Source organism: Narcine bancroftii, chromosome 9 (assembly GCF_036971445.1).
Source record: "Narcine bancroftii isolate sNarBan1 chromosome 9, sNarBan1.hap1, whole genome shotgun sequence".
Taxonomy (NCBI): Eukaryota; Metazoa; Chordata; class Chondrichthyes; order Torpediniformes; family Narcinidae; genus Narcine; species Narcine bancroftii.
Genome location: NC_091477.1, coordinates 19,664,773 through 19,788,275, shown reverse-complemented (window position 1 = coordinate 19,788,275; position 123,503 = coordinate 19,664,773). Strand labels below are relative to the sequence as shown.

At 40.0% G+C, this 123,503-nt stretch overlaps 1 protein-coding gene across 1 annotated transcript; it reads right to left on the bottom strand.

Moving 5' to 3' along the window:
- Positions 1-36,839: 36,839 nt before the first annotated feature.
- On the bottom strand, positions 36,840-120,400 carry LOC138743251 (organic cation/carnitine transporter 2-like). The gene is made up of 10 exons (XM_069898228.1): positions 119,787-120,400; positions 69,351-69,454; positions 63,048-63,202; positions 61,243-61,414; positions 56,491-56,617; positions 47,484-47,584; positions 45,489-45,703; positions 43,538-43,720; positions 37,870-38,005; positions 36,840-37,299 (listed from the first exon to the last, which is right to left on the bottom strand). The coding sequence occupies exons 1-10, from the start codon at positions 120,207-120,209 to the stop codon at positions 37,173-37,175; spliced, it is 1,743 nt and encodes a 580-aa protein (XP_069754329.1). The 5' UTR covers positions 120,210-120,400; the 3' UTR covers positions 36,840-37,172.
- Positions 120,401-123,503: the final 3,103 nt, after the last annotated feature.

Here is a 123,503-nt window from a genome sequence, read left to right as displayed (position 1 = left end):
TTTGATTTGGCAGTACATGAGACCATAGTCTGACATGTTAGTATAGCAATGGTGTATGGAAATGAAGTAAACTGGTTGACCGTTTTGAGTTTTGTGTGCCCGATGGAGATGTGGGGGGGCTGGTAGTCATGGTGGGGAGCTGGCTGATGGAGGACCTCAGTTTTCTTCAGGCTGACTTCCAGGCCAAACATTTTGGCAGTTTCCGCAAAGCAGGACGTCAAGCGCTGAAGAGCTGGCTCTGAATGGGCAACTAAAGCGGCATCATCTGCAAAGAGTAGTTCACGGACAAGTTTCTCTTGTGTCTTGGTGTGAGCTTGCAGGCGCCTCAGATTGAAGAGACTGCCATCCGTGCGGTACCGGATGTAAACAGCGTCTTCATTGTTGGGGTCTTTCATGGCTTGGTTCAGCATCATGCTGAAGAAGATTGAAAAGAGGGTTGGTGCGAGAACACAGCCTTGCTTCACGCCATTGAAATGGCTGCACCATTTCATCAGATGCAAGGATCGACAATGAGATAGACAACAGACTCGCCAAGGCAAATAGCGCCTTTGGAAGACTACACAAAAGAGTCTGGAAAAACAACCAACTGAAAAACCTCACAAAGATAAGCGTATACAGAGCCGTTGTCATACCCACACTCCTGTTCGGCTCCGAATCATGGGTCCTCTACCGGCACCACCTACGGCTCCTAGAACGCTTCCACCAGCGTTGTCTCCGCTCCATCCTCAACATCCATTGGAGCGCTCACACCCCTAACGTCGAGGTACTCGAGATGGCAGAGGTCGACAGCATCGAGTCCACGCTGCTGAAGATCCAGCTGCGCTGGATGGGTCACGTCTCCAGAATGGAGGACCATCGCCTTCCCAAGATCGTATTATATGGCGAGCTCTCCACTGGCCACCGTGACAGAGGTGCACCAAAGAAAAGGTACAAGGACTGCCTAAAGAAATCTCTTGGTGCCTGCCACATTGACCACCGCCAGTGGGCTGATAACGCCTCAAACCGTGCATCTTGGCGCCTCACAGTTTGGCGGGCAGCAGCCTCCTTTGAAGAAGACCGCAGAGCCCACCTCACTGACAAAAGGCAAAGGAGGAAAAACCCAACACCCAACCCCAACCAACCAATTTTCCCTTGCAACCGCTGCAATCGTGTCTGCCTGTCCCGCATCGGACTTGTCAGCCACAAACGAGCCTGCAGCTGACGTGGACTTTTTACCCCCTCCATAAATCTTCGTCCGCGAAGCCAAGCCAAAGAAAAGAAGAAAAAATGGAAATGAAGTAATGGATGACTGGGAGTTTGTTGTGTTGGCCATTTTAGAGTGAAGGTGTTCAACAAAACGATCTCTCAGACTACCTCCAGCCTTCCTGATGTGGGATGTAGAGGAGCCTGCTTCGCGAGCACCGGGCACCGTAAACTACCCCTAGAGATTCACAGGTGGCGAGGGAAGTATGTATCAGATTTGGTGGTTCCATAGAGACAAGTCTGGATACAAGCGTTTGCAATCACGTGTAGCCTTTATTAACACAAAATTATAAAAGAGCATGGGAAAATCATAATGGAAATAAAACACATGCACAATTTATAAAAGATTGTGGGGAAACATTACACAGTATACACAGTATACACACAGCCAGTGCCGACATTTGCACACTATAAGCAGGAGTAATACACACAATCCCGGACCCCTGATTGTTGGGAGGCAGTTCTGGTACAATGGTACCCACAGGAGTATACACACATTTTCGGAAGCGGCAGCTCTACTGCAAGTATTGATCTATATCAATACTCCGGCTCAGCTTCAGTGCAGTGTACACCTTACCCACAACCCTTCCTAGCCACATGCACAGAGCAGTGTCCAGAGCTATCACCACAAGGCAGAAAGAGAGGAAAATGTGATGGTGCTAAATAGAGTGCTAATCTGTGTGTCTAGCCAATAGTGACACTGAGTGATTTAAACTAACCAACAGCAAGGTGTGCACTGATTAGTGGCCGGAGCTCAATCTTGATTAACAGATGATTTAATTAGTGGCCAGAGCTCAACCTTGATTGACAGGTGATGTGGAGGACACATGACCACCTGCAATACACACATTTGAGACAGTGAGGGACATTTCTTCCACACACAAGTGTAGCACTTCTTGCAATCACAGGGGTAGGTAACAAAGGGGTAATTGGTGGAAAGAGTTGAGTGGATGAGGGAGCAATCCCTATGAAAAGCAGAAGGGGTGGGAGGGGTAGATGTGTTCAGTGGTGGATTCTGTTGTAGGTAGGGGAAATTGCAGAGAATAATATGTTAGACGCAGAGGCTGTTTGGATGGTAGGTGAGGATGAGGTGAATCCTGTTCTTGCTGATGACATCAAAATAGAACTCTAATGCACACAACTCCCTCTTCCAGTCTCTCCCCCTGACTTCTTTCCTCCAACTCCCCATCCCCATCTTTTCCTTCTATAATCAGAGCTATCATTCTTATCCCACTTCCTTCTCTGCCTATCACCTCTTTCACTACTGCTCTCCCACTGCTATCAACATATTACCTCTTATCTAGACACTGTCTTCCTCCACCTTCTCCTCTCCTCCTCCCATCATTTATTCATGTGACTGGCTGATTTTCACACTCCTGAAGCAGGGCTCAGGCCCCAACCATCAACTGCCTTTGCTTTCTATGGATGTTGGATGACCTGCTAAGTTTCTCCAGCACTTTTGTAAGGGGCATATCACTTTTACTTACCATCAAGAAGAATCTATTTGACTGAATAGCTGGTGTATCAAATGCTATCATGATTATGTAGCCTTAACTGCAATTAACTTCAATACTATATTGCATTTGAGTACATTTGTGACAGAGGGATTCTAATATCTCTGTATATGGAGGCATGAGAATCAGAAACATTAGGAGTCCTGTTCCTGTAAATCACATGTGCCACCCATTGATTGTCAGTTTGTGAAATTGTTCCCCAGTGCCTGTGAAACCAATCTACCCTTGAGAGTAAGTTTTATGCTTGTAATATAGATATAAATTATTTAGATGACAATGTGAGTGATCTGGTCAGCAAGTTTGAAATTAACTTAAAATTTGATAGATTTGTGCCCAGTGGAAAAAAAAGTTATTGAAGAATACAGCAGGATCAAGATGAGTTGAAAATTTGGGCAGAGTAAAGGCAAATGGATTAATCTACATAAAGAATCTTCTTCCAAGATGTATGAAGATTGTGAAGGAAAGGGAAACAATGGGTTTGTCTGAATAGCCCTAGTTGGGAATCTTGAACAGAAGATAAAAATGGGTATATTTTGGGTGGGAGACTAAAGGCTGGAGGGGATGTGGAGGGAAGGTGAGAATGATGGCTTTGTCTAGACAGTCCCACTTGGAAGAATGGATAGTCCCCAGTCTTTCACTTGTTACAGAATTTTGTGAACATGCTCCTGTTCTAAAGGATCTACCTAGGCAGAGGTACTGCAAAAGAAGAATTAATTTAAGGCTAAATTAACATGCATCATAAAGGTGAGGACCTTTGAATTACAATGAAGCCTGTGGAAATTGGAGTACTAAGTACATGGCTCAAAGATAGGACCAGGGAAAATATGGTAGCTGGAATACTACATGGAGAACTTGGAGGTTATGCACTTTGGTGGGAAGAATAGAATAACAGAATATTAATTAAATAACAAGAGACCAAAGGGGAACAAGATAAGCAATGAGACATAAAAAGCAACCATTCTGATAATGAATTATTATCAAACATTAACTCTGTCTCTCTCCATAAACATTGAATCTTGGCATTATCTTTTACTCTTTTGTTATCCTATTTGTATTGCAATCATCATTAAATAATGGAAACAGATAAACTCATGTTAATGGATAAGTCAAAGTGGGGCAAAGCCTGTATCAATATACTCTTGTAACACTCTGAGTATTCAAGAAAAATTGAAGGTGGGTCCACTAGGTCCAATGTCTACCTATAAAAATTAACCAACCAAAATCATTAGGTAACTCAGAAACAGCAGACTGTCAAAACCAGAGATAAACCATATAAATAAAAAAAAACGTTTGTTGGATTGTCAGATAGTAAAGTATTTAAAAATGATAAAACTCTTCACAAAACATACAAATGTAGGAGAGAACATGCAAATGCGATGATGTCCAACAGAGGAGCACAGATTGAAATTAAGTGTAAAATGTTGGAAATACTCAGGATTCCCTTCAGCAACTGTGGAGAGAGAAAAACAAATGTAATCTCTCACATCAATGACTGCATCTGAACGGAGAAACTCTGAAGGCTAAGTAAATAAAAACACTGAAACTCTGAAGGCCAAGCAAATAAAAACACCAGAAAGAATGCTATTTTTCCCATTGGTCTTATTTCATCATTCAACAAGAGAATTGTTGATCTACCTCATTGCTATTTTCTTGCCCTACCTCGATATCCTTTGATTCTATTGATATTCAAAACTTCTTCAGTTTCAGTTTTGAATGAAATAATTGGCTGAACCTTCACACACCCCCCACCCCCCACCCTGCGCCCCCCCCCCCAACCAGTGTAGTGAATACAAAGCTTCATCATCCTTTAAAACAAGACTTTTCTTCACATTTCAGTCCTAAATGGACTGCTTTGTATTTTGAGTCTGTGACTCTTAGTTTTAGACTTCTCAAATTGGGAGACAGTTTGTCTGGTCTCCTCTGTGTTGTTCTCACTATTAGCTTTGGACATTTCAATTAGGCAACCTTTCAGTTTCTCAGGGTGAAAAAGGGATGGATGAATCACAAAAAGCTGGCCTGGACAGAAAAGCATCAATATTTATGTAAAATACAGAAAAAAAACAATGAAAAATGAAGTTTCAGTGATCTATTTTGGTTGGAATGCATTCAGCATTCAAAGTTCATAATCTTAAATTTGCAATGTTTATACACCAGATAATATATGTCTGGCCCTCAAGGTGATTAATTTTTATGCTCTATGAATAATGTACCAGAAGGCAAGAACATACATGCTACTGTATCAAATAGTATCTGGTATAAATTTAGAATAGCTTGTATTATGTCCCTAGTCAGCAGAGAGTCACATGGTGCATTTGCTTCTCATGAATGTTACAGTTTCACAGACAATTAGTCTGCCCTCAAAAAGTCTCATGGTAGTGCAATATCTGACTTTCAACGATTACCTTTTTGGATATAAATATAGCATGTCTGAATGTATTGCATTAAAGAGCAAGTTGAAGAAGCAGTTATGAGCGCACATGAAATATTTGGCATAGAAATAGACAGAAAGTTGATTTAAAAAAATAGTGGTTTGGCCTCAATCTGTCTCGCGATTCACCTTATAAATGCCCCTCATATCCATGGCAAAAGGATTTATCAAGAAAACTGAAACTGAATAATTTTTTGAATATTAAAAGTATCCAGGTCAACCAGTTTACCTATCTCGGCTGCACCATTTCATCAGATGCAAGGATCGACAATGAGATAGACAACAGACTCGCCAAGGCAAATAGCGCCTTTGGAAGACTCCACAAAAGAGTCTGGAAAAACAACCAACTGAAAAACCTCACAAAGATAAGCGTATACAGAGCCGTTGTCATACCCACACACCTGTTCGGCTCCGAATCATGGGTCCTCTACCGGCACCACCTACGGCTCCTAGAACGCTTCCACCAGCGTTGTCTCCGCTCCATCCTCAACATCCATTGGAGCGCTTTCATCCCTAACGTCGAAGTACTCGAGATGGCAGAGGTCGACAGCATCGAGTCCACGCTGCTGAAGATCCAGCTGCGCTGGATGGGTCACGTCTCCAGAATGGAGGACCATCGCCTTCCCAAGATCGTGTTATATGGCGAGCTCTCCACTGGCCACCGTGACAGAGGTGCACCAAAGAAAAGGTACAAGGACTGTCTAAAGAAATCTCTTGGTGCCTGCCACATTGACCACCGCCAGTGGGCTGATAACACCTCAAACCGTGCATCTTGGCGCCTCACAGTTTGGCGGGCAGCAACCTCCTTTGAAGAAGACCGCAGAGCCCACCTCACTGACAAAAGGCAAAGGAGGAAAAACCCAACACCCAACCCCAACCAACCAATTTTCCCCTGCAACCGCTGCAACCGTGTCTGCCTGTCCCGCATCGGACTTGTCAGCCACAAACGAGCCTGCAGCTGACGTGGACTTTTTACCCCCTCCATAAATCTTCGTCCGCGAAGCCAAGCCAAAGAAGAAAAAGAAAAGTATCCAGGGATAGAGAAGTAAGGTGAGAAAGAAGCATTGAGGTAGATTAACAATGATCTTATTTAATGATAAAATAGGAACAATGGGCAAAATAGTCTTCTTATGCCATTATTTTCTTGGCTTCAGCCTTTTTCCGTCCAGATGTAGTCACATGCGTTTCTCTCTCCACAGTTGCTATATTTCCAACATATTCCATTTAATTTCAAGCCATACTGCTCTGTTGGACATCACCACATTTGCGTGTAATATCTTTCATTAGAATTCCTTCTCAGTCAGAATTTTATCTTCTTTAATTGTCTGACTATTTGATACTGCAATGAAAATATTGCCATTGAATTTTATTTTTGAAGGTCTGCTGTTTCTCAGTTACTTATGGTTTTGGCTGGTGAATTCTTATATGCTGTCATTGGACCCAGTGTGCCCTTCTTCAATTTACCATGAAATCTAAGAGGGTTCCAGGAGCATCTTGATTCTGGCTTTGCCCCAACCCTTATCACTTTGATTTATCCATTGTTACAAGCCCAGAAGACCCCAAAACCCAGAAGCAATAGATATTCATCAAGACAAATGGTTATTTAAACAAAAGTTGCTTTTAATGATCTTTAAACATGAAAACAGGATCACATTTTAACTTATCACTATTAACTTAACTAACCTAACTTAATCCCCTTCTAATTCTAAGTGCATGTGTATGTAATGTGTGTGTGTAAGTTTAAAAAAATTCTTTGATTCACAGTCCAATCTCACTTCTCACTACTCCAAATTTACTGGTTGCAGGCAATTTTTATACCGTACATAAATATAAATTGTGCTGTAAAAATGCCGCTGGAAGAACTCAGTGGGTCAGACAGCATCTGCAATTGGAAAGAGATAATCAAAGTTTCAGGTCATCTGGACTGTGATTATGCAGTATTCTGTTCATTAGTATCATTCAGTGGTCCGAGTATTTGAGTTGCAATTTTTACAGATATTGTAAAAGATTACAAAATGATATCAACTGGGAAAATGTTTAATTTTCCATTTTTGTTTTGCTGGAGATCAGTTGCTGGTTTAATTTTCCTCCCTTCCTTTACCACAATCTTCAAGTTTCTTTTCTGAAAAGTACAGAAGTGATTTCTGGGTTCACCTTGACATCTGAATCTGTAATCAAATAAAAAGTGTTGTGAAAAAGAATGAACTGAACCTACTCAACACATACCTTGGATGGATGCAGGCACAAATATCACTCTAAATTATTATAATTATTATAAATTTCATAAGTATCAGGTAATAATGTCAACAAGTAAAAAAAAAACTACATTAATGTGGCACATGCCAAAGCTGATAAAGGAAATTTTACACCTGTGATGGTTCTTTAGAAAGATTAAATGTTAACTCACAAGATTAAAAGTGCAAGTAATGATTAATTGTTATCAATCATTAAAATACTGGAGATGGAATAAACTTCTGCTTGATTGTGTGGGAGAGCAGAGCAGGAATTTACAGAACTGCATCAACCCAGAATTAGCATTCCAGAGGCAGTAGATGAAGAAGTATATGGAAGAAGTGTTGCTGTATGATGGGGATAGGTGCACTGCCAGATTTCTCCAGGATTCAAGGTGGAAAATGTAGGTGTCAAATTGATTTAAGGAACTTTCCTGCACATATTTGACAAACTCTAACCCATCTAGTTCTTTACAGTGCAGAGTCCCAGTTGATTTATGGAAAGATTAAAATTGCCCACTATTCCAAATTTGTTTCTGGCAAAGCTTGCAGAGGGATCTGGACCAGCTGGAAAAAAATGGCAGAATGAATGTAATGGAGGCAAGTGCGAGGTGTTCCATTTTGGAAAGACAAACTAAGAAAGGACGTACATGGTGAATGGTTTGGTGCTGAGGAGTGCAGAAGAACAGAGGGACTTGGGAATACAGATACATAATTCCCTGAAAGTGGCATCACAGGTGGATAGGTTTGTAAAGAGAGCTTTTGCCATATTGGGCTTTATAAATCAAAATATTGATTATAGGAGCTGAGATGTTATGGTCAAGTTGTATAAGACATTTGTGAGGCCAAATCTGGAGTATTGTTTGCAGTTTTGGTCACCTAACAACAGGAAAGATAGCAATAAAATAGAAAGAATGGAGAGAAGATGTACTAGGATGTTGTCTGGACTTCAAGAAATGAGTTACAGGGAAAGGATAAACAGATTAAGACTTTATTCCTTGGAGCATAGAAGAATGAGGGGAGATTTGATAGAGGTACTTAAAATTATGAGGGGGATAGACAGAGTAAATGTAGATAGGCTTTATCCACTGAGGATAGGTAAGATACAAACCAGAGGAAATGGATTAAAAGTGCAAGGGGAAAGTTTAGAAGGAACGTGAGAGGGAACTTCTTCACACAGAGAGTGGTGGGAGTGTGGAATGAACTGTCAGTTGAGGAGTTAAATATAGGCTCAATTTTAAAATTTAAGAAGAATCTGGACAAGAACATTGATAGGAGAGGTATGGAGGCTATGGACTGGGTGCAGGTCAGTGGGACTGGGCAAAAAAAAATGGTTCGCCACAGACTAGAAAGGTCGAAGGGGCCTATTTCTGTGCTATAGTGTTCTATGGTTCTAACTACAATATTGACATCAGCCGCTGTCTGAATGGAGAAATTAAACAAAAACATCATTACAAATTGCATCTTGACATTTTGCATCTGTTCAATGGTGTCTGGGAGAGGATGATTGAACATTTCATGGAACATTTCAGGCAGTTACACAATAAAATTCCTAATAATGCTGTAAAACTTGCTAATAAAGTATAAGGCAAAAGCTCATGATGAACACCTGTGGAAACAAAACAAGCCTTTTTTTGGAGTAAGCTGAAATTTGATGCATCCACACGGAGCAGAGTACACATTTTCTTGTCAATCAATACCCTTAATACAGGTACTGTACTTTCTAATTTTATTTTAAGTTAATTTTCAATCTATTTTTGTTAGTCATAATTTTCTAGAAAATAACAATGTTTTTCCAATGAATAACTGTGGATCTGGTCTGAAATTTACCAGATGAATAATTACAAGATCAAGCCCACATATTGCCATTTTGTAATTGAGTACATTCAGCTCCCAACATGTGAGAGTTACAGAGTCAGAGAGATACTCAGCACAGAAACAGGTAAAGAGGCCCTTTGGCCCACCAAGATCATGTTGAAAATCACCCACCATTTTAGCTAACCCCATATTAATCTTATTTTATACTCATCCCTCCCCTGCAACTTTCCCATTAACTTCCTTCAGATTCTGCCACTCATTGACATGCTTAGGGCAATTTAAAAGGCCACGTATCCAACTGAACAACATGTTTTTTGGACGTGGGATGAAACTGCAGGTTCCAGGCGAAACCCAGGTCATCACTGGGAGCAAAGCAACCTCCATAAAGATAGAGTCCAAGATCCGGATTGAATCCAAGCTCACAGGAGGCCTGATGCAGCAGTTCTATTAGCAGGCCCTCCATGTTGTCCTGATAGATGGATAGTCTTTTGTGACTCCAAAAAGGAGCCAAGTATCAAAGTTGAAGCAACTTCCTTCATTCATCTTGCCATTTCCAAATAAAGTTCAAGTCCATTGTATCTTCAAATGGATGGAATCCACACCACAATTAAAGAGAAACTCCTCAGTAACTGGGAGGAGATGGGTAAAGAGAACCCTTGCAATGACTCTTCATGGATCATTACCAGAATCAGATTTGACCATAATGACTAAATACATGAAGGGGGAAGGAAGCTGGAGAGGACCAATAACTTATTGGATAAAATGGTAAGATAAGAAGAAGGAAATTTCTTCCCCCCCCACCTCACTCACTTTGACATAGTGCCGCACTTGAGGCTACATAACAAGTTAAGAGTCCATGTCTAACATGAAACATTTTAATGTGGGTAGAGAATTATCTAATGGGTAGGAAAAAGAGTGTTGGAATATATTAATGATTTAGATTTTTGGAATGAATGGCTTTGTGGCCAAATTTGCAAATGAAACATAGGTAGGTGGAGGAGCAGGATGTGGCGAAGAAATATGGAGGCAGCAGGAGGACTTAGATAGCTCAGGAGAATAGGCAGTGAAGTGACAAATGAAATACAATGTCAGAAGGAGTTCAACCATGCACTTTGGTAGAAAAAATATAGAGGGCAGATTATATTCTAAATGGGAAGAACATTTGAAATACCCAGTGTGGTGGTACACCACTGGCCTATTGCAGGGGGCTACCTCTGTACCTGCAGGAGTGTAAGAGGACAGGTCAACACCTGGCTGGCTGTTAATCAGTCAACCTGAATGGATCAAGCCCCACCCGGTCGGGTGTCAATCAGCCTCCGGGATATGAGCCTGTGCCGGCCTCCCAAAGCCTCACTCAGAGTTGCTGCAGCCACAGCAGGGGCTGTGGATTAAAGCGTGTTGTTCAGTCTTTACCTTGTTTGTGTTGGATTCTGTCTAACAGTGCACCACACCCAGATATACAGGGACATTGGTGTCCTTATACAGGAAAGCCTGGGGTAAACTTGTAGGCTGAGACAGTGGTGAAGAAGGCATTTGTTTCAAGAGGAAGAGCATATAAGAGCAGGGATGTGATGTTGAGGATTTATAAGGCACTGGTAAGAGCTCACTTGGAGTATTGCGAGCAGTTTTGGGCTTCTCATTTAAGAAAGGATGTGCAGAGGGTTTAGAGGAGTTTCTCAAGGATGAATTCAGGCATGAAAGATTTATCATTGGGGAAGCAGATGACAGTTCTGTCTCACTGGAATTTAGGAGAATGGTGGGGTGGGGGGGGGGTTAATTAAAATATTTTAAAGGTTACATGGCATGGACAGTGTAGATGTAGAAAGGTTGTTTTCCATGGTGAGAGTGTCTCTGACCAGAGCGCAGAGCTCCAGGATTGAAGGGCAGCCAGTTATAACAAAGATGCAGAGGCATTTCTTCAGCCAGAGGGTGGTAAATCTGTGGAATTTGTTGCCACAGGCAATTGTGATGGCCAAGTCTTTACATGGTACATTTAAGACAGAGATTGATAGGTTCTTGATTAGCCAGGTTATGGAGAGAAGACTGGGCAGTAGGGGTGAGTGAGAGAATTAATCATCTCATGATTGAATGGCAGGGCAGACTTGATGGGCTGAAGAACATATTCCTGCTCCTATGTCTTCTGGTCTTATTATCAATACTCTGAAGGAACAGGAATGAATGAACTGCAATCAACAGTTAAAATTAATGGAGAAAATTGTTGAGACCGAATGACTATTGTCAGTTTCACATTAGTACAGAATAACGGAACTATTGTAATGCAAGTGGCTCAAACCTACAAGCATAATGATTAATTAAAAGGGCTCTTGAAAATTCTTCGTCCCTTTTCATGATCGTTCAAAGAGCTGACACTTCAAAAAGATCACTCCAATTTCTGTAAATATTCACCATGTCAATGGTTTCACTAAATGCCATAATTCTTAGTCTGAATAATTAAACTTGGAAATCATTGACGAAAATGGAAGGAAATATTTTATTCTGCATTTTTTTCATTATTTATTTCTACCTATACCCATTGCACAAGTAGTGTGGGTTTTGAAATAATTTGTGGGTATTGGGATACCATCAGAAAAATCAGAAAATAGTTTGTTTCATCTACTTACATGAAATCAAAGAACTATCTACCAATATAAAAAAATATAAGGTGAGATGATACTGCCGAACATGCAGACCTCTCAGCGCACTCCGATGCCTGTGTTTATTGCTGCTGTTGGATACAGTTCAGCAATGAAGTCATAAACCATGGCAAAGCTGAATAAGGAGGCTAGTTTTCCACTCATCATCTGCACAATGGCAAGTCCTGAATTATCTAAATAAACTAGAAATAATCATAAACTTGGTGGATTTATTTCCATGTACTTTTCGGTGTAGTTCTGTCAGTTGCTCACATATGGGCAGATTTTCTGTATACTGGCTTCTGTCATAATCATTTATCAGATGGAATTATAAATCAAGATGTATAGGTTTGCTCTTCATTCATTAAAATTAATGGCTGGCAAGGAATTTTTCAATAATTCTCAATATATTTCTCCAATGGACACATCTACATTCACAGCATACATTCATGAAATTAAATCTTAAAGTTGGGATTATACTTATTTGGCAGGTGAGAGTGAGGCACATGATATAAAGGCTTCCTATTCAATCTGAGTGGGTGAATTACATTTATATTTTTAAACACAGCTAGTCATTATGTTCTTGTCATTGCTTATTGCAATTCAAAGTAGTTCATAGAGCACTCATGTCCATGGCTAAATTGTCTCGTTTATACTCTGATATAAGTTCTAGTTGTGATAGGTACAAGAGAGGAGAAGCTTCTTTAATTCTTATGTTCTGGACTTGTCCTAGTTTGAAAAAGTACTGGAGAGAGATCTTCAGCAACCTAGCTTTAATTCTTCGTATAAAATGAGTGCCAAATCCTTTGGCAGGAAAGGATGCATTCTTTTGAATTCACTTAACAGTCGCACTCTTTTCTTTGTTTCTCTTTTAGCGAGATGTGCGATTTTGCTTAAATGGAAGGATGCTGCCCCGCCCACACATGGTCAATGGTTGCGGGACATGATGTCCTGTCTGATTATGGAAAAGATTCAATTCAATGTTAATAATTCAGGTATAAGATTTCAGATGTTGTCGAGTCAATCATGTCTCTCTTTCCCACTTTATAATTTTTCACCATAATTTGACTGACTGACCTATATCTTTTCTTTAATTCCTTGTTTTTTTTTTCTTTCTCTCCCTTTGCTTTTATTTTAATGCTAAATATATATAACATCATTCAATGATAGTAAGGAAAAGGGTTGAGATTTTTTCTTTTCTTTTTCTCTTTCTCTTTTCTTTCTTTTTTCTTTTGTTGTAAATATAATATACTACCTGGACTATGATTTATGGATGTGTTTTTCAGTTTATGTACCTGTCTTGTTGTACTGACTGTTCAGTAGCTAGGGATACACTTCATAATGGAATTACATTGTATTTTTAAACTCGTATTGTTTAAAATAAATAAAAATGATTTTTAAAAAACACAGATACTCCAGGGTGCAAGCAATCAGAAATGAACTTAATATTTCCCATTTATTGACCCTGAACTATGGGGCAAACCTATGGTTTGGGATTCTAATGAAATCTCACAGTGAGAGAATAAACCTTTAAAAACACATAGAGTTGTTCCACTCTTGATGTGTTATTTTCTATCTTTATTTTGCTGTCCTCTTTCTGTAGCTCTGCCTCCAATCAGATGGCCATGATAGAAAATGGAGTGTTTGTGATGGTAGGACCAAGTGCCCAGCAACGCTTCCACAACAGAATAAAATAACTCAGCTGGAGAGTTTTAAGTGATTGTCATTCTGTGCACAACTTACATGGCAAATATCAATCACGTGCTAGCATCCACCAGGTCAACTTTACAAATTCATGGAGAATGATCTGTTTTACAAAACCATATAACACAAAAGGTTGTGAAGTCCAGCAGACATTAAAATCAACATTTAAGGAATGCCATGTTAAAGATAACATATTTATGAATGCTGCTGGCAAGGAAATCTATTCTATTTGTTCAATGCAGTATAATCCATGAGAAAACTGAGCAATGAAAAGGAGCTCTTACAAATGCTACAAAGCAGTGTTATAAAACTACTCAAGACCAAAGAGACACAGCATGAATGTGAACTGCATCAAATACGTTGCTGATGGACACCATAGCTGGCATTGTCTAATAATACAAAGTGAAAAGTGTGTTTCCACTGCAGTGATTTATTTTTTCAGAATTAAAGTCAGTTATGAATAATCATGGAAGGTCTTTTTAAATTCTACTTATTCAGTGGGGTCTCAATTCAATAGTTGGCATAATCTTAACTTGTTTGAATGAGTGTAGTTTAAACTTCCAGAACAAAGTAGCCCAGCTCAAGGCCATAAGACGAGAATATAGAAGAGCAGAAGTAGGTCATTCAGCCCATTGAGTCTTCTCTGCCAAGATATGACCCATTCCCCCACTCAGCTCCACACCCCATTTGATAGTTTAAGGAACTATGCAGTAGGATGTTAAAACCCCTTCAGGTTTAGATGAAAAATTTACTTGGGTAAACTAATAAATTCAAGTTTGAAATGTTGAATAAAAATCTGATGACAATTATATTGGCAGGACTCTAAAAATAATGCACCTGAAGGGATGAACTGGATGAGTAAAAGGACAGCTCCAACAAGAAGAAATGTGCCTGACAGGGTGAACCGCATGAAAACCTCTGAAGAAAAATCCAGGATGCTGTGTAGGCAGGAACTTCAATGGCCACAGAGAAGAAACAGTTCAAATAGTTTTTGCCATGAAGATTGAGAATGCTCATTGACATGCCATAGTATCAATTGTTATAATCATTCCACAAGAAATGATAAAAGTTCTTTTAAAGAATGATCTAAAACTTCCCTTCTTCAACTGGTTGTGTTCCATTTAGACAGCATATCTACTGAACAGAAGGCAGACACACATCTAGTTCACATATTATAACCAAATATTAGAAAGTGTATACAATTTTCCTAGATCACCAAATAACCTTGACCCACCACTCTGTCCCAACCCACAAAGATGAGTGGAGGGGAAGGTCAAGTTGAGGAAATGATTGAGATAGATGAGGAAATGGGCAAAGAAGTGGTAATTGAAACAGTGTTGGAAATGGTCATACACTTTGGTTGAATGCATTGACATTGGCACTTAATACAATCATTTCTAGATCCTGGCTGAGAAACTGTCCTTGTTGGGACCTAACTGGATTTCCTAATGGAAAGATCTTAGTCTGTCTGGGTCAGGAGCGGATCATCGAGCATCATCACACTGAGCACAGGTGCATGTCAGGGCTCCATGCTCAGCTCACTCCTGTTCACGCTACTGGCCCATGACTGCATCACCAGCTCCAGCTCCAACAGTGTCATTAAGTTTGCATATGACACAACAGTAGTTGGCCTTATCAGCAACAATGATGAGTCGCACTACAGAGAAGTGTAAAATCTCGTAGTATGGGGTGAGAATAATATCCTGAGTCCCAATGTGGATGAACCGAAGTATTTTCAGTCTGCTGAGGGATAGGTCAATGGTGTTGAAGACAGTGATCCAGATTTCTATAGGATGACCAGGTATGAACTACAGAGGCTACTTTGACAGCAAAGAAGCAATTCTGAGTGATGTTAGAAACAAAATCAGAAACATGCAAACTAAGGGAAGGCTTGTAGGTCATTTCATCCTATGAGGTGATGCCTAACATCATAAATTGCTATGATGCTTCACTCCCTGATGAGCTGAACAACTTTTATGCTCACTTTGAAAAGAATTCAACCACACCAGTAAGAATCCCTGCAAAAGCTGGTGACCCTGTGATATCTATTTCAGAGGCCAACATCAGACATTTTTTGAAGAGGGTAAACCTTTGTAAGGCATGAGGCCCTGATGGTGTACCTGGCTAGGTTCTGAAGATCTGTGCCAACCAACTAGCTGGAGTGTTCACAGACATTTTCAGTCTCTCAGAGCTGTAGTTGGAGGTTTCCACCTGGTTCAAAAGAGCATCAATTATACCAGTGCTCAGTGTGCGGTACGGTTACTTTAGCGGTTAGCACAATTGCTGATTCAGTGCCAGTGATCGGGACTAGAGTTCGAATCGCACACTGTCTGTAAGGACACATTCTCCTCGTGCCTGGGTGGGTCTTCCTTGGGGGCTCCGGTTTCCTCCCACCCTTTAAAATGTACCAGGGGTTGTATGTTGATTGGTTGTAATTGTGCAGCACAGGTTCATGGGCCAAAAGGGTCTGTTACTGTGCTGTATGTCTAAATCGAAAAGAGTAGAGTGAGCTGCCTGAATGACAATTGGCCAGCAGCATTCACATCTACTGTGATGGAATACTTTCAGAATTTGGTCATGGCCAGAATTGACTCATTTTGAAGAAAAGACCTGGACCCACAGCAATTCGTCTATTGTCGCAATTGTTCTATAGCAGAGGGAATCTTACTGACTCTCTACTCAGCCCTGGATCACCTGGAGAACAGCAATACTTATATCAGTCTACTTTTCATTGATTTATAGCTCAGATTTCAGTACTGATGAGCAGGCTTCAAACCTGGGCTTCTGTATACCCCTCTACATGTCAGATACCCCTCTACAACAGGAGCCTTTTCTTCCTCATCGGAAGATGACAGTCAGTGCAGATCAATAATTACATCTCCTCCCTACTGACAACACAGGCGCAACTCCAGGATGTGTGCTTACCCTGTTGCTCTACACTTTACACACCCATGATTGTGTGGCCAGGCACAATTCATGCCATTTAAGTAACCAGTCGGCAGAATCACAGATGGCAATGAGGAAGCGTACAGGAGTGAGATAGATCAGCTAGTTGAGTCGTGTCACAAAAACAATCTTATGCTTGTTAATAAAACTAAGGAATTGATTGTCGGCTTCCAGCAAGGAGAACACAAACCATTCTCATCGAGGGGTCAATGGTGGAAAGGGTAATAAACTGAAGACCTATCTTGGGAGCATCATATCAATGCAATCATGAAGAAGGTACACCACTGGAATAGTTCATTATGAGTTTGAGGACATTTGGTATGTCACCAAAGACTTGCAAATTTCTACAGGTGTACCATGGAGACTCCTGCAGGATGGTATAAAATGCTCTGGGACTTCCAGGAACTTGGCTCCACTCTCGAACACCCATTCTTCATCCTTCAAATGCAGAAGGAATGAGTAATAATTTTGCATATATTCAACTTAAATGTGCCAGGTGCGGACATGCTCACCTTCCTGGGCTGTTATGTCAAGGGGACAGGGACCAACATGAACATCAAAGGAATGTTTGGAATCTAGAGCAGCAAATGCCAAGTGAAGATGAAGCTGAAAGAGGACAGCAATAGTGCCATCAACTATCACCCACTTGGTATTTGCCATTGCAAATTAATCAGCATCTGAGGCCAATTTCAGTCTGCATTGGGCGCCAAGAGTAAACAGGAAGAAGAGCAAGGCACTACTCTTCAGTAACTGGCCCAACTGGTCCATAATTGCCTTCAAAGGTCAGATGTGATGACTTGAAGGTGTGGTATATCTGGATTGGAAGGACAAGACATGCATCAAGATTGGTCAGAGCGGGTGACAAAAGTCCCCCAGATATTAGGTCTGTGGGCACAGTGTTCCTCTCAATAACAGAGAAGAATCTGGTCATCAGGTGCATGGTGCTCTCGGTACTGCTGTATGTGGTTAAGATGTGGCCCATCCTCTGCACCTTTGCCCTGACAGTTACCAGAGCATTTTTCCAATTCATTGTTCCAGTTAGCTGGACTTTGCCACACCACCTATCCTTTGACCACAAGGTCATCATGCAGTGGTCAGCCTAAAATGTCTTGTAGACACTGAGAGGTGAGGAATTGCTGGACATGGTGGGGTGGTTCCCTTAGCAGTGTCTCATCGACTCATTGCCAGTGCCCATGAATAAGCACCAGGTCTTGACCTGGCTGGCACTGAGAGGAGTCCTCCCAATCAGATCCTTCCTGCACAACCAGAACATCACTCATAATGCATGTTGTCAATGAAATGAGTGTGGTGGAAACAAGACTATCACCCATCTCTTTGCAGAATGCAGATTTGCTAAAAGTATGTGGAGAAGGATGCAAGGGTCCTTGTCACAGTTTATCCCCAGCATCAACAATGCAGAGGCCTTTCACATAGAGTCAGATATCCAGAAATGCTGGTCTTTCAGCACTCGGATATGTCAGTCCGGGAATGCTGCCAACTCTCACATTCCAGGCTGCAGGAGTACATGCTGATGGATGTACTGATGCTTGGTGCAACCAATGAAAGGGCACTGTGTGGAAAGACCAGAGGCTAGTCTTCCCATCCTCTTCATTGTGCTTGCCTCAAGCAGAAGTTACAGAAGCCTAAATTGCAGCACTTCCAGATTTAAGAACAGTTTTTACCAGAAGCCACGAGGATCTTGAACCACCCCAAACTACTCTATCCCTAATCATAATCTACCTCATCACCATTAAGAGACATGCTGGCATGATTTAAATTTCACTTTTTTTATCTTGACCTCAGGCTAGCTGCAACTATGAATATTTATTTATCTCTATTTTGATATTTATTATACTTTTTCTGTTTTACATATGTAGTCACTTAAATGTTTGATATGTTGAAGAGTTTTGCTTCTCTGTTTGGCGAGAGCATGAAAGAATGCATCTGTACATTATACTTTTGAATATGAAATTAAACTCATAATGGACATTGGGTGAGGCAGTAATGAATTTTTTATGTCAGTTACTAATGTTTAATGATGCTGAAAGCCTAAATCAGTGATAGAAAGTGCAGACTGTCCATGAAAATTGCAAAGTGGCTATTTTTCATCTTAAAAATACACAAGGAGAACAAGGTAACAAGAATGGAGTCTACTAGAAAGCAAAGTCTGACCTGTGAGGAGGTGGAGGACCTTTATATTGAGTTCTGATTAATACCTTGCCTATGACTTCACAATGGTGGGGATGGTGAGAGGGTGGTGGAATGAAGCATGTGCTGGGTGGTGTGGGTCTTTGATGCTACTCTCTGATGGCAGTGTTCCCTGTAGATATACTCAATAGTGGGGAGGGTTTTGCCTTTAATGTCCTGGGCTGTGTCCACTCCCTTTGGATGGCTTCACGCTCAGGGGTATTGGCATTCTCATACCAGACCGTGTTGGAGCTGGTCAGCAAACTTTCCTTTGCACATCTGTAGAAATTAGTCAGTGTTTCTGATGTCACACCAAATCTCCACAATCTCCTGAGGAAGTCGAGCTGCAATCATCTCCTTAGTTTTGGTGCCATTGAGTGCAAGGTTGTTATTGGTGCACCATTTAGCCAAGTTTTCAATCTCTATCCTGCATACAGATTCATTCCCTTCCTTTATACACTGTGGTGAATGTCTGCCAAGCTGCCTGTCTCCCCTCTGGCAAGCCTTGCTGTACTAACATTGGCTGTGTATTATCTCTACTGTTAAGGACACTCCCCTTGGGTATAACTGTATATGCACCTAATGTCTTTCATTATCGTACCATGAGTTTCTGCTAATGAAATCCATGATTATTGTTTGACCACATCGTCTTTGTCGACTTCATCAACTGACACTTCATACACCCACTACCATAGCATCATTGGCAAATGTGTAGATGGTGTTATTGTCGCACCGAGCTACACAGTCGTAGGTGTAAAGTGAATAGAACAGGGGCTAAGAACACAGCCCTGAGGTTCTCCGGTATTGATGGAGATTGTGGAGAAGTTCTTTCCAACCTTAACTGATTGTGGTCTGAAGATGAGAAAATCCATGATCCAATTATGCAGTGGGGTGTTAACTCCCAAGACTTGGAGTTTGCTGATCAGTTTTGAGGGGACGATGGTGTTAAATTCCAAACTGTAGTCGATAAAGAACATCCTGATGTATGCAACTTTGCTCTCCATATGTACCAAGGCTTTGTGTAGGGCCAGTGAGATGGCATCTGCTGTAGATCTGTTTCTCCAATAGGCGAACTGGAATGTATCCATGTCACAGCTCAGACAGGAGCTGATATGTTTCATCACCAGCCTCTCAAAACACTTCTTCACTGTTGATGTAAATATTACTAGTTGAAAGCCATTAAGTTAGGTTCTTGGGCACTGGTATGATCACTGTTTGAAACAGGTGAGTACCGTGCTCTGCTGGAGTGAGATATTGAATATCTTTGTAAGTTGACCAGTACAGATCTTTAGTACTCGGCCAGGTACTCTGTCCAGGCTGGATGCTTTCCACGGATTCACTCTCTTCAAGGCAGCACGCACATCATCCTCAGATATGGACAGGATGGGATTGTCAGGGGATGTTGGGGTGATGAGGGGTGCTAGTTTGCTGTTACTGTAGTCAAATTGGGTGTAGAAGGTGTTGAGTTCCTCTGGGATAGAAGCTTTTTCATCAGCTACTTTACCGGATTTGTGTTTGCAACAGGCCCTGCCACAGCTGTTAGGTGTCCCTTGTTGTTTTCATTTTCGTCGGAATTCCCACTTTATCCGGGAGATAGTTTTCGATAGTCTTCAAGATAGCAGGCCATACCTGCTCCTGCTTCACTGATCTGGATCTCTGGACTTAAATGCCTGTGATCTGGCTCTCAGAAGGCTCTGAATTTCACTGTTCATCCAGGGTTTCTGGTTGTGAAAAACCCTGAATAATTTGGTGGGGACACACTCATCCACAGCTGTTTTGATAAAGTGTGTGACAGCCTCAGTATACTCATTCATATTCTCAGCAGAGTTCTTGAACACTGTCCAATCTGCTGACTCAAGGAAGTCCTGTAACTGTTCTTCAGCTTCCTGTGACCACCTTGTAACTGTCCTATCAAGAACCTCTCTTTTGAGGCTCTGAATGTATGAAGGCAGATAGAGCACAGCCGGGTGATCAGACTTGCCAAAGTGAAGTCTCGGAAAAGAATTGTAGACCTTCCTTATCTTGGTGCAGCGTGATCAAATGTGCTGCGACCTGGGGATGTCACGTGATGTGGTAGCCTGACCCTCCTGGAAAATTAAAAGTTAAAAAAATACTCTTTAAGTAAAGTACAATAGACCAATTGATGAAAAAAAAAACATTAGAACTGCATAGGAACATTTTAAATATGTCACCCGGAGTCCAACAACTGGAGCAAGAAGATGGCCATCAGAGACCTTTTATCCAAATGAAGCCTGGGGATGGTGACCGAGCCACCTCCCAACAAGTTGTATTTCCATTGGGACGTCTACAGATGCATCTCCGTCACCAGAGCAGGGAGATGGCATCAAGGAAGAAGACTTAGCGCGCATGTGCCAGAAGTTGCACATGTGCATATTGAAACAAGCCCCAGAGGCAGCTGGAGTCACTAGTATTCTTGCTAGTGGTAGCAGATACAGGCCTCTGCAGCAGGAAATCAGAGAGGACAGTGACAGTGAAGAGGTTGAATCCAATTTTGCTTGTTTGTAGCTATTTCTGCTTCCTTTTGGAAACCGTTAAAAGATGTGTGTAAATTGCAGCAATATTATCCTCACCACACTGCTCTCTTGTGGTTACTTAGAGTAATGGTAAAGATTCTATTATTGTCACACAATACTACATTTAGAAAGAAATATACATGAAATTCTTTAACTTTGACTACTGTAAACAAGACAAAGAGTTGCCACTTTGTCCAGTGCCCCTCACAGAAATGAAACCCCAGCAAGGATCAAACTCATGACCCCTGGTTTACAAGAGCCTTATTCTTTGGCAAGCAATTACCAACCAAAGATTGGCAACATTTGCAAATCAATTTTTTGTCAACAAGAATATCTACATCTCACCCGCTGAAGGAATGAGACTGTACAGATTCCATTTGCCAGACAATCACGCCAATCCAGATTGTCCTTATCTCATCTTTTGGATTTTGAATAGTCTATATTCATCACATTTCAATCAAATCAGAATGAATGTTACATTACGAAGAAGGATACATTTATTTATTTTTACACTGGCATTTAATAACTTCTTCAGACAGGCTACAAGGTCCCATCGCACTTAAATTTTTAAAGGCTTTTGGCTTCCTTAGACTTATAATTGTTTTATTTTCCAAGTGGGGTAAGGATACAAAAATGTCAGTGATGTCACCATCTAATAATTTATCTGTGTCTCTACATACTTCTACCATTTCCTCTGGTAGCTTGTTCCAGATATAATCTTTGCAGCAGAAAATCAGATCCATTATCTCCAACAAAATATGTATCTCCTACAGTTTTTCAATATCTTTACATATCGGCCTGTTTATCAAGTTCCTGAAATATTTCAGTAAGCCATATTGCCTGTTGTGATAAGAGAAGGCAGTAGCAATGTCAATAATCATCTATCATAATTTGCGTGGTTCAGTGAGGGGCGGGGGGGGTGGGGGAAGAACAATTCCTGCATCATTTTTATGCTGTTTTTATTGTAAAATATTTTATTTTTCATTTATTTTTGATCTTGTCTCAGGTTTGATTGAATTATATACACTCAAAATAAAATGTTTGTGATTGATTCATAAAAAATACATAGCTCAGAAGCATATTTTCTTTAAAAAATTATATTCTTTTTGTTCAATAGCAACACTGGAGATCAAAGAATTTGCTTCTTGAACACTTTTGAATGTATTTTATGGGTTTTGAGTTGCTGATCATGAAAATCACCTTAACGTTTTCCAATCATGTTTTATAGATATGATCTATTTTGTGATTTCCTGTCATATTTTTAACTTACATCAAACATGCAAAACCATGAAGTTCATCATGTCAGTGAAAATTCATTTTCCGCATTTGCACTTGGACTCCTTCCCTGCTGATCTTGGTGTAGTCAGTGACGAACATGATGAAACGTTTCATCAGGAAATTGCAACCATGGAAAAGCCATATCAGGGCAACTGGAATCCATCAATGCTGGCTGACTACTATTGTCGGCCACTGACACAAGAGGCATCAGATGCTGAGTACAAGCAAAAATCAACGGCAAGACATTTTTATGTTATTTTAACTAATACAATGTGCTAGCCTCAATATGCAATTAAATATACTAAATTTAATAAAAGTTAATTCAAAGTTTCTCAAACTTCCTACAAAATACAGCAAGTCTGAAATTATCTTTGTGTTCATTTTGAAGTTGTCTATCATAATCCCCATTTTGAAACCTATTGAAAAAAATTGTTGTCCAGTCAAAGTTTGTCATTTTAGAATACATTTATTGGTCAGAGAAAAATACACACAATGCTGAAGAGACTTAGCAGATCAAACAGTATTTTTTTATGTAGCAGAGATACATAACTGACATTTTGGCCTCGAGCCCTTCATCAAAGTATGAGAAAATGCCGGTGAATGTCAGAATAAAAGAGTGAGTGGGGGAAGGGGGTGTCAGGGTAGGAGATGATAGGTGGAGAAGGGAGGGAGGGGACAGCAGCCCTGGGGGGGGGGGGGTGGAAAGGCAGGGCTGTGTAGGTGAAAGAACTGGACAAGCAGGAAATGGGGGAGGAGGAAGAAATGGCAAGAAGGTTTAATGGAAAGCAGTGAAGTTCATGCCATCTGGCTGGAGGGTGTCCAGACAGAAAATAAGTTGTTGTTCCTCCAATCTGTGGGTGGTCAGGATGGGCCATAGACATGGACAGATATGAGAGTGTGAGAGTGTGACCTGGAATTGAAGTGGTTGGCCTTGTTTTACCTTTGTTTTACACCTATTGGACAGAGCATGTCAGTGTGACTTTTTTTGGCCATTTTTCAGCATTTGTGAACAGTACTTTGAATTCAACAGAGAATACTGTGAGGCCATTAATTTCATAATGTGAAGCCATTAACACAAATCAATTCTTGCTCACTTCAAGAACGTGCATGTAACATTTTATACATATATATTAAAAAAAATGCATGGCAAAGATTCACAAGTCCAGGATGAGAGGGCTTGAATAATAAGGACAGACTTGGAATTTTCCTTAAACATTGGAGAGTGACAGTGAACTTAGAGAGGTGTATAAAATCATGAGGAGAATAGACAAGATGATGGTTGGAGTTTTTTTTTCCATGATAGGGATGTCTAAAACTGGAGGGCATGCAGTGTATTTAAGATGAGAGAGATTTAAAAAGGACCTGAGGGTAACCTATTACACACAGAGGTAGGTCTGTGGAATGATCTGCCAAAGGAACTGGGAGAGGCAGGTAGAATTTGAGGAAAATTAAAAAGCTTAGACTGAACAAAATACCTAACTTGTAAAAATCTAAAAAAAATGTCCATTGGGAAGTTTAAATTTGGATTTCAATTGTTCACAAGAAGCAAAATTCTTTCAAATAAAAAGATATTTATAACTTTTGATATCTAATTTATACCTTTCTTTAAAACCTGAATCTAACAAAAAAAGTTGAAAAAGATGGTTATCTATAATAGGACTAGCAAGGGAGAAACTATTAAAGCCAAAAAAATTCCTAAATTGTGTCCATATTCTCAATCTATTTTTCATTATCAGATTATGTGTCAATTTAGAAATGGAAAGGGGTAAAAAGGAACCAAAAATTGCCAATATAGATGAACTTTTAGAGAAATTCAATTCCATTTCTATCCAAGAAAGGCAGTTCACTAGTTTATCAAAATGTAACAGTAGAAGTAGATAATATATATTAACTGTCCAATAGTAAAATCTAAGATTTTGAAATGATAATGCCCCATTCCATTTTGTCTTTTGAAGATGAGCTTTTTCAAGATATATTCTTGATAATAATAATCAAAATTATCAAAAATATTTTTGATTTATGGTTCTCCCAGAGTGGATTAATATAAATTATTTATAATAACATTACATTTAAGAACAACCTCAATGTCTGGGATTAAGAATGATTGGGAATGTGATTTGAATGTATAATTTTTCAGTCCAAGATTGGATTTTCACTCTTAATTTGATTAATGACTCCTCATTTTGTGCATGACATTGTTTGCTACAATTTAAGGTGATGTATAGGATACACATGTCCAAAGTCAAATGATTTCATATTTATGTGGATGTCGATTCATTATCCAATAAATGTAAAATGTTTGAAGCTTCATTGATTCATAAATTCTGGGAATGTCCTCATTTAGAAAAAAAATCTAAAGAAATTTTTCAAACTTTTTCAATGATTCTAAAGATCAAATTAGAACCATGCCCTTTCAATACATTGTTTGTTTTTTCTTGAGAAGAGGATATATTCTTGACTTCAACCCAAGAGAGAATTTTAGCTTTTACCTCGTTAAAAGCCAGATGAGCAATTTTAATGAAATGGAAAGATAACTCTTCACCCACTCATATGTAGTGATTACATGATGTAATGTCCTATTTAAGCTTGGAGAAAATTAGATAAAGCATTAAAGATATAAAGTTTAAATTTGACAAGATGTGCAGCCCGTTCATAGATTACTATCATAATTGGAAGATTTAAGAAATCTGGATGGTCCAGAGAATCTCTGTCTGGTGTCTGAAGGTCGCAATTCGATTCATATCTTTACAATTCTACAAATTGACCTTGGTTAGAAGGAGGGGTTAGATCAGTCAGAGGATTTTTGTTTTCTTTTTTTCTTTGTATCTTTTTGTTTTTTTTAGATAAATTATTTAAACATGGGTTTAAATATGGGTTATCATGGATCATATCATTAATGAAGATAGAATTTACCCTTTGTTTATGTAAAGGGATTGTGTAATTTTGTCTTATCTATTTTCTATCCAGAATTATACTGGGATATATTATGAGAAAGGAATAAACTGTTGAATATCATATTTATAGAATTTGATGTCTTAAAGAAACAAGTCAAATAAACAATTATGGATAGGTTTTTGATTTACATTATATGTTTAATATGTGATATATATTTGATATTTCCTGTTGTTTGTTATTATTAGATGACTTTATATGTAGGATTTATATATTAAACTCAATAAAAATATTTTGAAAAGAAAGAATTGCCACATTCACAAGATGTTTAGACAGGTACATGGAAAAGAAAGGCTTCAGGATAATGGGCCAATCACCGGCAAAAAAGACCAGCTTGGACTGATATATTTTTGATTGATATGGGCAAGTTGGGCTGAAGGGCCATTTTCTGTGCTATAAAACTCTACGACTCTATCTTTCATAGATAATAATTTTATTTTCTGAAAATATCTCCCACATTCTTAATTTTCAATTAAGAGAATCTTATCTTAAACTATTAATGTTTCCTTACGGTGAACAATTCAGATTTAACAATTCTTTTCTGTAAGAAAATTATAAATTTTTGATAAATGTATACAAAGGCAAGGAGAGAGAACAAGACTTTTGTCAGTTCTGTTACTATCTAAAAATATGCGGGATTTAAAGGAACAGCATTTTTCATATATAAAAGACAAGATGACATTTACAATCACATGCTCCATTTAGCCTTAAGTTAAATTATTATTTTTCATTTGTAAAAGAATATATGTTTTTGAAATCTATTACTGATTCATAAGATCAGACCACTAAAATGCACAGCTAAAAAAATCACCAATACACCCTTTGTCTGAAGGAATTAGTCATGAATCCAACAAGTTCAATGATCATTGGAAATTTTCTTTCATGAAGTAAATTTCCAAAGCTGTTCGAAGTGCATGGCTGCTTAAATGCAGATCTGCATGGTTATGGCAATCCTGAGACCATTTTACTTTTTACAAAGGCTACATAATTTTGGGAAATCCAGCAGAAACATGTCACAAGCTAATTTTTGGGCAAGAGACTTGGTTTGTTTTAATAGACAACTGGATGGTATGGGCACGTGGGTCGGAAAGGCGCATTACAATGCAGTATCTCTAAATATTAAAAATGCAAAAATATCAACCTAAGTTTAAAAATAACTGTTGCACAGCACCACACCTTCTCTCTACCTGTTTTCTAGCTACATTCGTGGGACCACATTCATTGTGCTTCTAATAGTGTGAGTATCTGTTGTCATCAGATTTGAACATCCCCTTCCCCTGAAAGCAGTAAATCAGTAGTGTACATTTGGGATTGTCTCAGCATTTGCATTCATTTAGAAAATTTCAGGACCATGGACATTCTTGTTTTTTTGGGGAAATAACTATAAAATTATTGTTGATGACAAAAATAATAGAGAATTAAAAATTGACAGAGAAATTGATGATGAGCCAAGTACATAAACAAGCATATTTGTATCTACTGTGAACAATTATTCTTTCTGAATATGCCTCTTTATGCAGGCATAATTTTGTTTAGGACAAAAATAAATTATTTTGCAATAGTGTGACGCATGAAGCGAGATGGAGAGAGCAAAAAGTTTATGTTTAAATAGTTTTTAAGAGCAGAGGTAGAACTTCAGTCACCAAAGATTATCTCAACTTTTTATTACCAATCTTTGAACTATTGCTCAAGATAAAGGCTGATCATAAAAGGTTGACATAAATTCAGGAAAACTTTTGAGGATAACAAGAGATAATGGGATACTGAATGAGTGGCACGGTTAGTGTAGTGGTCAATGCAAAGCTACCGCAGCACCAGAAATCTGTGTTCGAATCTACTGCTGTCGGTGAGGAGTTTGTACATTCTTCTCATGACCACATGGGTTCCCTCCCAGGTTTCCCCCCACCTTCCAACAGCGAGCAGGTTGGTACATTAATCGGCCACATGGGTGCAAATGGACAGTGTGGGCATGTGTGCTGTATCTCAAAAATCAGTAATTGTAAAAATTAAAAGGAATTACAACTGAACACAATATTCTTTGTAGCATCATAACATCTCTTTTGTTTACTTCTCCTGAGGTAATTTCCTTCAATCACCATCCTCTTTCACTACTTTGTTTATAGGGTAGTCAATGAAGTTTATGGCATGTTGGGCCTTCAGGAGATGGGGGATTATGTTCAAGAATCTATAGATAATGCGGCAGCTCTATAAAGGAAAAAAAGAATAGCATTTCTTTTACAGTGATAGAAGTCACCACATTGATTTCCTCTCAGCAGATGGTGGATGCTAAAACAAGGAGGGAAAAATTGACAACATAATCACGGCAAGGTCTTCACACAGGTTTGAGTTGATAATCTGAAAAGAGGTGTGGAGAGGACTTCATTAGAATTTTGAAGTAATCCTGTTTTAAATATGTCCAATTTAATTCAATGATAGTGCCAAACAACACAGTTGCACACTGCCATGAATGGATGCATCCAAGGATGTACAATGGGACAAGGTAAACCTTATTTTTTTTGCACTAGTTCTTGGTCTAATTATAATTATTGAATCAGTCCAATACTGATTTACTTCAGGTTAGAAAGAACTCAGTGGGAAGCCAAACTAGCAGCAATGATCATTGTATTCAGGAGTAACAATAGAATATATTGGCCACAATTTTAATATTCAGTCAATGTAGTTAATCCTCATGTTAGTTGATCAGTGTGGGTTGTTACTGTTTCATAATAGTCTACTGAAACGAAACACACTGCTCAATTCGGTAATTTTAGAGTGATAATGACTTTAAACCCGATAAGTCATGTTGGTTGTAAAATGTTGTGAAGGACAGCAGAGCCCACTTCTTCCATTTCCATTTTCTTTCAGATTTTCCTTCACATTGTTCTCAGAGAAATGAATGGATGGAGCTTTATATTTTTTTCCCCAGGTAGAACAGGAATAGGTTATGCCCTGTCTGCATTTAAGGTTATAAAAAATAAAAGTACTTTTGCTGGATCATGCAGAATCTGAACATAATTTTATGTATTTCATTGACACTTTCAGTATCAACTTATATGCTGAATTTATGTCAATCTGTTTTACTTGGTGAATTTAAAATCTCAAAAGTATATCTGGCATACAAGTTGACCCCTCCTTTTTGAGAACATTTTTAGGATTTCACAACTTGACTTATATACCAAAATATATGGTATTTATCACATAGTTAACATCATTCAGTTTTGATTTTACTTCGTATGGTCCAGAAAATTTTGCTCTAAAAGGAATGTCATGTGTTGAGAATTTATTTCCTGGCTTAAAATTCCTGCCAAGACCCATCTTGAAATGGGGTCTTTAGCAGGCTTTTCACTTTGCCAGCCTTTCACTGATTACTGCAGCCTGTTATCTCCCTCTCTCTCTCTCTCTCTCTCTCTCTCTTCCTGTTTCTGTCTCAGTTTCCGTAATGTGATATTTGCTTGTGGAAAGTAACCTGAACTACCTAATCTTATTCATCCTTTTCAAACATATGATTTAATAACTTATTCTGTTACAATTGCTAAAGCTGTTACCTGCATCTTCCAGATCTTGTGTTCAGGTACAAATTGTTAATTATCTGACACCTCCGATGGACGTTGTCTAACCTGATGCATTTGCCCAGCGTATCTGTGCATTGCGTGCAATCTCAGCATTTGCCTTCCTTGTTTCACTTCACTTCCACTTTCACTTTGCCTTCCCCTAAATAGAACAAGAATTGAGCTTCCATGGTTCTCCATTTCATTCAACCAGCCTCCACATTAAGCACATCATTCTTATACAGGATCACGTGGAGGAGAGCTGGATGACACATCTCTACTCCCTGTTTCTCCTGGAGCTGCTGTTACTGCAGCTGCAGTAAGGCCACCATTTTGAGAATGTACTCTCACAAACTATTCAATTAGTAAAAAATGCTGCCTGATCTGTTAAGTTTTTTTTCCACCTTCTTCTATTTTTGCCTCTAACCTTGGATATTTTTGTTGAATATCCTCAGTGCCCCCAGTGTAACCACCTTCAACTGTCTCAGTAATGATTTTCCTTCCATCTTTATAGAGCAGAAGATCACTGAGGTATCCCTTTCCATTGCTGATGTCATTCACTGGGAGTGTTGCTTATATGGGGCTAAAAGAAGGATTGAGGATCCTGACCATTTATCTCACCAAGCAGAAGACAGAGGAGCATGAAAATCAGGACTGCCAGGCTGGGAAATAGATTCTTCCCACAGATTGTATCCTGTAACCATTGGTCCCTCATAAATGAAACTGAATTTACTTTATATGAGAAATAAAAAGTGTTGGTATGCCACCAGCTTTTAGCAAATTGTAGGATTCCATATACTGTAAGAATGTGTAGCTTGCAGCACATGATGGCAAATTATGGCTATGAGCCCAAAAATATAGAGAATAGCTGGAAATAGTCTTGTGGTTCAGAAGCAAAAGGAAAAGCTAGCTGAATTCTGAGTTGTCAATGTCATGGTCAACACAACATTGTGGGGCAATTGGCCTGCATTGTGCTGTTCTGTTCTGTGTTCTGGTTCCTACTAAATACATTGGCATAAGTCAAAACACGATGCTGGAAAAACTCAGCAGGTCAAACAGTGTACTTTATAGAGCAAAGATAAAGATTCATACCAATATTTCAGGCTTGAGCCCTTTATCAAGGTATCCAACAAACATTTTGCACTTGAGCCCTTCATCATGTTGGATACCTTAATGAAGGGCTCAAGCCCAATATTTTGGCTATGTATCATTGTTACCTTGATGAAGGGTTCAGGCCCAATATTGGTTATGAAGTAAACTGTTTGACCTGGTGAGTTTCTCCAGCATTGAGTTTCTACTTCATCTACAGTGTCTGAAGAGTTTCATGTTTTACTTTTTAGTGCATTGGCAGATTGGCACATGGATAGGAAGAATCTACATGGAATTTATCTCAACTGAACTGGGTCTAGGCCAAGATAGTCCATTAAAATATGCACTTCTCTAACCCCAGTTGCAGGCAAATTGTCCCACTACTTATGGTTACCTCAGGAAAAGGCAAGGTTAAAGGCCTGAACCCTGCAAGAATGCTCCCACTGTGGTGTGAGTTATCTCTGTAAAACTTGGGATAACCGGAGTAGGAGGTCTTAGAGCATCCTGCAATCTTTTTAGTAGTTCTCACGTCTAGACTCAGCTAACTTGCCCCTGTCTTGCCTTTGGAATCAAGTGTGCTCAGAGAAGAGAGCAAAGCTAAATCTGCACAACATCTCTTTCACTATAATCCAAGTCACGTGCAATTCCGAGGTGATGGGAGAGCATCAAAGCAGCAAGTTAGGAAACACTAAGCAGTAGCTATGACACTGTAGGCAGGTGACCAAGGGCATAGGGCTGATTTTCACTTGACGTGGAGATCCTTAGCCACTCGCTGTCTCTAATGAAATTTCTTTCTTCCCTTTTTTTGTAAAATGGTACCAGAGTGTGACTACTGGCACAAAATTAAAACTGCTTCTCAGCAGTTTCAGAAATAAATAATTACAAATATAAACTCATTTGTCATAAAGATAGATTTGATAACTAAATAAAACTAACACCAATGTTAGTGCTGTGCAATTGCTCAGCAAAAGGTGTAAGGTGCTTCTTCCATCTCATGCTCTATTTTTCCCTTGAGATATACCTGTTCAGCCTCCCAATCAGTGTCACGTGAAGCCATGATGGATGGTTTTTACAAGCAGATTCTACAAATTGGAATTTATCATTATAATACTAAAAACACTGGGCAGATGAATCTGCTGATCAATGGTCAGGGCTTCCTGTCTAGAATAGACACTGCAACTGAAGAAGGCAATGGGATACCACTTCAGTATTTTTCCCATGAATAATCATGAACTCAACATCGATTATGTTCTCAGCTCAAAGATGGAGCCTTCACGGAAGGAGAACAGGAGAGATAACAATGTGACAATTCAGAGGATCAGAGATCACAACGGACGGAGAGACATGATCACCCACGCCAAACGGCAAGGCACCTGAATGAAAACTAATAAAATCAACATGATTTATTTCAGTAAAAGTGTCATTTAACTGAACATCATTAACATTCACAATTATACATTTCATAATTTTCAATCAATCGTGCCATAAAAACAGAAAAAATCAATCATATCTTGCTCCAGAAGTTTCAAGCATACCTTACTATTTATTCCCTTCCAGATTTACTGCATCTGTGAATCATTACTAGGAAATGTGTTATGGTTTAACCTCTATATACAATTGTTGTCTGCTTTTCACCATTTGATTACCCAAGGCACTTAATCAACTATTTGATCTAAACCAATTTAAATCCCCTATACCTAGCAAATATATCCTGAATTTGGTAAACTCTGTTCTCAAGAATGACTGATATTCCTCAAAAGCCACCTAAATGCTCACGTGTAATTTAGTCCATGTGTAAATATTTGAAAGCTTCTTCATCACCTTTTTTAAAAAATTGTCATCATTCCAAATGTTATATCAATCACTATATCTTTCACAATCATTACTTATTTTTCATGATATTCTGCTACTATGAAGTATGTATCCTAATTTATAACTATTGTTTTTACATTTTTCTCCAGGTACTTGACCTAATGATATGTTCCCAATTTTATTTCAGCGATGAGAATTGGGATTTCAGCTGGAGACATGGAACAGGTGCAACCTCCTTCACCAATAGCAAATACTACCAACTGAAATTGTTTGACTCACCATGAAATTATTCTTTCGAAGGAGAAACTTGTTATAATTTTCACCTCTGTTGGTATCATGAAAATGGCAATATTCTCCAATGGGAACTGGGATCCTTACTATTCCTTTACTATGCATTTTTAGTGATAGGCTGATTTTAATAGTTAAGCTAGCATCTTAAGAACATGACTGCAGTTAAGTTGAAGTAGGTGTAGGGTATTCATGGAAATATCCTCAAAGAGGTGATGGTTGATGGGTTGCAGCTATGGTAACTTGTTCATTATTTTTGCAGGATCCACAGGAGCAAAATATTCTCCAGATCCCACAGAATTAATTGTAGGCATTACTGCTCTAGGATTCTTTACCTCTGTGATTGAGTTAATTTGTGCATGTATCTTGACTGGGATTGAGACAGGCTGATATTCAGAGACCTTATTCCATCCATGATAGCTCAGGTCCCTCACAACTTGTCAAATAAATATCAATAGCTTATATGATAAATAGTCACGTTATCAGATATAAATAAGTGAGTGGAACAAAAGGTGGAGAATCTCTGCTCTAGACCCAATTGTTATTGAAATATTTTGCTTGAGAAAAATGTCATTGGTTCATTTCCTTTGGAGTGCACATAATGAATCAATTAGGTATGATTAAAACAGTGTTTTTCAAACTTTTTCTTCCCACTCACATACAACCTTAAGCAATCACTTACTAATCACAGAGAACCTATGGCATAGGAATTACTTAAAGTAGTATGTGAGTGGAAAGAAAAATTTTGAAAAGCACTGCTGTAGAGCATTGGATCAGAGGTCAATTCACAGGGCCATGAGTAGCAGGAAGGATCACTGGGGTCATCAACGTGGACTACTGGGAACATGGTCTGAAGAGGGCTCACAAATTTTTTTTAAGGATTTCCATCACCCTGCACACAGCATCTTCCAGCCACTCCCAATGGGAAAGAGATACAGAACTATCAGAGCCGGAACCACCAGGCTTCTTCCCATGGGCAGTGAGGCTGTTGATTGACTGATGAACTGCTCTTATTGCTCATACAATTCCTCTGAGAATCTGCCATGATTTAACAATATTTCTTTCTTTCTATCCATGTACCATATATAAATAGCTTGTAAATATGTGTGTTCTGACTATACTGTATATAGGTTCGCATGTTTTTACACCGAGGACCAAAGAATACTGCTTCCTCCAGTTCGATAAGAATAAACAAACTTGCCCAAATTATGAGTATGATTCTGTTATAACATTGTGAATGTGAAAGAAATATGAACTATGCAGTGAAAAACACTGCTGGAAGAACTCAACGAGTCAGGCAGCATCTACAATGGGACAGAGATAATCAATGTTGGCTGTGATTATGCAGTATTTTGTTGATCTGTATAGATCAGTCATCCGTGTGTATTTTAGTTGCATTTTTTCATACATTGTAATAGATTACAATGGAGGCAGGCCCCTCCAGCCCGGGTAAGAAACCTGCATAGGAGAAGGCCACTCCGATATAAAACCTACGACCCAAGCAACTCGCTGCCACGTCCCAGCTTGCTTGGCCACGGCACACGAACCATGGGTGTAAAGGGTGGGGCCAGTACTGCGCGCACTGCACTCCACCTAAAAGCTCCTTTGCGCAGGCCCGAGGACAGGTCCACGTCCTCCCCCTCCACGTCCTCCCCCTCCACGTCCTCCCCCTCAAAAGATGCTCACAAACTCAAGCTAGCATGCTGGAACATCAGAACCATGCTAGACAAGGCTGACAGCCACCGACCTGAACGTCGGTCTGCCCTCATTGCACATGAACTCCTCAGACTTGACATCGACATAGCCGCTCTCAGTGAAGTCCGCCTGGCAGATGTAGGCAGCCTCCAAGAACGCGGCGCGGGCTACACACTCTACTGGTCTGGCAAGCCTTCGGATGAACGACGCCTATCTGGTGTAGGCTTCATGGTCAAGAGCTTCATTGCCTCCAAACTCGAAAACCTTCCGACAGGCCTCTCGGACCGAATCATGTCCATGCGACTCCCACTTCAAAACAAGCGTCACATCACCCTCATCAGTGTCTATGCTCCAACCCTCCAGGCGGAACCAGCAGAAAAGAACAAGTTCTACACTGACCTGCGCAACCTCATCCAACGTACCCCTACAGCCGACAAGGTTGTCATCCTGGGCGACTTCAACGCTCGTGTCGGCAAAGACTCAGAAACCTGGCCAGGAATCCTGGGCAAGCATGGCGTCGGCAAGTGCAACGACAATGGGCGCCTCCTGTTGGAGCTCTGCGCAGAACAGCGACTTGTCATTACAAACACCCTTTTTCAGCAGAGGGACAGCCTTAAGACCACCTGGATGCATCCCCGATCCAAACACTGGCACCTCCTGGACTACATCCTGGTGCGAGAAAGTGACAAACAAGATGTGCTTCACACCAGGGTCATGCCTAGCGCGGAATGCCACACTGACCACCGGCTGGTTCACTGCAAGCTCAACCTTCACTTCAAGCCAAAGCCCAGGGACAATAAAGCCCCCAGAAAGAGGTTCAATGTTGGAAACCTGCAGTCAGACGAAGCGAGAGGAAACTTCCAGGCAAACCTCAAAGCAAAGCTCGACATTGCAACCCGCCTCACGGACCCGTCCCCTGAAACCCTCTGGGATCAGTTGAAGACTACCATACTGCAATCCACTGAAGAGGTACTGGGCTTCTCCTCCAGGAAAAACAAGGACTGGTTTGACGAAAACAGCCAGGAAATCCAGGAGCTGCTGGCAAAGAAGCGAGCTGCCCACCAGGCTCACCTTACAAAGCCGTCCTGTCCAGAGAAGAAACAAGCCTTCCGTCGCGCATGCAGCCATCTTCAGCGCAAACTCCGGGAGATCCAAAATGAGTGGTGGACTAGCCTCGCCAAACGAACACAGCTCAGCGCGGACATTGGCGACTTCAGGGATTTCTACGAGGCTCTAAAGGCTGTGTACGGCCCCTCACCCCAAGTCCAAAGCCCGCTGCGCAGCTCAGACGGCAAAGTCCTCCTCAGCGACAAGATCTCCATCCTCAACCGATGGTCAGAACACTTCCAATCTCTTTTCAGTGCCAACCGCTCAGTCCAAGATTCCGTCCTGCTCCAGCTCCCTCAACAGCCCCTAAGGCTAGAGCTGGATGAGGTTCCCACCCTGGATGAGACATATAAGGCAATCGAACAACTGAAAAGTGGCAAAGCAGCAGGTATGGATGGAATCCCCCCAGAAGTCTGGAAGGCTGGTGGCAAAACTCTGCATGCCAAACTGCATGAGTTTTTCAAGCTTTGTTGGGACCAAGGTAAACTGCCTCAGGATCTTCGTGATGCCACCATCATCACCCTGTACAAAAACAAAGGCGAGAAATCAGACTGCTCAAACTACAGGGGAATCACGTTGCTCTCCATTGCAGGCAAAATCTTCGCTAGGATTCTACTAAATAGAATAATACCTAGTGTCACCGAGAATATTCTCCCAGAATCACAGTGCGGCTTTTGCGCAAACAGAGGAACCACTGACATGGTCTTTGCCCTCAGACAGCTCCAAGAAAAGTGCAGAGAACAAAACAAAGGACTCTACATCACCTTTGTTGACCTCACCAAAGCCTTCGACACTGTGAGCAGGAAAGGGCTTTGGCAAATACTAGAGCGCATCGGATGTCCCCCAAAGTTCCTCAACATGATTATCCAACTGCACGAAAACCAACAAGGTCGGGTCAGATACAGCAATGAGCTCTCTGAACCCTTCTCCATTAACAATGGCGTTAAGCAAGGCTGTGTTCTCGCACCAACCCTCTTTTCAATCTTCTTCAGCATGATGCTGAACCAAGCCATGAAAGACCCCAACAATGAAGACGCTGTTTACATCCGGTACCGCACGGATGGCAGTCTCTTCAATCTGAGGCGCCTGCAAGCTCACACCAAGACACAAGAGAAACTTGTCCGTGAACTACTCTTTGCAGATGATGCCGCTTTAGTTGCCCATTCAGAGCCAGCTCTTCAGCGCTTGACGTCCTGCTTTGCGGAAACTGCCAAAATGTTTGGCCTGGAAGTCAGCCTGAAGAAAACTGAGGTCCTCCATCAGCCAGCTCCCCACCATGACTACCAGCCCCCCCACATCTCCATCGGGCACACAAAACTCAAAACGGTCAACCAGTTTACCTATCTCGGCTGCACCATTTCATCAGATGCAAGGATCGACAATGAGATAGACAACAGACTCGCCAAGGCAAATAGCGCCTTTGGAAGACTACACAAAAGAGTCTGGAAAAACAACCAACTGAAAAACCTCACAAAGATAAGCGTATACAGAGCTGTTGTCATACCCACACTCCTGTTCGGCTCCGAATCATGGGTCCTCTACCGGCATCACCTACGGCTCCTAGAACGCTTCCACCAGCGTTGTCTCCACTCCATCCTCAACATCCATTGGAGCGCTTACACCCCTAACGTCGAAGTACTCGAGATGGCAGAGGTCGACAGCATCGAGTCCACGCTGCTGAAGATCCAGCTGCGCTGGATGGGTCACGTCTCCAGAATGGAGGACCATCGCCTTCCCAAGATCGTGTTATATGGCGAGCTCTCCACTGGCCACCGTGACAGAGGTGCACCAAAGAAAAGGTACAAGGACTGCCTAAAGAAATCTCTTGGTGCCTGCCACATTGACCACCGCCAGTGGGCTGATAACGCCTCAAACCGTGCATCTTGGCGCCTCACAGTTTGGCGGGCAGCAACCTCCTTTGCAGAAGACCGCAGAGCCCACCTCACTGACAAAAGGCAAAGGAGGAAAAACCCAACACCCAACCCCAACCAACCAATTTTCCCTTGCAACCGCTGCAATCGTGTCTGCCTGTCCCGCATCGGACTTGTCAGCCACAAACGAGCCTGCAGCTGACGTGGACTTTTTACCCCCTCCATAAATCTTCGTCCGCGAAGCCAAGCCAAAGAAAAAAAATAGATTACAATTTAAGGTGGGAAAAGTGATTGCTTATCCAATTTTGTTTTCCTGCAGGTCAGTTGCTGGTTTAATTTTCTCCTCTTCTTTTATAACAGTGTTCAAGTTTCTTTTCTTATAAATACAGAAGTCATTTTTGGGCAAACCTCGATATCTGAATCTGTAATCAAATAAAAAGTGTTGTGAGGAAGAATGAACATTAATCGGAAACCTTCTCTGAGTCTATAGATGGATAGAGTCAGATATTACTCTAGATTGTTATAATTTCATAAATATCAGGTGATCAGTCATCAAATAAAAATATTACAATAATGAAGAATTCTATTCACAAATTGGCACAGTCAAGGTTGGAAAAGGAAACTTTTCACATGATGGTTCATTGGAAAACATCAATCTTAACTCACTGGGTAGAAAGTGTAAGTATTTACCACTTATTATTAATCATTAAAAAAGCTGGAGATGGAAGCCACCTCTGCTTGAATGTGTGGGAGAACAGGAGCAGGACTTGACTTGATGGAACATCTAGGACTGCATGAAGCCAGAATTAACCTGCTGGAGGCTGTAGATGAGGTACATTGAAAGAATTGGACTGGAATGATGTTGCAGTATGATGGGAATACTGCACTGCCAGGTTTCTTCAGGATCCAAGTAGAAAATGTGGGTGTGAAATTGATTAAGGAAATTTTCCTGAACAGTGAGAAATTATAGAAAAAAAAATTATTCAACCTACCTCCTGATATTTTGCATTTGTTCAATGGTGTCTGGGAGAGTATGATTGAAGGTTTCAGGAAGAACCAACACTAAAATTCCTGATAATGCTGTTAAACCTCCTAATAGTGTATAAGGCAAAAACTTATAATATATCCCTGTGAAAAAAACAAGATATTTTTATCAACATGGAGCCTTGCACATTATACACATCACATCTTCTTGTCCATAAATACCCTCAATACAGATACTTCAAAATAACAATTTTTCAAGTTAATTTTCAATCCATTTTTGTTACTTAACATTTTCCAGTAAAATAAAGAATGATTTTTCCAGTGAATAACTGGGGAACTGGTCAGAAATTTCAAAGATAATTAATTACAAGGTCAAGCCCACATACTGCCATTTTGTGGTTGAATACATTTACCCTCCTACCCTGTTAGAGTCACAGTCAGAGAGATGTACAGCACAGAAACAGGTAAATGCACCCTTTGGCCCACTTAGATGATGTATCACCCAACTATTTACACTAAACCCACATTAATCTCATTTTAAATCCACCCCCCTCCACCCCCAAACATTTCCATAAACTTCCTTCAGATTCTACCACTCATTTACATGCTTGGGGCAATTTAAGAGACCACCTATCCAACTGAACCACACGTATTTGGGATATGAGATGAAACTGGAGCCACGTGGAGGTGTGAAGCAGCAGCTCTGTCCACCCCCACCCCTGTGCTGTCCAGACACTCTTTGCACTTTCCTCTGATTGACAAAGTCAAAGCCTTTTGTAATCCAAGTTCCTTCATTTATCTTGGAGCTTTCACAAGAAGCTCATGTCCATTGTGTCTTCAACTAAAGAGCGACTCCTCAGTAACCATGATGTGGTAGGTGAAGAGAACCCTTGGAATGACTCTCCCTGTCGCAGACCCATGTGTAATTACCAGAATCAGATTGAATTCTTTATTGCATGTGGTCTTAATGACTGTGTCTCTTCCATAAAGTTGAAGATTAGGTTGTCAGCTTGACACTTTATTTCTTTGTTGTTTGTGGATTTACTCAAGGCCTTCTTGCATCTGAGATGGTATAAAAACATCAACACTGCAGATGCTAGAGTCTTGAGCAAACAATGAGCTGCTGGAAGAATTCAAAAGATCAGATAGCATTCAAGTGTAGAAATGGTCAGTCAGGACAATATATTTGTCCTGGTATGCAGTTCACAGGAGATCAGGAAGTGGCAGGAGTGGGGGTGGGGTATGGTGGGAGGGGTAGGGGTGGTTGGGTGTGAGGTGGGGAGGTGGGGAGGTGGGGGAGGGGAAAAATGAGAAACAACCAGTGCTAATCATAAACCATGGTTGGACACAGAGGTTCATATACTTCTCAAAGCTTGAGATACAGCCTTCAGGGCAGAAAACAAGTTGACACTAAGGTGAGCTCGGGCTGAACTCTCCCATGCAATCAGCCGAAGTGGAGGTATGCAATTGTCAGCTGTGCGACACCAGTGGCTGGAGGCACGTGGCAAGGAATCAAAACAATTACAGATCATAAGAAAACCTTGCGAGTCAATGACAATGACACCACTTTTCCAAACAGACTGAACATCTTCTATGCACAGTTCAATGAGAAGAACAAACAAAGCTCCGTCTCTCCCTAAAGAACAGGCTGCTTGTATAGCTGCACCTGAGATGAGGACAGCCCTCACCATGGTGAACCCACACAAGGCAGCAGGACCAGATAACATATCCAGTTGGGTACTGAAAGACTGTGCAGACCAACTGACAGGGAGTTCCTTTCGGAGATCGTCAACAAGTGTTTGCTGCAGTCCATTGTTCCCACGAGTTTTAAGACAGCTACCATCATTCCAATAGCAAAGAGAGCAAAAGTAACAGGATGCAATGACTACCCCACAGTGGCAATGACTTCCACTATTATGTAATGCTTCAAGAATTTGGTGATAGAACGCATGAAAGTGCACCTCCCAGAGATGCTGGACTCATTTTAATATGCTTACAGATGGAACTATTCCACTCTTTCTGACCCACTTGGAGAATGATGCCTTGTATGCCAGGCTGCTGTTCATTGACTTAATACAATCATTCACAGAGTGTAGTGGAGAAGCTGTCCTTGTTGGGGCCCAACACCTTTCTCTGTAACTGGATTGAAGACATCCAAATGGAAAGACCATGGTCTGTCCTGATTGGCAGAAGAACATCGAACACCATGACACTAAGCACTGGCACACCTCAAGGCTGTAGGCTCAACCAGCTCTTGTTCACACAACTGGCCCATTACTGAAAGGCAAGTTCCAGCTCCAACAGTCATCAAGTTTGTTGATGACATTGCATTAATTGGCCTCATCAGCAACAAAGATGAGTCATGATACAAGGAAGAGGTGGAGAATCACATGAAATGGTGCGAGAGTAACAACCTGAGCCTCAATGTGGACAAGACAAAGGAGATGATCATGGACATCAGGAGGACCAGGAAGGACCAGCCTCCACTTCACATAAATAGCTCGATAGTGGAGAGAGAGGGGAGAGGACCAAATTCTTCGCAATTCACTGAAGAGGTGACCTATCCTGGATACTTAACACCTCCTCAAATCAGGAAAACACAACAGCAACTACACTTCCTTAGAAGGCTGTGGCAGACAAGGCTACTGGTCATCATTCTGTCAACTTTCTCTAGGAATACCATGTAGATTGTCCTGGCCAGCTGCATCACCGTGTGTTATGTTTGCAGTAAAGCATGAAATAGCAGATTTATCCACAGGACCATAGAAGTAGCAGAAAGGATCACTGAGGTATCCCTCTCTCCTCCCTAACACTGATGTGATTTACTGGGATTGTTCTTGAAAGGGAGCTCGCAAAATTTGTAAGGACCCTACCATCCCACACTTTGTAGCATCTTCCAGCTACCCTGTGGGGAAAGAGGTACAGAAGTATGAGAACCAGATCCATCAGGCTGAGGAACAGCTTATTCTCACAGGCAGTGAGATTGCTGAATATTTGCTAACTGTTAGAACAACTTCCTGTGACTACTATTTATGAATAATGTTTATTTTTAATATATTTTATAAGACAGGAATATAGATTCAATATAGAACATCACAGCACAGAAAATAAGCCTTTCAGCCCTTCTAGTCTTTGCCAAACTATTATTCTGCCTAGCCCCACGGATCTGCACATGGACGATAGTCCTCTATACCCCTCCCATCCATGTACCTGTCCAAACCTTTCTTAACTGTCAAAAATGAGCCTGCATTCACTTCCGCTGGCATCTCGTTCAACATTCCCACTCTCACTATGAAGAAGAACATCTGCAAACTTATTAACCCATTCACTGACTTTTTCATCCCGATCATTTATATTCCAACATCACAAACAACAGGGGTCCTAGCACTGATGCCTGTGGAACACCATTGATTGCATACCTGCAAACAGAATATCCTTTCAGCACTACCCTCTGTCATTGATGGGGCAGCCAATTTTAAACCCAAACCATCAATTCACTGTGGATCCCATGTATCTATACCTTTTAGATTCACCTATTAGCCACATGAACTTCATTTGGCATTTTAAACATCTACTGCCCTAAAGATAAAGGCAAAGGTTCCATTATTGTCATGTCATTTAGAATGCAACATAAATGAAATTCTTTAACTTTTCTCTACTTTGCCCCTCACAGAAACCTACAGCACCTGGCATTCCTAGGTGACCTCCCCTCCATGTACTGACCAGGCATGATCCTGCTTAGCTCCTGAGATCAGGTATATTCAGGTTATTGGGCTGGACTCTGGTAAACCATCTTTGCCTCACCTTCTCAAAAGATTCAATAAAATTTGTTAGACATGACCTGTCCCTGTGTATATGTATAGTTTGTATGTGTTTTATGTTTGCATGTGTGTTTGCACTGTTTTTGCACCATGGATTGGAGATCACTTTCATCAGGTTGAACTGGTACAATCAATGATCAATAAACTTGAAGTTGAACATTGTTTCAGGTTGGGACCGGATGCTTGAATGAGATGAAAGTTAAAAAAAAGGGTAATATTATATACATGAAGGAGAAAAGAAGATGCAAAAGGCCAGCAGGTTAACATGATGTATTTTGTATTCAATGCCCTGATCTCAGAAGACAAACATGCCACGTACATTTTTTCTCTGCTCCTTCTAACTATGCTGTCACTTTTTGGGAATTGTATACTTGTAACCCCAAGTCATTGTGTACTACGATTCACTCTCATTTAATCAACCAAATTGCATCATTCATTTGTCCATGATCCCAGTTGATCCAAATCCTCTTGTAACCATTCATAAACTTCTTCACTGTCAACTCCACCACCACTTTTGGTGGCATATCAAACTTATTTATTATGCCAGTTATATACTCATATAAATTGTTAATATAGCAGATAAACAATAGATGACCCAGAATTGACCTCTGTAGAAGGTCACTGGTGACAGGGTCTACCCTGAGAAGCAACCCTTTAGAACCACTCTCTAAGTCCTCCTACCAAAACAATTTTGTATGCAGTTGTCTAGCTCACTCTAGATCCAAGACATGTTAAAATCCATGGAGACAATAGATCCTCTTGGTCACATGGTTTAACTTAAGAGATATGACTGAAATACATATAAGATATATATGGGAAGATAGGGCAAGGACTGTCAAAATACATATAACCAAAGCCTTGCAGAGGCGCGCAGCCTGCGGCTCGGGCTAACACAGAAAATGGTTGTTGAATGTGGTGACCAGCAAAGCATCATGCGGGCTGATACAGCCATTTCCATATAGGCTGCTAGCAGAGTGGTGAAACTGGCCAATCACTGCCAGTGGATCACAGGGGGCCCAATTGGGGCCCAGGCATCCGAGGTAACCAACTGGCATCTGACCAGCTCATGCCACGCCCTGGTGGTGACACAGCTGAGCTAACTAGAAAAGACAGAGCTGCCACTGAATAAACTCAGTGTCGAATACACTCTACTGATGTGTGTGTCTTTCTTCTCCTCCGGATTCAAGCTACAGCCTTAGGGCTATAACTGAGAGCTATAACCTAACTGTATCCGTAGCGACCTTACTACATTCTCACACATTCAATGAAATGTTTGTAGACACCAAGGTGAAATTAGCTTCTGAACCTATTACCAACTTTTCTTCATCGTTGCATAGCAAAAGGCCAGGCTTATCAACACACTATTCCATTGCCCTAAACAGAGTTTCTGAACAAGCAAGGGCATAGAGAAAATTGTTAAGATTGAATGACAATTGCCAGTTTCACGTTAGTCCACAATAAGAGAAGTATTGTAGTGCAAGTGGCTCAAATTTATAAATATAATGATTTATTTAATGACCTATTATAAATCCGTGGTCCTTTCTTCGTGATTATTTAAAGACCTGACACTTAAAAAGTTCTCTCTAAATTCTGTAAATATTCACCATGCTAATCCTTTCACTAAATGCCATAATTTTTGTTTTAAAAATGTAAAAAAAATGTAGAAATAGTATAAATAGTAGAAGAGAATGGAAGGAATGATTTTATTCTGTATTTTTGTGAATTCTTTTATCTTTACAACATTTGCACAAGTAGCATGGGCCTTCAAATTGTTTGTGGGTTCTGGGACACTACCATAAAATCATACAAAAGGTTTTGTTTCATTTACATACATATAGTCAAACAATGACCTTACCAAGATAAAAAATATAAGGTGAGAGGATACAGCTCAGCCTGCTGGCCATTGAGTTCACTCCAATGCCCGTGTTCCTTATAGCCGTTGGATACAGTTCAGCGGAGTAGACATAAACCATGCCAAAGGCACATGTGTAGGCAAGTTTTCCAATCATCACCAGCACAGTGGCAAGTTCTGAAAAATCTAAATAAACCCAGAAATAATCATAAACTTGTTGGATTTGCTTCTATGTAATTGTCTGTAAAATCTTGCCATCTGCCTGTGTGTAGACAGATTTATTGAATACCTGTTTTGTCATAAGCAGTTGCCAGATGGAATTATAAATCAGGATTAAATGGTGCACACTTCATTCATTACAATTAATGGCAGGCAAGACATTCCTGGACAATTTTCAATGTATTTCTCCAATGGACATCTCTAGATTCTCAACACATATTAATGAAATAAGGTTGGAATTATAATTATTTAACAGGTGAAAATGAAGCACATGGTATAAAGACATCACATTAATTCTGAGTGGGCAAATTACACAGGGACTTCAGGGTGCAAGCAACCAGAAAGGAGCTTGGTATTTCCCATTTTTGTTCCTGAACCTTGGAGCAAACCTATGGATTGGGATGCTTAAGAAAAACTCAAAGTGATTGCATACACTTTGAACAATACATGAAGAGTGGACCAACTTTGCTATTGTCTATCTTGTCTCCTGTCTTTTTCCATGTCAATCACGTGCTAGCGCCCACCAAGTCAAATGTATAAACTGATGCAGAATGACCTGTTTTACAAAATTAAATAACACGTCCAGCAAACTCAAAATCAATGTCAAGGCAATAGGATGTCAAAATAACAGGGAGTTATGAACGCTGCTGATAAGCAGATCAACATTGTGACATAGTTGCCATAGTGGCTCGGGCAACGCTACTACAGCACCAGCGATTGGAACTGGGATGCAAATCCCAAGCTGTCTGTGAGGAGCTGGCATGTTCTCTTCGTGTGTGCATGGGGTTTCCTCGGGAGCTCCGGTTTCTTCTCACTGTTCGAAATGAACCGGGGGTGTAGGTTAATTGGGAGTAATTGAGTGGCATGAGCTTTTGGGTCAAAATGGCCTGAATGTCTAAAAAAAGACAAGCAATGAAAAGGAGCTATTACATAATGTTGCAAAACAGTGTTATAAAACTGCACAAGACCAAAGAGACACAGCCTTGAATGAGAGCTGCATCAAATACCCCACTGCAGAATAGAACAAATTGCCCAATAATACAAAATTAAGAGTTGTTTTTCTTACTGCAGTAGTGTCACTTTTCTGAAATTAAAGTCAGATAAAATCAGATGTGAATAATCATGGAAGAACCTTTTTAAATGTTACTTCTTCATTGGAGTGTTCATTCAATAGTTGGCATACTCTTCGCTAGTTTGAATGACTGCAGCTCCAAATTTAAGGAACTGTTTCAGTGATTTTTATGCTCAGCATCCACTCAATAGCTTAATATGCTGTGAACATATCCAATAGGGAAACAAACCCTTACAGGTGCTTTGATGATGCCATTTTATCTTTGGGTCATAAAAAGAAATTAACTAATTCTGCCAAATTATTAATTCATTTAAAATGTAACTGGTTTCTTTCTCACACCTTTCATTAAATCAAAATAATTTTACTTATTAAAAGGTAAGATTTCAGGAATCAAAAGTATTTTAGAAAAATCACAGTTAAGTTACTTAGTTCTCGCGCTCTCTTTTCCTTGGAAGTTTTCATCCTACTAATTTTCTCTCAGTATTCTCCACCTAGCACTTCATTCTCACAATAATCAGAAGATCATTGAGATTGAGGTAGTTTATGGAACTATGCAGTAGGAAGTTAAAACCACTTACTTGGGGGAACCATAAAATTCAAGCTTGAAATGTTTAATAAAAATCAGAATGCAATTATTTTAGCTGGACTCTAAAAATAATTTACCTGAAGGGATGAATGAGATGAATAAAATGACAGCTCCACCAAAAACAAGAATGATTGAAAGGCTGAGTCTGCGTGAAAACTTCCAAAGCAAAAGCCAGGATGCTATGTAGGCAGGAATTTCAATGACACCAGAGAAGAAACAATTCAAATAGTTGTTGCCATAAAGACTGGGAGTGTTCAACGACAGGCCAAAGAATCCAACTGCTATAATCATCCTGCAAATGATAAAAATTATTTTAAAGAATTTTCCAAAACTTTCCTTCTTAAACCCATTGCATTCAATTTTGACATTACATCCGCCATCTCCCCAAAGAAGTCAGATACAAATCAGATTCATATATATATTATCAAATATTAGAAAGTGTACACAAGCTTCCAAGACAGCCAGTTATGAAACAACAGCATTTCCATTAGAATATATTGTAAAATCAAATGCTCCGGATTATAATTATGCATAGTTCCATTGCACCCTTGTAAGGTGTACTGGATCCCTAAAATTCACACAGCCATTGCGAGACCCAGCCAAAGTACATGGTAGGAGGTACACTATTCATTTGCACCAAGTGTAAAGATGTAGCTTGAAATTCTCTTTCAAAAGATAAATCCTGAGATAATTTATTTTGTAAGAATTATTGTCATTTATTTAAGTTGCTATGTGAATAGAAATTGATGAAACAGGTTGCTATGGACCATGGACTGATGTTTTGGATTGTGGACTGTCGTTATAAAGGATGGGCTTTTGCTAAGAACTCCCTGCAACTTGTAGCAGAGCTGAGCACTGACTCTCCAATTGCTTGGAACTTTTGAGAACAAAGGGAGAATCCAGCTGTGAAGCAGAGAACAGCAGTTGGAACAGCAGAATGGCAGTTGGAGTGGCAGAGGGCAGCTGGAGAGCTGTGTGAAATGCACGTGCCTCATAAGTGAGGATTTGTAAATTGACTGCAACACCACATCTGTCATTTCTCTCTCCAACATTCAACATGATGTCCTTTGTTATCAGTTAAAGAATTAAATTTAGGCATTGAACTTTGAGATTGAATTCTGTGAACTGCGTTTTTTTTGGACTGACTTACTTGACTGACTGAACTGACGTTATTGAAATTTTCCTTTATTGAACATTGGGCACAGACTGTAATGGTCTGGGTTTTTTTTAAACATACACTCTATTTATGAACATATGATATCTGTATATTTGCTATAGATACTTATAGTGGGTTAATTGTGTTAAGGCATTATATTGTTAATAGTCACTAATAAATATAGAGTTAAAATTTAACGCTTTTGAATTGCATCTTTTGTTGTCATTGGTTTGAGACGTTAGAAACGATCAATAATTCCAGTTCTGTGCAATTCCAAAAACTCCATGGGCTGAAAGTTGGAGGCAGAATTTGTGAGTGTAATAGAGAAGGATCACAAACTAACAATGATTTTGTGTGGCTGGAACAGAGAAGTCTGGGAGATGCACAAATATTTGATGGTGAAAAAAATAAGATGACAGAGCAGTTAATAATGAGATCTTGGAATCTGTAAATAAAAGCACAAAAGTCGAATTTTGCTGAGCTGAATTTCTCCAGCACTTCAGTGTATTAATCATCTGGAAATTTTTTCATTTAACTTCAGATAAAAGTGCTCTTTTTTATTTACTGTTATCCATAGGAGAATCAAAATTCACTGAAATTGAGGTAATTCCAATCAGGAAAACAGCACCATGTGGCAAAGCCATGATCAAAATGACTGTTGGTGTGCATTGTGACCAATCATCTGCTCCAATGGGCTGTGAGGATATCATTATTACCCACGTGACATCGGTAAATTACTGAAGGTATAGATTCACGGCGATTGCCAAAAGAATGAGCAGCAAAATGAAGACGAGCGATTTAATGATATGTGTGATTATGATTTCCAGAGATATGGGTAAAAATGATGTAGGGGGACATAAAGGGTCATTGTAGATATTATGGCCTCCTACTGAACTATGATTGATGAAATACTCACCACATCAGCATATTGATGATAGTAATGAGTCGGATGTTGTTAGTTTTTACTAAATGAATAATTGAATGAGACTGTGCACTTTTAGCCTTCAAATCTTCAAGCTGCAATGATAAAAAGAAATGGCTTGCTTGTAGATTAATAGAAAAATATTATTATGACTTTCACTGGAAGTTCAAATTGACATAAATTAACATGAAAACTTTGTACTGTAGCCGTGCACGACTCGGAAAAAAGACACACACGTGAGTGTAGTCAGGTATAGCTTTGATTTATTGGGGGCTCAAGCCTGACTTTTATACTGTTCATGTTCCTGCTGCTTCCCCCTTTTGCCTATATAACAAAAGTGGGTTTCCCGCATGCCGGTACATTCCTACATGCCTTCTTCCCTGTGCGTGTTCCCTAGTTGTTGGCTGTGCAGCAGGGCTAGTGCCATTTTGGGGTCGCTGGCCCTTATGCTGCCCAAGCCGTTCATCAGCCGGCTCATTTGCTGGGGCCAGTGCCGCTGCGTAATCTGCTGGCTTTTGGTTGTGCTTGGTGCCAGCTTGAATGCTGCCGTGGCAGGCCGCTACACGACCCCACCCCCAGAACTGGCGGTATTGTCCTTGGTACCCTGAGGAAATGTCTCTGCAGGTTTCAGTGGCCTGCCTCCTTTACGTGGTGCTAGTTTCTCGACTGGGTGTGCCGGGTCCAGGTGTGCCAGCTTTAACCTGTCCGTAGTGAAGACCTCCATCTTACCTCCAACCTCTAGCTCGAATGTTGCTCCATTTTTATGAATGACCTGGAACGGACCCTCGTATGACTTCTGCAGTGGTGGACGGTGTGGACCCCTGCCAGTGAAAACATACACACAGTCCTGCAGGTCTTAGGGTATGTTGCTCCTTGCATGTCTGTGCCTGGCAGATGGAGTTGGGGCCAGGTTGCCGACTCTTTCCCATAGTTCACGGAAGAGAGCTGCCACACCATCCTGCTGTCCGCCTGGAGACGGTATGAATTCCCCCGAGACCACCAGTGGAACTCTATAGACGAATTCACCCAAAGAGGTGTTGAGTGCTGTGCAGATACTTAGCAGTGTCCATGGTAGTTTGTCTATCCAGTTAGGTCCTTGCAGTCTGGTCATGAGCGCAGCCTTGAGATGCCTGTGGAAGCGCTCCATTTAACTGTGGGTGATAGGCCGGTGTGTGGTGCAGCTTGGTGCCCCCTAGGCTGGCGAAGTCGAACCAGAGGCTGGGCCCCTCTGTCCAATATAATGTGGGACCATGCCACCCAAGAGGAGATGAGGGCTCTGGCGCACGAGGTTATAGATATGTCTGCCTGCGGGACTGTTTCCGACCACCTGGTGAAGAGATGGACCATCGTGAACAGGTAGCAGAAACCCTGGGAAACTGGTAAATGTCCCACTATGTCCACGTGGACGTGGTTGATGGGCTTGAAGTACTGAGATTGGGTCTTGGTACGCCACGGCACCTTGGTTGTTTGGCACTGCATGCACACCTTCGCCTGCCTGCTGACCTGTTTTCATAATCCATACCATACGTGTTTGCTGGTCACCAGTCAGATTATGGTCCTGATAAATTGGTGAACCAGCCCGTGGATGGAATCGAAAACCTTCCATTTCCAAGCCACCAGGACAATAGGTCTGACCTGGCTGGTTGCCATGTAACCGGCACCAACTGGGATGTCCTGGAGTTGCAGTCCCAATATGGCTGTCCTGTTCTTGGGCATCTCTGCATTGTCATGCTGCACCTTCACCAGTGCCACGAAATCCACTCCCTTTGATAATGTGTAGATACTCTGTTTGGAAAGTGGATTGGCCACCACATTGTCCTTGCCAGAGACATGCCTTACATCTGTGGTATACTCCAAGATGTAAGACAGGTGACACTGTTGGTGGGCTCATCAGGGGTCCGAGATCTTGACCAAGGTGAAAGTCAGCGGCTTGTGGTCTGTGAAGGCCTTAAAAGTCTTCCCTTGAGGAAGTACCTAAAGTGGCAGATAGCCAAGTACAGCACTAGAAGCGCTCTGTCAAAAGTGCTGTATTTAGTTCCAGTAGTCACAAATATTTGCTGAAGAAAGCCAGGGGTTGCCAACTCCCTTCAATCTGCTGCTCCAGAACTCCACTGATCACTGTTTCTGAGGCGTCCTCCATCAGGCCCTGGAGTGTGTCAAAAAAGTGGCACCTGCCAGGGCTTCCTTGGCCTTCACAAAGGCTTCTTCTGACTTCTCATCCCATGTTTTGTCCTTTGCCTTGCCGCCATCAAGATGAATAAGGGCCTCATAAACCAGGTGGCCATGGAGATGAACCTTTGGAAAAGTTGATCATCCCATGAACTCCTGTTGTGCTGGGCCTAGGAAACTTCCGGATTGCCTCCACCTTGCTGGGTAGTGGTGTGGCCCCTTCCTTGGTTATCCTATGGCCAGGGAAGTCGATGGCCTCCAACTTGAACTGGCGTTTGGCTGGATTGATCGTCAGTCTGAATTCGTTCAGCCAAGTAGATGTTGCAAAGGTGCATGAAGTGTTCTTGTCGGTCCCTCCTCGCCACAACGATGTGTCATCTAAGTAGACGAAGATGCCATCCAGGTCTCGGTACATTGCATCTATCAGCCACTGGAAGGTCTGTATGACATTCTTCAACCCGAACGGCACGTGCAGGAATTTGAACAAGCCGAGTGGGGTGATGGTGGTGGTCTTGGGGATATAATCAGCGTGTACTGGGATCTGATGATATCCCACACAAAATCCACTTTGGTAGAGATCTTTATCCCATGCAGGTTGGCTGCAAAGTCCTGGATGTGCGGAACGTGGTATTGATCTAGTGTGCTGGCCTCATTATGACGACGGTAGTCATCGGACGGTCTCCAACCCCCAGTGGCTTTGGGCACCATGTGCAGGGGAGAAGCTCATGTGCTGTCTGACCACTGTACTATTCTGAGCTCTTCCAGTTTCTTCAATTCCTCCTTCGCCAGCTGACACTTTTCCAGGGGAACGAGTCTTGCTTGTGCGTGGAGCGATGGGCCTTGAGTAAGGATGTGGTGTTTTATTCCATGCCGGGGCATTGCTATGATGAATTGGGGGATGAGCACTGCCAGGAACTTTGCCATAATTTTGGCATGTTCATTTGTTGATTGCTGCACCGAGTCCAGGTGCTGTGCTGGAGGCTTGGCGTCGTTGAGGGGGAAGGTTTGGAAAAATCTATGCTTGGACCAGACTCCAACCCTTAAGGTCCACGAGAAGGCTGTGGGCATGCACGGTCTGCCCCGAGGAGCGGCTGTTCCACTGTAGCCAGTGTGAACACTCACAAGAAGGGGCTGCTTCCCAACTGCAGTTGGACCTTGATTGTGCTGTTGTTGGCAGACCTCAGCATGGGTGCCGCCTATCTGTTCCTGGTGTCCTGTCCCGACAGGGACAGGATGCTGATCTCTGCTCCTGTGTCCATGAGGAATTGCCATCCAGACTGGTGGTCCAACACATTCAAGAGGCTATCCTATTGGCCAGCCATCATGGCCATTAGCGACAGCTGGCCCTGGCATTTCCCTGAAATGTGCAAGGCAGTCTGCATTGGCGGGCTCCGAAACCCCTTCTCTGGTGGTAGAAATACCACTGGTCATCGGGATCGCCTCTTCTATAGGGCTGTTGTTCCTTCAGTGGGTCGGCAAGGGTCTGGCTGCAGGGTACGTCCCGCACTGGCAGCCCCTTCCCGAAGTCCCGTGCCGGCTGCCCTGATGTCCCGTGCCGGATGCCCTGCCCCGATGTCCTGAAGGGACAGCTGCAGGAGAAGTGCCTCAGAGCACAGTGTAGTGCTTTCAGGGCTACCACCTGAACAACCATCAACAGGTCTGCATCTGCTTCTGCAGGCGCATTCTTGGTGGAGAATGAACCTGAAAGCAACTTGTGCCTCAGCCTGGTCAAACCACATGCATGGCTGATTCGTCCAGAAGGTCGGCAGCTTGAGGTTGAACTGCTACCGGTTCATCATTGGGTTTAGACGCCGTGTAAACTATTGGGGTCACCAATTGTAGCCGCGTGCTACTTGGAAGTGTTACGGGCCCAGAAGACCCCAAAATCCAGCAGCAATAGATATTTACCAAGACAAATGTTTAGTTAAACAAAAGTTATTTTAATTTTTTTAAAAACATTATATCAGGATCAAACTTTAACTTATCACTATTAACTCAACTTAACTTATCCCCCTTCTAATTCTAAGAGCGCGTGTATGTAATGTGTGTGTAAGTTCAGAAAAGTTATTTGATTCATGTGTAAATTCAGAAAAGTTATTTGATTCACAGTCCAATCTCACTTCTCACTCTTCCAAGTTCACTGCTATCAAGCATTTCTTATTCTGTGCACAGAGTTTAACATTTATGAATTTCGTCAGGATTTGGTGTGTGAAAGGTAAATGGTTCCCATTCAGGAAGGTTCTTGTCAGTTTTCAGAAAGAGATTTGTTGCTTGTTGGACACACACAAACTGATTCCTTTTGATCAGCCACTTCATCATCTTGCAGGAGAAACTAGCCTCATCAGAGTTTTCCAGATGATAACCTCTTTCTTTCAGGTCAACACTGAGTTCCTTTTTGTTTTGTTTCCCTTATTTTGTGAAACATTATGCAGCCAGTCATTTCCTCTTGTATGGACCACAGGACTTTGACCAGGCTGAACTAAGAACTCACAACCCGTCTTCAACTCTCTCTCTCTCTCTCTCTCTCTCTCTCTCTCTCTCTCTCCCTCTCAGAGAAAACCACATGACTCTCTTAGAATAGCAAATTGCATTCACACAGACTACAGCACCAGACCCGATTTTCTGAGTCTGTTCATCTGTTGCTTTCCAAAACATACTCCACAGCATGTCCAATTAATATCTACTTGTGAAGTCCTTCAGCAAAGCAGTTTCCTTTGCCTTTACAATAGCACTGGGAGCCTGGACTGTCTGGCTTGAGCAGAACTCTGACATTTTAAATGAGATCTGTGTTGTGAAATGTTTGTGACCTACACTAAAAAAACTCACAATTTATCTCCTTCAAAACCTATCTATATACATTATAAAATATAACATAATCCATCACAGAAGTAAGACACACGAACGAGTGTAGTCAGGTAATGCTCTGGTTTATTGGGGGCTTAAGCCTGGCTTTGATACCATTTGCATTCCCACCATTTCCCCCTTTTGCTGACGTAACAGCCTGTATAACAAAAGCTGGTTTCCCGCATGCGGGTACGTTCCTATATAACAATACCTTCTTCCCCATGTGCTGTCCCTGTCTGTTGGCTGTGCAGCGGGGCCAGTGCCATTTTGGGGTCGCTGGTCCTTACGTTGCCCTAGCCATACATCCACTGTTTTGCTTGCTGGGGCCAGTGCTGCTGCGTGGTCTGGTTCCTTTTGGTTGCGCTTGCCGCCCAGAGCACCAGCCCCATTGCCACAGCGGTAGGATGCTACAGTATGACAGAATTATGTAGCATAAGGAAGAGTCAATTTAGCCACATGTATGTGCCAAACATAAGGCCCAAAGTAAAATAAAACTCTACTGCTTGCACATGATAGATAGCCATCCATTTTGTTCATTTTCATGTGTTTATAAGCTGCTTAAATGCTACTACTGTATCTCATTCCATCACTCCTGCTGGGAGCTTTTTCCAGACACACACCACTTAGGGTAAAAGTCTGTTCTGCACATCTCCCTTAAACTTTCCTTCACACTAAATGACATTATCTGGTGTGCGATAACTCTACCCTAGGGAAAATATCTGATTGTCCACCATATCCATGTCTCTCATAATTTTATAATTTTTTATCAAGTTGCCCCTCATCCTTTGAAGTTCTAGGGAAAATAATCTGTTAGTCCAATATCTCCCCATAAATCAGCCCTTTAACCCAGCCACCATCATAGTAATAACTTCTGTACCCTTTCTAAAACCACTAAATTCCTCTGAACTGGAATTAGGAATGTGAATTGGAGACATATTCCAAGTACACCCTAACCAAAGTTTCAAACTTCAGATTTATTGTCAGAGTGGATATATGACAGCACCTACAACCCTGAGACTCCTTTTTCCGGCGGGCGTGGCAAAATTACCACTAATTGGTAGAGCAAAAAATAATCTGTATACAGTGTAAACATAAACAAGCAAAGAATTGCAAACAGATAATAAATGCAAACAAACTGACTGTACAATACAAAAATAATATCAACAAAGTGCACAAGTAAGAGTCCTTAAATGAGTCTTTGATTTACTTTGGCATTGAGGAGTCTGATGCTGGAGGGTTAGCAGCTGTTCCTGAACCTAGTGGTGTGAGTCTTGTGGCACCTAAACCTCTTTCCTGATGGCAGCAGCAAGTACAGAGCGTGTGCTGGGTGGTGTGGATCCTTGATGATTGCTGCTGCTCTCTGACAGCAGCGTTCCCTGTAGATGTACTCAATAGTGGGGAGGGTATTCCCTGTAATGTCCTGGGCTATGTCCATTACCTTTTGGAGGGCTTTATGCTCAGGGGTATTGGTGTTCCTACACCAGACCATGATGCAGCTGGTCAGCCAACTTTCACCACACCTCTGTAGAAATTTACCAGGGTTTCTTGTGTCAAACCAACCTTTGCACACTTCTGAGGAAGTAAAGGCGCTGACATACATTTTTTCATGATGCCATTGGAATGTTGGGTCCAGGAAAGTAGTGAAATTCGTTGTTTTGTGGCAGTATCACAGTGCAAACATTCAAAAAGCCACTTTACAAAATTAAATAAAAATAGTGCACAAAAAATCAAAATAAGGCAGTGCCTTTAGATCATTGATCATTTAGGAATCTGATGGCAGTGGGGAAAAAGCTGTCTTTCTGTCGCTGAGTGCTCATCTTCAGGCTCCTGTACCTCTTTCCCAATGGCAGCAGAGGCATGGCCTGAGTGATGATGTTCCTTGAGGATAGAGGCTGCTTTCTTAAGACACCACCTCTTGATAGATGTCTTTAAAAGAGTGTTATGTTCTGTCAGAGACCGAGTTAACAACCCTCTGGAGTTTTACCTTGTCCTGAGGATTGGCACCCCTGTACCAGTTACAGTAATGTAACTGGCCAGAATGCCCTCCACAGTACCGTAGAAGTTTTTGAGAATCTTTGGTGACATACTGAACCTCCTAAAACACCTCACAAAATACAGGTAGACCCCTACCTATACAGGTAGACCCCTACCTATGAGGGGATTCCATTCCGGGATTCATATCATAAGGAGAAATATTGTAAGTTGGGGTTCATCTGTTGGTAGGCCAAAGTCCCCGCTGCTGCCTGGAGGATGACGACCCCGCTACTGCTGATGGTAGGCTGATGTCCCTACTGTTGCCAGTAGGAGGCTGACATTCTCACTCCGGCTGGCCCTGTGGCAAAGTGGCGCTGGGTAACTAGGGGCTGAGGAATTACCTCACAACCTATGTTGTGATTTTGAATGCATGCACAGATTGCTGTCACTCTCTCTCTCTCTTCAATCTCTCTCCCTCCCCAGTGATGGAAATCTGCACATGCGTTCCAAAATCACCTTTCTTTTAAAAAACGGAGTTGGGTCTGTCAAAGCACAATAAAGATAGTCGTCGACTTCCCTTTATTCAAAACAGATTCTGATCTTCAAAATATCATGTCAGGGGCTATCTGTATAGCCTCTGGTGAGCCTTTGTGATTGCAATGACATGGCGGCTTCAGGACAGATTCTCTGTGATGCTGACACACAGGAATTTGATGTTCTTGACCCTCTCCACTATGGAGGCTTCAATGAGGATTGGATCATGTTCCCCTGACTTCCTGCAGAAGTCCATAATCATCTTGTTGGTTTTGCTAATGTTGAATGAAAGATTGTTGGTGTGACACCATTCAACCTACTGATCTATCTCCCTCCTGTATGCTTCCTCATTAATTATGCTGAAAACCGTGATGTCATTGGTAAATTTGTAGATAGCATTGGAATTGGGCCTGGCCACACAGTAATGGATATATAGTAAGTAGACCAGTGGGCTAAGCACGCATCCTTGGGGTATGCCTGTGTTGAGAAAGAGACGTTTCCAATTTGAACTGACTATCGTCTTTTGATGAGGAAGTCTACAGTCAGTGGCAGAAGTGGGTGCAGAGGTCCTGGGCTTGGAACTTCTTGTCCAGAACCGAGGGAATAATGGTATTGAAGGCTGAGCTGTAGTCAATGAAGAGCAGCCGTATGGATGAGATGCTATTTTTGAGGTGATCTAGAGCTGAGTGTAGAACCAGCAATATTGCATCTGCTGTGAAGCGATTGTGATGAGAGGCGAATTGTGGTGGGTCCAGACCTTTCATAGGTATGTGTAGATGTTAGTGGTACTGGGCAATAGACATTGAGGCAGCTCATTCTGCTCTTCTTGGGCGCGGGGATGATTGAGGCCCTTTTGAAGCAGGAGGGAACCACTGACTGCAGCAATAAGAGGTTGAAAATGTTTATGAAGACTCCAGCTAGTTGGTTTGCACATATTTTCAGAACCCTGCCAGGCACGCCATCAGGTCTTTGCCACCCTATCTTGACCACTTTAATTGAAGCAATTAAACATTCCCGAGTAATCACAAACACCTGTGAACCCAAATGCCCCAAACGTTATGTTGCCCTGAAATGAGGGGACTATGTATAAAACTCACTGTGATTTGTACATGGTCAAACCAAAATATATGCAAATAACTGAATAAAATATGAACATGCACTTTAATCACATGCAAATTGTTTGATCACAAATTTAATACTGTGGAGCATAAGGACAAATAAAGGAAAAATTGTGTCTTTGTCACAAACATTATGGAGGGCACTGTATATAGCGATTCTTTTTGGAAACATTCTTGTGTGTTTGCTTTTAGATGAAAGTGGAATGAAATAAACTATACAAAGTTCCAGAGTTAATATATGACCTACAACAATGGATCCATACTCAAGCAAATAGAGGGGATGAGGAAAAGTATCACAAAAAGGATGTCTATATGAAAGAGCTGAATAACCACACTGTAAGCAGAAACATTGTGGGTGATACCTCAAGTTCACTGAAGAGGACATCTGGGGCCATGACACCATTTTTCTTTGCAATGGACAGGAGCAATTCTTTAGACTCCTTTGTCCTTCCATTTACCATCATCCAGCGTGGAGATTCAGGAATAAACCTGAAAGAAAAAGTGTTATTTTAGGAATTGGCTACTGTAGTGTGGATTGTGGCCTTTCCGTCTGGAACTTAGTGTGAATATGGATTGTGGTGGGTTAAGTGACCTCTTCTTCTGGAACCTAGTCTGAAGTCGCACCAACAGTCAATTAAGGTTGGACTCTGCCCACCCATTAGTGCCCCTTTAAATCACTTACTGATTACCTCGGCCAGACTCAGCTTAAAAGCCCACTATGTGTAGCTGACTCGTCTCTTTGCTCCTTGGTCCTGACTATGAATGCTGCTCTACGCCAGGTCACAAACTGTGAACATCACTGGAGGAGTTGTTGGTAATTACACGGAGCGGGACTGTAGTATTGTATGGGAATACTGACCATTGAAATGCATCCCATTGGTACAGGGAACTGGGTGTGTGTGTTGAATTCCTTGTGTTTTAAGGGTGTGCTAGTTACCAAATATTACTGGACATATGTAATTCGAGAGAGAGAGAGAGGGAAAGAGAGTAGGGGGCCACTGGTATCAGAGATCACTGTATCTGATTTGAATATCTGAATGCCTATAGTTATAGCATCAAGTGTTGTTTTATCTCTTCCCTGTTACAATTTTCCCATTTGTGCAATAAAATATCCTTTGTTTGTTAGCCTGTGAACCCTCCTAATGAACCATGTGGGAGATTATATTAACGTGTGTGTGTGTGTGTGTGTGTGTGTGTGTGTGTGTGTGTGTGTGTGTGTGTGTGTGTGTGTGTGTGTGTGTGTGTGTGAGTGAGTGTGTGTGTCTGAGAGCGAGTGTGTGTGTGAGTGTGAGAGTGAGAGTGTGTGTGAATGAGTGCATGTGAGTGTGTGTGTGTGAATGAGCGTGTATGAATGTGTGTGAGAGTGAGCGTGTGTGTGAATGTGTGTGCGTGAGTGTGAGAGTGAGTGTGTATGTGAGTGTGTGTGTGAATGAGTGTGTGTGTGAGTGTGAATGTGTGTGAGTGTGTGAGAGTGTGAGTGTGTGAGTGTGTGTGTGAATGAGTGTGTGTGAGTGTGTGTGAGTGTGAGAGAGTGTGTGTGAGTGTGTGTGAGTGTGAACGTGTCTGAGTGTGTGTGTGTGTGAGAGTGTGAGTGTGTAAGTGTGTGTGTGAATGAGTGTGTGTGAGTGTGAGAGAGTGTGTGTGAGTGTGTGTGAGTGTGAACGTGTCTGAGTGTGTGTGTGTGTGTGTGTGTGTGTGTGTGTGTGTGTGTGTGCATGTGTGTGTGTGTGTGCGTCCTGCCGGAGGCATGTGTGATAGTGTTCCTTTTCACAAACTGGGGCAGCAGGAGGTGAACTGCGAATCACAGTGGAATGTCAGAGGTACAAATTAGGATATCTGGGTGGACATATGATAAGGATAAGGGGTTCAGCAAGTTAGCAGCTTGGCAGGTGGGCAACAAGCTATCAGTCGACTGTGTCTAAAGGCTGGACCCCTGTGTGGAAAAATTTGGGCACTATGTGGCCCCATTTTTAAATGTTAATTTTAGACAGACAGCACAGTAACAGGCCAATTTGGCCCATGGGTCCGTGCCACCCAATTTCCACCCAATTAACTTACACCCCTGGTATATTTCAAACAGTGGGAGAAACCCAGAGCCCCCGGGGAAAACTACATTCCAATGGGACTCCAATAACATCAGCGCCATATGAAATTATGAATGAACTTTACAATGATAAAATAATGTAGCACTTGCTGTGTTTGCCCTGTAATGCTGCACTCCATACTATTTTGTTTCCTGTACTAATACACATAAAATTAACCTTTTATATGGATTGTCTTGCTATACATTTAACATTCTGATCTTTTTTGCAAGCCCAAGAGTTGCAGTTCATTCGAGTAACATTCTTTTTTTTTAAATTTTTTTATTTTTTTATTTTTCACACCATAAATCACATTAGCCATGATATACACTATTTCTTTTTCACACATATACAGTGACTTTTTCTCCCCCCCCCCTTTCCCCCCAAACCACACCCCCACCCCCCCTCTCATCCATTTTAGTTATACAATCTAGGTTGCATTAAGCCAGTCAGACAATGTTGTCATTCAACAAAATTACACCAGAAATTCTACTGAGTCCATTCTTTTCTTTCCTTCTCCTTCCATCAACTTAGGTAATGTTTATCCCCGGTAGATTTTCGCTATTGTATTTAATGTAAGGCTCCTATACTTGTTCGAATATTTCAATATTATTTCTTAACCAATATGTTATTTTTTCTAATGGAATACATTTATTCATTTAAATTTGGTAGTTTCTTCCTTTTAATTTGGTTATGTATTCCATTAATATTTAAAGACATATAGTTCAGCGTAGCCCTTTTATATTTTGTTTATCTTCTCTTTCCGTTTTTCCATCATTACCTTTCCTCCTTTTCCATTTCTGTTTTCTTATTTTCAACTCTTTATAAGACAACATTCCTACAACATCCAACATTATCCTTATTCTCCTATTTCTATCTTATTTAACCCCAATCTCCCCTTCACCTCCTGAGTTGTCCTTTAACCCTTGTCGGACAACCACATCTCCCCTCTCCATTTGGATTTGCGAATCCACTCGCAAGCGTCAACTGATTTTGCAGTGACCGCTATTTCCCCCCACCCCGCCTCCCCCAGAAAAGATTTCACTTTTCATATGTCACAAAGGTCACTCTTTTAATTCCCTCCTTATTCTCTCTATTCCATTACCTTCCCTTATTAATTCTTGTCTATACTATCTATATTTTCCTCTAAGTACAGATACATTCATGTATGCTCATTGTCTCTATTCACTCTTATACCTCTTTACCCGCATACATATCAATCGTGATCATTTTTACTCTCATTACCCGTCTTCATCCCTCAGTCCATTTTTGTCTTTACCCACATACATATCAATCGTGATCATTTTAACTCTCATTACCCGTCTTCCTCCCTCAGTCTATTTTTGTAATTGTTCTGCAAATTTTCGTGCTTCTTCTGGATCCGAGAATAGTCTGTTTTGTTGTCCTGGAATAAATATTTTCAATACCGCTGGATGCTTTAGTATAAATTTATACCCTTTCTTCCATAAAATCGCCTTTGCTGTATTGAACTCTTTTCTCTACTTTAGGAGTTCAAAACTTATATCTGGATAAATGAAGATTTTTTGCCCTTTATACTCCAGTGGTTTGTTGCCCTCTCTTACTTTTTCCATTGTCTTCTCCAGTACCTTTTCTCTTGTAGTATATCTTAGGAATTTTACTACAATAGATCTTGGCTTTTGTTGTGGTTGTGGTTTAGAGGCCAATACTCTATGTGCCCTTTCTATTTCCAATTCTTGCTGTAGTTCTGGACATCCTAGGGTCTTAGGGATCCACTCTTTTATAAACTCCCTCATATTCTTGCCTTCTTCATCTTCCTTAAGGCCCACTATCTTTATGTTGTTTCTTCTGTTATGGTTTTCCATTGTATCTATTTTTTGAGCTAGTAGTTCTTGTGTCTCTTTAGTTTTTTTATTAGATTTCTCCAATTTCTTTTTTAAGTCTTCTACCTCCATTTCTGCTGCTACTGCCCGCTCTTCCATCTTGTCCATTTTTTTTCCCATTTCTGTTAAGGTCATCTCCATTTTATTTATTTTCTCTTCTGTGTTGTTTATTCTTTTTCTTAAATCCTTAAATTCCTGTGTTTGCCATTCTTTAAATGACTCCATGTATCCTTTAATAAGAGCAAGTATATCCTTTACCTTGCCTTTCTTTTCTTCTTCTATTTCACCATACTCTTCCTCTTCTTCTTCCTCTGGGTTGACCATCTGTTGTTTCTTTGTTGCCCTTTCCTCCTCTTCTTTCTTGTTTCTATTGTCTTCTGTGGTCTCTTCTTGCTGCAGGTGTTCTGCAGCTGTCGTTGCCGGCTGTGGAGATCGACTCCCCAGCTGGTCCCCCCTCCCGTCGGTGTGTTTTTTTTCATGCGCGGTTGCGCACTTTTACTCGGCTCTGCGAGCCATTTTTGTAGTCCATTATTTACCGACCTGAGGGAGCGGGTTTCTCTCTCCGCAGCGGGCCTCTTCGGACAGGTAAGGCCTTCACCTTTTTCCTCCTTTGTCTTCTCTTCCTCTCTTCTTACCGTTGCTTTCGATTTTTCTTTTTTTGTCGCCATCTTCTTTCCACCTTTATACTCACTTTTCTGTAACTTTTATTTCTGAGCCTTTGTATTTTCTCTTGTTTTTCCCGACTTTTCTGGAGAGGGCTGGAGTTCACCGTCCGGCCACTACTCCATCACGTGACTCCTCATTCGAGTAACATTCTCCATGAGGTATTTTTATAAGACTCAATATATTTTCAAATGATTAGTGTCAGTATGGTGAAAATAGGTTTCTACTTGATGCCTTCAGGTGATGAAGGCGAAGATTACTGCCTCTGAACAGCAAGAAATACCTCGTGCTAATAATTCAAACAAGTCAGGGACCAATGCTGTTTCACAGCCAAGAAAAGGTTACTGTATCATGTTAATACATTGTCAATGTAAATCCTAGTCCCTAACATCACCTAAGGGGGAATTCTCCTCTTCTTTCAATGCAGTTACAATTTGTGGCAGAAGATTTCAGAAGCTCAAGTTAACATCTGAACACTACACGAGTTATGGTACAAAATCCAACATACCACCACAAAGGGATGTAGAGCAGGCAGGAGAGAGAGAGCGCCAAAAGTAACATCTGCCAACTTCTTATGAAGTATGCAAACAAAGGGAGAATCATGTAGCCTAACGAAGCACAAATGGGTATTCCCATTCCACAGAACATAATCCGAACAGATTTTCCTAGAAGTTCTGTTCCTGCAAGAAAAACAATAACAGATAATAGTAATGGTGTTCACAAAATATAACTTTGAATCAAATGAAACCTTTGTTCTGTCTTTAATTGAAAAGATCCTATATTTTTTTAAACAGTTAATTAATTTCAATGCTTGTGGAATGGATCTTACAATCAACCAAGAAAAGAGCCACACATTTTCTCAATACATTTTAGGGACCCAGAAGCTCAGATTGAACAACCAAAGCAGAAAAATAAAATCAAATGATCAAGCCAATTAACAGAGAGATCAGTCAGAATGGGAAGAATTGGAGTACATGAGAAAAAAAAAATAAAGTGCCAAAAAAAAAGGGCTAATAAATTGGGTTCAGAGCTATTACAAATTCTCTATATTCTGAGCTTCTCACAATGCATTTCAGCTAATCCCAGTGACTTTGTCTTCTCAATATACAGTAGCAGTATGTGCCAGCTAATATTAGAAGGAAAATTGAAACATACAGGAGCCATATAGAGTGGTATAATATTTTGGCATCTGAACCTAATGACAAAAGGTAAATTGCTTCATTCCCGAATAGCAAGAGATATTGGGTATAACAGTAAAATGACTTAAAATGATAGATGAGGAGAAAAAAACATCAATCTTCAGAATGATTGCAATACACACAACAGTGTTGGAGGAATGCAGCAAGTAATGCAGCAACTATAGAAAGTAAAGAGTAACCAAAATTTCAGGCCTGAGTCCTTGGCTAAGATATGAGCAGAAAACAGGCTTGAGCCCAAGTAAAATTGTGGGGTGGGGGAGGGGAAGGAGAGGAGAAGAGGAAGAGGGGCAGGGGAGGAGCAGTTTCATAGGTAAGAGATTATCAATGTATGTATGTGAGGGTAGAGCAGAAAATTGCTGTCGTGAAAGCCAGAAGGGGCAGCTTACTGAATGGAAGGGGATGGGAATCTGGAGGAAAGGAGACAGAGGGCTAGAGAGAGATAGGTGAGAGAGAAGGTTAGCGGAAACTGCAGGTTAATGTTAATGCAGTCTGGTTGGTGGGTGCCCACACTGAATATTAGGTGTGGTTCCTCCATTTTGCTGGTAGTCTATATTTGGAAATGCATGAGGCCATAAATAGATAAAACAGTGTAGGAATGGTGTATGAAATTAAAATAGTTGTCCACTGGGAGGTCCCTGTTATTGCAGCAGATAGAGTGTGACTACTTTCTACAAATAATTGTGACCATGAAGGAAAATGCTTGAACTAACTTAGTACCTGGTATGATTAAAAAGCACAAATATATTTGTGTCCTTGTTCTACAAGCTTACATGTCTTACAATACTTACAATCAAAGGAGTAAGGATTTCAGGTCTATAAATGTCAAATTTGGGTATGTTTAATGGGGTTTTGTTTTACTGCATTTGATGTTTCTGTAATTCAGAAATTATCAGGTCACCGGACTGACTCAAGTTTTCAATTTGCTTTAAATGTTTCTAGATTTTTCTGGCATTCTTTCATGAAAATACATTAGAAACAGAATAATCTTTCAGAATTCCATAGAGGTTCTGCAAATCTCTTGGTCCAGTACTGAGAGTGACATTATCATCCATGGTATTGCAGCAATGGAAGTTCAACAGTAAGTTGTTTTGTATTGAATGTTCCAGGTACTTACCAAGAACAAAGGCAGCTACATAGTTTGATATATGTCCCAAGCCAATCACAAAATTAATAATGCAGAATATTTCCCAGTTTGGAGAGAACACTTGTAGAATACTGAATACACACTGGACAGCCATCGTTCCAAATAGAACTATTTTTCTTCCAAACCTAGAAACCAAACACAAATATTCAACTGTGCATACTCAAACTCTTGCACCTGTGATTATACACATGTCCTGATTTATTCTCTCAGTTACTAAAAATAATTCTTCGAAACAAAGATTTAAGTACTTTCTTGATTAAAAAGCTGAGATTCACCAAGTTTATACCAGAATTTCTGCTGGAAAGTTGTTATACACAGCTAAGTTCTTGCACATAGATAGGTTGTTGTAAATATAATGTATCACAGAATCATGAATGTGTCTCCATGAAGAGCTTTGACCCAAATGTCAACAATACTTTTTCTCCCACTGACTCTGGTTGGCCGACTGAGTTCCTCCAGCAGATTGGGATTTTTTTTGCTGTGGAATCAAGAAATATGGAAAGTAATCATCCTGCCTATCATATTTACAACAGCCGAAAGACTTAACTTTTTCCTTTTGAATATTTTATTTAAAAGATTTTAAACCTTAGATGTAGTCAAATATAAAATTAAAAAATACAAATTTATGCTGTATGATGGTTGTTACCCAAACCCTCCAACCACTCCCACCCACCCAAAAGACATGAAAGAAAGTGTGTGAGAAGAGAAAAATAAAGAAGAAAGAAAGATAAAGTAGAAAAAAATGTTGCTGAAAAGTGCCGTTCACTCCACGAACTTCAAATGATTATTTAACTAGTCTTCTTGTTAGCTGAAGGTTAATGTGGGCTCAAGGACTGGAAGAAACTCATCTAAAGATTTACACCTGAGATTTGTAAATATAGGATCCATATTTACAAATGTATGAAATACTTATTTTTTAGGTTGTAAGTAATTTTCTCAAGGGGAACACATTCCAGCAGGCCATACCTAGATGGGAGTCAGACTTTCAAATAACTGTTATATAGTTTCTGGCCACTGCCAGTGAAATTTTAACAAATTCAGCTTGAAATTTAGATATTTCCAATTTTGGTCTTATCTCCATTATATTTCCAGTAAAAACAATTCTGAGTTTTGTGGAAATGGAGTTCACATAATCTGTTCTAAAATATTTCTTAAATCCAACCAAAAAGGTCTCACTTTGGAACATGACCAAGTCGAAAGTTCCTATCTCCTTGCCACATCTAATAGGTGATAAGTCTGAATTAACTTATTTACTTTATGTGGCATGAGATATAACTGATGCTAAAAATTGTATTGAATTAATCTCTACCTTACATTTATTGCATTTGTCATACTGTCCTTGCATAAATCAGACCAGTTTTGCTAATCAATACTTATATTTAAGTCTGATTCCCATCTCTCGAGACATGAACCCCCTGTTTAGGGGCTTCTGTTTGATGTAAGAAATACATTGCTGAAGTAAATTTCTTTATGTTCCCCTTTAGAATCAGAGTCTCCACATCACTACACTTTGATAAAAACATGGTTGGTCCCAATTTTTCCTGTACGATTGTTCTTAATTGAAAATAGCAGAAGATTGTGTTGTTAAGGATTCCATATTTATTTTTTAATTGTTCAAATGACATAAATTTCCCCTGCTCATTGCAATCCTCAATCCATCTGATCAAGTCTCTAAATTTTTATTACCCATTGGAAAAGAGATAATTGAATCAGAAGTGTTTTAGGTGATTGACCTCTATTAAATGCCGAGAGGACCCCAAAACCCAGCATCAAAAGATATTCACCAAGACAAATGGTTACTTAAACAAAAGTTGCTTTTAATTATCTTTAAACATGAAAACAGAATTACACTTTAACTTAACTAACTTAACCCCCTTTAAATTCTAAGTGCACGTGTGTGTAATGTGTGTGTGTAAGTTCAGAAAAGTTATTTGGTTCACAGTCAAATCTCACTTCTCATTCCTCCAAGTTCACTGGTTGCAGGCAATTCCTAGACTGTGCATAGAATTTAACATTTTTAAAGTTTACCAGGCTTTGGTGCTTGAAAGGTAAATGGTTACTGCTCAGGAAGGTTCTTCTCAGTTTTCAGAGTGATTTGTTGTTTGCTGGACACCCACAACTGATTCCTTTTTAATCAGCCACTTCAGTGTCTTGCTGAAGAAACTTGCCCTCTCAGGGTTCTTCAGATGATAACCTCTTTCTTTCAGGTCACCTCAGAGTTCCTTTTTGTTTCTCATTTCAAGTAAACATTAGACAGCCAGTCCTCTCCTTTGCATGAGCCATAAGGACTTTGACCAGGATGAACTAAGCACTCAGAACCTGTCTTCCAAATAGGGTTTGCCAGCTTGTCCTGTTCCAGTCCCAGCTGCTGATGCTGACTGTAAAACTGCAGAACTGAATTCCTCCCCCCCCCCCTCTCTCTCTCAAAGAGAAAACCCATTTTAATCTCTCTGCTTGCAAAACCATACGTCACTCTTGAAACAGCAAGTTCCACACCAGACAGTCTGCGGCTCCGACAAGTTCTTTAATCTTTTGCCTTTTTGCAAATAACAATCCATTAGTGAAGTCTCTTGGGCACTCTCCAAAGCTTTTGCAAAGGCTCTTGACACTGACATGTCTAGCATGAGCAGAGCTCCAGTATTTTAAATAAGATCTGTTTTAAAGTGTTTGTATTTGACTTACACTAAAAAGTCTGTCCCAATTTATGTCCCAAAAACATATCTATATACAATATAAACACAACATAATCTGTCACACCTCCTTTTGTTCCAATCTCATCATTTATTTTATACTAAATATTAATTATATGTTTTAACAAGGTGGCTTCTTTCTCACCAGTTATTAATTTTTTTTCCTATTTATATATAAAAAATGTTCTGCTATTCTCTTTCCTACTTTTCCCAGTTCTATTTTAAACCATGCAGGTTTGTCTCCTTCCTCAAAAAAAGAAGTAAGAAATCTCACCTTGGCTGGTCAGTAGTAATTCTTTTTTTAAAATTGGGAGCTGTAAACTCCCAAATCATATTTCCATGTTAATTTTTCAAAGGAGAATCTGGACATCTTACCCTTCCAAAGTAATTTTCTGACATTTATTTAACTCATGAAAAAAAACCTATTAGTTAATGAAATGGATAATATTTGAAATAGGCACTGAACTTTTGGAAATATTTTATTTTGACACAATTAATTCTCCCAACTCATGTTATTGGTAAAGCTGTCCACCTGTTCGTCTTCTTCAATCTTTTTACACAGTGAGTAACTTAATTTATATACATTATTTAAATTGTTATCTGTTATATTCCTAAATATTTTATCCCATTTAATGCTCACTTAAATTGGGTGTATCTTTGGCACTGAGTATAATCCCCTTCTATTAGTGGCATAATTTTTCTCTTATCCCAATTAATTTTGTAACCTAATAATTTCCCATAATCTTCCAGTTTCGAATACAATTTCTGTAATGAAATTACTGGCTCTGTCAAATATATCAATACTTCGTCAGCAAGCAAATTTATCTTATATTCCTCATGGTTAACTCTGAATAACTTAATGTTTGGGTCTCTCTGAATTGCTTCTGCAAGAGGTTCTATTGCTTGAATGAAAAGAGCAGGAGATCGTGGACATCCTTCTCCACTAGATCTTGTCAATTTGAATGTTGCTGAGACTTGTCCATTTGTCACTTCTTTGACTTTAGGATCATTGAACAGTGTCTTAATCTAATTTATGAAAAATTGCCCTAATCCAAATCTCTCCAGTACTTTAAATAGAAAGTCCCACTCCAGTCTTTCAAACAGTTTTTCAGCATCCAAGACCACAGCTGTATTCAGATCACCTCTCTTTTGTGCCGAATGAATTATACTAAGCAACCTACTTACATTATCAGCAGGTTGTCTCTTTTTCACAAGGCATGTTTGGTCCATATTTATTAATTTTGGCAAACATTTCGCTGATATATTTTCCAAAGCTTTGGTAATAATCTTATAATCTTAATTTAATAGTGAAATAAGTCTATGAGATGATGGTTTTAATGGATATCCATCTTTTTTTTGGCATTACTGAATTATTGCTGTTGAGAATGATTCTGGGAGGGTATGTGTTTACGATGCCTGTTTTTCCTCCTCTGTAGAAAGAGGAATCAGCAAATTGTTAAATACTTTATAAAATTCAGAGGGGTGGGGTGGGGAAATCATCATTTCTTGGAGATTTATTGATTTGCAAAGAAACCAGCATTGCTTTCACCTCCATATTTGTAAAGGGGACATTAATTTCTATCTGTTTTTCCAGGTCTAACCTTGGAACTCTAATTTGTGAGAGAAACTCTTTGTTCGTGACCACTTTCCTCCTTTTAATATTTCTCAATCTCAAAAAACGTCACCTTCCAAGAGAAGTAAGCCTCGATAATCTGAATTGTATCTTATTCATCTAAATAAATCAAACTTCATAATTGCAGCTGTAAATAGCTTTAATTTTCCATTGATAAAAGCAAATTAACATTTTAATAGCTTTGCACTTCATAACGATGAGTAAAATAAAGCATATTTTAAATGATAACAATACTCAACTTCAAAAAAAAAACAAATTAAAATTATAATAAATGAATAATAATGAATAATAATTTCATTATAATAATAATAATTTTCATTATTAATAATAAACTTTTCTTTGAATTTATCATTATTATTCATTATAAAGTTTCTTGAGAGCTCACGTCTCTTCCATGGTCATTCCAAGAATGAGAAGAGAACCCCTGGTCTGTTTGGATTTTATGACATATGACATCATTGTAACTATGGTAACTCTCTTAAAAACAATTCATCCTTAAAGGGAAAGTCATAAAACCACCATAAATCTCAAACACAAGGTTTTAACCTCTACACTCTTCTCTGAAAGACTAACTTGACTTCAAACTTATTGTTGCACTATGATCTAAAATATATCCATCTGTGGATCTAATATAATGATGGGTTCTGCGCTAATACCCTCTGCATAAAAAGATGTTCAGATTGCTTTTCAACCTCACTCAACTCCATTGTAAGCAAGATCCACCTGCCCCAAACTTCCTTGGAAGATAAGTGCCTTTGTCAGTTTCTATCTATTTATTTATTTGTTTATTTTTAATTTAAATTTAGTCACTCAGCATGGGAAGAGGCACATCCAGCCCATGAACCCATGCCACCCAAATACACGAATTAACTGACAAACCCCATACATTTTTTTCTTTGGCAGGGCGGGAGGAAACCAAAGCACTCAGAGTAAATCCATTCAGACACAGGGAGAATGTATAAATTCCTTATAAACAGTGCTGGATTTGGACCCGACTCACTGCCATCCTTAAACATTCAGTCTATTATGTGACTGTAAATTCACCAAAATGCTTGATTCTTAAGGTTGCAGATCTTGATCACAGTGGAATGAATTGCAGTATATTCACATCTACTCTCTCAGTTCATGTGAAATTATGAATAGACAATAAAATCTTGGCAATGACAATGAAATAAACATCCTGTGAATAAAGGAATTAAATAAAGATAATTGGTAAAGTAAACATGGAACAAGAGTTCCCATTTCTATGGCTTCAAAGATTATCAATGTGGAATATGAAGATGTGCTTGGTGAGATGATGCACATCCATCTTCTTTTTGAGTTGCAATAGGTGAATATGAAAGAAGAGTAGGAACACGCAAAAGACTGCAGAAGCAGAGTAACTGCTTTCACACAGCTAAAAGTAGCACAACTCTACAAGATAGCAAGGAAGTTAATGACGCGCAAGGTGAACGCATTCGGTCATTGATATTTTAGCTAATATAATTCTGCTTTTCCAGAGGCCACTGAAAATTTTCAGGTGAGACAGCACTCAGCCAATATCAATGATTTTCCATTCAACATTATGTCAAGAATGGGGAAATTTGTGAATATGCAGGCCTATTCTGGATATGTATTATAATGTGACAATTCATATTTTAATCACAACAGAATGTGCTATTGCTGTAGAATTGTTACATAATGATGAACTGAAGCTGGAGACAACCTAACTGTTTTCCTTTAACATTGATTAACACCAGGATCCACCCCTGCACTTGCATGAGCACCTCAATGGTGACCATCAAAATCAATTGTAATGGTGCAGTGAATTTCATGGACTTGCATCATCCCAAAAAACTGATACTCAATGAAGCATTTTTGAATTTTACTGTGGTAATTTCTGCAAAGATCAAACAACAATTACCTGAAAAAAAATATTTTCAGCAAAATCATGGAAAATAAATAACTCACTTGTCTGATAATTGCCCACAAATGAAAGAACCAACCAGCACTCCTGCAAAGAACATCGAAACAGAAAATGGAGATTTCCAATTGTCATGGCACACCAAGTCCCACTGAAAAAGAAAAAAAATGAAGAGCCCTAAATTGTCATCATGGACAAATGTACTGCCAAGACATTTCACTACACTATGTCAAACTACAGATGCTTTACAATGCCAAAATGGCTGGACACATATTTCACCTTATCAGTTCATGAAGTAGGAGCGGAATTAGATCATTTGGACCATTGCCTACCTGTTATTTCATCATGGCTGATTTATTCTTCCCCTCCCAATCCCATTCTTTGGCCTTCTCCTTGCAAACATTCATGCCTTGACTAATCATGAGCCTATCAACCATCATTTTTAATATACTAAATGATGGCCTCCAGTGCCTCCTTCTGCTCTTAAGGCGCATCCTTTTATTCTAAGGCTCTGCACTCTGGTTGGAGTCTCTCCCACAACATGAAACATCCTGTGCATGTCCATTCTACATTTAATATTCAGTTGGTTTCAATGAGATCTTCCTTCATCTTTCTGAATCCAGGATGTGTAAGCCCAGAGCCATCAAACACTCTAAACCCTTTTATCCCTGGGATCATTCTCATAAGCTACAGCTCAGAACATCCTTCCTTAGGTATTGGGATCAAAATTGCTCACAATATTCCAAATTTGGTTTGACCAATACTTTATAAAGCCTCAGTATGAATGCTAACATTCCTTAACACTGACCAATCCAGCAACTTAACCTTTATGGAATCCTGCATTAGGACTCCCAAGTCTATTTAGAACTCTGGCCTCAGCCCATTTTGAAAATAGTCTACACCTTTATTCCTTCTATCAACATGCATGGCCATACACTGTTTCATCTACTGTTTCTTTGCCCATTCTCCTAGCCTATCCAAATCTCTATGACTGACTCTTCTTTGTCTCTCCTGCTTCTCACTTCCTCAATGCAATCAGATCCAACCCAAAAGGAACAAATGGATAACCAGACCAGAACCCCACAGATTCTAATACCATTCTCTAAGCTTGAGCACATATAGGTGTGAACATTACATTTGCTCCTGAAGTTAGAAAAGACCTTCCATTTTCACTACCGCTTTTGTCTATAGCACAGGGAAAAAGATTTCAAAGTTAATGATGGTCTTTTGAAATGAAATTATGGTTATAATACAAGTCAACCATTCCCCACATCAAGATCAAAATCTCAAGAAGATAAAATATTTTGGATGAGTTGATAAATTAGTGAATCTATTTATACATTTTGATGAATGTAAAACATTCCATGGAGGAATAAATATCATCTAAAAAATCATCCAGATTTTCTTTGTATATTCTTTCACCAAATTCATTAAATAATATTAATTACCAAAATTATGATATTATTTTATCTTGTTAGTCATGTTTGAATTAAAAATGAAGTATCCAAAATCATAAAAGGACTTAAAAGATTTTTGTCTTCTGGCTGTGGTGTCTATAATTTGGAAGATTGTCTCAGAATAAGGAAAATGCCAATGAGGATAGAAAAACTGATAAACTTTGATTGTGAATCTTTGAAATTCTCTCCTTCATATGTTTGAAAAGTTTGAGTTAAATATATATATATTCTAAAAAAATCTATCTATCTATTTATCTATTTATTTATCAAGACAGTAATTCAAACATGTTTGCTCTGAAAATCTAGGGAAATAGGTGTCAGGAGGGAACAAACTGAATAAATAATGGAGGTAAAATGAGTCACCATTTCTGCAATTCACCAAAAAGATTTGCTTTATTGCCAATAGCACTTTTTAAGAGTACAACCTTCCTTAAGCCTTTTAAAAGTACAAACTTCTTTAAAGATGATTCACTGCGCTGTTAGCTTCCAATCTTGGATTCCTTCTCATTCCACTGAATTCAGAAATCTTCTTTCTGATCTCAATCTAACAATATGATGACCATTCTTCCTTATCTCACTGACATTTAATCTATTTTAGTGGCAACAAAACTAGCCAAATCTCCTTCCTAGTTGGGCTGAGAAAATTCTGATCAATGCACATCAGAAATTGCTCTTCTTTTCATACTCTATCACCATCAAAAGGAATGCCTGAATAATTAAAGTTCCTCAACATAACTGCTGACCAATACTTTAGGGATGGCTCATTAGCATAATTATTAATGCATTAAGGACTGGAGTTAATCATATTCTTCATATTATCTTCATAATAAGGAATAACTAATAATACTCTTTTTTGCTATTTTCAATTGAGAGGATATTTGAGGGAAAAGTTAGGTCCAGCGATACTTTACCTTCTTGTAGTGAGGTGGAAATTTTATTAGGAAGGGAGATATTAAGAAATTTACTTCTGCAATGTATCTTTTATTACAAACAGGAACTACTAAACATGGAGTCTAGACAGAGGCGGGAGCTGGAATTGAATGTTATGATTGATGAGCAAATATAGTCAGATTTATGTTGGGACTGGATGACAAATACCATTAATATATTAGTTCATTATATATTTTTTACATCAGCTATATTTAACACCATATAAATTTAATAAATTTATCAGATTAATGTTTTAAATGTGGTGAGAGACAGGAACTTTCTTGCATTCAACTTGGTCATGTCCCAAGGTAAAGCCTTTTTGGTTGGACTTAGGGAATTTTTTACAACAAGTTCTACCACAAAACCCAGATTAATTTCTATTAAGAAATAGAGAAGGAACAAGACCTAAGTTGAAACTATCAATATGCCATATGAAATTTGGTAAAATAGCATTAGCGGTGGAAAGGAAGTGTATTGCAGTGACTTGGAAGTCAGTTTCACATTTGGGTATGGGAAGATGGAAAGTAGAAATTCAAAGCTCTATCCCCTTGGAGAAATCACATATAATTTGAGAAATAAATATGGTATATTTGCAAATTTGGAGCCTATAATGCAAATTTTAGGTTTAAATAAGTAGTGGTTCTTCCAGCCTCCTGAGACCTGTGTTAAGCTTCTTCCCTAAACTGATCATATAAACCTTGTTGGAAAAAATATAAATAAAATATTCAAACTAAATCAAATTGTTTTCATCCTATGGGTGTGGTGACAACCTTGAAAATAAAACCCACGAGCATTCACTGGGATATGAATTCTACACCATCACTTCATTTGGGATAAGGATTTAAACTGTTCCATTCCCAATTTAAAAGACAAAATTAGATGCCTTGTCTATGAATTTGAAAGAAGGAACTTTGAAACATTTTATATAGGTGGTGAAAAGATTCCCAAGGATGTTTCCAGGACAGTACGACTGCATCAATCAGGAGAGATTGGGAATTTTTCTGAAGAATAGGAGGATGACAGTGACGCTAGAGAGGTATACAAAATCATGAGGTGGCATTGATTATATGATAGCGAGAGTCTTCTTTTTCCATGAGAAGGTCGTCTTAAACCAGAGGGCATAGATTTAAGGTGGGAGGACTAAGATTTAAAGGGGACCTGGTTTATCTTTTTCCACACGGAGGTAGGTATGTGGAATGAGCTGCCACAGGAACTGGGAGAGGCAGGTACAAATGCAACATTCAGAAGATGTTTCAGTAGGTATATAGAAAAGAAAGTCTTCAAGGATTATTGGCCAAGCAGTTAGAACTAGCTTGGATAGAAACATTGTTTGGTACGGACAAATTGGGCTGGAGGGCTAGTTTCTGTGCTGTAGAACTCTATGACTCTATCTTTGGATATTACCACTCAAAGTCAATAATCTTATTGTCTGAAAATCTCTCCCACGTTCCAAATTCTGCAATAACAATATCTTATCTTAAACTATCTATGTTTCTTTGTAGCATGAAGAAAATGAATAAAATATGATCTCACACAAAGTTATCTCTCTCCTAAATTATGTTTTGTGTCATGCACATGATGTGTTATAGAAAGTAATATTTCAAAAGTTGAAGATTTGGAAAACACCTTAAATGTCAGAAGCTCTATCTTTTGCCATTTATATTATATCTAAGAATGTTGAGGGTGTAAAACAATTGTTGGCACAGCTAAATTAATTTACAAATATGGTTTTATTTGATGAAAATCAGAGAAACAAACAAAACATACAAAATATTATCAATAACAGAATAGTTAAACGGTGGACATTTTTTGAGAAATTAAAAACAAGGTGACATTTACAATCACACAGTTTTGCCTTCAACTAAATTATTACTATTTAATTTGTGATTATATACCTGTAGATATTTTTAAAAATCTATTATTGATTTTTAAGATTAAACCACTAAAATACAAGGATAAAAAATGAGATATTCATTCGTTGCCTCAAGGAACTAGATAGGGATTCAGTTGGTTCAATAATTGAAGCCAATTGTCTTTTATGAAATAAATGTCAAATGCTGTTGTAAATGCATTGCTGTTTAAAGGCAGATCGGCATGGTTGTTGCATTCCTGAGGCCATTATAATTTGTACAAAGGGTACATAATTTTGGAAAAATGAACAAAAAAAAATCAAAAGCTAATTTTTGGGCAAGAAAGCTTGATCCTAAAAAGTTCCAGAATCTGGATGTCACTTCAGTGCACTCTTTTAAGTACTGGAAAAAATTATTCTCAATGCTACTTTCTGTTTAAATTGGTCTGTTTAAATTGACAAGAGGATGGCATGGACTCATGGTCCAGACTGGCCTGTATCGTGCAGTATCTGAATATTAAAACATTAAAAAATATGGTATTTTTTAAAAAACTGCTGCACAGCACCACACGTCACCCTTGCCTGTTTTCTAGCTGCATTGGTGGTATTATTTTTATTGTGTTTCTAATTGTGTGAATGCCTGCTATTTTCACGTTTGAAATTCCCCTTCCCCTGAAAGAATGAGGTCAAAAGGGTAAATTTCTGATGCATTTGCATTCCATCAGAACATTTCAGGATTATGGACATGCTCAATTTTGGAAATGACAATAACATCATTTCTGCTCACCAAAATAACAGAGATTTTCAATCTGTCATAGAAATTGATGCCCATAATGAGTTCCAAGTACATAAACATATTTGTATTAATCATGAAAAATTATTCTTACTGAATATGGCATTTACTACAGGCATACTTCTGTGTGTGAAGCAGGATAATAATAAATTGACAATACATCAATGTTGTCACCAGAAATTGTTTTTAAGAGTATCTATGAATATAAGAAACATCAATGTTTTTCTCTAATCATTATTTGAGATCAAACGCAATTCGGTATGTTAGTCATTCAAAGTATAAAAGCTGTCCACTTATATGACAAGGGGAATTCCTTGATCAATGTAAGAAATGAGGCTTGGATACATGATGGATTCTAACCCTAAAATATCAATGAACAAATGTAATGTTGATTGTTCTATTTAAAGACTCGCAAATTCTTTGCTTGAATCTCTTGCAGTATCATCCAACTTTATCATTTTACATGAAAATTTGTTATTCGCATCACATAGATCACTTCTTAAAGAAATAGGAATATATTTGTGTTCATTTTAATATCTTTTCCCAGATTTGGGACCACCATTGTCTTTTTATTGCAACTCCTGTTGATCTGGCTTTAAATGATTGGAAGAATAATTATTGCAGAAAGATAAAACTATTGCAAAACAAACCAAATAGTTATGCCAAAAAAATCACAAAATTAACATTAATTTAAGAATATAACAGGGTATTTGAAATGAGTAAAGGGACCACAGGATTTTTTAAATATCTTTGACTGTAAGCTATAGTAATGTGAATAGAAAACAATAAGGAAAGAAAAGTTTGTCCCGGGAGGGGGTGGTAGAATAAAAGGGAAAGAGGTGTTATAGGAGGCAGTAGGTAATAGATGCAACAAATTCAGGGTATGATGCGGAAATGGACAAGTTTTGAGGACAAGAGTAGAGGGTGAAGGAAATGAAGGGAACAAGTGAACACAGGAAGAGCAAATGTGGGAGAACCATAATGGAGAATTGAGAAAGGAACACAAGGCATGTGTGCCATGTGAAATGAGAACATTCAATGTTTATATCATTGGGCTGCAGGCTATCTAAGTAGAATATAAGTTATTGTTCATCTTGCTCCTAAGTAGAATAGAAATTATTGTTCATTTTGTTTGTATTTGACCTCACCACAGCAGTGGAGAAGGCCAAGGCCAGTCATGTTGGCATGTGAATGGAAAGTTGAAATCACATGTAACTGGGAGTCCAAGACCGCAGTATAGACAAAATGGAAGTGCTCTGCAAAACATTCACCTGTTCAATGCTTGGTCTCACTGATATCAGGGATGATCAGACGTGCTGGGATCTCTGGTACAGCAGGTTACTTGCTGGTGATAATTGGGCAGGGGTTTCCTGAGACAGGCCTGGTTAAAATCACTGACTATGATTTGTAGTGTGTCCTTGTGCAAGACTCCATAAAGGTTAACTTGCATGTAGAGTTAGTGGCAAGGAAGGCAAATGGAATGCTAGCATTTATTTTGAGAGGACTAGAATATAAAAGAAGGTATGTGATGTTGAAGCTTTTTAAGACATAGGCCAATCCACACTTGGAATATGGTGATCAGCTTCTACTCCATATATAAGGAAGGATGTGTTGGCATTGAAGAAGATCCAGAGGAGATCTATAAGGTAAAATGTTTTTCATATGTGAAGAAGACCCTGGGATTGTAATCAGTGGAGTTTAGAAGAATGACAGAGACCTTATTGAAACCTACAGAAAACCACATGAATGTGGAGAGGATGTTTCCTATGGTGAGGGAGTCTGTGACCAGAGGGCACAGCCTCAGATTACAAAAACATTCTTTTAGAACAGAGATGAGGAGGAATTTCTCCACCTAGAGGCTGCTGAATTTGTAGAATTCATTGCTACAGATGACTGTGAAGGCCAAATCATTGGAGAGATTTAATGAGGAGGTCGATCTGTTCTTGATCAGGAAGGGAATCAAGGGGCAAAGAGACAAGGCAGGAGAAAATGATAGTAAATCAACCAGCATGGTGGGGTGGACTCAATGGGCCAAATGGCCTAATTCCTCTCTTTGCCTTATGGTCTAACAGATGCATGCAAATCTCTGCCTCGCATTTGAAGGGCTGGTGAAGTCCTTTGATTGAGGCGAGGAAGAAAATGCTAAAGTGACCTACAAACACTTGACAAGTGAACACAAATACAACTGCCAAGTGCTTTATTTGTGCCTCAAATGCATGAAAACTCTGCTATAGCAAGAGGCCCTGCCATCTGCAGATAATCTCACCATAAAGGAGTCTGCCACTTGGCTCACAGGTTGCATATACACATATGTTTTTTTTTCATAACATTCAAACAGACTTATCCATACGAGAATTCTTAGAATTCTCTTTTGGTTCATTAATCAGGGTTGTGCCCCTTACCCATTTGTGCATAGTCTTTCACTATCTTTGCCAAACATGGATCTGTGTTGTTTTCATAATCAGCTTTAAACTTGCTGAATTATCAAATACCATGGAATGTTCTCTGCTATATTATTTTGGGACTAATTTTAAACTTACATTCTCAGAAATTGTGCACCTTTTGCAAGTGGCAGGTGATGGAGAGGCATTTGTAGGAAAACTAGGAAGAAGTCCCGGTCAGAAGAGAGGGTGTCGAAAGAAAGATGTGACAGATTGTGGGATGGGAGCGACAGAAATAGGAAAGGGTGATGTGCTGGATGTGGAAACTAATGGATGAATGGCATGTACCAAGGCAACTCTATCTCTGTTCTGCTTGTGGTGGGAGAGGGCATAGATTGTGTGAAAGCATAAGTGCAGGAAATGGAGGAAATGCATGTAAAGATTCCATGAACTATGGCAAAGTGGAAGCCATGTTCCTGGAATAAATGACATCACAAAGTCTGGGAGCAGAAAGTGTCAACTTGAGAATAGATTCAGCAGAGCTGCATAAACAAAGGCATCATTACATGAGGCATGGTGGTGGAAATACTGTTGAGATAGCTATGGGAATTGGAGGTTTTATAGCAGAGATCAGTTGCCAGATGGAGACAGAATCTCAAAATAGGAAAAGTATCAGATAAATTGGAAGGCAGGGTGAAAGTTGGTGGAAAAGGTGATAACACTGATGAGTTCTGCACAAGTGTAGGAACCAGAACATATGGAACCATTAATTTTTAAAAAATTAAATTAGATGTACAGCATGGTAACAGGCCCCTCTGGCCCTCGAGCCCATGTTGCCCAAATACTAATGATATTCAAGGTGAAAGAGTTGGGGAAGGGTGCAAGAGTAAGTTTGGAACAAGGACTCTTGCCAGTAATCAGGCAGGTAAAGCGAGAGCTACGTGAGTTTTCATGACAACAGTTTGATCTCGGCAAAACAGGAGGAATCGTTGAAGAGAGTGTTGAAGGTAAGAATGAATTCTACCAAACAGTTGGTGAAGCGACTGGTTGGATCTTTAATCCAGAAAGAAGTGAAGGGGGCCCCCAATATCTTTCTGATAGGGGATGGAGGTGTACAGAGGCTGGAGCTACATGGTGAAGATAATACATTTGTCACCAGGGAAATGGAAAGTTTAAAATGTTGGAGGGTCTGAAAGGTGTCTCAGATATAGTTAAGGATTAGCCAAGAGGGACCAAGGTAGAATCAAGAGATGACAGATAAGTTTGGTGAGACAAGAGAATACAAAAATAATGGTAGAAAAGGATCATGCAGGGTTGGAGTAATATCAGAGTGGAAGCTGTGGAGGGGAGATCTCCTGATGCAATGAAAACTGTAATGGTCAAGAGCCAGTGATCTGGTGTTTGTGGGTGGGGATATGGTCCAGGGATAGTTTTGAGGAAATGTCCAAGAGTTTATTTCTGTCCTCTGAAAGGCAGAGATCAGTGCACCATTCTATAATTACACTGGGCTTGTTTGAAGAGTTTGATAGTGTGGTTGGTATTATCTGAAGTGAGCAGAGTGTTGTACATTTGGAAGTGTTATGGTGGATGAGGGGAGAGAAGAAAAGGCACTTGATTTATCAGTTTGGAGAATGGAAATGAAAAGATCGAAGGTGGTGAAAAGACAGAAGTGGGAGTCCAAGTGAACAGGGATTGCTGGAGACATGAGAAAGGGTCATCAGGGAGTATTGCTTGATCCACTGAGTTCTTCCAGCAATTTTTTTTTACTCCAGGTTCCAACATTCTCATGTTTCTCCAGTTGAATATTGTAGTGATAATGATCATGGTTGCAAGCAACTAGCAATGCCTTACTGTTTGATTGTACTTGGCTGCCACCAGGGGCTCACACAGAGCAGGAGACATATAGTATGCTGGAGCTGTAATGAAGACTTGGAGCCTCATGGTGAGCCTCATGGCTTGCCTCATGGTGCTGTTCATATCAATTTTAAATTAAAGAACATTTTCCTTCATCCATATGTTTTCTTAAGAACTCACACATATGCATACAAGACGAAAGATGGTGTCAGAAGTGGGATGAAGGAAATTGGAAGGAAATAATTTAAAGGTAAAATCTAAAGTCAGCAACTGATCAGTGAAGAGAAGCTAAACCAGTGAAAAATGGAAGGATTACATCCACCAGCGAAACTTCAGCTGACAAGTAATGTGACTGAAAATTGGAACATATTTAAACAGCATTTTGGATTGTGTTTAGTGGCAGTCAGAGCTGACAAGAAAAGTGATAAAGTCACCTACATGTCGTAGGTGTATAATAACTTCACATTTGCTGCTGAAGGAGTCAAAATTAAATTGGGAAAAGTAATGGAACAGTTCGAGACATACTGCATACCTAAACATAACGTGATATTTGAGAGGCACAGATTTTTTGCTTGTACAGAAAACAGAAAAAAGTATTGATCAGTATGTGACTGAATTGAGAAACAGAAGAAAAACATGTGAATTTGGTGGACTGACTGACTCGCTGATAAAAGAGAGACTTGTGTGTGGTATTCCAGAAAATAGTCTACAGAAATTGTAAAAATGCAGAAAAAAAGAGCTGTTCAGTAAAACTAGCTGAAATGTGGATGCAGTGAGCAAGAGCAGACATAAAACATTTAACAAAATGCATGCCAAACTGGAAAGAGAGATACAGCCAGTAAAAAATATGAAAGGGACAATCGAAAATCCTGTCATCAACGCGGTGCAAAACACCTACCAAAAAAGTTTCCAGCATCTTGTATATGCTTTATGTGCAACAAAAGTAATCATTGCTGTAGGAACCAAATGTAACAATGCAAGGTTCATGCAGTAGATGAAAGGGAGATAGAGATTCTATGTAGATGTTGTGACTGAAAACAAGAAAGAAAACAAAGACTGGATGTTGAGATTAAAAATGAATGACATATACATTTCATTTAAATTGGATACTGGAGCACAAATCAATATAACATCAGAGACTGATTTTAAGAAATTAGACCCAGACAAAAGATGTATGGAATGAAAGTGAAGGTGACAGGATATTCAGATACTAATATACCAGTGCAAGGAGAATGCATGGTCAAAGTGAAACACAAGGACAAAGAGCACATTCTCATATTCATCGTGGTACCAAAGGATGTAGAGGCCATACTAGGTTTAACAGCCTGTGAGAAAATGAACCTGGTAAAATGAGTCTACATTGTGGAAAGCGAAGGAGAGACAGTCTATGATGAACTCATGAAAGTGTACAGTGACTTATTTCAGGGTCTTCCAGGAGAACACACGATCAGAGTGGATAAAAGCAACTAAAAGTTGCTTCAAAAGCAACTAAAAGTTGAGTTGGACAGGATGGAAAGCCTGAATGTGAGTCAGAAGATAGATGAACCAACAGAGTGGGTGAGTTCATTCGTCATTGTGGACAAAAAGAATGGAAAGCTTAGAATTTGCCTGGATCCAAGAGATCTAAACAGTCCAATAAAGAGAGAACACTTTAAGCTTTCAACGTGTGCAGAAATCATGTTGCAGTTTGCAAATGCAAAGTTTTTCAGCAAATTAGATGCATCATCAGGATTTTGGCAGTTGAAATTGGATGAAGCAAGTTCAAAACTGTGCACATTCAATAATCCATTTGGCAGATACGGATTCCTAAGGTTTACATTTGGAATTACCTCAGTTCCTAAAGTGTATCACAAAACTATCGATATAGTCTATGAGCATCAGGTTGGAGTAGATACCTCAATAGATGACATAATAGTGTGGGGAACCACGAGAATGGAGCATGATGAGAGACTAAGGAAAGTGCTGGAAGCAACAAGGAAAGCAAACCTGAAGCTGAATAGAGAGATATAGAACTAACATTTGTAGGAGATATGAGGGCATCAGACCATATCCCAGAAAGGTGTCCGCCATTGGGAATATGCCAAGACCACAATGTGAAAAAGATATACAGAGGTTTAATGGAATGGTCAACTATTTGGGTAAATTCATATCCAACCTCTCACAAAAGATGGCTCCATTGAGAAGACTAACAGAAAAGAATATTGAATGGATGTGGAATCATGAGCATGAAAAGTCATGGAGCGAACTAAAGAAACTGCTCACAGAGGAACCAGTTCTGAGGTTTTAAGACCCAGTGAGACCCATCAAGATATCATCAGACGCATCACATGGTGGGCTCGGTCCAGTTCTTCTGCAAAAATATGATGACTGGCAAAACACTCAATGACAGATGCAGGGAGGCGATACGCTCAAATTGAAAAGGAGCTGCTCAGCATCACATATGCCTGTGAAAGATTTCATCAGTTTGTATCAGGACAAGCAATCAGTGTAGAGATTGACCATAACCCCTTGATTACATTGTTCCAAAAGCCATTAAATGAATGTCCAGTTCAAATATAAAGAATGATGATTAGGATCCAACATACAAAGTGTATGTAGCATACACTTCAGGAAAGCTAATGTACACAGCGGACACGTTGTCTAGAGCTGTTGACACTGTATTTGTGGACATGATCACAAGTGCACTGCCCATAAAGTCAGAGACAAACAAAAATGAAACACTGAGACGACTGAGAAAAAAACATCTTGGATGGATGGCCCAACATTAAGCAGGTCTGCTCACCTGACATTTCAGAGTACTGGAACTCAGCAGGAACAATCAGTATTTGAAGACATCATCTACAAAGGAAGCAAAATCCTTATCCCAAAGAGTCTGAGAAAAGAGATGCTAAAAAGGATCCATGGAGGACAACTTGGCATCAAAAAGTATAAGAAAAGACCACAAGAGGTGATGCATTGGCCAAGAATCAACAATAATATAACAAATGAATTGTCAAATTGTACAATCTCCCAAAAATATCAAGCAAGAACTAATAAAGCCACAACTAGCACCATACAGACCTTACCAGAAGGTAGGTGCTGACCTATTCGAATGTCACAGACTAATACTCCCTGTATCCAGAGATGTGTAGACTGAACACCATCACTGCAGATGCTGTAATAACACGAATAAAAGCCATATTCACCAGACATGGCGTGGCAAGCAAGGTCTTTACAGATAATGGATCCCAGTTTTGCAATTCAAAGTTCCAACATTTTGCCCAAGAGTGGGACTTTCTATATACCATGTCAAGACCTCATTTTCCACAGTCCAATGGTCTAGTGGAAAAACAGTGAAAAGACTGAGGAACAAGGCAAAAGACAGTGGAACAGACTTCTACTAGAGCACACCCCTTGAGTGTGGTATGTGACCAGCACAACTCCTGATGGGATTTAGGCCAAGATTAAACTTACCCATTCAGGAGAACCTCCTAAAAACAAAAGAGGGAGAGAAAGTGAAGAATTTCAAAGAACAACTCAGATTCAAGGACAATCAATTAGGAGATTGTCAAATCTCCTTTCAAGTTAGATGCCCATAATTAAAAATGAACTGACAGGAAGACTGGCATTGTGGCTGCTATAGGCTCACAATGTCCATTCACCCAAACTGTGGTCATTACACTCCTGGTTCTTTTGTAGGCAAGACTCAGACTGGGTGGCCTCCATGAAGATTCCAAGACACTAGCACTGGTCTCTCCAAGTGACTTTCACTGTTAGTCACAGTCAAAAAGTACATTGCTTTCCAAAAGACCTTCCGGGCACACATCAATCCACCAAAAAAGCCATGTTGTTAACAAAGCAAGCTTTGCCCTGAATTCCACAAAATGGCTGGCCACAAGAACTGCTTCAAAAAGCTGTCTTCTCTGCAGTAGTCAGAATGGTTCTCTCTTGCAAAATCACAATGACCTTGCAAATGTATCGAATCTGGAACAGACTGTGACAAGCCTTTCCTCAGTTCTTCCAATGTATCGAATTGTCACTAGTGCACTAGTGTACTGAAAATAACCACACCAGCAGTGCAAGTATAAGACAGTTGCTGGTGTGGTTATTGTCAGTACAATTTAATAAACTAATATCTACACTAAGAGGTCTTGTCTCTCTTCAAGATGAACCTGGAAGGCTAGACTGTAGCTCTGGACTGCCCTAGTGGTGTAATTACATATCACCACAACTAGGTTGTTACTTGTGTTGTGATGGTGCTTATGTGAAATGCTAACTATGACCATTCAGTTCCTCCTGTCTATACTATCCCTTATAGTGATAATCCCATGTTACTAAAACAGGAGTTCATAATAGCACTTAGATTCTCTCTTTAAAAAGAACAACACAAATAACCTCCCAGAAATTTTGTAAAACTTGGCTGACAGGGAGGAACTAAATGAAACTAGTTCTTGTAAGGAAATGGTGTTCAAGAAATTGATTGGATTAAGGACTGATAAATTCCCAAGGCCAAAGAATGTGCATCCCAGCATCCTTATGAAAGTGGTTTTACAAATGTGGTGGTAACTTTCTCCTATCCTTTATATTCTGGAGCAGCTCCAAAAAATTAAAAGATTGCTAATTTCACCAATTTGAAGAAGGAAAACAGAATCCAGGGAATTATCAATGGGGATACCATCACTGATACCATCGGACAAAATAAATCTGTTTTTTCACACTGGTTCTAAGAATAATAATTATCCTCCCAGTCCAGCCCTCATTTACTTCATGTTTTAGCCACTTTGGTTCGAGGCGGCTTTAACAAGCTATTCTTGGACCAAAGCAAATTTAAGATCTCAATATGGATAAGATTTCTCATTATCCTCAACACTTTCTGCAAGGACCAGGTGTCACAAAACAAGAATGAGGGTAAGCCATCAGAGACTGAAGAGGAAAGTAGTGGACCTCTAGAATTCTTTGCACAGAAAGTAGTTGAAGCCAATGCACTAAAGATATTTAAGGAGTTAAATATTGGTCTTGACAATGGAAGGATCAAAACTGTGCAGAGAATGTTGGAACAAAGTATTGCAAGAGAATGATCCAAGTTGGATCAAATATTCGTATTACTTACCCTGCTCCTTGTTTCTGTTTGTGGAAAATTCCTTTGAATACATGCAGGTGCCAATTTGGTTAAAGTTGTCTGTAAGACCTAAGTAAAACATTCACTTCCTGATTTTCTGATGAAGGAATAACCATCAAAGTAGGTTCCACTGGGTTGGGAACATTTCATGAATACAAAAGAAAAATAAACATTAGTGTTGCACCGATCATTTAATTATTTAAAAAAATTATACACATGGTAATAGGCCCCTTTAGCCCACAAGCCCATGCTACATAATTACACCAATTGACCTGCACCACCAGTAGTTATGTTTTAATGCTGGGAGTAAATCAGAATGCACAGAGATAACCCACGCAAATAGGGGGAGAACATGCAAACTCTTTACCAACAGCTCCCTATTTGAACCCTGCTCACTGGCCTGTAACAGCTTTGTGCTAAACACTATGCTCACCATGCCATCCCAAGGAATATAAAGCAATATGAGAAATTATTTTCCCATTTTGAGGTGTGAGGAGTAGTCATTTGGATCATATAAATTTAATTTTTGGAGTGTTGGAAGCAACTTTATGTGTTTGTCCATTCCTCATCATTTTATGAATGAGGTGGTGAGCTTATTTTTTAAATTATAATCATAGAGTATCTGAAATGAAAGTACTTTTTTACAACACACTTCAGTGAGTTGTCTCAGTATTAGAAATTATGAATGATTAATTTTTCAAGATATGTGACTTGGAGGTGATGGCACCTCAATCACCTGTGGCTCTTGAATGTTCAGCTTGACAAGGTTGAAGGTTGAAGGCTGTGGGTTGTGTTGTAAAATTGAAGATAAATGACAACGGAGCTATATCTACACAAATGTGCTGTTTTCTCCTTTAATTTACACAATTAAAGAAGATGGGTTCTTAAAAGTACGGCCAATTTTTTTTCCATAATTATCCTCAAAAAAGGATTTCCTATCTTTTTTTTCTCACCAACTACGAACTTTGTTGTTAGAATACAAGGGGAAGTCTAAAGGTTGGGAATTTGAATGCTAAGCCTCTGGAATTTGGCAGAAAGCTTTTTCCAGAGTTGTGCAAAAAATGGATTGAAAGAGGGTGGTAGTTGAAGGAAATGAGATATGGAGAAGTGGACAAATAAGATGTAATGTTGTGATGGGGCAGATGTGATAGATGAAGTGTGTTTGAGAGTGCAGGATGTTGAGGTTGAGTGGAGACTGAATTAATGGCACAGTTAGTGTGGGGGCTAGTGCAACACTACTACAGCACCAGAGAATGGGTTCAGTTCTTTTGGTGCCTGTGAAGAGTGTCTCTGTGAGGTTTCCCCCAGGTGCTCCAGTTTCCTCCCAGGTTCCAAAGGTATGCTGGTTAGTAGATGAATTGGTCACATGGGTGTAATAAAGCAGTGTGAGCTTGTGAACTGTCTCACTGAATTAAAATTTAAAAAATGAAAAAAAAGGTCAGATTTTTAAGACATAAGAACTCACCACACTTAAGCACTCCATGCAGATGGTGGAAGCTATTACAAGATGGCCATGCATCATTGGAGAGAAATTTGGCAAAATAATCATAGTAAGGTCTTCACATCATTTTGAATAGATATTAAATTTATCCAATTTAGTACGATAGTGCCAAGCAACATAGTACCAACACTACCATGGATGGATGCACCCAACACTGATACCATCGGACAAAATAAATCTGTTTTTTCACACTGGTTCTAAGAATAATAATTATCCTCCCAGTCCAGCCCTCATTTACTTCATGTTTTAGCTACTTTGGTTAGATGCAGCTTTAACAAGCCATTCTTGCACGAAAGCAAATTTAAGATCTCAATATGGATAAGATTTCTTATTATCCTCAACACTTTATGCAAGTAATTGAAGAAACATGGACAACATTTAAAAAAAAACTTTATTTAATACTCCATACATGCAGTAACTACAATTATAATCATACAGATAGCAAAAAAGAACACATTGATTACAAGCCACCCCAAAGACCCCTCCCTCCCAACCTATCCCCCCAAAACAATTTATACGTAAAAAAAGTTAAGAAAAAAAAGTAAAGTAAAAAGGATCTTTGCATTGCAGAGTGAGATGTCGTGCAGTACAATTCATTAGTTCTAATGTAAACATAGAGAGGAAAATTCTGCAAGGCTAGAGGAGTTAAAAATGACATCACTACAAGTTTATTCCCATTATCTGAGTGTACGGGCACCTTTTTAATTTTTTTATTTTTTTACTATGTGTCATATCAATAACCACATCCACAAATTATCATCAACAATATACACACAGTGACATTTTTTCTTTTCCCCCACTTCCCCTCTCCCCTTCCCCACCCTCATCAAAAATCAATAAATGTTAAAACACTTAAAACAAAGAAATAACCAAAAAAAAGGAAAAAATGTTGTATCGTCTACCTTCACATATTTAAATCTTATTGTGCTCATAACTATGTTGTTTCACGAGATGAAGGCTTGAGGTCGGCATTCTCCGACATATTTTATGTATGGTTCCCAAATTTGTTCAAATAATGTACACGTCTTTCAGTCTTTCAGATTGTATGTAATTATTTTTATAATGGAATACACTTGTTTATTTCTGTAAACCACTGTTGTATTTTACGGTTTGTTTCCAATTTCCAGGTTGTATAATACATTTTTTGGCCACTGCTTGCCCTATCATAATAAATTTTATTTGGGCTTTGTCTAATTTTAGACCTAATTTTTTTGCCTTTTAGATTATTTAACAGAAACATTTTTGATCCTTTGGTATATTATTTTTTGTGATTTTGTTTAATATTAGGTTTAGATCTTCCCAGAAAGTTTTTACTTTTGAGCATGTCCAAATTGCATGTAATGTTGTTCCAATCTCTTTTGTGCAATGAAAACATCTCTCCGAATCTGTTGGGCACCATCCTTTTAATTTCTGAGGAGTAAGATTTTATCTGTGCAGCCAGTTATATTGAATCGTAGATAATCCACTAGTTATCGTGTTCCTCATTGTTCCTAGACATAACTTCTCCTTCTCCCATGTTTCATTCTTTATCTCTGTATTTAAATCTTTTTCCCATCTTAGTTTCAGTTTATACTTTATTTCATTTTCTTCTTTATATTGTAATTTGATGTACATGTTTGTAATAAATTTTTAAATTATCATTGTGTCTGTGATTAAATATTCATAGTTGCTAATCTCAACCTATTTCTGGTAATCTCAAGCTATTTCCCAATATATCTTTTAGATAAGTTTTCAATTGGCAATATGTAAATATTGTACTTTGTGTTATTCCATATTTATCTTTTAATTGCTCAAATGTTAATAAATTGTTTCCTAAAAAGCAATTTTCTATTTTCTTGATTCCTTTTCTATTCCATTCCTTGAAAAATAAATTGTCTATTGTAAAGGGGATTAATGGGTTTTGTGTTAATATAATTTTTTGGTATTTGATAATTTATCTTTTTTTCTTTCAGGTGTATTTTTTCCCATAATTTAAATATGTGATGTAGTACTGGTGAATTGTTATATTGCACCAATTTTTCATCCAATTTATAAAGTATGTGTTCCGGGATATTTTCTCCCAATTTGTCTAATTTTGTCTTAGTCCAGTCCAGTTTTTCTCCTCTCTGATAAAAATCTGATAAGTACTGGAATATAAAGGACAAAAAATATTTTTCTATCCAGACATCAGCTTTGAGCTCTTAAAGAAACAGAAAGAATTTAACTTGACAAAGCAGAAACTATGGAAGGAAGAATATAATTTTAATCTATGACATCCAGCAATATTAAAATTATTTATTCCAGGGGTAAAAAATAGACTCAGACCAATACTTTATTGAACAACTGCCAATCAGACAACAAAATGAGAAGTATTAAAAAAAGACTATCAAAACAATGTATAGAGAGTAACTGTAAAGTTAATAATATAAATATAAAGTTGAAGTTTGGAAAAGATAGGAAAAAAAAAAGCTTTGTTACATTTTTGAAAAATATATAGTGATTCACTGAGAGGGAGAGGAAAAGAACTAGTATCACAAAATCTGTTGACACTTGCGGTTATTACTGCAACTCAAATAGATAAGGGAATTGTGGTTGTCTGGGAAGGAGCCAAAGACAACCCATTACAGGGGGTCTTTCATTATTTTGAATAGGAATATTTTATGTGTTAATTTTAGTAGGGGTTTCTAGGATAATTTGTTTTTTTTAACTGTGTTGTCATGTACTGTAATATGCAAAAATAATTTTTAAAACATATTGGAAAAAAAAGAGATTGAGGAGATGAGAGAGAATATTAAATTTCATGACTGTAAATATTAATGGATTACACAACCAAATTAAAAGGAAGAGGTTAGTGACATTATTAAAAAAGAAAATAAATCAACATTGCCTTTGTGCAAGAAACACACTTACCTGAAATAGAACACAGTAAATTGAAAATAAATTTTGTAGGCCATGTAGTGGCATCATCATACAATTCAAAATCCAGGGGAGGAGCTATATTAACCAACAAAAATCTACCAATTAGCATAAAAGAAATAATAACAGATCCAGCAGATAGATATGTAATGACAAAGTGCCAGATTTATTCTGAATTTTGGAATTTACTAAACATCTATGCACCTAACAATGAAGACCAGCTATTTAAGCAAAGCATCTTACTAATGATAGTAGATACACAGGGACCTATCTTGCTTGGAGGGGATTTCAAATTCAACTTGGACCCAATAATGGACAAAACTGGGAAGACAATTAACAATAAAAATAAAATAACTAAATTTACACTTAAAGCAATGGAGGATATGAAACTATTCGATATGTGGAGGAAACAACACCAAAAAGAGAAAGAATATTCATAAGACCTATTCAAGAATTGACATTTTTTTGTTATCAACACAGATCCAAGGTAGAGTTTAAAAAATGGAATATAAAACAAGATTATTATCAGATCACTCTCCCCTGTTATTAACAAATGAATTAGAGGATACCCCACCAAAGACAATTAGATGGAGACTAAATCCTACACTGTTAAAAAGACAAGATTTCAAAGAATATATTGAACAACAAATTAAAATATACTTAGAGATAAATATGGAATCAGTAAAAGATAAATTCATTTTATGGGATGCAATGAAGGCCTTTATTAGAGGACAAATAATTAGCTATCTGATTAAAATTAAAAATATAATTGGGAAGTAGAAGAGTTGGTAAAAGAGATAACAATCATAGAAAAGGAATTAGTAGAAAGAGAAAAAAAGAGAACTGACAGATAAAAAAGTAAAATATGAAACATTACATTCATATAAAGTAGAGAAAAATATAATGAAAACAAATCAAAAATATTATGAAATGGAGAGAAAACACACAAAATATTGGCCTGGCTACTCAAAACAGAACAAGCTAAAAGAACTATTCTAGCGACAAGATCACATATAATCCATTGGAGATTAATGAAAATTTTTTAAGATTCTATAAACAATTATATCAAATTGAAAAAAATGACTAAATTGATGAATTTTTATCTAACATTGAACTACCACATCTACAAATAGAAGAACAAAATAAATTGACAGAACCTTTTAAGACTGAAGAAATACAAGATATATTAATAAAAATACCAAATAATAAAACACCAGGTGAAGATGGATTCCCTTTTGAGTTTTATAAAGCTTTTAAGGATCTATTAATCTTTCCCCCATAGAAGTAATAAATCAAGTAGAAGAGACCCAAAACTTACCAGAATCATGTAAAACAGTAATAATTACATTAATCCCAAAAGAGGGAAAAGATCCACTATTGCCATCTTCATACAGACCGATATCATTACTGAATACAGATTATAAATTAATAGCAAAATTACCGCAAACAGACTGAATGATTATGTACGGAAACTAGTAAGGCAAGACCAAACTGGATTTGTTAAAAAAACACGAGCAGCTGACAATGTTTGTAAACTTATTAATTTAATAAATGTAGCAGAAATAAATAAAATGCCAATGATAGCTGTTACGTTAGACACAGAGAAAGCCTTTGATAGGGTAGATTGGAACTATTTGTTTAAAGTGTTATAGAAATTTAAATTATTGGAAAAAATTATTAACTACATTAGAGCATTATATAATGGACCATTAGCAAAGGTAGTAATAAATGGATATGTATCAGATCACTTTAAATTAAGCAGGTCAAAAAGACAGGGATGCCCATTGTCCCCTTCACTGTTCACTTTGGTTATTGAACCACTAGCCGAGTTGATAAGGAAGGAAACCATGATAAAATGAATAAAAATAAAAGAGAAAGAATATAAAATCAGCCTACTTGCAGATGACATCATAGTATATTTAATAGAACCAGATAAGTCAATAAAAAAAACTACATATGAAACTGAGAGAATACGGAGAGATATCAGGGTACAAGATATCACTTTGCCAAGAAAAAAAATAAAAGAGCTGAATATTATTTTAAGGGTGAAAAACTACAGCATGCTGTTGTGCAGAGGGACTTGGGAGTGCTTGTGCATGAATCGCAAAAAGTTAGGCTGCAGGTGCAGCAGGTTATTAAGAAGGCAAATGGAATGTTGGCCTTCATTGCTAGAGGAATTGAATTCAGGAGTAGGGAGGTAATGTTGCAACTGTACAAGGTACTAGTGAGACCGCACCTGGAGTACTCTGTCCAGTTCTGGTCTCCATATTTCAGGAAGGATATACTGGCTTTGGACACGGTCCAGAGGAGGTTTACTAGGTTGATCCCTGGGATGAAGGGGTTGACTTATGATGAAAGATTAAATAGTCTAGGATTGTATTCACTCGAGTTCAGAAGAATGAGAGGAGATCTTATAGAAACATATAGGATTATGAAGGGTATGGATAGGATAGATGTAGGAAGGTTTTTTGAGCTGGCCGGGGAAACTAAAACCAGAGGACACAGTCTCAAGATTTGGGAGAGTAGATTTAGGACAGAGATGAGGAAAAATAGTTTTTCCCAGAGAGTAGTGAATGTTTGGAATTCTCTAACCAGGGAAGTGGTTGAGGCTGCCTCATTAAACATATTTAAAATTCAGTTAGATAAATTTTTACATGATAGAGGAATTAGGGGATATGGGGAGAAGGCAGGTAGGTGGAGTTAGGTCATAAATTAGATCAGCCATGATCGTATTGAATGGCGAAGCAGGCTCGATGGGCCATTTTTGGCCTACTCCTGTTCCTACTTCCTCTGTTCCTATGTTCCTATGTAAGATTAACACCAATAAAAGTGAATTGATGCCAATGAACAAAATTCAGAATTTTTAAAAAAATACCCATTTCAAATGGCAATCACAGGCGATACGTTACCTTGGTATCAAAATAGATAACAACCTAAAACATTTATACAAATTAAATTATGAACCATTAATTAAAAAAATACAGGAAGATCTAGAGAATTGGAAAGAACTACCGTTCACTTTAATAGGAAGAGTAAACTCTATTAAGATGAATGTGTTCCCTTGAGTGCAATATCTATTCCAAACATTACCAATGCCCCTGACAGAGAATTTTTTTGCAAAACTGAAGAAAATTGTAAGGAAATGTTTATGGAAAGTAAGAAATCAAGAATAGCGCTAGAAAAATTAACATGGAGTTACAAACAAGGAGGGTTACAGCTACCAAACTTCAAAAATGACTGCAGGGCAGCACAATTAAGGTACTTATCAGATTTTTATCAGAGTGTACAGGCACCTTAATAGGAAGGCTTTTTAAATCAAAGTTGCTATCCCTCTTCCTTTAGAATTAAATGAAGAAGACATCACATAACCCAGCCAATCTCTTTTTAATTTCAAATGCTCCTTTTCAGTTAAATGTGTTTCTTGTAAAAAAGTTATATCTACTTGAATTTTTAAAATAAATGTTAACATTCTCTTCACTTTTGTTTCCCATTTAACCCATTAACATTAAAATTTATGAACTTAATTACTTTACTCATCAAACCAAATATTACTTAATGCCTCTCCCTCACTCCATCCCGCTGATCTCCTCATAATCCAACAAAAAGAATCTGTGTATCTGCATGCACCTCCTCCAGTAATCTAAAAGAGACAGGAATAGAAAAGCAATCAATAGATAGCTATCTAAAGAAAAATCCTCCCAATAAGTGTTATCTAAAACAACACTAATTTCCTTCATTTTACAGGTTGTGACCAAGGTCACAAACACACACATAATCCTGCAGAAACCAACACCTCCCACTCCTCCCAACTTCCTTGGTGTATTCAATATGTAAGCTTTAATCACTTAATTCAATTGATTAACATAAAAGGAAGAAATAAATCACCAAATTCTTCCATCTCAATTATGAAATCAAAATAAAAGAAAAGAAAGAAGAAATAGTTCAGTTCATCAAGTCCGTGGTAACGAAAAGTTGGAGGTCGAGGAAGACTCAAACATATCTTTTGCTTGAGCAAAGTTTGTAAAAAATATATCCTGTTGTCCCAGATCAAATATCTTCAAAGTAGCCAGGTATCAAAGATCAAACTTGTAACCTTTATCATATAGTATCTTTTGACAGTATTAAATTCTTTCCTTCTCTTCAACAAATTTTCACTAAAATGGAAGAAACAATTACTAAAGTGCAAGATGCTGTGCAATATGTTGAAGACAGGGTGACTAATGTGGAAGATACAACTACTGGTTTAATTATAGTAACTGAAAAGCTTTCTGATAAAGTGGATATTTTGGAGAAATTTAGCAGAAGAAATAATATTAAAATAGTGGGTCTGTCAGAAGGGAAAGAAGGCCCATATGTGAATTATTTATTTCAAGATTGAATCCCTAACATAAAACAAGATGCTATCCCCTTCCCGTAACAAGGGACCTTTTTCTTCCTTCACTCTTTTCACAGGCAGACTCAACACCTTCTCTCTATCTTGATAACGCAAAAACTTTATTAAAATAGAATGTGAATTTAGATTTGGAGAGGGCTTAGGTCGCAGGGCCCTATGAGCTATTTCAATTTCAATTTTATACTCAAAGTTATCTTCTCCAAATATTTTAGGACAACTATTGAACAAATGCTGAATCTCCCTTTTTAACCTCCCATTTAATGCCATATTGTAACCAATTGCTACAAAGAAACACACACACTCGCATTGTGGGAGGTTAAGCTCTGAAATTTATTGAGGCTGGAAAGGCTCCTTTTATACAGTTGGAGTTCCCGCCGTTTGTTTGATTGGCTGACATCAGTCGCATGAATAACAATAGTGGGCGGGAACATTCTTGCATATAAATACACTTCTTCCCCAGCCTGTTATTGATCTGTTAGCTTGGCAGCTTGGCCGGCGCCATTTTAGGGTTGCTGGTCTTGTACTGCTCAAACTTTCAACTGCGCCGGTTCGCTGTGTTAAGGAATATGTTACAGTGTGTTATGCTGCTGTTTACTACCGCACGTGCCGCACGATGTGTCGACTCAATCTCCGCAGTGGCGGGCCGTCACAACCTTATCTTAATCTGGGAAAGACATCAGGTCAACTGTGGACGGCCTATTAAGTAGGTTGGAAAAGTATTCAGCCAGAGGTTTTTCAGTCCTTCCTGGTCTCTGATCAGGCTCAATCTGTCTGATGAGGGCAAGTGGGAGCATCCTTATTTAAAAGGACCCGAGACTGAAAAACTCTCTGGTGTCATGCATGTCAGCATAGCATTCCACCTGCTCAGCTTTTCTCTGTCACCACTTGTCCCTCATTTCTCACAGTTCTCCCTGTTCTTTGGACTTGCCTTTCTGAGACAGAAGACAGGTTATTTTGCCAGTCTGCATTGGCCTTGTTCTTGGTCCTAAGGGCTGCTGAAATGGTCTTGTGGTTTACGTCAAACCAGACTTGAAGCACTGGGGTTTTCATTCTGTGTATTGCTATTGAAGTCTGAGTAACAATATCTTTGAACTGCTTCCACTTTTCAGAACAGGTTCACATGAGTGGTGAATTACTGGAGAATTTTTAATTAAGTACATTGAAAATGTTGGGCTTGACCTGGATCTTTTAGTCTGCCGATATTGAATGACACTCTGACAGTCTTTGATTGTTTACAATGCAAAGGGGATACGTGCAGATTGAAGACGAACTGAACCACGGTGTGATCTGTCCATGACCAGGGTGATGGTTTTTCAGTCGAGGGTCCTTTTAAATAAGGATGCTCCCACTTGCCCTCATCAGACAGATTGAGCCTGATTAGAGACCAGGAGGGTGACATCTTGAAGGTCACGCTGCCAAACTATAACATAGTCAAGTAGATGCCAGTGTTTGGGCCTAGGATGCATCCAAATTGTTTTGTACTTGTTTGAACATCGTGTTGGTGATGCACAGATTATGCTCGGCACACTTACTCAGAAGCAGCAGGCCATTACTGTTTGATTTTCCAACTCCATGTCTCCCAAGGACTCCGTCCCAGTTGTCACCATCTATCCCCACCCTAGCATTGAAGTCATCCAAGATGATGAGTTTGTCACTGGCAGGGGTTGTCCTAATAGTCTGGTCCAGGTCCTCGTAGAAACTTTCTTTGCCTTGATCTGAACTCTCAAAAGTTGGTGCATAGACACTGACAATGGTCAGCCAGGACTTAATGAGAGGAAAGTGGAACTTCGTGATACATTCATTAATTCCAGTGGGTAGGCTAGGGATCTTCTTCAGCAAAGCAGCTTTGATTGCAAAACTTACTCCTGCTGCTTCCTGTAATGCACCCTCGTCTGCAAACCTGGTCTCACTAAGTGCAGTGATGTCGATGCAATAACTGCATGATTCAGGTGCTCCATGATAGAATGACAGGACAGGTCCTCTGCAATGGTGACACATAAGCTGCATTTGCCATTTCTAATGGGTTGAAGCAGGACTGTGTTCTAGCCCCAGGCTTGTTCAATCTGTTCTTTACTTGCATGTTGTCATGTGCTGTCCACGGGGTTCAGGAGGGAGTGTACATTAGGTATCTATTGGACGGCTCTTTCTTTGACCTTTGCCGCTTGAATGCACAGACAAAGTACCTCTACACAGTCATTCAAGAAACATTTTTTGCTGATGACTGTGTGCTCTTGGCGCACAGAGATAGTGATCTATAGTTAATGCTGAACAAATTCTCAGATGCTGCTACGCTCTTTGGCCTGATCATCAATCTGATTAAGACTGAAGTACTCCATCAGGCCGTGCCAAACACCTACACCATAGAACCAAAAATCACTGTTGACGACACCCAGCTGTCAAATGTAAACAGATTCAAATACTTGGGGAGCATAATCTTGAGTGATGGGTCTTAGGACAAAGAAATTAACTCCAGGATCAGCAAGACGACCCAGGCTCTGGGAGGCTGCGTACCAGAATGCTCAATCAACACACGTCTGCATCTGTACAAAGCTGGTAGTCTACAAAGCTGTGGTCATCCCTTCTCTCTGATATGGAAGTGAGCCCTGGACTCTGTCTCATCAAACAACTGGAGAAATTCGACATGCGCGCCATCCTTGGCACACGTGGGCAAGACCGTGACTCCAACCTGGAGGTGTTGGGTCACATGAAGTCCACCAGAATCCCTGATCATCAGAGCCCAGAGGGAGAATGGACATGTCATCAGAATGGACAACAACCATATTCCTCCCCAGCTGCTCTATAGTGAACTGAAGGTGACCTCAAGGTCATTCACGCAAGCACTTTAAAGATGCTGTGAAGGAAAATCTACGCTACTGTGGCATCCAGCCAAGAGAACCAGAAGCTGCGGCTGCTGACAGATCCCGTTGATGAGCCCTGTACGATGAAGCCTACACCAACTTCAAAGGCAGGTGCTGCCAAATTCTGGTTGAAGGTCATGAACGGCATCACAGAACAGCAGCCACAACTATTACAACAATGGACTCCACTGCCCGCATTGTGCTAGACTTCATGCTTCCAAACTTCATGTCCACAGATGAGCTGCACAACAATGTGGCTTCTTCAAACTGAAGGATGACCAATATATTAATCTTGTATTAATCTTATATTAATCTAATTCCTCTGAGCATGTGAACTTTTGGTGGACTTGATGAGATGCTAGTTGGGGAATTCCACCACATTCCAGTCATACCTCCTTACTCTGCAGCAACGTCCTTTTCTGCCATTAGGAATCCACACTTTGGACCGAAATGAGTATGCCTGCCTACTGGCCAAATACTCGGCCCTACTGGTGCCCTTTATCCACGATGCCAAACCGCCACATGGTGTGGAGCACCACATCGAGACCGCCAGGCCTCCAGTTCATGCACGAGCTTGGCGCCTCCCTCAAGACAAACTCCAGCAAGCTAAGACTCGAGTTAGCTGCCATTGAGAAGCTGGGGATCATCCGTCATTCAAACGGCCCCTGGACCTCCCCACTGCACTTGGTTCAGAAGAGCTCCAGTGGCTGACATCCATGCAGCGACTACAGGTGACTAAACGACGCTACAGTCCCAGACAGGTACCCTATCCCACACTTCTAGGACTTCACCATGAGGCTCCAGGGCTGCAGGATCTTTTCCAAGGTGGTCCTCATCAAGGGGTACCACCAGATTCCGGTGCATCCCAGCAACATCCCGAAAATGGCCATCATCGTACCCTTCTGCTTTTACGAGTTCCTTCAGATGCCATTTGGACTAAATAACACAACCTAGACATATCAGCGGCTTGTGGACATGGTCGGCAGGGACCTCCACTTCATCTTTGTCCACCTGGATGACATCATCATCGCCAGCCCTGATGCCAGCAAACACAGGACACACCTGACTCACCTTTTGATAGGCTGCATCAGTTCAGACTCATGCTGAATCTATCCAAGTGCCAGTTCAGCCTAGACACAATCAACTTACTGGGACACCGTATCACCCAAGAGGGAAGCCATCCAAAACTTCCCCAAGCTGAGTATGATCAAAGGCCTGCAGGAGTTCCTGGGGATGGTGAACTTTTATTATCGCTTCCTCCCAGGAGTGGCCACCCTCATGCAGCCCCTGTTCAACCTCATAAAGCTCAGTGACAAGATGCTCCAGTGGACTCCAGAAACCACAGAAGCATTCAAGACCACAAATACGGCACTAGCACGGGCCACATTCCTGGCCCACCCAGATTACAATTGACACGTCGGACGTGTCAAGTGGGCGTGGTGTTAGAGCAATGGGTTGGTGAACAATGATGCTGCCTGTCCTTCTTCAGCAAACCTCTCCGGACACTAGAGCTCAAATACAGCATGTTCAACTGCGAACTTTGGCCCTGTACCTGCCAATATGACACTTCTGGTACATGTTAGAAGGAAGGGTCTTCACGACTTACACAGACCACCAACCACTCACCTACGCATTCAGTAAGGTCTCAGACCCATGACCAATGAGGCAAAAGTGTCACCTCTCCTACATCTCGGAGTATACCACAGGCATTCGCCATGTTGCAGGCAAGTCTAATGTGGTGGCCGACTCATTATCCAAACCCATAATCACTGCCACCTCAGTGGAGCTCGACGTCGCTCAGCTGACCAAGGACCAAATGGAGGATGCAGATGTCCAGGCCTACAGGACAGCCATCACCTGCCTGAAGGTCAGCGATTTCTTCCCCTCACTGGGGGGGCATCCTTACTATGTGATATGTTTCCACAGGCTTCCCCAGACCCAATCTACCCACGACCTGACAACATTGGCTGTTCGTCCAAATCCATGGCCTGTCCCACTCCTCCATAGGGTCTACGGTCCATCTGTTGACCGACAACTTCGTGTGGCCCGGCCTCCGCTGCGATAGGACCCTGTGGGCTAAAACCTGTTTGCAATGCCAACACACCAAAGTACACAGACATACCTAGGCCCCACTCCATACTTTCAAACTGGAGCAGTGCCGATTTGAGCAGGTGCATGTGGACATTGTCAGCCCACTCCCCATGAGCCAAGGTACATGGCATCTGTTCACAATAATTGAACGTTTTATTCATTGGCCAGAAGCCATACCCTTACCCATATGTAACACAGAGACTTGCGCCAGAGCCTCCTTCTCCACTTGGGTCGCACATTTCGGAGTCCCGACCCACATCACCTCAGACTGAGGGGCCCAGTTCATTTTCTCACTCTGGGCTGACCTAACTAGATTCTGCCACAGCCAGTTGCACCACACCACGGCCTAATATCCTCAGGGAAATGGTCTGGTTGAGTGTTTCCACCGCCTCCTGAAGAAAGACCTAAAAGCTCGACTCCAAGGCCCGAATTGGATGGATGAACTCCCATGGGTGATCTTAGGCATCCACACAGCACTGAAGGAAGACCTATCAGCCTTGTTTGCTGAGATGGTGTACGCCTTCCCATTTACCATCCCTGGGGACATTCCTGTCCACAACCTAGAACCCTGGACATCCTCCAATGATTGACAGTTCAAGCAGGTAAACAGAACCCCCCACCACCATCCCAGCATGGCTCTCCATCCTGCCACATTCCCACAGATCTACAGTCCACACGGACTATGTTTTTGTGCAGAGGACAGCAAGGAACACCCCTACAATGCCCCTACAAAGGCCCATTCAAGGTATTGCAGCAGGACGGTGTCGTTTTTACACTGGACGTTGGAGGGTGACAAGACAGGTTCACGATTGACTGTCTCAAGGCAGCGCATCTGGACTCAGGCCAGTCTGTCTCAGACCCCCAGATCAGATGCAGATGCCGCCTGCCCAAAGACTCTATGGTTACCTACTCAGAGGGCGGCAGCGATTCTAGGAGGGGGGGGTGTGAGGGTAGCGGGCAGAACGACCACGTGGTTAGATGGGCCGAATTGCTGCCGCAGTCAGGCGACTCAAGATGGTGTGGGTCCCCCTTCACTCCTGAGGAGAAGCCTGCGGTTAACGACATGCATTTCCCAGGGAACATCACGGCTTCAGGTTGGCGCATTAGTGGTCATGGAGTGATGCTGCGACACGCTGACATCACTTCCGGAAGCCAGCACACACGTCACCGGAAGTGGGTGCTTTCCTGCATGCAGCACGATGAATTCCAACAATAAAGTCAGTTACTAGTTCATGCACGCTTGCATTGTGTGGATGTCTCTTAATTCTGCAGCGCTGCCGTAGCAGACACGACATAATCATTAAATCTGCCATTATTTTGTATCTTGTTTTTTTTTTATATAAATTTTTTTATTTTTCACACCAGAAATCACAATAGCCATGATATACACTTTTTCTTTTCCACACATTTACAGTGATTTTTTCTCCCCCCTCCCTCCCTCCTCCCAAGCCACCCCCCCACCCCCCCCTCTCATCCATTTTAGGTATACAATCTAGGTTGCATTAATTCAGTCAGACAATGTTGTCATTCAACAAAAATACACCAGAAATTCTACTGAGTCCATTCTTTTCTTTTCTTCTCCTTCCATCAACTTAGGTAATGTTTGTTCCCGGTAGGTTTTCGCTATTGTATTTAATGTACGGTTCCCATACTTGTTCGAATATTTCAATATTATTTCTTAAACTATATGTTATTTTTTCTAATGGAATACATTTATTCATTTCTATATACCATTGTTGTATTTTCAAATTATCTTCCAATTTCCAGGTTGACATAATACATTTTTTTGCTACGGCTAGGGCTATCTTGACAAATCTTTTTTGTGCATCTTCCAAGTCAATTCCAAATTCTTTATTTTTTATGTTACTTAGGAGAAAGATCTCTGGATTCTTTGGTATATTGTTTTCTGTTATTTTATTTAATATCTGATTGAGATCATCCCAAAATTTTTCTACTCTCTCACATGTCCAGATTGCATGAATTGTTGTTCCCCTTTCTTTTTTACATCGAAAACATCTATCAGATACTGTTGGGTCCCATTTATTTAACTTTTGCGGTGTAATGTATAGTCTGTGTAACCAATTATATTGTATCATACGCAGCCTCGTATTTATTGTATTTCTCATCGTTCCAGAACATAATTTCTCCCATGTTTCCTTTTTTATCTTTATATTTAAATCTTGTTCCCATTTTTGTTTAGTTTTACCATTTGTTTCCTCATTCTCCTTTTCTTGCAGTTTGATATACATATTTGTTATAAATCTTTTGATTAACATTGTATCTGTAATCACATATTCAAGGTTACTTCCCTCTGGTAAACTCAAATTGCTTCCTAATTTATCTTTCAAGTAGGATCTCAGTTGGTAATATGCCAGCGCTGTATCTCCAGTTATATTGTACTTATCTCTCATTTGTTCAAAGGATAAGAATCTACTTCCTGAAAAACAATTTTCTATTCTTTTAATCCCTTTTTGTTCCCATTTTCTAAAGGAAAGGTTGTCTATTGTAAAAGGGAGTAGCTTATTTTGCGTCAATATTAGTTTTGGTATTTGATAATTTATTTTATTTCTTTCTACATGAATCTTCTTCCATATATTGAGGAGATGGTGTAATACTGGAGAAGTTCTATGTTGTACCAATTTTTCGTCCCATTTATATAATATGTGTTCAGGTATCTTTTCCCCTATTTTATCTAATTCTAGTCTCGTCCAGTCTGGTTTTTCCCTTGTTTGATAAATTCTGATAGGTACCTTAATTGTGCGCTCTATAATAATTTTTGAAGTTTGGCAATTGTAAGCCTCCTTGTTTATACCATTCTGTTAATTTATCTAGTGCTATCCTCGGTTTCCCCCCTCTCCATAAAAATCTCCTTATTATTTTCTTTAACTCTTTGAAGAATTTTTCTGTCAGTTGTATTGGCAATGCCTGAAATAAGTATAGTATCCTTGGAAAAATTTTCATTTTAATACAGTTTATCCTTCCTATCAGTGTTAGTGGTAGCTCTTTCCAATGCTCTAAATCGTCCTGTAATTTTTTCATTAGTGGATTGTAATTGAGTTTATATAATTGGCCTAGATTTTTGTTTATTTGCACACCTAATATAATAATAATAATAATAATAATAACAATTACAGCACGGAAACAGGCCATTAGGCCCTTCTAGTCCGCACCGAACCAAACACCCCTTTCTAATCCCACCTCCCTGCACAATGCCCATAACCCTCCATCTTCCTCTCATCCATATACCTGTCCAACCTTTTCTTAAATAATACAATTGACTCCGCCGCCACTATTTCTCCCGGAAGATCATTCCACACAGCTACCACTCTCTGAGTAAAGAAGTTCCCCCTCATGTTACCTCTAAACCTCTGCCCCTTAATTCTTAACTCATGTCCTCTTGTTTTAATCTTTCCTCCTCTTAACGGAAATAGTCTATCCACATCCACTCTGTCTATCCCTTTCATAATCTTAAATACTTCTATCACATCCCCTCTCAACCTTCTACGCTCCAAAGAATAAAGACCCAATCTGTCCAATCTCTCCCCATACTCCAGATGCTTAAACCCAGGCAACATTCTGGTAAACCTTCTCTGCACTCTCTCCACTCTGTTTATATCCTTCCTATAATTAGGCGACCAGAACTGCACACAGAACTCCAAATTAGGCCGCACCAACGTCTTATACAATCTCAACATCACCTCCCAACTCCTATATTCCATGCAATGATTGATAAAGGCCAGCATACTAAAAGCCTTCTTCACCACCCTATTCACGTGAGTTTCTACCTTCAGGGAACGATGTACCGTCACTCCTAAATCTTTCTGCTCTTCTGTATTCCTCAATGCTCTCCCATTTACCACATATGTCCTATTCTGATTCTTCTTACCAAAATGAAGCACCTCACACTTATCAGCATTAAATTCCATCTGCCATTTTTCAGCCCACTTTTCTAAGCAGCCCAAATCCCTCTGCAATCCTAGAAAACCTTCTTCATTATCCACTATTCCACCTATCTTAGTATCGTCTGCATATTTACTAATCCAATTCACCACCCCATCATCTAGATCATTAATGTATATAACGAACAACAATGGGCCCAATACAGATCCTTGAGGCACACCACTGGTCACCGGCCTCCAACCTGACAGACAATTATCCACTACCACTCTCTGGCCTCTCCCTTTCAGCCAATGTTCAATCCATTTGACTATCTCAAAATTTATACCTAAAGACTGCACCTTCCTAACTAACCTTCCATGTGGTACCTTATCGAAGGCCTTACTGAAGTCCATATAGACAACATCCACTGCGCTACCCTCATCCACATTCCTAGTCACCTCTTCAAAAAATTCAATCAGATTGGTCAAACATGACCTTCCTCCCACAAATCCATGTTGAGTACTCCTGATCAGACCCTGTCTATCCAGATGTTTATAAGTACTATCTCTAAGAATTTTCTCCATTAATTTACCTACCACAGACGTCAAACTTACAGGCCGATAGTTGCCAGGCTTCCTCCTTGAACCCTTTTTAAATAACGGAACCACATGCGCAATGCGCCAATCCTCCGGCACTATCCCCATATCTAATGACATTCGAAAAATTACCGCCAGAGCCTCTGCTATTTCCTCCTTCACTTCTCTCAATGTCCTGGGGAAGATCCCGTCTGGTCCTGGAGACTTATCCACCTTTATATTCTTCAAAAGCCTTAAAACTACACCTTTTGTAATCTCTATATTCCCCATATTTACCCAATTTGCTTTTTTTATCCCACATCTCCCAATATCCTTCTCCTTAGTGAATACCAAAGAAAAGAAACTGTTCAATATCTCCCCCATTTCTCTAGGTTCCACACACAGTTTTCCACTCTGATTTTCTAAGGGACCAATTTTGTCTCTAGCTTTCCTCTTACCATTAACATATTTGTAGAACTCTTTTGGATTTGTTTTCACCCTGCTTGCCATAGTTTTCTCGTACCTTCTTTTAGCTTTCCTAATTCCTCTCTTAAGATTCCTCTTACATTCAATGTATCTTTCAAACATCTCCTTAACTCCATGCTTCTTATATCTAATGTACGCCTCCCTTTTTCTTCGAACCAAGTTTCCAATATTCCTTGAAAACCACGGCTCTCTCAAACCTTTTGCCCCTCCTTTTAACCTAACAGGAACATAAAGCTTTTGCACTCTCAAAATCTGATCTTTAAAAGACTTCCATCTCTCTACTACATCCTGCCCATAAAACAAATTGTCCCAATGCACACCCTGCAAGTCCTTTCGCATCTCCTCAAATCTAGCTTTTCCCCAATCAAAAACCTCAATCCTTGGCCCTGATTTCTCTCTTTCCATAATGACATTGAAGCTGATGGCATTATGATCACTGGACCCGAAGTGCTCGCCAACACTAACCTCCGTCACTTGACCCATCCCATTTGCCAACAGTAGATCTAACACTGCTCCTTCTCTGGTCGGCACCTCTACATATTGTTGTAAAAAACTATCTTGCACACATTTCACAAACTCTAACCCATCCATTCCTTTCACAGAATGTGTTTCCCAATCTATATGTGGAAAATTAAAATCTCCCATAATTACAACCCTGTGCTTATCACAAATATCTACTATCTCCCTACAGATTTGCTCCTCTAGGCCTCGGTCCCCTCCGGGTGGTCTATAATACACCCCTACAAGTGTAACCTCTCCTTTCCTACTCCTCAGTTCCACCCAAATAGCCTCCGTGGATGTGCCCTCTAATCTATCCTTCCTAGGCACCGCTGTAATATTTTCCCTGACAAGCAATGCAACCCCACCTCCTCTTGCCCCTCCGACTCTATCACACCTAAAACAACGAAACCCAGGGATATTCAGTTGCCAATCACATCCCTCCTGCAACCATGTCTCACTAATCGCTACCACATCATACCTAGGTATCTTATTGCCTGCATTTGCCATCTGAATGGGGATTCCTCCTTAAATTTTGAGAAATCAGCGTTATTCATAGGCATTGCTTCACTTTTATTTACGTTTATCTTGTATCCCGACACTTCTCCATATTCCTTCAATTTCTTATATAGTTCTTTTATTGATAGTTCTGGCTCTGTTAAATACACTATCACATCATCCGCAAATAGACTGATTTTATATTCCCTGTCTTTTATTTTTATTCCTTTTATATTATTTTTTGTATCTTGATTAGGCATATAAAACTCATAGCTTTCACCATAAGTGGTCCTTTTATCTGAGATCAATAAAAGTTATTATTATAACATTTACTTATTTAATATTATTAATATCAGCTGTATTAAAAAAATGGCCATGGTGACTTTCTGCGGGCTGCAGAACCCCCATTACATAGACCTTTAAAATACTCACCTTCTCAGCTGTTTTCCTTACAAGCAGATGCATGTCATTTTCTTTTTAATGACTGAGCAGCTGCTGAACACAGTTAACAATCTTCAAATCTCCTGGGTAACGGCTGAGTCAGAACCAAATGGCTGCAAGGCAGATGCCTTAAAAGGACAGGCCACCACCAACGTTGAGGTTGGAAACATTGAGTGAGGGCCGGGATTCAAACAAGGCTGAAGCGCAAGGGTCTGAGACCTCCTTTCTGTCCATACTACTGGCAATTGTCCAGTCACTGGAGAATAAAATTAACGATCTGTGGGGAAGGCTACTTTATCAGAGACAGGAGAGTCAGATCTCAGTTGTTTGCTGCATCGAGACCTAGCTAATAACACACTTGATGCTGCTATCCAACTAGATGGCTTCACCGTCCATAGACTGGTTCGAAACTTGAATTCTGGAAAAGGGAGAGGAGAAGGAGATGTGCGCTATTTAATTAATACTGGGTGGTGCTTGGACACTAGAGTAATGTCTACCTCCTGCTTTCCTACCCTTGAGCAAATCTCGATTAAATGCAGACCCTTCTCTCTACCCCGAGAGTTCTCATCAGTGATTCTCACCGGAGTTTACATCCCTCCCAATGCCAATTACAAGCAAGCACTTGCAGAGCTTCATTTTTTTTTTTTAAATTTTTTATTTTTCACACCATAAATCACATTAGCCATGATATACACTATTTCTTTTTCACACATATACAGTGACTTTTTCTCTCCCCCCCCCTCCTCCCAAGCCACCCCCCCACCCCCCCCTCATCCATTTTAGGTATACAGTCTAGGTTGCATTAAGCCAGTCAGACAATGTTGTCATTCAACAAAAATACACCAGAAATTCTACTGAGTCCATTCTTTTCTTTCCTTCTCCTTCCATCAATTTAGGTAATGTTTGTCCCCGGTAGGTTTTCGCTATTGTATTTAATGTAAGGCTCCTATACTTGTTCGAATATTTCAATATTATTTCTTAACCTATATGTTATTTTTTCTAAATTTAGTAGTTTCTTCCTTTTAATTTGGTTATGTATTCCATTAATATTTAAAGTCATATAGTTCAGTGTAGCCATTTTATATTTTGTTTATCTTCTCTTTCCGTTTTTCCATCATTACCTTTCCTCCTTTTCCATTTCTGTTTTCTTATTTTCAACTCTTTATAAGACAAGATTCCTACAACATCCAACATTTTCCTTATTCTCCTATTTCTATCTTATTTATCCCCAATCTCCCCTTCCCCTCCTGAGTTGTCCTTTATCCCTTGTCGGACAACCACATCTCCCCTCTCCATTTGGATTTGCGAATCCACTCGCAAGCGTCAACTGATTTTGCAGTGACCGCTATTTCCCCTCACCCCGCCCCCCCAGAAAAGATTTCACTTTTCATATGTCACAAAGGTCACTCTTTTAATTCCCTCCTTATTCTCTCTATTCCATTACCTTCCCTTATTAATTCTTGTCTATACTATCTATATTTTCCTCTAAGTACAGATACATTCACATATGCACATTGTCTCTATTCACTCTTATACCTCTTTACCCGCATACATATCAATCGTGATCATTTTTACTCTCATTACCCGTCTTCATCCCTCAGTCTATTTTTGTCTTTACCCACATACATATCAATCGTGATCATTTTAACTCTCATTACCCATCTTCCTCTCTCAGTCTATTTTTGTAATTGTTCTGCAAATTTTCGTGCTTCTTCTGGTTCCGAGAATAGTCTGTTTTGTTGTCCTGGAATAAATATTTTCAATACCGCTGGATGCTTTAGTATAAATTTATACCCTTTCTTCCATAAAATCGCCTTTGCTGTATTGAACTCTTTTCTCTTCTTTAGGAGTTCAAAACTTATATCTGGATAAATGAAGATTTTTTGCCCTTTATACTCCACTGGTTTGTTGCCCTCTCTTACTTTTTCCATTGTCTTCTCCAGTACCTTTTCTCTTGTAGTATATCTTAGGAATTTTACTACAATAGATCTTGGTTTTTGTTGTGGTTGTGGTTTAGAGGCCAATACTCTATGTGCCCTTTCTATTTCCATTTCTTGCTGTAGTTCTGGACATCCTAGGGTCTTAGGGATCCACTCTTTTATAAACTCCCTCATATTCTTGCCTTCTTCATCTTCCTTAAGGCCCACTATCTTTATGTTATTTCTTCTGTTATAATTTTCCATTGTATCTATTTTTTGAGCTAGTAGTTCTTGTGTCTCTTTAGTTTTTTTATTAGATTCCTCCAATTTCTTTTTTAAGTCTTCTACCTCCATTTCTGCTGCTACTGCCCGCTCTTCCATCTTGTCCATTTTCTTTCCCATTTCTGTTAAGGTCATCTCTATTTTATTCATTTTCTCTTCTGTGTTGTTTATTCTTTTTCTTAAATCCTTAAATTCCTGTGTTTGCCATTCTTTAAATGACTCCATGTATCCTTTAATAAGAGAAAGTATATCCTTTATCTTGCCTTTCTTTTCTTCTTCTATTTCACTGTACTCTTCCTCTTCCTCTTCTTCTTCCTCTGGGTTGGCCATCTGTTGTTTCTTTGTTGCCCTTTCCTTCTCTTCTTTCTTGTTTCTATTGTCTTCTGTGGTCTCTTCTTGCTGCAGGTGTTCTGCAGCTGTCGTTGCCGGCTGTGGAGATCGACTCCCCAGCTGGTCCCCCCTCCCGTCGGTGTGTTTTTTTTCATGCACATCGCGCATGCGCGAGGAGTCGCGCATGCGCGGCTGCGCACTTTTACTCGGCTCAGCGAGCCATTTTTGTAGTCCATTATTTACCGACCTGAGGGAGCAGGTTTTTCTCTCCGCAGCGGGCCTCTTCGGACAGGTAAGGCCTTCACCTTTTTCCTCCTTTGTCTTCTCTTCCTCTCTTCTTACCGTTGCTTTCGATTTTTCTTTTTTTGTCGCCATCTTCTTTCCACCTTTATACTCACTTTTCTGTAACTTTTATTTCTGTGCCTTTGTGTTTTCCTTTGTTTTTCCCGACTTTTCTGGAGAGGGCTGGTGTTCACCGTCCGGCCAGTACTCCATCACGTGACTCCTCCCACTTGCAGAGCTTCATGATGCACGACAAATCTGTTGGCGAATTTAACCAGGCCTGTGTCAAGAAAACCCTGCTTAGCTACCATGAATATAACCTGCTTTACCACACTTGATTAGCGCTACACTAAGAGAGGGAAGTGTCACATTTGTGGCCCGAAATGTGAAGTTAATAAAACATTAAACACAAGTTTATCAGGTAAACTTCTTAGTGTCTTTTTATTCTCCGGTTTCCTTTGTTCTCCTGCTTGTGTTCTTATCTCTCTCATACCACGTGACTTCCGGTATATCTCATACATATTCATTATCATGACATCCCTCCTTTAATCAGAAATAAACTTTACCTTCACTTACCAATATCCCTCGGAAACATACAAACATCGTAACTAATGGTAATACTATAACTCAACTACATAAAATTTACTTCCTACAGCATTCATACATGCACTTTATGATATAAGATTAAATACTGTCCCAAAGTTCTTATTAAAATTATGGCACAAAGTCTTCGTATCGTTCGGGCACTTTCCGGTTTCGTTTCGGCCTGCCTGCGATATTGTTGTCGCTTCTCGGTTGTTCATTCTCGGCGTCAGAAATACTGCTCGCCACGGCTTCGGGTGTTTCTGGCGCTCTAGTCACTTCATCAGGAGTGCTGGTAACTGCCTCTGGAACATCATCAGGTCTCTCAGTTTCAGCATCTCGTATTGGCCTTTCAACCTCTTCGCTCGATGTATCTCTGGACTGGTACCTTTTTACACCTGAGACATTTCTCTTATACAGGACTCCAGTCGGAAACTTGACTGTCACCATACTGCCACTTCTGGATACGACAGTATAGGGTTGATGGTAATAAGGTGTGTCTAGCTTACCACCAGTTTCATGCCTCACTAGAACATTATCTCCTGGCATGATGTCTGAATACTTGGCTCCACGTTTCAAATCTGTGTACAGCTTTGCTGCACCTTTCTTTTCAGCATCGTGGTTCCTCATCTCCTGGTCGTCTCGGATTTCCTTTATTTCTGGCATTTTTGTGCGGATTGTTCTCCCAAAAAATGCTTCTGCAGGACTTTTTCCAGTGGTTGCATGAGGCATTGCTCGATAGACAGCCACATAAGATAGCAATGCTTCTCGCCAATTTTGTCCTTCTGCGTGTGCAATTCTCAATCATTTTTCAATGGATTGATTTTGTCTCTCTACTTCTCCGTTGTCTTGCGGCCATTTCGGAGTTACTTTATGATGGTGGATACCTGTGGTCCTCATGTATTCCGCAAATGTCTCTGAAATGAATTGTGGACCATTGTCAGAGTATAATGTAACAGGTAATCCATATCTTGCGAATATCTCTGCTAACGCTTGTATTGTTTTTTCAGTGGTTGTGGACTTCAACACCACGTACTCATAGTATCTGCTGTAGTAATCTATCACTACCATAATTGATTCACCCGTCGGTAAAGGTCCAAGAAAATCAACAGCTACGTCGATCCATGGTCCTGTCGGAAGTTGCGTACTCCGGATCGGTTCTGGCGGATTACTCCTACTTGTGATTTGACATCCGTGACAAGTTTTAACAAATTTCTCTGCGTCTTTATCACAACTTGGCCACCATACCTTGGTCCTGAGGTTTTGCTTGGTACCAACAATACCTAGGTGTCCTTCATGCGCTAAGGATACGATCTTCGGTCTCAATCTTTGCGGAATCACCAATCTGCAACCTCTTAATACACACTGTCCGATGCAACAAAGTTCATCTCTAATGGGAATGTAAGCCTTGTGAGTACACTTGTCTCATTGTCCACTTTGTATGCATTCTCTTACTTCCATGAGTTCTGGATCACGTTCGGATTCTCTCTCGACTTCCTTCGTAGTCACAGCTTTCGGTGTCGCCTGAATAGCTACGAAGCGTACAAAGCTCTCTGTTTCTGTTCCCAATTCTGACTTGGATTGTGGACCACCATCCTTCACCAATCTGGACAGTGGTTCTGCAATGTTTGCTTTCCCTGCAATGTGGATTACTTTATGTTTGTAGGGTTGTAGTCTGAGTACCCATCTCTCTATTCTGGCACATGGTTTTGATCTAGGTGCATAGATCACCTCTAATGGCTTATGATCTGTGATGAGTTCAAATTCAATGCCGTATAAATATGCATGGAACCTCTTACAGCCCCATACAAGTCCGAGTGCTTCTTTCTCTGTCTGAGTGTATCTTCTTTCCACATCTGATAACGATCTGCTGGCATAGGCAATGATTCTTGGTCCTCCATCATGCATCTGGACCAATACAGCTCCTAAACCAACTGGGCTGGCATCCGCTATGACTTTGGTTGATGCCGCCGGATCATAATATCCAAGAGTTTTTGCATCTGTCAGGCTTTGCTTCAGTGCTGTGAACACTTTCTTCTGCTCAGATCCAAAATGAAATGGTACTCCTTTCCTGGTTAGTTTCCTTAGTGGTTCTGCCACTGTAGCGAAATTAGGAATGAACTTTGCACAAAAATTGACCAATCCCAGGAAACTCCTCACCTCTATTGCGTCCTGAGGTGCACGTGCCTCTGCAATAGCTTTCACCTTGGCCTCTGCAGGGTTTAGTCCTTCCCGTGTAAGTCTGTGTCCCATGAAGTCCATTTCTGACACACCGAACTGGCACTTGTTTCCATTCACGGTAAGGCCTGTCTCCTGTAGTCTAGAGAGTACACGCCTCAACCGTTTATCATGCTCTTCCTTCCTTGGTGCATGGACTATGATGTCGTCAGAAATGTTGGCAACTCCAGGAATGCCTTGAATCACTCGATGGATTTCATACTGGTAGATCTCCGAAGCTGCATTAATTCCAAATGATAGTCTCTTGAAACGATACAATCCACAGTGAGTCACAAATGTAGTCACATCTCGGGAACCTGGATCCAGCTCTAATTGATGATAGCCCCATTTCAGATCAATTTTTTAGAATATCTTGCTGGTAGTTAGTTCTTGAAGTATTTCCTCCACCGTTGGTATAGGGTGTCGTTCTCTAATTATAGCTTCATTGGCCATTCTCATGTCAACACATAGTCTTATGTCACCCTTTGGTTTGGGCACAATCACTACGGGACTGACCCATTGTGTCGAATGTTTCACTGGTTCAATAATGTCTTGTACGATCAATTCTTTAATTTTGGCTTCGACTTTCCCACGAAGTCCAAACGGAGTTCGGCGCATTGGTTGTGCCTTAGGTTTGACCGTTTTATCTACCACTAGCTTCAATTGTCGACCTTTCAGCTTTCCTACTCCTTGGAAGACTGCGGGGAATTCTTGCTTCATATCCTCGTATGACTGAATTGAATTGACACAAGCTCCAATATGAAGTATTGCCAGGTCTTGCGCTGTGCTTCTACTCAGCAATGGTTCTCCCCTCTCTTCTATGACCATAAACTCTGCTTCGGTGTACTTATCTCCAGCTTCAACAGTTGCAGTAAAACATCCAATGGTCTGCAATGGCTTGGTTGCTGTGTATGGATATAGTTTCTTGGAACACTTCTTTGAGGTACAGATGATCTTTTTCCTTTTCAACTTCTCCCATAAATGTCGATCAATCACATTACTGTCACTGCCTGAGTCTACAATGACCTGAACTGTCACTCCACCAATGATCACTGGGACCTTCTCATGATGTACTTCATTCAACGTAAATTGATAATATCTCTGTTCCTCCTGGGTATCATCATCGTCACCGTCTATCTGGCGAATGGTATCTTTCTTTCCTGGATACTTTCCTTTCCCCCAGGCTTTGCCTTTGGAAGTTGTACTCTTCCTCTTCTGGTCTGCATTGGACTTGCTTTTGCACTTCTTTGCAAAGTGGTCCTTACCTCCACACTTTCTGCAAACTTTGCCTTTGGCCGGGCAATATGGGTCTTTTCCAAAGTGACCTCGGTTTCCACATCGATAACACTCCACGTCCTGTGTCGGCGTATATCTTGGCTGATTATGGCGATGTGAGAGTCTCTTAATTTGCTGGCTTGAGTTGTCTTTCAGGGTCATGGTATGAAATTGCCCTTCAACAGCCTCTAATGCAGCAGCAATGGTTAAAGCATCGGTGAGTTCCAACTCACTCCCTCTTTCCAGTAGACGTCTTCTGAGTTTATCTGATCTGCAGTGCTGTACGACTTGATCCAATAATTGGTTGTCCAAATCAGCTGGCATGTAATTGCATCCAACAGCTAGCTGGCATAGTCTCGTCACGTACTGAGCAATTGTCTTCTTGTCTCGTTCTCCGAAACAAATGGCGTTGAAATGTAGCATTCGGTGTCACTACATAGTGTGCATTTAATGCATCTACCGCTTTCTGGTACTCATCTTTTCTTCCAGTATTCAAAAGTGTCTTAAATGTTTCCCGAACTGAGGGTCCTGCAGTGAAAAGAAGTAACGCCCTTCTCTGCTCTTTTTGTTCAATTGTACCGGTATCTAGAAATAGGCCACGACTGTCGGCGTAGGATTCAAATTCTTCCAGCCATGCCTTCCACTTCACACTTACAGTGCTTGCATCACCCGTTGGGTCAAAATGAGCAATTCCACTATGTGTTAGAAAGTCACCGTCTGCACCAGCCATGAGGAAATATTTCAGCCCCAAAAGTACTGAGACACAGAGAAAATTCTTATCACCTTGAAGTTGTCTGTAATCCTCCGTAATCTTGTTTAATCTTTAATTTTCTTCAAGCTTCTTTCATCCTCGTCGCCAATGTCACATTTGTGGCCCGAAATGTGAAGTTAATAAAACATTAAACACAAGTTTATCAGGTAAACTTCTTAGTGTCTTTTTATTCTCCGGTTTCCTTTGTTCTCCTGCTTGTGTTCTTATCTCTCTCATACCACGTGACTTCCGGTATATCTCATACATATTCATTATCATGACATCAAGGCCTACCATTCTTTCCCGAGACCACACTTTGGCAAGTCTGGTCACCTGGCTGTGCTCATTCATGCAGGGCCTAAAAAGAGAGGCTTTGGAGGTCAGGACTGCTACAAGTAGTCACAGGAGGCTGAAGAACGGCTACAGGACTTCCTTGAGTCAGCGGATTGGACAGTGTTTAAGAACTCTGCTGAGAATATGAATGAGTATACGAGGCTGTCACATACTTTATCAAAAGAGCTGTCAATGAGTGTGTCCTCACTAAATCTTTTAAGGTTTTCCCCCAACCAGAAACCCTGGATGCTCAATGAAATCCAGAACCTGCTTACAGCCAGATCACAGGCATTTAAGTCCAGAGATCCTGATCAGTACAGCAGATGCAGGTATCACCTGTGGAAAGCTCTCTCCTGGGCAAAGTGGGGATTCTGGATGAAAATGGAAACAATGACAGCTGTGGCAGAGCCTAAATGCCACAACCTGTTCCAATACCAAGTCCGCTAAAGTAGATGATGGCAAAATTTCTCTCCCAGAGGAACTCAATTCTTTCTACAACCAATTTGATGACAGTAACAGTGAAGAACCACCCCTCTGTACCTCCATGTCCCCTGTTGATCCCTTCCTGTCCGTATCTGAGGATGATGTGCGTGCTGCCTTCAGGAGAGTGAATTTGAGAAAAGTATCCAGCCCAGATGGAGTACCTGGTCAAGTATGAAAAATCTGTGTTGACCAACTTACCAAGGTATTCACAGATATCTTTACCATCTCACTCCAGCAGTTTGTGGTACCCACCTGTTTAAAACAGGCGTCAACCATACCGGTGCCTGGATTACAATCAATGAAAATTAGTTATTCAATTTAAATAGCTGGGGAATGGGATAAAATATTTAGGTATGCAGGTAGATAAAAAATTAGAAAATGTATAAAAAACTGAATTATGTATTTTAAGAAAATCAGTATGGATTTGAATAAGTGGAAGATGTTGCTAATATATTATTGGGTAGGTGATGTGCTGTTAATAATTCAAAAGACAGACTGAGCCACTGATCAACAGGTTTTTATTCACAATAAACTTGTACCTCATCCTGTGCTGTGATGCAGGCTTTCTGGGGGAGGGGTTAGGGTATTGGAGTCTTTATACAGGGTCAAGAAGAAGGAGCCATGGGTACAGTCACAGAATGGGTAACCAAGTATACAGCAGTTCACCACATTTACCCCTTTTTTTTAATATTTTGTCTGGCAGGGTGATGTGACACACAAAGAATTGCAGGTTAAGCCTGTCTGGTGGCTTGGTCTTCCATAGTTACTGGCGTAGAGTCAGTTGCTCTGCTGTAGCTGCGGTTATTGTTTCATCCTGGATCTCCAGTGCTGGTGTTGACCTGCTGGAAGCTGGCGACTCGACTGGGGTGGCTGGGGCAGGGGAAGGGTACAACAGTGCACAGTGCATGTCCATGGGAGGGGGGTGCTTCTTGGTGGGTATGCTCCTCAGGTGCGCGAGGTCCCAGACTAGTGGGTTGGTTTTATGGCCCTCTCACATGCTTCTGTAGCAAGACCGACCCTGGAGATGTCAGCCAGGATGGCAGGGTGGTCCCCAACGTGGATTTCTTGGTGAAGGAGAAAATTCATTCATGAGGGATGGCATTGGTGGCAGTACATAACAGTGATCTGATTGCATGGAGCGTCTCGAGGAGGACCTTCTGCATGATCCCTTCATTCAAGAGTTATTGTACCTCCACTTTAATGAATGCCCCGTCCCCTTCACTGTATCATCTGCTTTTTGTGGTGACTGGTTTACAGTTGGGGGTGAGGTTCATGAACAGTGGCATGAGATCAATATGGAGGGTAGAGAGACCACGAGTCAGTTGGGCTGGTGGAGGGGAGGGAGTGTCTGAGGCATCTGGAAATTTTGGGTCAATTTCCAGCTTATCAGGTCCATTGTTGGAGAAAAAAAGTATTGTAAATAAAATTGACACGCTGTTAATAATTCAAAAGTCTGAGACTGAGTCACTGATCAAAAAGTTTTTATTCACAATAAACTTGGATGTCATCCTGTCCTGTGATCCAGGCTTTCTGGGGGAGGAGTTAGGGTGTTGGAGTTTTCATACAGGGTCAAGAGGGAGGAGCCACAGGTATAGTCACAGAACAGGGAAAAGCCAGGTACCCAAGTGTACAGCAGTTCATCACAGTAGGGTTAATTGTATTAAAATGAATGTATTTCCTAAGGTTTAATACTTACTTCAAACATTGCCAATAATGATAACACCAAAGTTTTTTTCAAGAATTAACTAAACATATTAGAAATTTTCTTTGGAGGGGCAAGATGTTGAGATTTCCTCTGATAAATTGATTTGGAAATTTGAGTTAGGAGGTTTGCAATTACCACATTTTAGAAATTACTATAAGGCAGCTCAATTGAGATTCTTAACTTTATTTTGGATGAAGAAGAGAAACAAGTATGGATTAAAATAGAAATTGATAAGAGAGAGGAAATCAGATGATTTTATATATAAATGGGAAGCGAAGTTATTATCTGGGGAAAGGAAAACACCTCTGCTGAAGCAATTGATTAATATTTGGAATAAAATAAATGATGATATTGGAATAAGGAGTGCAGTTCATGCTAAAATGTCTTTGATGCAAAATCAACTTATTTCATTTTCAATGTATAATCGATTTTTAAATATTTGGTTTCAGAAGGAATTAGATATATCAAAGATTGCTATGTGGTAGAAGTTTAATGACAATTGATCAATTAAAAAATAAATATGGGATACAAAATAATACCCTTTTTTGTTATTATCAGTTATGGGCTTATTTGAGAGATAAACTGGATCCAACAATGTCATTACCAAAATGTGGTGATGTAAAAATATTGATATGTTGTAGATATATTAAGAAATTTATTTTGGCTATGTATACTTTATTGCAAAAGGGAATTATTAAACAGGGGATACACAAGTCTAGATAACATTGGGAGATGGATTTAAATGTTAATATTGATGAAGTAAATTGGACAGAGTTATATCGGGACAGTATGACAAATATTATAAATGTTAGATAGAGGCTAGTTCAATACAATTTTTTACATTGGTTATATCTCACTCTGCAAAAGCTCAATAAACTGAAATCAGATTTAGATGTTGTCAGGAGTAGGTACTTTTTTTTACATTCTATTTGGTCTTGCTCCAAAGTGAGAAATTTTTGATCAACTTTGATGTTTTATTTAGGTTTCACAGGACTAGTATTAAAAATAAACCAGATCCAAACTTTCCTTCAAAGGATGAATTTTCTCCCCTTTATTCAAACTGGTCTGTATATGCCTCCAGATGCATTGTGTGGTTGACTACATTCTAAAATGGCGTAGCAATCTCTTAAGAACTATCGGAAACCATTTTTTTTTTTCAAACTAGCAAGCTCTCTGAATTGACCACTAAATATGACCTTGTGAAATCATTCTGACAAACTGGGGATTGTTTTTAAAATTCGGTCACACAGAAGAGCAAAACAATTCCTAACATCTTGTGTTCACAAAAATAATTCATTACGGACAGACTATCCAATTCCACTAATATGATCTGAATTACATCCAGTGGTGTAGATGAGGTGGCATTTTTATGGGAGAATTTAATGCAACATGCCACCATGATATCTAAATGGCAGGGCAAACCTAGATGAAATCTCTTCATTACCACCTGCTGTTCTCCCTCATATGTACTCTTCCAATTATAAAATTATGAGTTTATTATCATATTCAGCATGCAATATACATCTGCACTAACATTATCATTTGCTACAGCCAAACAGGTACTTCATTAAAAAAAAACAGCCAACAAAAACCAACTAAATAGTATAATATGTATGTAGAGCACGTCGAAAGAACTTGTTGATCCAAACCAAGGCTTTTATTAACTTAAAGATTGGAGCATATCACATGTAGGTCGACCAGTCCAGAATGACCTGGCCTGGCTAGGAGTAATCCTTTAGATACTACCAGTAGGTCTGGCTATGCTCTCAGCCAATCACAGTCATCCTACACTACAATCTGTACAGAAACACATTGGTGATAGATCTGTACTATCACAATGTATAACCATAGTAGAACCATGCTTGAAAAAAGTAGTGAGTGGAAAAAGGACACAGAATGTTCCTCTGAGCAAGATTCAGTTTTTAATCACCATGAGTAAATATGTAGCAATACCACTGATTGTGTTAGCCAATCCCGAATGGAGACAGCTGTGAGACTGGGTGTATGGCAGATGGTGAGTGAACCAATAAGAGGGAGAAACATATATGTTCTCATTCTTAAGGGTCTTGCTATTGCAGACAGTCAGACTATATCTGTTCCATCTAACAACAACAGAGCTGATAGCCGTGACCAGCAGCTAATTTTTGAGGAGACCCATCTTCTCTCTGAGGATACTCTTTGTCATATTGTCTTTCAACAAAGTGGTGCCAAATGAGATCAAATCCAAAGAGTTGAGTGCCAGGTAGCCTTGAATTACTGTGGGCAATCAGCAGATGCATAATTCTATCTGTAAATTCATGGCTTGAAATATCCTCCATTCGAGAGTGTCCGATCACATACTATTAATTTTCATGTCATAAAACAGAAATGTACTATTCCATAAAATACTTTCCCTTTACAGTCAAAGAAAGAGATGCAAAAGAAAGTCCCCTCAGAATCACTGAGGATCCTGGATTCACCTCTCAGGTTCTCGCAGCCTCTACAGCCACACAACACCTCAGTTCAATTAAAACCATTGGCAAGCCGATCCCACAGGCAAACCTCTGACACATTGAGAAAGCTTTCAGGGTACAGGGCCCTTTGGGAGCTCTTTTTGCCCTCAGCATTCTCTCAAACCCAGTTTCAATACCGGTTTCTCATGTGCCAGTCTCCAGCAGCCCACAGCTTGTTGTGAGTTCCTTGATCTCAGTCTATATGGGTTCCTCACCTGCAAGTTGGCAAGAGTTCACATACGTTTCTGCCACAGTGCCCTTGCTGATTCACCACCATGATCATTGTCCTTGCTGTCAATTCCTTTTCCTTTTCAAATGGGGGTGTTCTCCCATTACTGGTGCCCTGCCCCAGTCCGCTGCTCCCATGGAATCTGCAACTCCTTGTCGCCGCTACTGAACATAGGCAAAGATCACAAGCACAGGCATCTTGGGCCCAGATTCTGTGGTCACAGGATTTTATACGGAATACTGTCTGCTCCTTTAACAAGCTGTTTAAAACATGTATGGACCATTTGGCAGGACCCTTTGGGGTGAGTGCTGTGTCTCAGCTCCCTGCTCTCCCATGGTCCTCACCAGCAGCAGTGATGCCGTTACAATAGCTCCAGCAGCGCTACCAAAAATAAATTCTCATGGACTCCCCATCAAACCTCTGCCTAGGTACATTCACAAACCTTGGCTCTGATGACCCAATATTTGGAGTTTGGTTATGCAATATGCTTAGCAGAACAGCAGTGCTTAGTTTGAGGGTCTAAACTTGAGTTCTTTTGCGCTCTCTGTGGTGGTATGGCCACCAGCTTACTGCAGGGGGCGATCTCTGTACCTGCAGGAAGACTGCCTAAGGGGCTGACTGTTCTTCAGCCAACCTGAATATAAACCTAAGATGGCCCCTCCTGAGCCAGTCACAGGGAGTTACCAAGGCAGGAACTGGTGTTCAGACTTTTACTGGAATAAAGTCTGTGGTATAGTCTTTTCTGAGTTTGTGCTTGCTTGCTGCTACCTCAGCTCACCACACTAAACAATTTAACTCTCACAATCATTCCTGCAATGACATGTCCATTCTTGATCTCATCCATTGTCAGGGTTCAGCCAAACATAAACTTGAGGAACAACGTGTCATCTTCATCCTGGACAACCTTAAACCTAATGACATGAACATTGATTTTAAGATCATTTTATGTAACCCCCCCCCATCTGATTCCATTGTTTCCATCTCTTCTTTATCTACTCCTACATGTACATTTTTTTCTCTCTAACTTTACTTCAGCTTCTTTATCTACTCCTATTTTTACTTTTTTTGCTCCAACTTCTCTTCCCCCATCTTATGGTTTCTCCCTATTATCTCCACCTCTCACAGCTTCTGAATTATACCCTGTCACATCTGGCCCATTTCACATACAAAATTTAACCCTTTTAACTCAACGATGATAAAATGTTCCAATTTAAAATGTGGACTGATGTTTTCCATCCATGGATACTCTCTGACTTCCTCCAGCAATTCTTTGTTTGCTCAAGATTCCAGCATCTTCAACTTCTGCATGTTAGATGAATCTGCAAAAGTTGTTTGGGGATGTAACCAGTAGAATAGAAAAGAGGATGCCAATGGATATGACATGTCATAATATTTCACAGATAAAGGCTCCCACAGAAGATTGACCAACAAAGTTATAGTACACGGAATGGCAGCAGTTACCATGCAAATTGAGAAATGGATAACCAAAAAAGCATAGCGTGTGAATGAACAAATAGTTCTCAGCTATGGGAAAATAAAAGAATTCGGCTTGATCTTATCATAATCCTTATCAAAGATTTGGAAGGCGAAATGTCATGCATCCAAAATTACCAGACGGGATTATAAACTTAGAGGATAGCGTGGAAAAGTTTTGAGGGGGATATAGACAGAGCAGAATGGCTGAAGAAATTTTTTAAAAATTGATGCACATGACTGAAAAGTGGAGTGCTTGTTAAATGATTTGGATTGCATTGATATTTAATAGGTCCTCAGTGTGTAGCTGAAGTGCTTAAAAGGGGATAAATGGTTTATAATGAGTGTATTTATTTTCTAATTGTATGGAGTCTTGATGAGAAAAAAGGTGAATTTTTATTTCCATACCTGGGAAACGTTGGACTTGTTGCAGAGGGAGTTCAAGGAATAAATAAGCAGGGAGTTTTAACTAGTGGAGAATTTAACAGTGGCTGCATATTAAATATTGAGGATATTACAGAAGTGGGTGTGGGGGTGGGATGGGGAATGGGGAGTGGGGGGGGGGGTGGTGCCTGGCGGGCGAAAAATACCACTAGTAAGTGGGGAGCGGGCAAATCTGGAAATTAGCGTGGAGTGTCACGGAGAAGGTAGCAAAAAGACATAAGAGGGAGGCAAGAAAGAGGAGAGATAATATAAAACAGAGCCGAATTCTTATAATGGAGGACAGATGTCCGCATTTTTACCTTCAGTGCAAGGCAGTGCAGAAACCGTTCCATCTCTCCCGCCTTAAAAATACACAAACTGCAACTAAACCACATGATCTCCCGTAATGACATTATGACACACAGAGCCTGCTCACTCATCTCCACTTCCCACCTTCCACCAATGCTAGACTTCGGAAACCTGTCATTCCCTCGAACCTTTATCCGGGCCAATCGCCACCATTCTCCCCATCATTCTTCCTCGCACCTGAGGGGGATGGGGACAACACTTCTTTTGCAAAGTAAAAACATGGAAATGTCTGAGGAACTTAGCAGGTCTTGCAGCATTAACAGGAAGTAAAAACTCTTAACTATCACTATATTTCTATGGAGCTCTAAAAATCATGTATATATTACACATATGTGTGTGTGTGTGTGTGTTAGACTCAAATTTTATGTACTGGGCAACTTCCTCTCCCCATTCACGTAATGAGCAGGTACACAAATTTGGTGTGGCATATGTAGAGAGAGGATATAGGAAAGGGCAGGCTCTGGCACCTAAAAGGTTAGCACGGCACCCCTGGAGTTCAGCGTAGTTCAAGAGATTTGCATTATGAGAGATTATGCAGTCAGCGGTGGGTTTGGAAGAATAACAGGTGATTTTATGGGAACAGAAATCATATTTTTAAAGTGCTGGACAGGAAAGATGCAAAGAGAACATGGCCAAAAAGTTTCGTTTCAGGGTCCTTTTCAGATTAAGAGAAGGAGGAAAATCCTTCCAAAAGGCACTGAACCTTTGGATTCCCTACCCTGGATGTCTGCGGAGCCTCAGTCGTTGTGTTCATTTCAAACAGAGAAGGACAGATTTCTGAGAACTAACAGAACCAAGCGGGGCTTGAGCAAAGCGACCACCTGCGGCCGATACCAACGCAGGGTCGCTGCATTCACCAACCTCGCTGACGATGGTGGAGATGTATTGCTCCCGACTGTACTCCCACCCATCCAGACACGGCTCCTGTTCGACCCCAGACATGTTGACCAAATCTGGGTCGGGGAAAGTCTCCGAAAGGTTCACGATCACGTCCAGGCGGTAGCGGCTGCACTTGCTGTAGTGGGGATCGTCTCCTGGCACCAGCGGGATCGTCCTGTTCATCCAGGCTTCGCTGAGGTTGAGATTCGCGGGGATTGAGCAGCGATGATCTGGCACATCCCCGATGAATATTATGGACAGTCCAGAGAAACCGTTGGGGAAGACGCTGAAGCTCAAAATGAGGAAGATAAGTTTCTGGAACGGCCCCCAGTCTCCCAGGAAAGCGGTAATTTCATCGTAATCCCGCACCTCAGGTACATCTGCATCGACGGCAGCGACTTCCATCCCGGGCGCTTCAGAAGTTACAGAACCGGATTGTCCCGAAATACAGATAGTTCCTGGTCACTTTGCAACGAACTGCATTCTCCCCACCTTCTGGGAAGAGCCGTTTGTAGTCGACAGCATGCAGTGAACTGGGCTCCACCGCCACCTGCTCACGTATAACCCTGGTTTCCCACCTAAACTCAGAATCTTTCGAAAGACCACACCCTCAGTTATGTTAATAACAGTGATTGTTCTCCCTCCAGTCATGAGAGCTTTTATTCGTGTTAACACAGCAAACACACCTGTTTTTTTTTCAATGAAGAGAAAAGTAGGGAAACAAGAAGTAAAAAAAGGTACTGGAGAAACTCAGCAGAATGTAAAGGGTGGCAGACGCTTCGGACCCAAATGTCAAAAATTAGGTAGACATCTTATTTAAAGTTAGGAGGAGAGGAAGGGGAGGTGTAGAGTTCACAGGTGGATACAGGTGGGAGGGTAAAAGAGAAAACTGCCAAGGGGATAGGAACAGAGTGGACAGGGTGAAGAAAGATAGAATTCCGATGGGAGAAAGAAGGGAAGCTGGTTGGTGAGTCAGAGGAGTGGATACAAACAGATGAGAGAAAGCGAGATATGAGGGGAAGGGTGGGGCTAACATAAATTAAAAGTTGTTATTAATGCCAAAAACAAATACAAGTTATGCCTCCAACTTTCCATGACCTAATTTTTCCATCTTATGAGACAGGGCCAGACATGTCAGTGTTGCAATGGTATGTGGAAATGAAGTGGTGGGAGACTGGAAGGTGTTTTTTTTAAATCTACTTGCATGGCTGAAGTTGTTTCTGGCCATGCCACCCAATTACACCCAAATTGACCTCTAATCCATACATTTTTAGTGAGTTTGAATAAAGCAGAGGACCTGCGACTAACCCACGCAAAAATGGGGAACATGTACATAATCCTTACAGTCAGGGCCTAATTTGAACATGGATCATTGTCACTGCATTGCACGGACTGGTGCACTAACCATACTGCTTTCACTGTTGCAAACAGAATGGAATTGCTCAACAAAACAATCTCCCAGTCTGCGTCCAGTCTCCGCAATGTGGGATGTGGAAATGGGTGCATCGGGAACACCAGATGCAGTAAATTACCCCCATAGATTCATGTGGCTTCACCTGTGCTTCACCGTAAGGGCCCTGAACAGTGGTTGGAGAGGAGGTGTATGTGTAACTGTAGCATGGGTAGGTAATGAGTGGATGGTGGTGATGCAGAGGGAGCAATTGATATGGAAAGAGGGTGGGGAGGGGGTGGGAGTAGGACGTAGCCAGGTTCTAATGTTAGCAGAAGTGAGCACATAAAAATGGCACCATGACATATTCCGGTTTTGGGGGAGGGAGGGAACATTGGACGGGGGTAGGGGGGAGAGTAGGTGGAGTAATATTTACAATCCTGACAGGCTTATTGGAAATATTGGTGTGCTACTGGTAAACATCTCCCATTTTCAATCAGTACCTTATTCTTATGAGGCATATTGCACAGGGAGATCCGACGAGAAAGAACAAATTGGAGGAGTGTTCAGTTTTATCAGCCACATGTTAAATAGCCTGGTGAAATCTGGATTTTGGTTTTCATGACTTTTACAAAATGGATTGCTTTTCTTTCCATTAAGCCAAATACAAATATAATCACATTTCTCACAAGCACATATTTTTCTTTGTGTCTCTTTTCAGAAAAGTCATGAATCATGCTAATAAGGTAAATTTCTGGATATTTAAATATTAATTCTTTTTTTTTTGAAATTTATTTGTAGTATCTCCTTACATTCATTTCAAATTGACTTAGTATAATATTACATAATAGATACTAAATAATTTTCAAATTTTCACCCCCCCCCACCTCCCCTAACCCCTTAGGAAACCACCTTATGGTGGTTAATTCCCAAAAACCCAAATGGGTGTGGTATAAACCACAAGTGGCCTATGACTTTCGGGAGCAGAAGTACCACCCCCTCCCCCCCCCGCCCCCAGGCAGACAAAATACACTTATAAACCGAAAAATCATCATTTCTTATATCCATAAAACCCCGGTCCATCAATTTAACCAATCTTATTCATAAACTCTTTTTTTTGAAAATCCAAACTTGATATTAAATTTTGCACCCTTTCCACCCTCCCAACACTGAGTTAAACATTGTTTACAATCAATAAAAGTTTTAAAAAAAAATTTTTTTTTCAAGTCTTCCTGAATTTCATCCACTGAATTAAAACACCTCTGAACATCCCAGTTCAACAACGAATCTTCCATTCTTCTCAGTCTCAAGTTGAATTTGTAGCTTACTTTCAAAAAAAGTTTTTTCAAATCTTTTAAAATTTTCTTGAACATAATTCCTTCGGTCTTGATCTTCTAAAGCATCAATGTTATTCATAAGTTCTTTCTTCTATGTTTCCCAATTTAATATCAAATTTTCCACTTTGTCAATCTTCTCAAAGTTAAGTTGAAATTATTGTTTATTTTCAAGAAAAACTTATTCAAAATTTTTAACTCTTGGACATTGCTCCTTCAACTTTAATTTTATAAATCATCAATCTTGTTCATAGTTTCTTTCTACTGAGTTTCCAAATTTAATAAAGTTTCCGTTTTTTCCAATTTTCTCAATATTAAACTGATCTTGTTGTTTAGTTTAAAAAAAAACCTTTTCAAAACTATTAAAATCTGTTTGCAATGTATGCATACTCACAGATAATAAATTCACTCTTCCAATATTCCATCCAAAAAAAATCACTGATAAACCTTATTGCAGGTCAAGGAGTTCCATATATATGTTTATCTTCAGAAAATATTTCAAATATTTCAAATCAACATTCGTCGCCATCTTTCAAAAAGGAGTCCGAAATCAACTTTAATAAGTTCTGTTCTTGAGAAAATTCCAGCACCAACTCCGGCTCTGTCTGGGCAAATAGGTCAAATTTCTTCCAAAGTCAAAGAATGTAATTTTGTTCTGTATTTATAGATAATAAGTTCATCCTTCCGATATTCCATCCAAAAAAAATCACTAATAAACTTTAATGTTATCTGGATTTTTAAAACTCACGGGCAACCAATGCCAATTATTGCAATTTATCTTCATAAAACATTTCAAATCAATATTCATCACCATCTTTCAGAGGGGTGTCCAAGGCCAGCTTATCCGACAGTCCAATTAATGAGCTCCGTTCTTAAGAAAATTCCAGCCTTGACTCTGTAGTTCTGTCTGGGCAAGTAGGCCGAGTTTCTTCCAAAGTCGGAGAGTGTAGTTTTGTTCTGTATTTGAACTCTATT

Coding starts and splice junctions, on each gene's coding strand:
- LOC138743251 (XM_069898228.1), bottom strand. CDS start 120,209: ATGGAAGTCGCTGCCGTCGATGCAGATGTACCTGAGGTGCGGGATTAC. Junction 56,618..61,242: donor CTCTACATCCCTTTGTGGTG/GTATGTTGGATT, acceptor TTTTTCTTTCAG/GTTTATTCCTGAATCTCCAC. Junction 45,704..47,483: donor ATCATCAATATGCTGATGTG/GTGAGTATTTCA, acceptor TATCATTTGCAG/GATGATTATAGCAGTTGGAT.